Consider the following 144,179-nt stretch of genomic DNA (forward strand, 5'->3'; position numbering starts at 1 on the left):
AAGGATCTAAATTTTTATAGTCATGTGGGACTGTAAACCGCCTTTCAAATGTGCACTTTACTTTGGAAACCGAAAGTAAATCGGCTATTTGATTGCCAGTGTCGTTGAGCTAAACCCGAGGCAACTATAAAAGACACACCCACCTTTAACCACATCGTTACTACCATTGTTTATACCGCCGTATTGAAGTCACTGATGTACAAAGTGTGAAGAATAAAGAAGTGATTCAAGTGTTTTTCAAGACTATATTGCTTGAGGACAAGCAACGCTTAAGTGTGGGAATATTGATAAGGCTAAAAATGAACATATATTTCATAGCATTATCCCCCAAGAAATACAAGATTTTAGTTGCAATTGTTCCATTTTCAAGTAATATTCGTTTATATTAAATAAGTGCGAAGACAAAAGGCGAAAACGACGAATTGAAGACACAAAGGTCCAAAAAGCTCAAAAGTACAAGATACAATCAAAAAGGTTCAAATTATTGATGAAGAACGTCTAAAAATGACAAGAGTACAAGTTACAAAACGCAAAGTACACGATATAAAATTGTACGAAAAGGCGTTCAAAAATCCGGAACCGAGGCATGAACCAACTTTCAGCGCTCGACGCAACGGTGTAAAAATTATGAGTCAACTATGCACAAGAATAAAATATAATATTTAAATAATTCATAATAAGAATAATATTAAATAATAAAAAGTTGTTAATTTAGTATAGTTCAGGGGTCATAAGTGAAAATTCAATTTCATATTTTGCCTATAAAAGGCGATGTATTTCGTTCATATGAGACATCCCTTTTTCTATCTAAAATCTATCTATATATCCTTTATCCATCCCTTTTCTATCCTAAAAATATATTATCAATATCTATATTCTATATCTCTATCATAATGTTAACTTAATAAGATATAACAATAATCTTAATTTTAATTTTAAATTATGATAATAATAAGACTTATGATAGAGATCGTTTGAGTGTGTAAGTCGAAATTCTGTCCGTGTAACGCTACGCTATTTTTAATCATTGTAAGTTATGTTCAACCTTTTTACATTAATGTCTCGTAGCTAAGTTATTATTATGCTTATTTAAAACGAAGTAATCATGATGTTGGGCTAATTACTAAAATTGGGTAATTAGGCTTTGTACCATAATTGGGGTTTGGACAAAAGAACGACACTTGTGGAAATTAGACTATAGGCTATTAATGGGCTTTATATTTGTTTAACTAAATGATAGTTTGTTAATGTTAATATAAAGATTTACAATTGGGCATCCCTATAAATTACCATATACACTCGATCGGACATGATGGGCGGGGTATTTATATGTACGAATAATCGTTCATTTAACTGGACACGGGAATGGATTAATAGCCACTAGAATAATTAAAACAGGGGTGAAATTATGTACAAAAGGACACTTGGTATAATTGATAACAAAATATTAAAACCTTGGGTTACACTCAGTCGACATCCTGGTGTAATTATTAAACAAAGTATTAAAATCTTGTTACAGTTTAAATCCCCAATTAGTTGGAATATTTAACTTCGGGTATAAGGATAATTTGACGATGACACTCGCACTTTATATTTATGACTGATGGACTGTTATGGACAAAAACCAGACGGACATATTAAATAATCCAGGACAAAGGACAATTAACCCATGGGCATAAAATTAAAATCAACACGTCAAACATCATGATTACGGAAGTTTAAATAAGCATAATTCTTTTATTTCATATTTAATTTCCTTTATTTTATATTTAATTGCACTTCTAATTATCGCATTTTTATTGTTATTGTATTTAATTGCTCTTTTAATTTTCGCACTTTAATTTCTGTCATTTTAATTATCGTCATTTAATTTACTCTTTAAATTAAGTTTTAGTTATTTTTAGGTTTTAATTGTGTTTTAAGTTTTAAAAATCGACAAACCGGTCATTAAACGGTAAAAAATCCCCTTTTTTATAATAATAATACTACTACTTTATAGATATATATTTTTCTATTTTTCTATTTTGTGTGCGTTAAACTTCTCGAGCTTTCCCTGTGGAATGAACCGGACTTACTAAAAACTATACTATAATACGATTAGGTACACTGCCTATAAGTGTTGTAGCAATGTTTAAGTATATCCACTCGATAAATAAATAAATAACTTGTGTAAAATTGTAGCATATTTAATAGTATTTCGTACTAAAAATAATACTATTTCGTATACACCCCCTACGACATCACTGCTGCATGGACTAATTTTTAGGATCAATTTGGGCTGATGATATTTGGGCTATTGAACACCCTGTTATGGACCAGCCCAAATCCAGTTAACATAATATAATGAGATACATTTTCTGTTGTTCGACTATTTACCTTGTTTTTCAACGAGGGGTTAATTTACAATGCAAATAAAACGTATAAAAATGAAATAAATTGAGAGATAAATATACATTGATGTTGGTGCATAAAAGGCCCAAGTTCGGATCAAGCAGTATAAGGCCCAAATGAGTATATAAGGGTGACTTAGTATTCATTTGGTGATTGATGGTTCTATAAACCCTAATCAGTTTCCAGGCGTTCTCTCATCTACAACTGAAGCAAAAACCCACCAAGTCGAATCAAGACTCTAGGGCATCGTTCTAATCCGATCCAAAACGATCCGGTTCGACTCATTCGATCCCCAACGTCAACGATTCACGAAAACCTTAGATCCCAAGATCCAATCGGTTCCAACAAAGTGGTATCAGAGCTGTGGCTTGTAGGATCGATCGTTCAATTAGTGATTTCATTTCTGAGTCTTAATAAAAAAACGATTTTCTTTTGTGTTTTTACGTTCTGTTCCAAAAGTTCAAAAATCGTTTTTGGGTATTATTAATCAAAATTGATCTGTGATATATATTTCTGATTATCAGAAAATCGTTCGTGTAGTTACAGATCCCATTTTAACTTCGAAATCATCAAGCAACTTGGGTTTCAAGTTCGTATTTTTTTTTGTTTTAAAACTCCATCGGGATCGATTGATTTAGTGTTTATATTGAGAAACTAAAATTGCAAAAGTGTTTTGAGATTAGATAACGTACCTTACTGCGGTTTATTATTGTCTAATTCTCTGTTTCCGTCGAATCTACCGTGAACCACCTACTTCCGTCGCCTGAAACTTCGGTTTGAAACAAGAACACCATCGGTTGATTATTTTTCCTCCTCGACTGATTGTCTAGCCTCCCTCGACTGACTGTCAACATCCATCGATCGATTGTCAATTTCACCCTCGACCGACTGTCACCATCACTCGATCGATTGACGAAACACACTCGGTCGACTGTGAACTTACCAATTAACTTTTCGACGACCAACCTTCAACCGATTGACTCCACGACTGTCGACCGACAATGATCACCCTCGACCGTTTGTTTACAGACCCTCGACCGACTGTGAAGGAAGAAGGGATCTAAATTTTTGAAGTTGAATTAAAATTAGTTGCAGGTCACAGCTTCTATTCGTCATTTTTAGGGTGAAGAGTATAAAGTTTAAAAGTATAGAAGGTGGTGCCTTTTTGGGTTTGGTAGCTCATAGAGAAAAAAATAAAAAATAAAAAGAAGAGTTTGGTGCCTACTAGTTTGAATTAATTGACAAGGTTGGACCCACCTCTTGTTTTGTTGAGATCACGTGTTCAAAGAAACAAAAAGACAAAATGCAATTGTTGGTGTAGTTTGGAAGGAAAAGGTAGATCCCTGTTGGTTTGTTTTGGTCAATACACAACAAAAGAAAAGATAAAGCAAAAAGCAATTATATTGTTTAAGTTTTTGGTGTTGGTGACATCATACGAAAAGGATAAAACAAGGGAGTGATTTTAGTATTTTTATTTGTTTACTTCGGTCACTTTTCTTTGTTAAATATTTAATTAAAGGTTTACACAAAAGGAATGAGAGTGATGATTAATGATATTTTGTACTGATTTTCGACGAGTTGATAAAACTTAATCCAAGTTGACTTTAGGTTGACCAGAGTTGACACTTAAAAGTTGACTTTGCCCATCAAACTTTGACTGTCTTTGTTAGTTTTATTCATTGCAATGGTTAACGGAATGGAGAAAAATAAGGAAAAGACCTTGAAGCTGAAATGGAAAAATTTTGCAGCACTAAGTAATGAGAGTTTAGAGGACACAGTAACGAGGTATCGTCGTCTAATATCCGAGATGGAGAATTGTGGAATTGAGGTGACACAATCTAAAGTTGTAAAAGTTCTAAAAGATGGATTGCCAAGAAAATGGGATGCATACATTGAGCAGCTTGAATCGAGAGCTTGGGCTACAAATAATGTTCTCACTCTCAATTCATTTATTTCCAAGTTGAGAAAGAAGGAATTGGAACAATGTATTAGAGGAAATATGCTTCAAGATTCTAAGATAAATGTTGAATTTGCATCCGGATCTAATAACGGAGTTGAGATTGTTGGTGATTGCGTTAAGGATGAATCTTCAGATGATAATGGTGATGCTGCTACTGAGATTGAAAATCCAGCTAGGGAAGAAGAGCCAATTGTGAATGCTGCTGCTGATAGTATTGAGAAGCTGGGGATAGTGTCAGACAGTTCTGGGTCGGAGTCCGAAATTGAGGTCTCGAACTCGACTACCAATTGTGCATTCATAGCCAACACGTCAGGCAATGATAAGGTATGTAATGAACCTACTTCTGTTTGTTCTAAATGTGTTGATTTTGAACATGAAATTGCTAGATTGAATGTGTCATTTCTAAGCTTAGTGAAATTCCTGTAACTTGTGAAAATTGTCCAAAACTTAAGTTTGAACTTAAGAACTTAAGTTTAGACAGTCAGACAAATAAGAAGAACTATCAGGATGCAGTTTATTATCTTAATAAGCAAAAGGAGTATGTGGATGTTATTAAAACCTTAGAGAATCAGGTAGGATACTTGAAAGCAACAGTTAAGTTAAAGTTTGAATCAGAAAAGGCTAGGATTGACAATTGGTAGAGAACGTCATATGTGATACAAACCTTTAAACCTCCTAAGACTGAGAAACATCAAGGTTTAGGTTATAATCAGGTTGCACCACCTTTTATGAATGAATACATCTATAAGCCTCGTGAGAAGTGTAGAAATGAGATCTTTGAATAACAACCCATTGAGTCTAAAGAGATGCCTGTTGAGTCTAAGAATGAACACGTTGAGAGTGAGAAGGTAGAGGTTAAGAAACCTGTAGAAGTTGTCTATGAGACAGAGTCCGATACTGATATCGACATTGAGAAAGACAGCAAACCATTCCAACCTGTGACTAAACCCATCACGATTTTGAAAAATCCCATGAGTACTAGTAACAAACCAAAACCAAGAAAAGTTGAGAAGTCTAGGAACCCTAAGGAGAAGCTTATATTTCAAACACCTGTTAAGTATGAGAAAGGACTGAACTTAGAAAATGAGTATGTTCTTACTTCACCACCTAAAGAACTTTTTAAGAGTGAGAGTTCTAAGACTAGCAGTGTGCCTAAGTTTGTTGAAGAAGTTCTTTCTAATGATGAGATAGTTGAGGAGATTGTGTTAAAACCTGCTGATAGACTTGGGTTAAAACCAAGAAGAGCTACTAAATCCAAGTCCTCTAAGTTTAAATCAAAATCCAAGGTTAAGTCTGATCACAATCTAATGGCCAAGCCTGTTATTGAGGAAGGAGACCTAGAATACAAGACTGTCCATAGGGTCCCCAAAAAGACTCTGAATGTCGAAAATAGGTACATACCTCCACATAGATGGACTGTGAGTCACGAATGTAGACTTGACAAGAGAGCAACTCATTACTCAGGTAAATTTGTTGACCGTAGAACATGTTTTGATTGCGGAGAATTAGGACATGTTGCATGGAATTGTCTAAAGAGGTCTCGTACACCATATAGGAAGGTTGACCTGAACCAAACTTTTAATGAAAATTTGTCTAGGTCAAAATGGAAGAAAAATAGACTTTTCAAGAATCGTTCAGCCTCTCCTATTAAGAAACGTGCTTCCACCCCAATTTTTAGAACTTCCGCACCTCTCAACTTTGACTCGGCAACTGTTTATCGTAAACAATCACCATCTAAGCGTCAGGTTTAGAAAGCTAAGTCTGATGGAGGTGGTAGTTCAAGTGGTGATGATGTGATTACGACATCGTTGGGATACACTGGAAAATGGGTGGATTTACAAGTTGTTGGTGTCGACGGGAAACCCACTGCCATTCGGGCTTGGGTTCCCACCTTGAACTAATTTTGTTTTTGAGCTTTGTGCAGGTCGCCAAGTTTGTTTAACCTTGTTGATAGTACCTGAATTGTCAACAATGGGGCGGTCCGCATGTAACTTCCCAGGAGAATGGCTTGTATATACTTCTGTATTCAACCCGGAATGAAACGTATGTTGTTTGATTCTACAAAATTCAGTGTAGAATGCGTTGAGTAACGTAATTTGGTGTCAAAAATCAGTCTGATATCGTCCCAGAAATGAAACGTCAAATGAGTAATCAACTTTTTTTTATGTTTTCTTTATTATATTTGTTTACATTTGCATGTTAGGTAGTTTAAATTTCTGTATTGCAGTTTATTTTCTGATTTCATAAAATTCAAAAAGCCAAAAAGATTTTCGGTTTTGGTATTTTAGGGGGAGAATATGGCAGCATCAGAAAATACAAAAAAAATGAAAAAATGAAAAAAAATAGAAAATCAAAAAATTGAGTTGCTTGATCAACACGTTGGGAGATGATTGTATTACTGAACTTACATGTTTATCGTTTGGAGCGAATAATAAGTAGTATAGATTAAATCAGTGATTATTCATATCAAGTACTGTTAAGCTTTATGACTCAATCATAGAATGAGATGAGCACACTCATAATCATGTAAATATCTTGATAAGAAAATCATGAAAAGATTTACAGCGGTTGAACGGTAGTCACCTAATTATCACATGTGCATATTCTAGAAATAATTGTTCAGGAAATCAACAAAAGGTGAGGGTATTCCCTATTGAGATTTATACTGGACATATTTGGCGATGAATATCCCCAAGCAATAATCAAAATTTGCTCTACCATTGAGTTTGACGACTAATTGGGATATTCAAGTGATCAATACAAGGTGAGGATATTTTGTACAGATATTGTATATCATATTCTATCGGCTCGTAATGCTTGAATCCAAACATAGAAAGGTTGGCTTACATAGAGGTAAATATATTTCGAAAATAATGTTTAAAAGTATATCCGACCATCACGGGCCGTCCTTGTCTTTAAGGAAGAACACCTATGGATGATTTGAGCATCCAAAAGTAATTATGAAGTCAACGAGCATCTGCATAAAGTTCAAGTCAAGTTTTAACAAGATGAAAACAATATTCAAATGTCCAATGATGAAGAATTCAAGTCAAAATCAATCAAGGAGAAAGATAATGAGTAGATTTCCGATAATTAAAGAAGATTTGTGCTCAAATCTCAAATCATTCATAGTGTGCCGCTCTCGCGTGGCTTGGATTGTTGATCCAGGGGTTCACATTGAACTGCCGAGCATCCTTGTGCCTGTGATATAAGATATACCTATTAAGACAAGAAGCTAAAAATATATTTACATATATGTACTCTAAGTTATGCTATTACATATGAAAAGCATGGGGTTTATAGCGTTTGTGTATGCACATATCAGAATATTCAAAATACTATGAGATCTACCCGAGCCATCTAAATCGAAGGTATAGGTTGAGGTAGAAGCCCAAGGCTGACAGGAATATTCAAAATACTGTGAGAGTACCTCCTGATCAATTAGATCAAAAGTATGTGCTAGTGATAACGGATATCGTCTGGACTTTAGTGCTCAATTGACTACCTGATACATCGAGCGATCTCAAATGAGGACTGATTCTATGATCTAATCTAGCATAGCAATATGTTAAAGTAATTAATCAACGTGATCATCAAAATATCTATGAGGAAAGAATATGAAAGCTTAATGTGACTTGATATCTATAATCAGAGTTTTAATCTGTAGGTACTTAATCTTAAGAATTGAACGATGATGATTTGCTACTATAGTTTAGTATTGATTCCATGTTAAGATCAACATCTCACAAAAATATGTGATTTAGTTTTCGTTAAAATGAATGTTAGTATTTTAGTGTAATTGCATCTGCTTTTCATACATGCATTCATACTATAAAAAATACAAAAGTATTTTATGTCTTATTTATTTTTTGGTTACTCATGTGAATTCAAGTTGACGTATCAGACTGAAGCTGAGTTTGTGTGAAGTGCGAAAAATGTTTTTGATGGCTGAAATTCAAAATTTGTTTTTCTATTTGAAAATTCAAGAGTTTTTGAATGTTTACAACGTGATGTGAAGTTTGTATGTTTGTGAAAAATGTTGAGTCAAAAAGGTTAAACCAGTGTGTGTTTGAACTAAATGTTTGATATGACCAACATTTTGTCAAAGCTGATATACGTACGAGCCATGTTAACTGTAAGAAGAAGTTAAAGTTGGAGCTTCTAGAGTTCTGATGAAGTGAATGAATGGCGTACGTGAAAGAAAGGAATAAAGCTGCTTAATTAATCGTCTCGATGTTTATAATGTTTATGTTGTAATGAAACGGGAGATTGATTATATCTAACGTGCTTATGATTATATATGTCATCGTACTTTTTGATGTTAACATGTGCAGGTTATGAAGCTTTAGAAGAAATTAGATGTTACTGTGGGGTAATCAGATTCGTCTGATTATTTATGGGCCAAACAATGTTAAATCTTAAAATTCCGCTGCGTATATGAAGATTTGAAGAGATTGAAGAACCTGAAGTCACAACAGTCATAAGTTAGGGTTAATCTGATGACTGGTGTGCTTTGAAGATTGCTGAGAATAAGTCTTCGAGTATCAATAGAGATTTTACTCAAAGGTTCAACAAGTTGTATTTCTTGGTAATTGTATCGACTTGCGATTATCATTGGAATATAACAAGGATAAAGATGAAGAGAGAAGACATGTGCCAGTTAGAGGAGTTTATTGGTGCATAAAGGGAAATCTCGTGAAACTGAAAGTAATGCAACATCCGAGGGGGAGTATGATTATCCTCAAGGGAGTTTGTTGGTGTATAAATTCGAGAAAAAACGGAATGTTGATCGAACTAGGTCCTAGAGGGAGTATGTTGGTGCATAAAAGGCCCAAGTTCGGATCAAGCAGTATAAGGCCCAAATGAGTATATAAGGGTGACTTAGTATTCATTTGGTGATTGATGGTTCTATAAACCCTAATCAGTTTCCAGGCGTTCTCTCATCTACAACTGAAGCAAAAACCCACCAAGTCGAATCAAGACTCTAGGGCATCGTTCTAATCCGATCCAAAACGATCCGGTTCGACTCATTCGATCCCCAACGTCAACGATTCACGAAAACCTTCGATCCCAAGATCCAATCGGCTCCAACAATTGAGAACAATATTTATAAACCAGAAGCACCAACAGGTAAAAACTCAACCAAACTATCTTGAAATGATTTACCAAAAGTTTACAAACAGATGCACTCTTTAAACAATTTACCTTATAAATGAGTTGAATATTAGTTCCTTGATGAACATAAAATTAAATGAGTTGAATACTAAGCTCGCTATTCCTTTATCAACACAAGGTCGATAAAACGTCTAATGGATACGTAAGAAGATCCACCCTCCAAAACTGCAAACCTACTCTTCCCTTTCATCTCTTTCACTTTCTTCCTCAACTCTTCATCATTCATCAGCAGGGACGGAGGGTAGCATAGACCCAAGGGGGCCCTGGCCCCTCCATAGGCTGGGTTCTTAAGTAGTATTTTTTTACTTCGGAACTATATGTATAGCAATTTTGTAAAATTGGCCCCTGCAATTTGGTAGATTTTGTTTCGAAAATTGTGAAGTTAGCTATTTAATATTACAGATTCATATTATGTAGTATAACTTTGCTATGATCTTTATCAATGTTGAACTTTACGAATACATATTTATTTTTATGAGTTTATGAATACTTTTTTATTTTATTTTTTGTTTTAATTATTTTGGCCCCTCAATATTGATGTTCAAGCTCCGTCACTGTTCATCAGCCTCCTAATCCCACTCTCGATTTCTTTCGACGTCACAATAATCTCGTCCCCGCCACCTGGCATCGTATTACTCCTGTAATCAATTTTAATCTCGACCGCTAATCCAGATTCCACCACTAGTTTAAAAGCATTAAGTTGCTGTTCCGCATATAATGGCCAAGCAGCTACTGGCACCCCACACCATATGCTCTCGAGTGTCGAGTTCCATCCACAATGTGACACAAATCCACCAACTGAAGAATGGGACAACACCGCCATTTGTGGGGCCCATCCAATCACTTTCCCAATGCTCAATGTTCGATCAAGAAAACCTTCCGGTAGAACCTCTTCAAAGTGTTCGTATTCTTCCGGGTACTCCATTTTTTCTTTCGAAGGGGGACGACGTAGGGACCACAAAAACCTTTGCCCGCTTCCTTCGATAGCAACCGCTATCTCCTTAACTTGATTCTCAACAAAGCTTCCCATGCTCCCGAAGCATAGGAACACGACCGAACTATCCGGTTGGTCGTTTAACCATGTCATTATCTCCTCAAACTTATCATCATTTACCTTTTTTTCTCGGTTCAGTATGGCTCCCACCGGAAACACCGGTGGGACAGTCACATTACTACTTGCAAGATACTCGATAGCATGACTTTCAAGTTCTTGGAAGGTATTTACTATTATACCCTTTGGCTCACGATACTTTTTAGCGAGGTCCAGAAATGTTTTGGGCCACCCACTTCCCTTATCAAAAAGTAATGAAGGTAGCACCTTAACTGGGACCGGGATGGCGTGAGACGGTAAGGAGAGGTCTGGATCCGTGTCCTTCAACTCAGTCACATCAAACCCCTCATTGTCTCGCTTGGCCTGCAGGCAAAACATCAGGCCAAGCGAAGCGGCGGCGGAGGTGAAATAAAGATAAGTTGGAGTGCCCAACTCATTTGCAATATCCATCATGTCTATACAAAACATGTCTACAACGAACCCAACCAGTCGAACCGAGTCAGACTCAGTGATTGAACGGACAATGTTTCGAACATGTGGCTTTTGTTGTTCAATGAAGGCAGACATGAATGTATGGGGAGAGATAAGGTCTTTTGTTGACTTGTCTTCAGGAATGTCGATAAAGCGTAAACGAGGAGTGGACTTTTGAGTTTCGATAGAGAGTTTTTCTTCACGAGAAAGGTTCATGATGATGATGGTAACCGAAAGCTGTGGTTCGCGATGGAGGAGGACCTTGGCGAACTCCACCGTTGGTGGCAGGTGGCCGGCTCCGGGAGATGGGATAAAAACGAGCTCCGAGGAGTTGGTCATAATTTAATTCTTTTGTTAAGTGATATGTCATATGGAACACTTCTGTGTTATATAGAAGATAAGGTTTTAGATTGTATTCTTTTGGACAATAAATGGTGTCTTGTTAAAAGTGGCAAAATACAGTCATTTTTGTCTTAGCACTGAATAATATCGAGAGGCTAGAAGAATCGAAGGTGATTTAATTTAAGATAACGAACTACAAGCAATTCAAAATATTATTATCCATATATTCTTGTTACGGTTCAATTTGTCCTCAATGGTCTTTCACATTATTTTTAGTTGTACTGATCAACCAAATTACGATATAACTAAGAACGGCTTAATTATACAGAAAGGTTAAAAAAAAATAGTACAAAAACCATGAATGATTACAGGATACCAAAAATAAGCATATATAACTTCACATATTACATATATACATATACATATATACATATACTTATACATATACATTACATTACATTTACACAAGAAACAAAAATATGATAGTGTTTTACTTATCCAAATCATTCGGACCATGTAATGTCCAAATCTCCCCAGTTATTCTCGGATACCCCTAATGCTTTCCACACGGCTTTAGAAGCATCGACGATATTGTTCGGACAGGGTGGTTGATAATCATGATCCGAATCACATCCCATTGTAGAGTCACACTCATCTACAACCATCGCTTTCACGCTCCTCCCGTTACCATTTATTGTAATATACTTATGACACCTATCTCCTCCCTCGTACCATCCAGTTGATAGTGCCACTACTGGCGTGTTATCATCGTGGTATTGGTTGTCACACTCCGATGGGCCACCACCATCACCGTTTTTCTCAAAACTGTTTAATGTGAGTGTAGCCTTAGTGTCACTTGTGACCGTAGGAGAGCATGTATACGTGGTGTATAGCTTACCTTGTTTACAACAATCTGAGTCGTTCTCAGTGTTGCATTGTCCTGGGGGTGGCTTTATTCCGCGGATACTTCCACTTGGTTTGCAAGTTTGAGCATCGATTTTAAAAGAAAAGGTTGCAATGAGAGCCAAGAAAACAAGGAAACAAAAGATCTTCATTTTTCACTTTGATTTTGTTGGTAGTTTTTACAATTGTGTGTTGAATGCATTGTAACATAAAAAGATGTCTCTTTTATAGGCTTTAGCTCAGAAACGTAATCTAAATGCATAAAATTAAGACATTCGTCTTTGTACCATGATTTTCTAATTCGTTAACTGCACTAGATGAACGATTAGATTTTTCCATTATCTCATCTATAACATCGAAACAAAAAATTATTGCTTTCAATTCTTTAAAACACGTACATGATCATTCATGCTGATGTAATTCTTCAAAAGATTCATTACGGGTGCGACTTGCACATGAAATTTAAAGATTATCTGGTATTTCGATCCTACATAGAAATTGTGCTTCTAGCTTAGGGAGGTTTAAATTGAATAGGTTTGTATGATTAATTTTAGAATAGTAACACTCAGCTACACGTAATAACAATTTTATTCAATATAGCCTTTTTTTTAACTTTTGTTTTTATATTGAGAGCAAGTGGCTTGGGAACCCTAAAATCTCTAACTAAAAGAACAAAAATACAGAGTAATTAACTTACGATTTACAGCGACACGTAATAACAATTCTATTCGATGCCTGACGCGTGTTGTGCACTATTATGATATAACCACCAACGATGATCGGTTAGCACGCATCACGCACCAAGTTATACGCATTATGCGTGGTGTGTGATGCGTGTAAAAAGAGCATTTATGTAATTACCATAATTTAAAAAAGGACATTTTTGTAATTACCGTGAACATATTATTAAAGAGTTTCAGAAATTCAGGCATTTATGACCATTTTCCCTTTTTAATCTTATCTTGTACATTTACTTATAGCCCAAGAGTATATACAGGCCCATTAGTAAGCTGTTAGTAATCGGCCCATTGAAAGATTAGTCCATCAAGATCATTTAAACGTGTTTTTTTTTTTTTTTCTTGTTCTTTTTTTTTTAAGAAAAGCAGATCATCCAAACATGTACTCCGTAATAAATTGGTTTGCTGCTTAAAACCTATACTTAAGGTAGTTTTCGAGTTCTTGAAAAGAACGCATATAATTGCTTAAAACATACTCGTAATAAATAATTTCACATATAATTTCACATATTACATTACACCAAGTTTTTACATACACAAGAAACCAAAACATAATACTCCTTAATACTTATAGATTATAATTACAAATCATTCAGACCATGTAATATCCAAATTTCCCCAATTATTTTCGGATACCCCTAATGCTTTCCACACAGCTTTAGAAGCATCAACAATGTTGTTAGGACACGGTGGTTGATAGTCATGATCCGAATCACATCCCATTGTAGAGTCGCACTCATCTACAACCATCGCTTTCACACTCCTCCCGTTACCATTTATTGTGATATACTTATGACACCTATCTCCTCCCTCGTACCATCCGGTTGATAGTGCCACAACTGGCGTGTCATCATTGTGGTATTGGTTGTCACACTCCGATGGGCCACCTCCATCACCTCCTTTTTGGAAACTATTTATTGTGAGTGTAGCCTTAGTGTCACTTGTGTCCGAAGGCGAGCATGTATACGTGGTGTATAGCTTACCTTGTTTACAACAATTGGAGTCGTTCTCACGATTGCATTGTCCGGGTGGTGGTTTTATTCCGCGAATACTTCCACTTGGTTTGCAAGTTTGAGCATTAATCTTGAAGGAAGATGTTATTAGGAGAGCCAAGAAAAGATGGAAACAAAAGCTCTTCATATTTGGTGAATATCTTTTAACTTCTAATTTAGAGTGTTGTGTTGGATGCAATACAATATAGAGTGATCTCTCTTTTATAGACTCTAAATTGCAGCCATTTAATTATTTTTTGTAATAACCTTGGCGTACTTTATCTCCCATCTCCTTTTTTCACTATAGTAGAGAATAGAAGGAATGTTATTTCAACTAATGTATGAATAGGACTCAAAATTGTCCCATCAATAGTTGAGTTTATATTTGTCTATTATGGTTAATTACATATATATAAATTAAGGTATGTCATGTTGATCAAACAACTGTCATTTTGTATACATTGACTTATAGTTTGTAGTTGTGATAATAATATGATTTATGATTTTTATAATTAAAAAAAAGGGCAGAAAAATTACTAACATGCATACAAGTAATACATGTGACATTCAACTTCATTGTCTAGATTGTTATACCCACCAAATTCTCAATCAAAACCCCAATAGATTTGTAAGATGATCCACCTTCCATAACAGCAGCCCTACTTTTTTCCTTCAAATCTTTCACTTTCTTCCTCATCACATCATCACCCATCAACTTCCTAATACCACTCTCAATCTCCTCAGCCATTACCATCATCTCTTTACAACTACCTGGTCTCGTATTAGTCCGATAATCGATCCTAATCTCAGCAGCCATTCTCATCTCTACCACCAATTGAAAAGGATTAAGTTGTTGTTCTGCATATAGCGGCCAAGCCGCTATTGGAACCCCACACCATATGCTCTCCAATGTGGAGTTCCACCCGCAGTGGGACACGAACCCTCCCACTGATGGTGGGATAAGACCGCTATCTGTGGGGCCCACCCGATAACCCTTCCCACATTCTTTGTCCTTTCAAGAAATCCTTTAGGCAAAACATCATCCGGGTTTTCGTATTCCTTTGGAAACTCGAACTTTTCTTTTGAAGTTGGACGACGAAGTGACCAAAGAAACCGCTGCCCACTCCGTTCGATAGCAACCGCTATCTCCATCACTTGTTCCTCCTTAAAGCTTCCCATACTTCCAAAACACAAGAACACAACTGAGCTCTCCGGCTGATCGTTTAACCACGCCATAATATTGTCCATTTTACCGTCATTTGGCTCGTTTTTCAAGTTTACTATCGGTCCCACCGGAAATACGGGTGGGAGTTCCATGTTACTATTCAAAAGATGTTCGATTCCGCGGGTTTCGAGTTCTTGAAATGTATTTACTATTATGCCCTTGGATTCGCGAATTCTTTTCCCAAGATCCAGAAACATTTGGGATCCACCATCCTTATCAAAAACTACATCAGGTAAAACCTTAGCTGGCACTGGGTTGACATAACTCGGAACAGACAAAAAGTCAGTTTCCGAGTCTTTCAACACAGTGACATCAAAACCGTCGTCGTCACGTTTGACCTGAAGATAAAGCATCAGGCCAAGCGCGTTCGCACTCGAGGTAAAATAAGTATAAGTTGGAACTCCAAACTCATTTGCTACATCGATCATAGCAACACAAAACATGTCTACGACAAAACCCACAAGTCGAACCGATTTTGACTGACTGATGTCACGAACAATCTTTCGAACATGAAGTTTGTTGTGTTCGACAAAAGCGGAGAGGAAGGCGCGGGGTTTAATTAGAGCAATAGAGGAATCTTCGTAAGGTATTTCGATGTAGCGTAAACGGGGAGTGGATTCAGGTGTGGCTGTTTCGGTATCATGTTTAAGTCCAGGGGCGAGTTTCATGATGATTATTGTGACGGAAAGGCGTTGATCGCGTTGGAGGAGAAGGTTGACGAGTTCGACGGTTGGTGACAGGTGGCCGATACCGGGAGATGGGATGAAAACAAGCTCTGAAGTAGACATCTTTTTGATGAGTGATTCAGTGTGGATTTTGCTTTTTATTATGTTTGTAAGTTTGAGGTGATATTGGGAAAGAAGAAATAATTATGAAGATGACATCAGTGCTTTAGTCACTTGTTTTAACTTATTTGGGAGTTGGGCAGATTCGTTTTGTTTTGTATTGCTAAAAATGTGGATTTATTTTTTATTTTTTTTACGAGGAACCCCTAGCGACGAGCCATAATGGCTCCCTTCTAGTTGGTAAACCCCGGGTAAACGGCAAGTCAGGCCTCCACCGCTACCAGGCAAAACATCCTCTAGTCAATCAGTCACTAAATGGAGTTCGCCCCAAGGTATTTGCCTTGAAGGGAATCGAACCCGTGATCTCTTGCTTCATTGGAAGTCCTGATTTCAAGTTTCTTAGTTGTTAATTTAATCTAAAATTATATACAATTTATTTATTACTTGAATAAAAGAAAGATACATGGATTCTACAATTCTCTATATACCTTGTACTATTATTGTCTATTCACTATCGCGAAAAATAACAGTGAAAGAGTAAATAAGTCCGGCTGGAACGTTGTAGGGAGCCATCAGACTACACACCCATTGAAACCCAAGATCCCTAGCCTTGATGATTGCAGCACCACGTTGTTGAACCGTCGTAATGAACGTTGTATTCAACCTACAAACATACAGGATACATGTATAAATGAGAGGTAGAGGTGTCAACAAAATATGGTTAAACATGGGCATATTTCACCTATAATGCGTCAATATCAGTGGCGAATGTACTTGATGTCAAGTGGGGTCGGGTCCTTGGACCCATTAATTATTATTTTTATATATAAAATACCAATAAAATTGTATATGACATCACTAACTTTATAGATAGGACCCCGTATAATTTTAAAATTAGTGGTCTATATGAAAGAAAATAGCCATTCTTTAAAAAAAAAAAAAATTTACAAAGTACAACTTAAATTATATAAGACCCCATTGAATTTTGATTCTAAAATCGCCACTGGTCAAAATGGGTAAACACTAAAGAAAACTAAAACGAAAACTGAATGAACAGGACAAGACGGTCAAATATCATACAAAGTATATTCACATCCTAATTAACCATTTTATTTCATTTATATGGTCACAACTGGAACAACATACTAGTGTATTAAAACATATAAACCTAATTATATATAACTGTTGTCGTGGAACAATTGGCTTATGAATCCATCGTAGTTTTTCTTTTGTCCTTTTATAGCTTTTTGCTAAGGATTTCTTTTTTATTAAAGTTGCTACCAAAGAGTATTTACAGTTTCATGGTATATGCTAAAACATATAAAGTTTGACCTGAACTTAACGGTTATTCAACCCGTATGACAGCCCATTTTGCCACCTCTAATTAGTGATCCTGAGTTATCAGTAATCCATCATTTGACATGCCTAAAAAATTAGCCTTTTCGTGTGATTTGTTACCACTTCTAAAATGCACAAAACGAAGGAGAATCTACTTCTATACCATTCATCATCCTTAACGAGTTCACGAACAGGCTTCTCTCCAACTTGTATTTATACTGTGGCATGATTAACATCAGGATACTGAGTCGAAGAATGGTTTCCCTAAATATAATGTCTTTCACATCGATACTTGTACATTTAGTCTCTCTGCAATCTATCCTAACGCCCTGTTGGGATCCAACCTCATTAAACGCGTAATATTAATATGATGAATTGATGATGCAAATTCCTTCAGGATCAAAGCATTCATGTTTGCAGGGTTCGCAACAACCAATACTTTTTATATATAAATACAGACATAGTAACTATAGCACACATTAAACATAAAAACTCGCATCATGATGCCAAAGTTCTAATATTTGCTTCATATGAAATGCAAAACATTTGCAGGTTACTAAAGAAGGCAATTACCTTGCAATCGTTAGCATGCCTCTCAAGAGCCGAAGCTTGTGACTTGTAAATGGAGACGTTCTTTGACATCACGTCTTCGTTCCATTCCTTCTTTCCTCGGGAACCCACCAACCATGACAGCGATATTCACACCCGTACATGCTTCAACAGCATCAGTGCTATACTAGCACTGACTCCTGAAATAAATGAATGTTACATAACTGTCTAACATAATTAAAAGTTAATTGTTACAAGTTCAAGCAACACAATACTTCCATCCTATAAAACTATGACACACGTTAACGTTGGTGATTTTGTATCATCTAAGAATCAGTTTAGGTAATTGGTATTTACTTGAATGCGAGGGTTATCTACTAATACACAACAACTGGTTTCAAGAGTGAGTAGTGCATGCTCGTAATAGTTTACTAGACATTGTCACGAATATATCGAGGGTCAAGGAGGCTGCACCCCCTTGCGGGGTCCAAGCCACCCCTCGTGGGGTTGCGACCGGCCCAGAAAATTTGGAATATAAAATATACGCGAGAGATGCTTCCAACAGATTTTCCTGCCAAAAGTCACATCGTTGAACCAATTTTCCAACCAAATCAAAGGGTTGCCAAATGAATTTAACCATTTTTTTCTTCTAGGAAAACTGCAGTTGCATTCATTCCATAACACACATAAACACATATTCTCTAATATCTGGATTTGAATCCTTTTGCCTAGAATCAAATCATTATTCTTGTTTTATCCCAAATAGGATTCGTGAAACTAAGGCTTGTAGGGTCGAAATACTTAATTGATAAGTGTTTCACGATTCAAGAACGAATTGGTTATCAATTTCATACCCTGTTTTTCCAACGGTGAAAGGTGCAGTTTTGAAACCCTAATTTCCTTAACGTTTATCATAAGCGCACACATTGGCAAAACTCTATATTTAAATAGGAAGAAAATAAGAGCAATCATTGTGTAGACCTTTGAGAAGAGGAAATGCATCATCTAGGAGCTCCATATTAACACCCTGTTTTTTTTCAGTGTAATAATTTTGGGTTTTTCGACTTTGCCCCCAGTGGATTTTTTTTCTCCAAAACCTACATATTTTTTACCCAAAACCTTCAAATTTTGCCCAAAAACCTTAAACTTTTGCCCAAAAACCTTCATAATTTGCCTAAAAAACTCAATTTTTGCCCCAAAACCTCCATATTTTGTCCAAAAAATTTGTTACGGTTTTAATTTTTTTTTTTGCCCCCGGTGAAAAAAATCCTAATTCCGCCACTGTTCTATGGCCTCGGCTGAAATGTCCCGTTCTTATTGATTAAAAACGTTCCATATTAATTGATTTCGTTGCGAGGTTTTGACCTCTATATGAGATGTTTTTTCAAAGACTGCATTCATTTTAAAACAAACCATAACCTTTATTTCATCAATAAAGGTTTAAAAAGCTATACGTAGATTATCAAATAATGATAATCTAAAATATCCTGTTTACATACGACCATTACATAATGGTTTACAATACAAATATGTTACAACGAAATAAGTTTCTTGAATGCAGTTTTTACACAATATCATACAAGCATGGACTCCAAATCTCGTCCTTATTTAAGTATGCGACAGCGGAAGCTCTTAATAATCACCTGAGAATAAACATGCTTAAAACGTCAACAAAAATGTTGGTGAGTTATAGGTTTAACCTATATATTATCAAATCATAATAATAGACCACAAGATTTCATATTTCAATATACATCCCATACATAGAGATAAAATTCATTCATATGGTGAACACCTGGTAACCGATATTAACAAGATGCATATAAGAATATCCCCTATCATTTCGGGAAATCCTTCGGACATGATAAAAACGAATTCGAAGTACTAAAGCATCCGGTACTTTGGATGGGGTTCGTTAGGCACAATAGATCTATCTTTAGGATTCGCGTCAATTAGTAGATCGGTTTACTAATTCTTAGGCTACCAAGCAAAAGGGGCATATTCGGCTTCGATCATTCACCCATATAATGTAGTTTCAATTACTTGTGTCTATTTCGTAAAACATTTATAAAATTGCATGTATTCTCATCCCAAAATATTAGATTTTAAAAGTGGGACTATAACTCACTTTCACAGATTTTTACTTCGTCGGGAAGTAAGACTTGGCCACTGGTCGATTCACGAACCTATAACAAATATGTACATATATATCAAAGTATGTTCAAAATATATTTACAACACTTTTAATACATTTTGATATTTTAAGTTTATTAAGTCAGCTGTCCTCGTTAGTAACCTACAACTAGTTGTCCACAGTTAGATGTACAGAAATAAATCGATATATATTATCTTGAATCAATCCACGACCCAGTGTATACACGTCTCAGGCTAGATCACAACTCAAAGTATATATATTTTTTGGAATCAACCTCAACCCTGTATAGCTAACTCCAACATTACTGCATATAGAGTGTCTATGGTTGTTCCAAATAATATATATACATGGGTCGATATGATATGTCAAAACATTTGCATACGTGTCTATGGTATTCCAAGATAACATAATATATTAGAATACATGTATAATACAATATAAGTTAGCTAGGATATGATTTGTATAGAATTGTTAATATTTCCCGTAGCTACAAAAATCAAAAAAATATCCAATCTTGTTTTACCCATAACTTCTTCATTTTAAATCCGTTTTGAGTGAATCAAATTGCTATGGTTTCATATTGAACTCTATTTTATGAATCTAAACAGAAAAAGTATAGGTTTATAGTTGAAAGTATAAGTTACAAGTCGTTTTTGTAAGAGGTAGTCATTTCAGTCGAAAGAACGACGTCTTGATGACCATTTTGAAAAACATACTTCCACTTTGAGTTTAACCATGATTTTTGGATATGGTTTCATGTTCATAAGAAAAATGATTTTCCCAGAAGAACAACTTCTAAATCAAATTTTATCATAGTTTTTAATTATCAAACCCAAAATAGCCCGCGGTGTTACTACGACGGCGTATGTCCAGTTTTACGGTGTTTTTCGTGTTTCCAGGTTTTAAATCATTAAGTTAGCATATCATATAGATATAGAAAATGTGTTTAGTTGATTTTAAAATTCAAGTTAGAAGGACTAACTTTTGTTTGCGAACAAGTTTAGAATTAACTAAACTATGTTCTAGTGATTTCAAGTTTAAACCTTCGAATAAGATAGCTTTATATGTATGAATCGAATGATGTTATGAACATCATTACTACCTCAAGTTTTGTGGATAAACCTACTGGAAAAGATACAAATGGATCTAGCTTCAAAGGATCTTGGATGGCTTGAAAGTTCTTGAAGTAGAATCATGACACGAAAACAAGTTCAAGTAAGATTTTCACTCGAAATAAGATTGTTATAGTTATAGAAATTGAATCAAAGTTTGAATATGAGTATTACCTTATATTAGAAAGATATCTTACTGTAAATAAGAAAGATTTCTTGAGGTTGGATGATCACTCTACAAGATTGGAAGTAAGCTAGCAAACTTGGAAGTATTCTTGATTTTATGAAACTAGAACTTGTAGAATTTATGAAGAACACTTAGAACTTGAAGATAGAACTTGAGAGAGATCAATTAGATGAAGAAAATTGAAGAATGAAAGTGTTTGTAGGTATTTTTGGTCGTTGGTGTATGGATTAGATATAAAGGATATGTAATTTTGTTTTCATGTAAATAAGTCATGAATGATTACTCATATTTTTGTAATTTTATGAGATATTTCATGCTAGTTGCCAAATGATGGTTCCCACATATGTTAGGTGACTCACATGGGCTTCTAAGAGCTGATCATTGGAGTGTATATACCAATAGTACATACATCTAAAAGTTATGTATTGTACGAGTACGAATACGGGTGCATACGAGTAGAATTGTTGATGAAACTGAACGAGGAGGTAATTGTAAGCATTATTGTTAAGTAGAAGTATTTTGATAAGTGTATTGAAGTCTTTCAAAAGTGTATGAATACATATTAAAACACTACATGTATATACATTTTAACTGAGTCGTTAAGTCATCGTTAGTCGTTACATGTAAGTGTTGTTTTGAAACCTTTAGGTTAACGATCTTGTTAAATGTTGTTAACCCAATGTTTATAATATCAAATGAGATTTTAAATTATTATATTATCATGATAATATGATGTATGAATATCTCTTAATATGATATATATATATATATATACATTAAATGTCGTTACAACGATAATCGTTACATATATGTCTCGTTTCAAAATCATTAAGTTAGTAGTCTTGCTTTTACATATGTAGTTCATTGTTAATATACTTAATGATATGTTTACTTATCATAATATCATGTTAACTATATATATATATATATATATATATATATATATATATATATATATATATATATATATATATATATATATATATATATATATATATACATATATATGTCATCATATAGTTTTTACAAGTTTTAACGTTCGTGAATCACCGGTCAACTTGGGTGGTCAATTGTCTATATGAAACCTATTTCAATTAATCAAGTCTTAACAAGTTTGATTACTTAACATGTTGGAAACACTTAATCATGTAAATAACAATTTCATTTAATATATATATAAACATGGAAAAGTTCGGGTCACTACAGTACCTACCCGTTAAATAAATTTCGTCCCGAAATTTTAAGCAGTTGGAGGTGTTGACGTATCTTCTGGAAATAAATGCGGGTATTTCTTCTTCATCTGATCTTCTCGTTCCCAGGTGAACTCGGGTCCTCTACGAGCATTCCATCGAACCTTAACAATTGGTATCTTGTTTTGCTTAAGTCTTTTAACCTCACGATTCATTATTTCGACGGGTTCTTCGCTGAATTGAAGTTTTTCGTTGATTTGGATTTCATCTAACAGAATAGTGAGATCTTCTTTAGCAAAACATTTCTTCAAATTCGAGACGTGGAAAGTGTTATGTACAGCCGCGAGTTGTTGAGGTAACTCAAGTCGGTAAGCTACTGGTCCGACACGATCAATAATCTTGAGTGGTCCAATATACCTTGGATTTAATTTCCCTCGTTTACCAAATCGAATAACGCCTTTCCAAGGTGCAACTTTAAGCATGACTGTAACATCCCGCCTTTTTCCGTTTACTTTTCCGTTTAACTATTTTAAATTCCGTTATATGTTTATAACATCTCCCGTTAATACGCGTTTTAAAAATATCTCGTTTAGGTAAATCACGCACCCGCAACCGAACTCGAGGGACTAGTTTCGCCAAAGTGCCAAAGAGGTGACTAGCATTTGACTAGTCAACCCCACCTCCCATCTTTTTTCATTTCCATTTTCCTTTTCTTTTACTACTTCTCTATTTTCTTTCAATTCTCCAATTTGAAGATTCATCATCTAAATTCGTTCAAGCAAGCATCAATCAAAACAAATTACATATTTGGAATCCTTGCAACTTCCTCTTCGATTCCATACCGATTTCATTACATTTGGATAACTTTCTGAAATCACTAGATTTTGTGTTCTTGATGTTTTAAACTTATAAAGTTGTTAATTAGTGTCTATGGCTCAAGTCTAACATGATTATATGATTTATATGCTCGATCTCGTTGTTTGAAGTAACTAGCTTGAATATGAACTTTGGTGTGTTTGATTTGATGATTTGGTTGCTTGAATGTTGTTAAATGATATAAGTACATGTATTAAATGTGTTCCTAGTATCACTAGCTTCAATTTGATGTGTAGGTTGCTTGAGAAAACTCCATAAACTTGATTAGTGATTTTGGTGAATTTGGGTTAGGGTTTGATAAGCTTGAAATGAATATTTGATGCATTGAATGCCATGAATTATTGTTAGCAAGTAGTTAGTTGTATTGTATGCTTGATTATCTACAAAATGGTGTATTTTATGTATGCATTAAATGCCCGATTCATAAATGTGCACTTGTAAAATTTAAAGCATTAAATGTGTGCATTGATTGATCATTTGATTTGAAAAGTCGGTTATTGCAAATAGTGTTTTTGGTTGGTGAAATGTATTTTGTTGTGTTCTTTGTCGAATTACCTTTCTAACGATATAAGATACGAGTTCTAAGTGTTAGCGGTTTGTGATTTATGCTTGAAAGAGTTTTGGGTTGAGACTTAGAAAACTGAAACTGGCCAGGTACCAGCTCGCGTGTAATGCCGCGGCGCGGCTAGCCTTTGTCGCGGTGCGACATAAGGCGTGTCCAGCTTCTAACCACCTTGTCCAAAATACGAAAAATGTGTGGCATGCTATGGACCTCCGATTCACATGAAACTTGTTCTAACATGCTTATATATGAATAACTAACACAGAAAAATAGTTCGGGACCCGACCTGAAAGTGTTGACTTTTTCATTGACTTTGACCCAACCAAAGTTTGACTTTTTGTCAAACTTAACCAAATGATTATGCAATCTTTCTAACTTGTTTCTATACTTGTATATTGCATGAAACTTGGACAATTTGATTCACATGCTACATAATCAAGTCGTAACGAGCCATAGGACTAATTGAACATCTTTGATCTATCGCGTTTACCGTTATTGATACGACCTATTTGTTTAGGTCAAGACTAGTATTGTTCTTTGCACACGTTACTTGTTGAAGTACTTATTACTCGTGTACACAAGGTGAGATCATAGTCCAACTTTTACTCTTTTGAACTTACATTTAGGATGAGAAAACATAAACGTTTCTTTTTGCTAAGTGAACACAAGTACATGAAAACAAACATTCTACATACGAGTTTGAACAAAAATCCTCAATTCGATTATCATTAGTTACACTTGCCGGGTGTAAGCGAGAACTTATGTTATATGGCCATATTGGTTTGACAAACCCTCATTTAAACGGTTCGCTACCGTTTACGAATGAAATATATTTTCGAGAAACAGTGTATGTTCTAACACTATTGTGATGGGGTTCTATGGAAGGAATGTTAAGCATTGATAATTGGGTGCTCGTGAAACAAACTTTTGGAATGTATTACTAATATCAATGTTACAAATCTTGTGGTTCACTTGTACTTACTTACTTAAACCTATGATTTCACCAACGTTTTCGTTGATAGATTTCTATGTTTTTCTCAGGTCCTTGAACGTTTTGTGATACACACTTTCGCTCATTACTTTTGATACTTGCTTGGATGTCGAGTATATACATGCATACATGGAGCATCTTTTGGCTACTTTTAAATCGTGTCGTATAGATTTCAATTGTACTTATAACTTTGTAACGTAACTTTTGGATGAACGATTCTTGTAAACCTGGGAACAAATTTTAACTTTTGAAATGAATGCAACATATTTTCGGTCAAACGTCATTTTAAAGACTTATGACCACGTAATGGGACCTAAGTAGTCGGCGCCATCAATGACAATTTTGTCGGGTCGCTACAGATGGTATCAGAGCGTTGGTTGTAGGGATTTAGAGTCATTGGTGTCAACCCCTAGTCATAGGGTACATTAGTGAGTCTAGACTACAACCGGCATATAGACTTGAAGTAGGAATTACTTGACTACTTGTACATTTATACTCGAACGTTTCTACTTATATCTACTCTTTGTTCATCTTAATCTCACGTTGTTTAATTTGATTGACACGCCACCTTGACTATATGAAATGATGTCGAATGCACATATGAATCAGGGTAATATAATTTCCGGGATTATATTACGGTGACTCATATGAACGTTCCGATATTGTGGCATAAAGAATTTAAGGCGAGTCAAGGAAAATTTTTCCCTCTATCCTTATTCCATATCATGATTAGTATTATTGAAAATACTAATCAACGGTATTCTTGTGTTTTGAAGGAAAAATGCCTCCTCGTCATGTGCCATGCCATGAGACTCCCGAACAAGCTCTACAATGAATGATAGCCACCGCCGTGGATGCGGCCATGGCCGGTCACTCCTCCAACAACAACAATAACAACAACCATAACAACAACAATCAAGGAGCCGGTAACTCAAGCGAGGGGTGCTCCTATAAAGCCTTCATGGGGTGCAAACCTCATACTTTTGATGGGACCGGGGGACCGGTTACTCTCACTCGATGGTTCGAACAAACGGAGGCCGTCTTTAGCATAAGCGGTTGTCGGGACCAAGATAAGGTCAAATACTCCACTCACACTTTCGCCGGTGTCGCCCTCACATGGTGGAACAACTATGTACAATCGGTGGGTACCGACGAAGCTCACGCCCTCTCTTGGGCCGACTTAAGGGAAAAGATGATCGTCGAATATTTCCCCCGTGAAGAAACCCGAAGGCTCGAACAAGAGCTAAGAACTTTAAAGGCGGTCGGGAATGATCTCAAGGCTTATAATTAACGATTTTCCGAACTAGCCTTGATGTGCCCAAACCTTATGAACCCCGAAGTTTTAAGGGTTGAACTTTACATGGATGGTCTTCCAAAGAGCATCAAACATGGAGTAATTGTAGTGACCCGAACTTTTTCATGTTCTTATATATTAAATGAAATTGATATTTACATGATTAAATGTTTCCAACATGTTAAGCAATCAAACTTGTTAAGACTTGATTAATTGAAATAGGTTTCATATAGACAATTGACCACCCAAGTTGACCGGCGATTCACGAACGTTAAAACTTGTAAAAACTATATGATGACATATATATGGATATGGATATATATATATATATATATATATATATATATATATATATATATATATATATATATATATATATATATATATATATATATATATATATATATATATATATAGTTAACATGATATTATGATAAGTAAACATATCATTAAGTATATTAACAATGAACTACATATGTAAAAACAAGACTACTAACTTAATGATTTTGAAACGAGACATATATGTAACGATTATCGTTATAACGACATTTAATGTATATATATCATATTAAGATATATTAATACATCATGATATCATGATAATGTAATAATTTAACATCTCATTTGATTTAATAAACAATGGATTAACAACATTTAACAAGATCGTTAACCTAAAGGTTTCAAAACAACACTTACATGTAACGACTAACGATGACTTAACGACTCAGTTAAAATGCATTTACATGTAGTGTTTTAATATGTATTCATACACTTTTGAAAGACTTCAATACACTTATCAAAATACTTCTACTTAACAAAAATGCTTACAATTACATCCTCGTTCAGTTTCATCAACAATTCTACTCGTATGCACCCGTATTCGTACTCGTACAATACACAGCTTTTAGATGTATGTACTATTGGTATATACACTCCAATGATCAGCTCTTAGCAGCCCATGTGAGTTACCTAACATATGTGGGAACCATCATTTGGCACCTAGCATGAAATATCTCATAACATTACAAAAATATGAGTAATCATTCATGACTTATTTACATGTAAACAAAATTACACATCCTTTATATCTAATCCATATACCAACGACCAAAAACACCTACAAACACTTTAATTCTTCAATTTTCTTCATCTAATTAATCTCTCTCAAGTTCTATCTTCAAGTTCTAAGTGTTCTTCATAAATTCTACAATTTCTAGTTTCATAAAATCAAGAATACTTCCAAGTTTGCTAGCTTACTTCCAATCTTGTAGAGTGATCATCCAACCTCAAGAAATCTTTATTATTTACAGTAAGATATCTTTCTAATACAAGGTAATACTCATATTCAAACTTTGATTCAATTTCTATAACTATAACAATCTTATTTCGAGTGAAAATCTTACTTGAACTTGTTTTCGTGTCATGATTCTGCTTCAAGAACTCTCAAGCTATCCAAGGATCCTTTGAAGCTAGATCCATTTTTCTCATTTCCAGTAGCTTTATCCAGAAAAATTGAGGTAGTAATGATGTTCATAACATCATTCGATTCATACATATAAAGCTATCTTATTCTAAGGTTTAAACTTGTAATCACTAGAACATAGTTTAGTTAATTCTAAACTTGTTCGCAAATAAAAGTTAATCCTTCTAACTTGACTTTTAAAATCAACTAAACACATGTTCTATATCTATATGATATGCTAACTTAATGATTTAAAACTTGGAAACATGAAGAACACTGTAAAACCGGACATACGCCGTCGTAGTAACACCGCGGGCTGTTTTGGGTTAGTTAATTAAAAACTATGATAAACTTTGATTTAAAAGTTGTTCTTCTGGGAAAATGATTTTTCTTATGAACATGAAACTATATCCATAAATCATGGTTAAACTCAAAGTGGAAGTATGTTTTCTAAAATGGTCATCTAGACTTCGTTCTTTCGACTGAAATGACTACCTTTACAAAAACGACTTGTAACTTATATTTCTGACTATAAACCTATATTTTTTCTGTTTATATTCATAAAATAGAGTTTAATATGAAACCATAGCAATTTGATTCACTCAAAATGGATTTAAAATGAAGAAGTTATGGGTAAAACAAGATTGGATAATTTTTCTTGTTGTAGCAACGTGAAAATTGGTAACAAATTTATATTAATCATATCCTAGCTAACTTATATTGTATTATACATGTATTCTAATATATTATGTAATCTTGGGATACCATAGACACGTATGCAAATATTTTGACATATCATATCGACCCATGTGTATATATTATTTGGAACAACCATATACACTCTATATGCAGTAATGTGGGAGTTAGCTATACAGGGTTGAGGTTGATTCCAAAAATATATATACTTTGAGTTGTGATCTAGCCTGAGACGTGTATACACTGGGTCGTGGATTGATTCAAGATAATATATATCAATTTTTTTCTGTACGTCTAACGTTGGACAACTAGTTGTAGGTTACTAACGAGGACAGCTGACTTAATAAACTTAAAACATTAAAATGTATTAAAAGTGTTGTAAATATATTTTGAATATACTTTGATATATATGTACGTATTTATTATAGGTTCGTGAATCGACCAGTGGCCAAGTCTTACTTTCCGACGAAGTAAAAATCTGTGAAAGTGAGTTATAGTCCCACTTTTAAAATCTAATATTTTTGGGATGAGAATACATGCAGGTTTTATAAATGATTTACAAAATAGACACAAGTACGTGAAACTACATTCTATGGTTGAATTATCGAAATCGAATATGCCCCTTTTTATTAAGTCTAGTAATCTAAGAATTAGGGAACAGACACCCTAATTGATGCGAATCCTAAAGATAGATCTATTGGGCCTAACAAACCCCATCCAAAGTACCGGATGCTTTAGTACTTCAAAATTTATATCATATCCGAAGGGTGTCCCGGAATGATGGGGATATTCTTATATATGCATCTTGTTAATGTCGGTTACCAGGTGTTCACCATATGAATGATTTTTATCTCTATGTATAGGATGTATATTGAAATATGAAATTTTGTGGTCTATTTTTACGATTTGATATATATAGGTTAAACCTATAACTCACCAACATTTGTGTTGACGTTTAAAGCATGTTTATTCTCACGTGAATATTAAGAGCTTCCGCTGTTGCATACTAAAATAAGGACAAGATTTGGAGTCCATGCTTGTATGATATTATGTAAAAACTGCATTCAAGAAACATATGTTGATGTAATATATTTCTATTGTAAACCATTATGTAATGGTCGTGTGTAAACAGTATATTTTAGATTATCATTATTTGATAATCTACGTAATACTTTTGAAACCTTTATTGATAAAATAAAGGTTATGGTTGTTTTAAAAATGAATGCAGTCTTTGAAAAACGTCTCATATAGAGGTCAAAACCTCGCAACGAAATCAATTAATATGTAACGTTTATAACCAATATGAACGGGACATTTTAGTTGGTATCAGAGCGTTGGTCTTAGAGAACCAGAAAATTTGCATTAGTGTGTCTTACCGAGTTTCTTAGGATGCATTAGTGAGTCTGGACTTCGACCGTGTTTACTTGAAAAATGATTGCTTAACATTTTTGTTGGAAACTATATATTTTTAACATGTGAATATTATGTGATATATTAATCTCTTAACGTGTTTGATATTATGTGATAGATGTCTACCACTAGAACAAGTCTCATTGACCAACCTAATAATAATGAAGAGTCAAATGTAAATTGGAATGATTCGTGGACTGATTCACAAGTTCCCGAAGAGGAACCGGAAGAAGAGTCGGAACCGGAAGAAGAATCAGAACCGGAAGAAGAAATAGAACCAGTGGGGGAAATAATAAAACGGTTAAGTAGAAGAAAATCCTCAACCAACCGACCAAAGTTAATTATGGTCAATGGTGTTTCCGCCAAGGAAGCAAAGTATTGGGAGGATTACCAATTCTCCGATGAATCGGATCCCGACAAGGATTCCGATGATGTTATAGAAATTACCCCAACATAATTTAATAAGTCAAAAGAGAACAATAAGGGAAAGGGCATAAAAATAGAGAAATTTGATTCCACCCGTATTTCTTAAGTTGTGACAATAACCCGGGAACCTCTAAACTACCAGGTTTTTCTAAACCAATGTGGAAAACGACGGATCGTATTAGGGGAACATCATATATCCCTAGAAACTTGGCAAAACGAACCAAAACCGAAGAAGAAGAAACGAGCGAGTCTGAATAAGATAGTTGTATTCGTGTGGTGTAATATATGTAATATAGTGTGCTTATGCTTTATGATATATGTAAAAATTGCTTGTATGAATAAGTATTTTTTTATGAATCTAACTCTTGTCTATTTTACAGTATAAAAACACAAAATGGATAGACAACCCAATATTTTAAGAGACCTACCCGGAGACATGATTGATGAAATCTTGTCTAGAGTCGGTCAGAATTCCTCGGCACAACTATTTAAGGCGAGATCAGTTTGTAAGACATTCGAAGAACGTTCCAAGAATGCCTTGATTTATAAAAGGCTTTCGTTCAAAAGATGGGGGATATCACATTGGGAAATTCATAAGTTACGATGTGTTTACTTTCACGCATATATTGCGGGGAACCCAAATGCTATTTTACGCAACGGGTTAAGAAATTATTTTGACTCAATATATCTGAATATAGGACTTCGTAATTTAGAAAAAGGGCCTAACATGCAACATAAAGAAGCATATTATGCTTACGAATTAGTAATGTTCGCTTCTCACCAAAGTGAGAACAAGAACATCGGGTTACAACTATTAAACAAAACGTTCCCATAAGTGACGGAGTCAGTAATTGGGGTAAGAAATGAGGTTTTTAGATTATTACGAGACTGTTGGTCATTACGTAACCTTCATCCTTTTGACGACGTTACAACACATTGTCTTACTATCGGTCACAACAGTTATGTTCCACAAAACCAAGGATGGGAAGTGGTATTAGTAAAACCAGAATGCATGACTTGTTTCTGGACGTATGAATTACGTGTCTTTATTGCCTTTGCTGAACGCCTTATTTATTAACTAGAATTATCTTCGCAACTACTTTGTATCAAAGTTTTATGTGCTATATTTCATGCTATATGTAAAAAAAAAGCGGTATTGTAAGTTTGCAAGTTATTGTATAAAGGTTTGAATATGATATTTTTTTTTGTGATTAGTTTTTCATATAGAATTGTAGTAGTTGAAATGGTATGTTAGCTACTAAGTATGAACTTAACGGGTAGGTACTACCCGAATTAAAGAGTATAAAACGCTAATATGAAGAAAGAGCTTTTATAAATAAGTTCATATTACGCTACGAAATACTATTGACTACTCTTGATATTCTATATGATTAACTCGTTTCATTTTACTATTTTGAAGGAAATGGCACCGACTACTCGACACACCTTGAATATGAGCGAAGAGGAATTTCGTGCCTTTCTTGCTGCAAACATAGCAGCAGTACAGGCTGCGCTACATACCAACAATAACTCTGAATCTAGCAATGCAGCTAACGGCGCAAGAAATCGTGTAGGATGCACCTACAAAGAATTCACTGCCTGCAAACCTTTAGAATTTGATGGAACCGAAGGACCGATCGGATTGAAACGGTGGACCGAGAAGGTCGAATCGGTGTTTGCCATAAGTAAGTGTACTGAAGAGGACAAAGTGAAGTACGCTACGCATACCTTCACAGGTACTGTGTTAACATGGTGGAATACCTATCTAGAGCAAGTGGGACAAGATGATGCTTACGCACTACCGTGGTCAGCATTCAAGCACTTGATGAACGAGAAGTACAATCCCAGAACCGAGGTCAATAAGCTCAAGACATAACTTAGAGGGTTACGAACCCAAGGATTTGATATTACCACGTACGAAAGACGATTCACAGAATTGTACCTATTGTGTCCGAGAGCGTTCGAAGATGAGGAAGAGAAGATCGACGCGTTTGTGAAAGGATTACCGGAAAGAATCCAAGAAGATATAAGTTCACACGAGCCCGCCTCCATACAACAGGCATGTAGAATGGCTCACAAACTAGTGAACCAGATTGAGGAAAGAATTAAAGAACAGGCGGCTGAAGAGGCCAATGTGAAGCAAGTCAAAAGAAAGTGGGAGGAAAATGGTGATAAGAATCACCAATACAACGACAACAACAATTACAACAATAATCGCAACAACTATCCCAACAATCGTAACATCAATTGCAACTACAACAAACGGCCCAACAACAACAACAACAACAACAACAACAACAACAACTACAACAATCATCCCAACAACAATAATAACTGCAACAACAACAACAATCAGAAGCAGCTATGCCAAAGGTGTGAAAAGTATCACTCGGGGTTCTGCACCAAATTTTGCAACAAGTGTAAAAGAAATGGTCATAGCGGGGCGAAGTGTGAGGTCTATTGATAATGCTAAAAACGAACATATATTTCATAGCATTATTTCTCAAGAAAGACAAGCTTTTAGTTGCAATTGTTCTATTTACAAGTGATATTCGTTTAAATAATAAAAGGTGAAGACAAAAGACAGATTCGACGAATTGAAGACGCAAACGACCAAAAAGCTCAAAAGTACAAAAGACAATCAAAAAGGTTCCAATTATTGATAAGAAACGTCTCGAAATTACAAGAGTACAAGATTCAAAACGCAAAGTACAAGATATTAAATTGTACGCAAGGACGTTCGAAAATCCGGAACCGGGACCAGAGTCAACTCTTAACGCTCGACGCAACGGACTAAAAATTACAAGTTAACTATGTATATAAATATAATATAATATATAATTAATTATATTAATTATATATATATTATATTTATAAATAAAAACCGTCGGCAGAGAAAGACTCCAAAGGGACTGAGCTGTAAATTCATTCTCCGCGACTCGCGGAGTTTGAAGAGGATTTCACCGCGAGTCGCGGAGCCCCCAGTTTTGAAACTCCCTATAAAGCAAACCGAATTTTGATCATTTTCATCCATCTTTTTCTTCTTCTTCTCATACGTAAAATATATATATATATTTATAATTTATATTTTAATTTTAATTATAATTCTAATAATAAGGGTATGTTAGCGAATGTTGTAAGGGTGTAAGTCGAAATTCTGTCCGTGTAACGCTACGCTATTTTTAATCATTGTAATTTATGTTCAACCTTTTTACATTAATGTCTCGTAGCTAAGTTATTATTATGCTTATTTAAAACGAAGTAATCATGATGTTGGGCTAATTACTAAAATTGGGTAATTGGGCTTTGTACCATAATTGGGGTTTGGACAAAAGAACGACACTTGTGGAAATTAGACTATGAGCTATTAATGGGCTTTATATTTGTTTAACTAAATGATAGTTTGTTAATGTTAATATAAAGATTTACAATTGGGCGTCCTTATAAATTACCATATACACTTGATCGGACACGATGGGCGGGGTATTTATATGTACGAATAATCGTTCATTTAACCGGACACGGAAATGGATTAATAGTTAATAAACTTGTTGAAACAGGGGTGAATTACATTCAAGGGTAATTGGTGTAATTGTTAACAAAGTAGTAAAACCTTGGTTTACACGCAGTCGATAACCTGGTGTATTCATTAAACAAAGTATTAAAACCTTGTTACAATTCGAATCCCCAATTAGTTGGAATATTTAACTTCGGGTATAAGAATAATTTGACGAGGACACTCGCACTTTATATTTACGACTGATGGACTGTTATGGACAAAAACCAGACGGACATATTAAATAATCCAGGACAAAAGACAATTAACCCATGGGCATAAAACTAAAATCAACACGTCAAACATCATGATTACGGAAGTTTAAATAAGCATAATTCTTTTATTTCATATTTAATTTCCTTTATTTTATATTTAATTGCACTTCTAATTATCGCACTTTTATTTATTGTTATTTAATTGCACTTTTAATTATCGTCCTTTTTAATTATCGCAAGTTTATTTTATCGCACTTTTATTATTCGCAATTTCATTATCGTTATTTATTTTACGCTTTAAATTAAGTCTTTTATTTATTTAATATTTTACATTAGGTTTTAACTGCGACTAAAGTTTTAAAATCGACAAACCGGTCATTAAACGGTAAAAACCCCCCTTTATAATAATAATATTACTTATATATATGTTTGTATTTTTATAAAAGTAAATTAATATAGCGTTGAGCTTTGTTTAAAAAAGATTCCCTGTGGAACGAACCGGACTTACTAAAAACTACACTACTGTACGATTAGGTACACTGCCTATAAGTGTTGCAGCAAGGTTTAAGTATATCCGTTCTCTAAATAAATAAATATCTTGTGTAAAATTGTATCGTATTTAATAGTGTTTCCTTGTAAACTTCAATAGTATTTTATACCCCTTAGCTTTGACATCAAGTATTTTTGGCGCCGCTGCCGGGGATCGAACTAAACGCCGGAAGCGCAACGCTAATAAAAAAAAAGAGATTTTTTCTATTAAAAGTCGCTTTTGTAAAAATACGTTTTAAATATTCGAAAATATAAAAAGAAAAACAAAAATATAAGTATTTTTAGGAGTTTGATAAATATTTAAGTTTTATAAAGTTTCTTTGTTTTTATAAAAACATAAGTTTTATTTAAGTATTTTATTTTTATTTAAAAACATATAATAATAAAAAATATATATATATATATATATATATAAATCTAGTTTTAAGATTTTTATTTATAAAATTATAAAATATTTCTATTTTAGTTTTTATATATAAGTTGTTATTATATAAATACTTTTATTAAAACAGAAAATTAAAAACAGAAATTAAAAAATAAATAAAAAAAAAAGAAAAAAAAACGCGTAAAATTTCAAACTGCTCCAGATCTGAAATTCTGAACCCCGCGACTCGCGGGGTTTGATATTTTAAATACCGCAACTCGCGGAGATTACCTGACACACGAACAGGAAGCCCTAATCCTGCATTTATTACGGATTATTATTAATTATTATTATTATTAACCCTAATTATTATTATTATTATTATTATTAAGTTTATTTTTAATTTAAGTTTTATTTAATTTATATTTTAGTTAAATTAGTCTAATTAAATTGTAAAATTAGTAGTTTTAAAAAATAAATAATATAAAAATAATATTTTTATAAAAATTGTACTTTTTACAACTTTTTGTATATTTTTATATTTTGTCCCTTTTTAATCGTTTTAGCGTAATATTTGTATTTTTTCGCTCATATTTAATTTTAAACTTAGTTTTTGCCATAGTTATTTTTACTTCTAGATTTTTAGGCTTTGCCGTAGAATTCCTTAAGTGCTTTTTCTTTAGACTAAGATTTAGGTGCTTTAGAATTTTGCGACGCCTTTTTAAGTTTTAGTTTCTTTTTAAGTTATTTCCATTTGGGATTTAATTTTTCCTGTAAGCTTTAATATTTTTAGACACCTTTTACTATGTATCAATTATCATTCCAATTAGTAATTTCAATTTGCGATTATAATTTTAAGTTAGTTGTAGTAATAAGATTAGGTTAGTCAAGTATTTTTAATTTTTTATAAGTTTCTTTTATTTTTCCGTCACCTTTTATTTTTTTCAACCATTTTTCTTTTTCAAATTTTTTTTTCCGACGAACTCTTTTTCTTTCTTATTTCTCGCTATTCTAGTTTTAGGACATAGATTTTTATTCTACTTCTTATCTAAATTTCTTAAAATTACGAAAATTTATTTTGAGTGGTTAAATTGATAGACATCAAAATTTTCTGGTTCGTAGTAATAGTTGGATTTGTACGTGGACCGGGTTATTGGAGCCAAACAGTCCTCAATTATATTGAGACCAAACGAATCCTGCCCCTCTGCTGCATCTTTTGGCTATTCGAAACGTGGGCAAAATCAGAAAAGTCTATTAATTGGATAACTTATTATAATTTTTCTTTCCTTTTTAAAAACTAATAGGATATTCAGTGAATGCACCGAGCAAGACGTTCACCACCTTTTGTACGTTCACCACCTGTAACTAGATCAAGACATTTAGCAAATATAACCGCCGTTGATTTTTCTTTAGAATCGTCATCCAGTAGACCAAGTACTTCAGTTCAAATTTCCGATAATCCATTTTTTGAACCCAACCTCACAATTGAGAATCCGGAAAATATTCAGGAACGGTTCGTAGATCCTGAACCATTAAACTTTCCTCCGGAGCCACCAATTATTCAAACAGAGATTGTTGAGGAACGAACCATTAAATCAGAATCCTCTAGTGATTCCGATTCAACAAATTCAATTATGGAGAATCTGGAACCTTTAAGTATGGAAGACCGAATGAGAGCTAAACGCACTGGCCAAGGTCACGCAATTACTCATCCAGACATTAATGCGCCAGATTATGAAATCAAAGGACAAATTCTACACATGGTGACTAATCAATGCCAATTTAGTGGTGCGCCGAAGGAAGATCCAAATGAACATCTACGTACCTTTAATAGGATCTGCACACTATTTAAAATCCGAGAAGTGGAGGATGAACAGATATATCTCATGTTATTTCCCTGAACTTTAAAGGGAGAAGCCAAAGATTGGTTGGAATCATTACCTGAAGGGGCGATCGATACATGGGACGTTTTAGTTGACAAATTTCTTAAACAATTCTTTCCTGCATCTAAAGCCGTAAGACTTCAAGCAGAAATTGTTACGTTTACACAGAAACCAAATGAAACTCTATATGAGGCGTGGACTAGATATGGAAAGTTGTTAAGAGGATGTCCGTAACATGGTTTAGACACCTGTCAAATAGTACAAATATTCTACCAAGGATGCGACATCACTACAAGAAAAGACATAGATATAGCAGCTGGTGGTTCTATTATGAAGAAAACCGAAACTGATGCTTACAAAATTATTGATAATACTGCTTCCCACTCACATGAGTGGCACCAAGAAAAAGATATCATTAGATCATCTAAAGCAGCTAGAGCCGATTCTAGCCATGACTTAGATTCCATTTCCGCAAAGATAGATGCTGTGGAGAGACGAATGGAAAAGATGACTAAAGATATTCACTCAATACGAATTAGTTGTGAGCAGTGTGGAGGACCACATTTGACAAAAGATTGTCTCAGTATTGAATTAACAATGGAACAAAGAGAGAATATTTCATACATAAACCAAAGGCCTGGAAATAATTATCAGAATAATTATCAACCGCCAAGACCGATTTACAATCAAAACCAGAATTATAACCGAAATATTCCATACAACAACCAACAAGGTCCTAGCAATCAACAAGTATCCAATAATACTTATAATCAGCAAAGACCTAATTTTCAAAACAAACCACCACAACAAACCGATGATAAAAATCCGAATTTAGAAGATATGATGACGAAGCTAGTTGAAACTCAAACGCAGTTTTTCACATCTCAGAAACAAACCAATGAACAAAATGCTCAAGCATTTAGAAATCAACAAGCTTCTATTCAAAATCTGGAACAAGAAGTGAGTAACCTAGCAAGGTTAATAGGTGAAAGAAAACCGGGAAGTCTACCTAGTGATACAAATGCTAACCCCAGGAATGAAACAGCTAAAGCCATTACCACAAGAAGTGGTACAACACTTAAACCACCGGAAATACCTGTAACTTCTGATGAAACTATTCCTACTCCACAAGAACCACAACCTGATCAAGATAAGGAAAAAGAACCGGTAGTTGAAAAGGTTAATGAAGATAACACAGTTAAGGATAAACCTTATGTTAAACCATACCAACCACCACTTCCTTATCCGAGTAAAATGAAGAAAGAGAAACTTGAAGCTGAGCAATCCAAATTCTTGGATATGTTTAAACAGATAAATGTAAATCTTCCTTTCATTGATGTGATTTCAGGAATGCCTAGATATGCTAAATTCTTGAAAGATCTAATCTCAAATAGAAAGAAAATGGAAGAACTCTCGGCTGTTACTATGAATGCTAATTGTTCAGCAGTGCTGTTGAATAAGATACCAGAAAAACTATCTGATCCAGGAAGTTTCACAATTCCATGTTTTCTGGGTAGTCTTAGTTCAATAGAAGCATTGGCAGACTTAGGTGCTAGTATAAATCTAATGCCGTATTCACTATACGCTAAACTAGACCTTGGAGAATTGAAACCAACCAGAATAAGCATACAACTAGCCGATAGATCAATAAAATATCCTAGAGGGATAATGGAGAACATGCTAGTTAAAGTTGGTACTTTAGTATTTCCAGTAGATTTTGTTGTTTTGGACATGGAAGAAGATTCTCAAGTTCCTCTCATATTAGGAAGACCATTCTTAAACACGGCTAAAGCAATGATAGACGTGTTCGGTAAGAAACTGACCCTAAGTATAGAGGATGAGAGTGTTACCTTTTCAGTTGATAGAGCAATGCAACAACCACAATCTGCAGATGATACATGTTATTATATTCAAACTATAGATGCACATGCAGAATTATTAGAAGAATTTCCAGAATTACAAGGAACAGGAGAATGTTCTTTAGGAGAAGGTAATGAACCAATTGATGAAGCTGAAATGTTAGCTACACTTATAGCTAATGGATATGAACCAACAACAGAAGAAATTCAAATGCTAAAAGAAGAAGACAGATATCGATACAAATCATCGATAGAAGAACCTCCGAAATTAGAGTTAAAGCCACTTCCAAACCATTTGGAATACGCTTATTTACATGGTGAATCTGAATTACCTGTAATAATATCGTCTTCTCTTACTGAAAATGAGAAATCACAACTCATTTCTGTGTTGAAAGCTCATAAACCAGCCATTGCATGGAAGATTCATGATATTAAAGGAATAAGTCCTTCGTATTGCACACATAAAATCCTTATGGAAGAAGGTCATAAAACGTATGTGCAACGCCAACGAAGACTAAATCCTAATATGCAAGATGTAGTTAAGAAAGAGATTATTAAACTGCTAGATGCAGGTTTGATATATCCAATTTCTGATAGTCCATGGGTAAGCCCAGTTCAATGCGTACCTAAGAAGGGTGGCATGACTGTCATCACAAATGAGAAAAATGAGCTTATTCCTACTAGGACTGTAACAGGATGGCGTGTATGTATTGATTATAGAAAATTAAATGACGCCACCAGAAAAGATCACTTTCCCTTACCTTTCATAGATCAAATGTTGGAAAGATTAGCCGGAAATAGTTACTATTGTTTTCTAGATGGATTTTTCGGATATTTTCAAATTCCAATAGCACCCGAAGATCAAGAGAAAACCACATTCACGTGCCCTTATGGTACTTTTGCTTACAAACGCATGTCATTTGGACTTTGTAACGCCCCTGCAACCTTTCAAAGGTGTATGATGGCGATTTTTCACGACATGATAGAAGAATGCATGGAAGTTTTCATGGATGACTTTTCAGTCTTCGGTGATACATTTAAATCATGTCTAGTTAATCTGGAACGAATGCTAATTAGATGCGAAAAATCAAATCTAGTTCTTAATTGGGAGAAATGCCATTTCATGGTTAAAGAAGGCATCGTTCTTGGACATAAAATTTCAAAAGAAGGAATTGAAGTGGATAGAGCTAAAGTAGATGTAATTGCTAAACTTCCACATCCCACCAATGTTAGAGGAGTTAGGAGTTTTCTAGGGCATGCCGGTTTTTACCGACGTTTCATAAAAGATTTTTCAAAAATTGCCACTCCTATGAATAAACTCCTAGAAAAGGATGCTCCATTCATCTTTTCAGATGAATGTATCAAATCTTTTAATATTCTTAAAGAAAAACTCACTAATGCGCCGATCATGATAACACCAAATTGGAATCTACCATTTGAACTAATGTGCGATCCAAGTGATTTTGCAATGGGAGCCGTTTTAGGACAAAGGATTGAAAAACGATTTCAACCTATATATTATGCTAGTAAGACGTTACAAGGAGCACAAACGAACTATACAACTACTGAAAAAGAACTCCTTGCTATTGTCTTTGCTTTTGACAAATTTCGATCATATCTCGTTCTAGCAAAAACGGTGGTCTATACCGACCATTCTGCTCTTAGATACCTATTTTCAAAACAAGATGCTAAACCAAGATTAATCCGTTGGATATTACTCTTACAAGAGTTTGATATTGAAATCCGAGATAAAAGAGGAGCAGAAAATCTCGCCGCTGATCATCTTTCTCGTCTTGAAAATCCCGAATTAGAAGTTCTAAATGAATCGGCCATACAAGACAACTTTCCTGATGAATATCTATTGAAGATAGATTATAATGAAATCCCATGGTTTGCAGACTATGCAAACTACTTAGTTTGTGGATTCCTTGAAAAAGGATTATCGTACCAAAGACGAAAGAAATTCTTCAGTGATATAAAACACTATTTCTGGGAAGATCCACATCTGTTTAAAAGTTGTCCCGATGGAATAATACGCCGATGTGTATTTGGAGATGAAGCTAGTAAAATTTTAAACCATTGTCACACAGGACCAACAGGAGGGCATTATGGGCCTCAACTAACAGCAAGAAAAGTTTATGAAGCTGGATTCTATTGGCCTACGATTTACAAAGACGCACACCTTCTTTGCAAATCCTGTGATGCATGTCAAAGGGCCGGAAAAATAAGTCAACGTGATGAAATGCCACAAAATGTCATCCAAGTATGTGAAGTATTTGACATTTGGGGTATTGACTTTATGGGTCCATTTCCAAAATCTCATAATAATCTATATATACTCGTAGCCATTGATTATGTATCTAAATGGGCGGAAGCACAAGCTCTCCCAACTAACGATGCACGAGTTGTAGTCAACTTTTTAAAACGTCTTTTTGCAAGGTTTGGAACACCGAAAGCTTTAATAAGTGATCGGGGTACTCATTTCTGTAATAATCAACTTGAGAAAGTTCTTAAAAGATATGGAGTAACTCATAAAATCTCCACCGCATATCATCCACAAACAAGTGGACAAGTTGAAAATGCCAACCGAGCTTTAAAACGTATTCTAGAGAAAACCGTAGGATCAAATCCGAAGGAATGGTCCATTAAATTGGAGGATGCACTCTGGGCTTTTAGAACAGCCTACAAAACTCCAATTGGAACCACACCTTTTAGACTTGTTTATGGAAAAGCATGTCATCTTCCAGTAGAAATTGAACACAAAGCATTTTGGGCTTTGAAGACATGTAATCTTGATTTACATGAAGCCGGACGTCTACGATTAAGTCAACTAAACGAATTAGAAGAATTAAGACATGAAGCATACGAAAATTCGTTAATCTATAAAGAAAGAACAAAGAAATGGCATGATAAAAGAATCAGAAGTTCAAAAGAATTTAAAGAAGGAGACAGAGTTCTTCTTTTCAATTCACGATTCAAGCTATTTCCTGGAAAATTGAAATCAAGATGGTCTGGACCATTCATAGTCAAAAGAGTTTTCCCATACGGAACGATAGAATTAATAAATTCAAATGGGATTGAATTTAAAGTTAATGGTCACAGAGTTAAACATTACATACATGGTCCGATGGAAGTCGACAACGAAGTTAATCACAATTTCGATACCACAGCTAACTAAGTGTGGGGAGAATCAAGTCTTTAAAGAATAATATGTATTTCTGTTAGAGTTAGATTGTCTGTTTTCATGTAGTTCTCGAAAATGGAACCCGAATGGTCTTTCCCTAGCAGACCCTAAAGAACTAGTCTTCTCCCCCCATTCTGAATTTTTATTTTTTTTTAGGTTTTTACAAAATGAAGACTGCCTGTGAACTAAACCATGGTCTAATGCTACACGCTTTGATCACTAAACGTAATAATGACATACTCCCGAGTGAATTAGTATCAGTAATCAGAGAAAGAATGGACGGAGTTAGAAAAGAATCCAGATGCGAAGATAATAAGTTACAATTTGGTAAAGGAAAATCAAAATCCGCAGCGAAAAGAAGAGCACGACACCTAGAACGATGTCACAAATGCGGAAAATGGTCACATGGAGGTAAATGTTCAAATAATCAAACCTATTCAAATACCGAATTTGTTACTTTATGCAGAGACGGACCGTTCATATGTTTAGAAGAAAAGACACTGAATGCTCGAGGTTACGCCTATGTAGCCATGGAAAACCAATTAAACCGACTATCTTATGAATGGGATAGATCATATAACTAAGAAATCTATTTCACAGGTATGTCTGTACAGTTTTTATTTTTATTTTTATTTTTAACCTTTTGATAATAAACACTAATTTGTTCGCTAAAAAGTATTAAATTGGTATTGAATAAAATTAGGTTTGGCGACCGAAATTATTGATATCATTCAAAAATTTATTACATCACTGCGAAATTTAACGTTTATTCTTAAGGTATAAATATCTTTAATCAATCAACACAAAATATTTCAAAAATTCGTCATGAGTTAAATTAGGTCTTGGAACCGAAATTACTTTACCGAAAAGAGGGGCGCATATTTTTGATAATATTTGATTGATTAAAGTGGGATAAAAAGCCAAAAAGATTTTTAATTTTATTTTTACCATATTTTTAAAATTAATATAAATCTTAAATTAATATTGTAAACTTTGTAAAAACAATATATTTAAAATTGTAAATATTTAAAAAATTAATATAAGTTTGGTGTGAATTTATAATATGAATTTTTAAATTAAGTTTGGTGTGAATTTTTAATTTTTAAAATATGAATTTTTAATTTTATGCATTTCAAATTTTAAGTTTGGTGTGAATTTTTAATATAAATTTTGAATTTTATATTTAAGTTGTGTGAATTTAAAAACAAAAATTTACTTTATCTCATTAAGTTAAAAATATGATTTTTAAAATTCGTCGTAAGTTGAAGACTAGGTCTTTGAACCGAAATTGCTTTACCCAAGGGAGGGACGAGAACTTTTATTATCATTATTTTTAATCTTATTGATTTAAAGTATGTCAAAAACATTAAAAAAACCCAAAAATCTTAGCTTTTAAAACAATCGCTACAAAAAGACAAATTTTAAAATTTTGTCGAGGAACGGACTAGGACATCGATCCGAAACGACCTCGTCCTAAATAACAAGGGAAACAAAATTTTAAAATTAAGTACTTAATTGTTTTAATAAGTTAATGATTATATAAATAAAAAAAAAAATAGCAAACTCCGCGACTCGCGGAGTTTGAAGGGTTATATGCCTCGAGTCGCGGAGGGACCAATTTACAGAAAAAAATAAAACGTAAAAAAACAGATCAGTGCACCACACAACTCAAACAACAGCAAAATACTGCGAAATAAACTGCCAAAAACCCCGCGAAATACACCCCAAAATCACAATTTTTAACCGTTAATCACCAAATCTTTTACTAAAATCATGTTGAGAAGGATGCTATCTAGGAATTACTCAAGAAAAACGGTAAATTTCTACACCTAAACACCATTTAATCCGAAATTAGTGTTCTTGAGCCATTTTTTCCCCAATTTGATTTTGATGCTTTTTAGTGTAATTATGCTTAAATTGTTTATGTATTATGCTTGTATAACCTAGATTGATGCTGTTTAACATGATTAGAAGCCTTAAACTTCAAATTTTGAGTAATCTAGGGTTTGTGTTCTTGAACAAATTTGGGGCTTTTTGATATAAACAGGTTATGGCCGATTTTTGTCATGAATTATTGCTAAATTGAGTAGTGTAACATGTCTAGGTAGTTAAATGATCCAAACTTTGAGCCTAAACATGATTTTGAGAATTAAAGTGGACTTTTTCAAGTCTAAAATTCATGAACTTGATTTTTGAAAGATAATGCCATTTGAAACTTGTTTAATTGCTAGTAATGATTATTTTGACATGTTATTTGAGTTGAATGATTATGAACTTGGCGAACATTTTCGTATATGCTTATTTGAAAAAGTGTAGATTTGATGAAAATATGAAAATGAGCTTAAGTTTGATATAAATTGATAATGTCATTGTAATTATTTTGATTGATGATTTTGCTGACACTAATGCATATTTGGATGCACAAAATTTGTGTTTGATGTGTTTTGCAGACTGAAAGGGGTGAATCTTCATCCCAAGCCCGCAATGCTCCTGCTGAGAATTTGGAACAACAGGAGGTGGATAACTACTACAAGCAGGATATACCTCATCCAGTCATGACCTTTTCTGATATACACTTGGAAGAATTGCACCCGAACCTGAGATTTGACAGACTTTGGATAGATTATCCAAAATATCAAAGGGGTTTGCATACTCTTCATTCTAAGGTTGTTGAGGTACCAAGGGTCATAGAATGGGGACCCTTAGAAGCTGTAGAATTGGCCGGGCCAATTAGGGAATTACTTGTACAGAGGTATGGTAATTCTTCTTTTAATGACTGGGTACGTTTATTCACCATACGTAGACCTGTATATAAAGTATGGTGTGAAGAATTGTTATGTAGTATAGAGTTGAATGATCGGGTAGCTAGTTTAACCGATCGTTCTTTTATTAGATTTTTGTTAGGCGGTTCGATGCGCCACATGTCTTTACTGGACATGGCTCAGGCTTTACGTATATATACGCCTGAGGAGTTAGCGTCTGCCGATTGTAGAGGATTGATACTAAACGGTAGAAAAATAGATGAAAATTTTGATACACACGGTGTGTGGAGTCAAATGACAAGCCATCACCGTTTCAAAGGGGGAAATTACTCTTATTTGGATATAGATAGAGCCGAATTAAGAGTGATACATAGGTTTTTAGCTAATTCGATTACACAAAGGGGTAAGAACAAGGAAAAAGTAAATGAACAGGATTTGTTTTACCATATGTGTATTCGAGACCCACAAAGCGCTGTAAGTATACCGTATTGTGTGGGTTATTATTTATCAGCTATGGTTCGGGGGATGCGACCGCATAGCATAATAGGAGGTGGTATTTTTATTACTTTGATTGGTGAATATCTCGGTGTGGATATAAGTCGGGGGGGATTATTAGTAGAAGAACCGGAACCCCGCAATACTATAGGTTTAAATGTATACCATGGTGCGAAAGTTTTGAAGAGGCGAAATAACGCCGCAGTACGATACCATGGTAGACATCCACAGGTGGAGAGAAACCAGCAGCAAGGTAATGTAGGAGGGGGGAATGAAATGCAAGAAATGCAAAGGTTTATAGCTTTTCAGGAATACGAAAATGCTAGACAGAGAGCATTTGAAGATTGGCAAGTTCATCAGAACCAAATCATAGCTCATTGCCAACATATAGGTAGAAACTATATTCCTACACCGAAACCCATCTTCCCTCCTTGGTCTATAGAGATGCAGCCACCATATCCTACGTATGACCCTGCCGAAGCATTCTATAGCACCTATGGTTATGCTTGGAACCCCTTGAAATGTCCCATTCTTATTGATTAAAAACGTTCCATATTAATTGATTTCGTTGCGAGGTTTTGACCTCTATATGAGACGTTTTTCAAAGACTGCATTCATTTTTAAAACAAACCATAACCTTTATTTCATAAATAAAGGTTTAAAAAGCTTTACCTAGATTATCAAATAATGATAATCTAAAATATCCTGTTTACACACGACCATTACATAATGGTTTACAATACAAATATGTTACATCGAAATCAGTTTCTTGAATGCAGTTTTTACACAATATCATACAAACATGGACTCCAAATCTTGTCCTTATTTTAGTATGCAACAGCGGAAGCTCTTAATATTCACCTGAGAATAAACATGCTTTAAACGTCAACAAAAATGTTGGTGAGTTATAGGTTTAACCTATATATATCAAATCGTAACAATAGACCACAAGATTTCATATTTCAATACACATCCCATACATAGAGATAAAAATCATTCATATGGTGAACACCTGGTAACCGACATTAACAAGATGCATATATAAGAATATCCCCATCATTCCGGGACACCCTTCGGATATGATATAAATTTCGAAGTACTAAAGCATCCGGTACTTTGGATGGGGTTTGTTAGGCCCAATAGATCTATCTTTAGGATTCGCGTCAATTAGGGTGTCTGTTCCCTAATTCTTAGATTACCAGACTTAATAAAAAGGGGCATATTCGATTTCGATAATTCAACCATAGAATGTAGTTTCACGTACTTGTGTCTATTTTGTAAATCATTTATAAAACCTGCATGTATTCTCATCCCAAAAATATTAGATTTTAAAAGTGGGACTATAACTCACTTTCACAGATTTTTACTTCGTCGGGAAGTAAGACTTGGCCACTGGTTGATTCACGAACCTATAACAATATATACATATATATCAAAGTATGTTCAAAATATATTTACAACACTTTTAATATATTTTGATGTTTTAAGTTTATTAAGTCAGCTGTCCTCGTTAGTAACCTACAACTAGTTGTCCACAGTTAGATGTACAGAAATAAATCGATAAATATTATCTTGAATCAATCCACGACCCAGTGTATACGTATCTCAGTATTGATCACAACTCAAACTATATATATTTTGGAATCAACCTCAACCCTGTATAGCTAACTCCAACATTCACATATAGAGTGTCTATGGTTGTTCCGAAATATATATAGATGTGTCGACATGATAGGTCGAAACATTGTATACGTGTCTATGGTATCTCAAGATTACATAATATACAATACAAGTTGATTAAGTTATGGTTGGAATAGATTTGTTACCAATTTTCACGTAGCTAAAATGAGAAAAATTATCCAATCTTGTTTTACCCATAACTTCTTCATTTTAAATCCGTTTTGAGTGAATCAAATTGCTATAGTTTCATATTGAACTCTATTTTATGAATCTAAACAGAAAAAGTATAGGTTTATAGTCGGAAAAATAAGTTACTAGTCGTTTTTGTAAAGGTAGTCATTTCAGTCGAAAGAACGACGTCTAGATGACCATTTTAGAAAACATACTTCCACTTTGAGTTTAACCATAATTTTTGGATATAGTTTCATGTTCATAATAACAATCATTTTCTCAGAATAACAACTTTTAAATCAAAGTTTATCATAGTTTTTAATTAACTAACCCAAAACAGCCCGCGGTGTTACTACGACGGCGTAAATCCGGTTTTACGGTATTTTTCGTGTTTCCAGGTTTTAAATCATTAAGTTAGCATATCATATAGATATAGAACATGTGTTTAGTTGATTTTAAAAGTCAAGTTAGAAGGATTAACTTTTATTTGCGAACAAGTTTAGAATTAACTAAACTATGTTCTAGTGATTACAAGTTTAAACCTTCGAATAAGATAGCTTTATATGTATGAATCGAATGATGTTATGAACATCATTACTACCTTAATTTCCTTGGATAAACCTACTGGAAAAGAGAAAAATGGATCTAGCTTCAATGGATCCTTGGATGGCTCGAAGTTCTTGAAGCAGAATCATGACACGAAAACAAGTTCAAGTAAGATCATCACTTGAAATAAGATTGTTATAGTTATAGAAATTGAACCAAAGTTTGAATATGATTATTACCTTGTATTAGAATGATAACCTACTGTAAGAAACAAAGATTTCTTGAGGTTGGATGATCACCTTACAAGATTGGAAGTGAGCTAGCAAACTTGAAAGTATTCTTGATTTTATGAAACTAGAACTTTTGGAATTTATGAAGAACACTTAGAACTTGAAGATAGAACTTGAGAGAGATCAATTAGATGAAGAAAATTGAAGAATGAAAGTGTTTGTAGGTGTTTTTGGTCGTTGGTGTATGGATTAGATATAAAGGATATGTAATTTTGTTTTCATGTAAATAAGTCATGAATGATTACTCATATTTTTGTAATTTTATGAGATATTTCATGCTAGTTGCCAAATGATGGTTCTCACATGTGTTAGGTGACTCACATGGGCTTCTAAGAGCTGATCATTGGAGTGTATATATGTAGTGACCCGAACTTTTCCATGTTTATATATATTAATTGAGATTGATGTTTACATGATTAAATGTTTCCAACATGTTAAGCAATCAAACTTGTTAAGACTTGATTAATTGAAATAGGTTTCATATAGACAATTGACCACCCAAGTTGATCGGTGATTCACGAACGTTAAAACTTGTAAAAACTATATGATGACATATATATGGATATATATATATAGTTAACATGATACTATGATAAGAAAACATATCATAAAGTATATTAACAATGAACTACATATGTAAAAACAAGACTACTAACTTAATGATTTTTAAACGAGACATATATGTAACGATTATCGTTGTAAAGACATTTAATGTATATATATCATATTAAGAGATATTCATACATGATAATATCATGATAATATAATAATTTAAAATCTCATTTGATATTATAAACATTGGGTTAACAACATTTAACAAGATCGTTAACCTAAAGGTTTCAAAACAACACTTACATGTAACGACTAACGATGACTTAACGACTCAGTTAAAATGTATATACATGTAGTGTTTTAATATGTATTTATACACTTTTGAAAGACTTCAATACACTTATCAAAATACTTCTACTTAACAAAAATGCTTACAATTACATCCTCGTTCAGTTTCATCAACAATTCTACTCGTATGCACCCGTATTCGTACTCGTACAATACACAGCTTTTAGATGTATGTACTATTGGTATATACACTCCAATGATCAGCTCTTAGCAGCCCATGTGAGTCACCTAACACATGTGGGAACCATCATTTGGCAACTAGCATGAAATATCTCATAAGATTACAAAAATATGAGTAATCATTCATGACTTATTTACATGAAAACAAAATTACATATCCTTTATATCTAATCCATACACCAACGACCAAAAACACCTACAAACACTTTCATTCTTCAATTTTCTTCATCTAATTGAACTCTCTCAAGTTCTATCTTCAAGTTCTAAGTGTTCTTCATAAATTCCAAAAGTTCTAGTTTCATAAAATCAAGAATACTTTAAAGTTTGCTAGCTCACTTCCAATCTTGTAAGGTGATCATCCAACCTCAAGAAATCTTTGTTTCTTACAGTAGGTTATCATTCTAATACAAGGTAATAATCATATTCAAACTTTGGTTCAATTTCTATAACTATAACAATCTTATTTCAAGTGATGATCTTACTTGAACTTGTTTTCGTGTCATGATTCTGCTTCAAGAACTTCGAGCCATCCAAGGATCCATTGAAGCTAGATCCATTTTTCTCTTTTCCAGTAGGTTTATCCAAGGAAATTAAGGTAGTAATGATGTTCATAACATCATTCGATTCATACATATAAAGCTATCTTATTCGAAGGTTTAAACTTGTAATCACTAGAACATAGTTTAGTTAATTCTAAACTTGTTCGCAAACAAAAGTTAATCCTTCTAACTTGACTTTTAAAATCAACTAAACACATGTTCTATATCTATATGATATGCTAACTTAATGATTTAAAACCTGGAAACACGAAAAACACCGTAAAACCGGATTTACGCCGTCGTAGTAACACCGCGGGCTGTTTTGGGTTAGTTAATTAAAAACTATGATAAACTTTGATTTAAAAGTTGTTATTCTGAGAAAATGATTTTTATTATGAACATGAAACTATATCCAAAAATTATGGTTAAACTCAAAGTGGAAGTATGTTTTCTAAAATGGTCATCTAGACGTCGTTCTTTCGACTGAAATGACTACCTTTACAAAAACGACTTGTAACTTATTTTTCCGACTATAAACCTATACTTTTTTTGTTTAGATTCATAAAATAGAGTTCAATATGAAACCATAGCAATTTGATTCACTCAAAACGGATTTAAAATGAAGAAGTTATGGGTAAAACAAGATTGGATAATTTTTCTCATTTTAGCTACGTGAAAATTGGTAACAAATCTATTCCAACCATAACTTAATCAACTTGTATTATATATTATGTAATCTTGAGATACCATAGACACGTATACAATGTTTCGACCTATCATGTCGACACATCTATATATATTTCGGAACAACCATAGACACTCTATATGTGAATGTTGGAGTTAGCTATACAGGGTTGAGGTTGATTCCAAAATATATATAGTTTGAGTTGTGATCAATACTGAGATACGTATACACTGGGTCGTGGATTGATTCAAGATAATATTTATCGATTTATTTCTGTACATCTAACTGTGGACAACTAGTTATAGGTTACTAACGAGGACAGCTGACTTAATAAACTTAAAACATCAAAATATATTAAAAGTGTTGTAAATATATTTTGAACATACTTTAATATATATGTATATATTGTTATAGGTTCGTGAATCAACAGTGGCCAAGTCTTACTTCCCGACGAAGTAAAAATCTGTGAAAGTGAGTTATAGTCCCACTTTTAAAATCTAATATTTTTGGGATGAGAATACATGCAGGTTTTATAAATGATTTACAAAATAGACACAAGTACGTGAAACTACATTCTATGGTTGAATTATCGAAATCGAATATGCCCCTTTTTATTAAGTCTGGTAATCTAAGAATTAGGGAACAGACACCCTAATTGACGCGAATCCTAAAGATAGATCTATTGGGCCTAACAAACCCCATCCAAAGTACCGGATGCTTTAGTACTTCGAAATTTATATCATATCCGAAGGGTGTCCCGGAATGATGGGGATATTCTTATATATGCATCTTGTTATTGTCGGTTACCAGGTGTTCACCATATGAATGATTTTTATCTCTATGTATGGGATGTGTATTGAAATATGAAATCTTGTGGTCTATTATTATGATTTGATATATATAGGTTAAACCTATAACTCACCAACATTTTTGTTGACGTTTTAAGCATGTTTATTCTCAGGTGATTATTAAGAGCTTCCGCTGTCGCATACTTAAATAAGGACGAGATTTGGAGTCCATGCTTGTATGATATTGTGTAAAAACTGCATTCAAGAAACTTATTTTGTTGTAACATATTTGTATTGTAAACCATTATGTAATGGTCGTGTGTAAACAGGATATTTTAGATTATCATTATTTGATAATCTACGTAAAGCTTTTTAAAACCTTTATCTATGAAATAAAGGTTATGGTTTGTTTTAAAAATGAATGCAGTCTTTGAAAAATGTCTCATATAGAGGTCAAAACCTCGCAACGAAATCAATTAATATGGAACGTTTTTAATCAATAAGAACGGGACATTTCAGTTGGTATCCGAGCGTTGGTCTTAGAGAACCAGAAAATTTGCATTAGTGTGTCTTATCGAGTTTGTTAGGATGCATTAGTGAGTCTGGACTTCGACCGTGTTTTCTTTAAAAATGATTGCTTAACATTTTTGTTGGAAACTATATATTTTTAACATATGAATATTTTGTGATATATTAATCTCTTAACGTGTTTGATATTATGTGATAGATGTCTACCTCTAGAACAAGTCCCATTGACTCACCTAATAATAATGAAGAGTCAAATGTAAATTGGAATGATTTGTGGACTGATTCACAAGTTCCCGAAGAGGAACCGGAAGAAGAGTCGGAACCGGAAGAAGAATCGGAACCGGAAGAAGAATCGGACCCGGATGAAGAAATAGAACCGGTGGGGGAAATAATAAAACGGTTAAGTAAAAGAAAATCCTCAACCAACCGACCAAAGTTAATTATGGTCAATGGTGTTTCCGCCAAGGAAGCAAAATATTGGGAGGATTACCAATTCTCCGATGAATCGGATTCCGACGAGAATTCCGATGATGTTATAGAAATTACCCCAACTGAATTTAAAAAGGCAAAAGAAAATAATAAGGGAAAGGGCATAAAAAAAGAGAAATCTAATTCCAACCCCGATGAACTTTATATGTATCGTCAACCACCGAAGTCCTTAAGTTGTAACAATGACCCGGGAACCTCTAAACCACCAGGTTTTTCTAAACCAATGTGGACAACGACGGCTCGTATTAGGGGAACATCATATATCCCTAGAAACTTGGCAAAACGAACCAAAACCGAAGAAGAAGAAACGAGCGAGTCGGAATAAGATAGTTGTATTCGTGTGGTGTAATATATGGAATATAGTGTTCTTATGCTTTATGATATATGTAAAAATTGCTTGTATTAATAAGTATTTTTTTTTTTTATGAATCTAACTCTTGTCTATTTTACAGTTTAAAAACACAAAATGGATAGACAACCCAATATTTTAAGAGACCTACCCGGAGACATGATTGATGAAATCTTGTCTAGAGTCGGCCAGAATTCTTCGGCACAACTATTTAAGGCGAGATCAGTTTGTAAGACATTCGAAGAACGTTCCAAGAATGTCTTGGTTTATAAGAGAGTTTCGTTTGAAAGATGGGGGATATCACATTGGGAAACCCATAAGTTACGATGTGTTTACTTTGACGCATATATTGCGGGGAACCCAAATGCTATTTTACGCAACGGGTTAAGAAATTATTTTGACTCAATATATCCGAATATTGGACTTCGTGATTTAGAAAAAGCGGCTAACATGCAACATAAAGAAGCATGTTATGCTTACGGATTAGTAATGTTCGCTTCTCACCAAAGTGAGAACAAGAACATCGGGCTACAACTATTAAACAAAACGTTTCCACAAGTGACGGAGTCGGTAATTGGGGTAAGAAATGAGGTTTTTAGATTATTACGGGACTGTTGGACATTACGTAACCCTCGTCCCTTTGATGACGTTACAACACGCTGTCTTATCAACGGCCATAACGGTTATGTTGCACAAGACCAAGGATGGGAAGTAGTCCTAGTAAAACCAGAATGCATGACTTGTTTCTGGACGTATGAATTACGTGTCTTTATTGCCTTTGCTGAACGACTTGTGTACTAGCTAGAATTGTCTTCACAACTATCTTGTATCAAAGTTATTGTGTGCTATATTTCATGCTTTATGTAAAATAAGCGGTATTGTAAGTTTGTAAAATATTGTATAAAAGTTTGAACGCGAAATATTATTATAATCAGTTTTTCATATAGAATTGTAGTAGTTGAATTGTATATTAGCTACTAAGTATGAACTTAACGGGTAGGTACTACCCGAATTTAAACTTATAAAACGCTAATATGAAGAAAAAGCTTTTATAAATGAGTTCATATTATGCTACGAAATACTATTAACTACTCTTAATATTCTGTATGATTAACTTGTTCCATTTAACTATTTTGAAGGAAATGGCACCGACTACTCGACACACCGTGAATATGAATGAAGAGGAATTCCGTACTTTTCTAGCTTCAAACATAGCCGCAGTACAGGCTGCGCTACATACCAACAATAACCTTGGATCTAGCAGTACAGGAAATCGTGTAGGATGCACCTACAAAGAATTCACTGCCTGCAAACCTTTGGAATTTGATGGAACCGAAGGACCGATCGGATTGAAACGGTGGACCGAGAAGGTTGAATCGGTGTTTGCCATAAGTAAGTGTACTGAAGAGGACAAAGTGAAGTACGCTACGCATACCTTCACAGGTTCTGCGTTAACATGGTGGAATACCTATCTAGAGCAAGTGGGACAAGATGATGCGTACGCACTACCGTGGTCAGCATTCAAGCACTTGATGAACGAGAAGTACCGTCCCAGAACCGAGGTCAATAAGCTCAAGACAGAACTTAGAGGGTTACGAACCCAAGGATTTGATATTACCACGTACGAAAGACGATTCACAGAATTGTGCCTATTGTGTCCGGGAGCATTCGAAGATGAGGAAGAGAAGATCGACGCGTTTGTGAAAGGATTACCGGAAAGAATCCAAGAAGATATAAGTTCACACGAGCCCGCCTCCATACAACAGGCATGTAGAATGGCTCACAAACTAGTGAACCAGATTGAAGAAAGAATTAAAGAACAGACTGCTGAAGAGGCCAATGTGAAGCAAGTCAAAAGAAAGTGGGAGGAAAACGGTGATAAGAATCACCAATACAACAACAACAGCAATTACAACAATAATCGCAACAATTATCCCAACAATCGCAACATCAATCGCAACTACAACAAACGGCCCAACAACAACAACAACAACAACAACAACAGCAACTACAACAATCATCCCAACAACAATAATAACCGCAACAACAACAACAACAATCAGAAGCAACTATGCCAAAGGTGTGAAAAGAATCACTCGGGGTTCTGCACCAAATTTTGCAACAAGTGTAAAAGAAATGGTCATAGCGCGGCGAAGTGTGAGGTCTACGGACCAGGGGTTAATAGAACGAAAGGAACAAATGGTGTCGGAACGAGTAATGGCGGAGCAAGTAGTGTCGGAGCAAGTTATGCCAATGTAGTTTGTTATAAATGTGGAAAACCAGGCCACATTATTAGAAATTGCCCGAACCAGGAGAACACGAATGGACAAGGCCGTGGAAGAGTTTTCAATATTAATGCGGTAGAGGCACAGGAAGACCCGGAGCTTGTTACGGGTACGTTTCTTATTGACAATAAATCTGCTTACGTTTTATTTGATTCGGGTGCGGATAGAAGCTATATGAGTAGAGATTTTTGTGCTAAATTAAGTTGTCCATTGACGCCTTTGGATAGTAAATTTTTACTCGAATTAGCAAATGGTAAATTAATTTCAGCAGATAATATATGTCGGAATCGAGAAATTAAACTGGTTAGCGAAACATTTAAGATTGATTTGATACCAGTAGAGTTAGGGAGTTTTGATGTGATAATCGGTATGGACTGGTTGAAAGAAGTGAAAGCGGAGATCGTTTGTTACAAAAATGCAATTCGCATTATACGAGAAAAAGGAAAACCCTTAATGGTGTACGGAGAAAAAGGGCAACACGAAGCTACATCTTATTAGTAATTTGAAGGCACAAAAACTAATAAGAAAAGGTTGCTATGCTGTTCTAGCACACGTCGAGAAAGTACAAACTGAAGAAAAGAGCATCAATGATGTTCCCATTGCAAAAGAATTTCCCGATGTATTTCCGAAAGAATTACCGGGATTACCCCCACATCGATCCGTTGAATTTCAAATAGATCTTGTACCAGGAGCTGCACCAATAGCTCGTGCTCCTTACAGACTCGCACCCAGCGAGATGAAAGAACTGCAAAGCCAATTACAAGAACTTTTAGAGCGTGGTTTCATTCGACCAAGCACATCACCGTGGGGAGCTCCTGTTTTGTTTGTCAAGAAGAAAGATGGTACATTCAGGTTGTGTATCGACTACCGAGAGTTGAACAAACTTACCATCAAGAACCGCTACCCACTACCGAGAATCGACGACTTATTTGATCAACTACAAGGCTCGTCTGTTTATTCAAAGATTGACTTACGTTCCGGGTATCATCAAATGCGGGTGAAAGAAGATGATATTCCAAAGACTGCTTTCAGAACACGTTACGGTCATTACGAGTTTATGGTCATGCCGTTTGGTTTAACTAATGCACCAGCTGTGTTCATGGACCTTATGAACCGAGTGTGTGGACCATACCTTGACAAGTTTGTCATTGTTTTCATTGATGACATACTTATTTACTCAAAGAATGACCAAGAACACGGTGAACATTTGAGAAAGGTGTTAGAAGAATTGAGAAAGGAAGAATTGTACGCTAAGTTTTCAAAGTGTGCATTTTGGTTGGAAGAAGTTCAATTCCTCGGTCACATAGTGAACAAAGAAGGTATTAAGGTGGATCCGGCAAAGATAGAAACTGTTGAAAAGTGGGAAACCCCGAAAACTCCGAAACACATACGCCAGTTTTTAGGACTAGCTGGTTACTACAGAAGGTTCATCCAAGACTTTTCCAGAATAGCAAAACCCTTGACTGCATTAACGCATAAAGGGAAGAAATTTGAATGGAATGATGAACAAGAGAAAGCGTTTCAGTTATTGAAGAAAAAGCTAACTACGGCACCTATATTGTCATTGCCTGAAGGGAATGATGATTTTGTGATTTATTGTGACGCATCAAAGCAAGGTCTCGGTTGTGTATTAATGCAACGAACGAAGGTGATTGCTTATGCGTCTAGACAATTGAAGATTCACGAACAAAATTATACGACGCATGATTTGGAATTAGGCGCGGTTATTTTTGCATTAAAGACTTGGAGGCACTACTTATATGGGGTCAAAAGTATTATATATACCGACCAAAAAAGTCTTCAACACATATTTAATCAGAAACAACTGAATATGAGGCAGCGTAGGTGGATTGAATTATTGAATGATTACGACTTTGAGATTCGTTACCACCCGGGGAAGGCAAATGTGGTAGCCGATGCCTTGAGTAGGAAGGACAGAGAACCCATTCGAGTAAAATCTATGAATATAATGATTCATAATAACATTACTACTCAAATAAAGGAGGCGCAACAAGGAGTTTTAAAAGAGGGAAATTTAAAGGATGAAATACCCAAAGGATCGGAGAAGCATCATAATATTCGGGAAGACGGAACCCGGTATAGGGCTGAAAGGATTTGGGTACCAAAATTTGGAGATATGAGAGAAATGGTACTTAGAGAAGCTCATAAAACCAGATACTCAATACATCCTGGAACGGGGAAGATGTACAAGGATCTCAAGAAACATTTTTGGTGGCCGGGTATGAAAGCCGATGTTGCTAAATACGTAGGAGAATGTTTGACGTGTTCTAAGGTCAAAGCTGAGCATCAGAAACCATCAGGTCTACTTCAACAACCCGAAATCCCGGAATGGAAATGGGAAAACATTACCATGGATTTCATCACTAAATTGCCAAGGACTGCAAGTGGTTTTGATACTATTTGGGTAATAGTTGATCGTCTCACCAAATCAGCACACTTCCTACCAATAAGAGAAGATGACAAGATGGAGAAGTTAGCACGACTGTATTTGAAGGAAGTCGTCTCCAGACATGGAATACCAATCTCTATTATCTCTGATAGGGATGGCAGATTTATTTCAAGATTCTGGCAGACATTACAGCAAGCATTAGGAACTCGTCTAGACATGAGTACTGCCTATCATCCACAAACTGATGGGCAGAGCGAAAGGACGATACAAACGCTTGAAGACATGCTACGAGCATGTGTTATTGATTTCGGAAACAGTTGGGATCGACATCTACCGTTAGCAGAATTTTCCTACAACAACAGCTACCATTCAAGCATTGAGATGGCGCCGTTTGAAGCACTTTATGGTAGAAAGTGCAGGTCTCCGATTTGTTGGAGTGAGGTGGGGGATAGACAGATTACGGGTCCGGAGATTATACAAGAAACTACCGAGAAGATCATCCAAATTCAACAACGGTTGAAAACCGCCCAAAGTCGACAAAAGAGCTACGCTGACATTAAAAGAAAAGATATAGAATTTGAAATTGGAGAGATGGTCATGCTTAAAGTTTCACCTTGGAAAGGCGTTGTTCGATTTGGTAAACGAGGGAAATTAAATCCAAGGTATATTGGACCATTCAAGATTATTGATCGTGTCGGACCAGTAGCTTACCGACTTGAGTTACCTCAACAACTCGCGGCTGTACATAACACTTTCCACGTCTCGAATTTGAAGAAATGTTTTGCTAAAGAAGATCTCACTATTCCGTTAGATGAAATCCAAATCAACGAAAAACTCCAATTCATCGAAGAACCCGTCGAAATAATGGATCGTGAGGTTAAAAGACTTAAGCAAAACAAGATACCAATTGTTAAGGTTCGATGGAATGCTCGTAGAGGACCCGAGTTCACCTGGGAGCGTGAAGATCAGATGAAGAAGAAATACCCGCATCTATTTCCAGAAGATTCGTCAACACCTTCAACAGCTTAAAATTTCGGGACGAAATTTATTTAACGGGTAGGTACTGTAGTGACCCGAACTTTTCCATGTTTATATATATTAATTGAGATTGATGTTTACATGATTAAATGTTTCCAACATGTTAAGCAATCAAACTTGTTAAGACTTGATTAATTGAAATAGGTTTCATATAGACAATTGACCACCCAAGTTGATCGGTGATTCACGAACGTTAAAACTTGTAAAAACTATATGATGACATATATATGGATATATATATATAGTTAACATGATACTATGATAAGAAAACATATCATAAAGTATATTAACAATGAACTACATATGTAAAAACAAGACTACTAACTTAATGATTTTTAAACGAGACATATATGTAACGATTATCGTTGTAAAGACATTTAATGTATATATATCATATTAAGAGATATTCATACATGATAATATCATGATAATATAATAATTTAAAATCTCATTTGATATTATAAACATTGGGTTAACAACATTTAACAAGATCGTTAACCTAAAGGTTTCAAAACAACACTTACATGTAACGACTAACGATGACTTAACGACTCAGTTAAAATGTATATACATGTAGTGTTTTAATATGTATTTATACACTTTTGAAAGACTTCAATACACTTATCAAAATACTTCTACTTAACAAAAATGCTTACAATTACATCCTCGTTCAGTTTCATCAACAATTCTACTCGTATGCACCCGTATTCGTACTCGTACAATACACAGCTTTTAGATGTATGTACTATTGGTATATACACTCCAATGATCAGCTCTTAGCAGCCCATGTGAGTCACCTAACACATGTGGGAACCATCATTTGGCAACTAGCATGAAATATCTCATAAGATTACAAAAATATGAGTAATCATTCATGACTTATTTACATGAAAACAAAATTACATATCCTTTATATCTAATCCATACACCAACGACCAAAAACACCTACAAACACTTTCATTCTTCAATTTTCTTCATCTAATTGAACTCTCTCAAGTTCTATCTTCAAGTTCTAAGTGTTCTTCATAAATTCCAAAAGTTCTAGTTTCATAAAATCAAGAATACTTTAAAGTTTGCTAGCTCACTTCCAATCTTGTAAGGTGATCATCCAACCTCAAGAAATCTTTGTTTCTTACAGTAGGTTATCATTCTAATACAAGGTAATAATCATATTCAAACTTTGGTTCAATTTCTATAACTATAACAATCTTATTTCAAGTGATGATCTTACTTGAACTTGTTTTCGTGTCATGATTCTGCTTCAAGAACTTCGAGCCATCCAAGGATCCATTGAAGCTAGATCCATTTTTCTCTTTTCCAGTAGGTTTATCCAAGGAAATTAAGGTAGTAATGATGTTCATAACATCATTCGATTCATACATATAAAGCTATCTTATTCGAAGGTTTAAACTTGTAATCACTAGAACATAGTTTAGTTAATTCTAAACTTGTTCGCAAACAAAAGTTAATCCTTCTAACTTGACTTTTAAAATCAACTAAACACATGTTCTATATCTATATGATATGCTAACTTAATGATTTAAAACCTGGAAACACGAAAAACACCGTAAAACCGGATTTACGCCGTCGTAGTAACACCGCGGGCTGTTTTGGGTTAGTTAATTAAAAACTATGATAAACTTTGATTTAAAAGTTGTTATTCTGAGAAAATGATTTTTATTATGAACATGAAACTATATCCAAAAATTATGGTTAAACTCAAAGTGGAAGTATGTTTTCTAAAATGGTCATCTAGACGTCGTTCTTTCGACTGAAATGACTACCTTTACAAAAACGACTTGTAACTTATTTTTCCGACTATAAACCTATACTTTTTTTGTTTAGATTCATAAAATAGAGTTCAATATGAAACCATAGCAATTTGATTCACTCAAAACGGATTTAAAATGAAGAAGTTATGGGTAAAACAAGATTGGATAATTTTTCTCATTTTAGCTACGTGAAAATTGGTAACAAATCTATTCCAACCATAACTTAATCAACTTGTATTATATATTATGTAATCTTGAGATACCATAGACACGTATACAATGTTTCGACCTATCATGTCGACACATCTATATATATTTCGGAACAACCATAGACACTCTATATGTGAATGTTGGAGTTAGCTATACAGGGTTGAGGTTGATTCCAAAATATATATAGTTTGAGTTGTGATCAATACTGAGATACGTATACACTGGGTCGTGGATTGATTCAAGATAATATTTATCGATTTATTTCTGTACATCTAACTGTGGACAACTAGTTATAGGTTACTAACGAGGACAGCTGACTTAATAAACTTAAAACATCAAAATATATTAAAAGTGTTGTAAATATATTTTGAACATACTTTAATATATATGTATATATTGTTATAGGTTCGTGAATCAACAGTGGCCAAGTCTTACTTCCCGACGAAGTAAAAATCTGTGAAAGTGAGTTATAGTCCCACTTTTAAAATCTAATATTTTTGGGATGAGAATACATGCAGGTTTTATAAATGATTTACAAAATAGACACAAGTACGTGAAACTACATTCTATGGTTGAATTATCGAAATCGAATATGCCCCTTTTTATTAAGTCTGGTAATCTAAGAATTAGGGAACAGACACCCTAATTGACGCGAATCCTAAAGATAGATCTATTGGGCCTAACAAACCCCATCCAAAGTACCGGATGCTTTAGTACTTCGAAATTTATATCATATCCGAAGGGTGTCCCGGAATGATGGGGATATTCTTATATATGCATCTTGTTATTGTCGGTTACCAGGTGTTCACCATATGAATGATTTTTATCTCTATGTATGGGATGTGTATTGAAATATGAAATCTTGTGGTCTATTATTATGATTTGATATATATAGGTTAAACCTATAACTCACCAACATTTTTGTTGACGTTTTAAGCATGTTTATTCTCAGGTGATTATTAAGAGCTTCCGCTGTCGCATACTTAAATAAGGACGAGATTTGGAGTCCATGCTTGTATGATATTGTGTAAAAACTGCATTCAAGAAACTTATTTTGTTGTAACATATTTGTATTGTAAACCATTATGTAATGGTCGTGTGTAAACAGGATATTTTAGATTATCATTATTTGATAATCTACGTAAAGCTTTTTAAAACCTTTATCTATGAAATAAAGGTTATGGTTTGTTTTAAAAATGAATGCAGTCTTTGAAAAATGTCTCATATAGAGGTCAAAACCTCGCAACGAAATCAATTAATATGGAACGTTTTTAATCAATAAGAACGGGACATTTCAATATACCAATAGTACATACATCTAAAAGCTGTGTATTGTACGAGTACGAATACGGGTGCATACGAGTAGAATTGTTGATGAAACTGAACGAGGATGTAATTGTAAGCATTTTTGTTAAGTAGAAGTATTTTGATAAGTGTATTGAAGTCTTTCAAAAGTGTATAAATACATATTAAAACACTACATGTATATACATTTTAACTGAGTCGTTAAGTCATCGTTAGTCGTTACATGTAAGTGTTGTTTTGAAACCTTTTGGTTAACGATCTTGTTAAATGTTGTTAACCCAATGTTTATAATATCAAATGAGATTTTAAATTATTATATTATCATGATATTATCATGTATTAATATCTCTTAATATGATATATATACATTAAATGTCTTTACAACGATAATCGTTACATATATGTCTCGTTTAAAAATCATTAAGTTAGTAGTCTTGTTTTTACATATGTAGTTCATTGTTAATATACTTTATGATATGTTTTCTTATCATAGTATCATGTTAACTATATATATATATCCATATATATGTCATCATATAGTTTTTACAAGTTTTAACGTTCGTGAATCACCGATCAACTTGGGTGGTCAATTGTCTATATGAAACAAATTTCAATTAATCAAGTCTTAACAAGTTTGATTGCTTAACATGTTGGAAACATTTAATCATGTAAATATCAATCTCAATTAATATATATAAACATGGAAAAGTTCGGGTCACTACAGTACCTACCCGTTAAATAAATTTCGTCCCGAAATTTTAAACTGATGAAGGTGTTGACGAATCTTCTGGAAATAGATGCGGGTATTTCTTCTTCATCTGATCTTCACGCTCCCAGGTGAACTCGGGTCCTCTACGAGCATTCCATCGAACCTTAACAATTGGTATCTTGTTTTGCTTAAGTCTTTTAACCTCACGATCCATTATTTCGACGGGTTCTTCGATGAATTGAAGTTTTTCGTTGATTTGGATTTCATCTAACGGAATAGTGAGATCTTCTTTAGCAAAACATTTCTTTAAATTCGAGACGTGGAAAGTGTTATGTACAGCCGCGAGTTGTTGAGGTAACTCTAGTCGGTAAGCTACTGGTCCGACACGATCAATAATCTTGAATGGTCCAATATATCTTGGATTTAATTTCCCTCGTTTACCAAATCGAACAACGCCTTTCCAAGGTGCAACTTTAAGCATGACCATCTCTCCAATTTCAAATTCTATATCTTTTCTTTTAATGTCAGCGTAGCTCTTTTGTCGACTTTGGGCGGTTTTCAACCGTTGTTGAATTTGGATGATCTTCTCGGTAGTTTCTTGTATAATCTCCGGACCCGTAATCTGTCTATCCCCCACTTCACTCCAACAAATCGGAGACCTGCACTTTCTACCATAAAGTGCTTCAAACGGCGCCATCTCAATGCTTGAATGGTAGCTGTTGTTGTAGGAAAATTCTGCTAATGGTAGATGTCGATCCCAACTGTTTCTGAAATCAATAACACATGCTTGTAGCATGTCTTCAAGCGTTTGTATCGTCCTTTCACTCTGCCCATCAGTTTGTGGATGATAGGCAGTACTCATGTCTAGACGAGTTCCTAATGCTTGCTGTAATGTCTGCCAGAATCTTGAAATAAATCTGCCATCCCTATCAGAGATAATAGAGATTGGTATTCCATGTCTGGAGACGACTTCCTTCAAATACAGTCGTGCTAACTTTTCCATCTTGTCATCTTCTCTTATTGGCAGGAAGTGTGCTGATTTGGTGAGACGATCAACTATTACCCAAATAGTATCAAAACCACTTGCAGTCCTTGGCAATTTAGTGATGAAATCCATGGTAATGTTTTCCCATTTCCATTCCGGGATTTCGGGTTGTTGAAGTAGACCTGATGGTTTCTGATGCTCAGCTTTGACCTTAGAACACGTCAAACATTCTCCTACGTATTTAGCAACATCGGCTTTCATACCCGGCCACCAAAAATGTTTCTTGAGATCCTTGTACATCTTCCCCGTTCCAGGATGTATTGAGTATCTGGTTTTATGAGCTTCTCTAAGTACCATTTCTCTCATATCTCCAAATTTTGGTACCCAAATCCTTTCAGCCCTATACCGGGTTCCGTCTTCCCGAATATTAAGATGCTTCTCCGATCCTTTGGGTATTTCATCCTTTAAATTTCCCTCTTTTAAAACTCCTTGTTGCGCCTCCTTTATTTGAGTAGTAAGGTTATTATGAATCATTATATTCATAGATTTTACTCGAATGGGTTCTCTGTCCTTCCTGCTCAAGGCATCGGCTACCACATTTGCCTTCCCCGGGTGGTAACGAATCTCAAAGTCATAATCATTCAATAATTCAATCCACCTACGCTGCCTCATATTCAGTTGTTTCTGATTAAATATGTGTTGAAGACTTTTGTGGTCGGTATATATAATACTTTTGACCCCATATAAGTAGTGCCTCCAAGTCTTTAATGCAAAAACAACCGCGCCTAATTCCAAATCATGCGTCGTATAATTTTGTTCGTGAATCTTCAATTATCTAGACGCATAAGCAATCACCTTCGTTCATTGCATTAATACACAACCGAGACCTTGCTTTGATGCGTCACAATAAATCACAAAATCATCATTCCCTTCAGGCAATGACAATATAGGTGCCGTAGTTAGCTTTTTCTTCAATAACTGAAACGCTTTCTCTTGTTCATCATTCCATTCAAATTTCTTCCCTTTATGCGTTAATGCATTCAAGGGTTTTGCTATTCTGGAAAAGTTTTGGATGAACCTTCTGTAGTAACCAGCTAGTCCTAAAAACTGGCGTATGTGTTTCGGAGTTTTCGGGGTTTCCCACTTTTCAACAGTTTCTATCTTTGCCGGATCCACCTTAATACCTTCTTTGTTCACTATGTGACCGAGGAATTGAACTTCTTCCAACCAAAATGCACACTTTGAAAACTTAGCGTACAATTCTTCCTTCCTCAATACTTCTAACACCTTTCTCAAATGTTCACCGTGTTCTTGGTCATTCTTTGAGTAAATAAGTATGTCATCAATGAAAACAATGACAAACTTGTCAAGGTATGGTCCACACACTCGGTTCATAAGGTCCATGAACACAGCTGGTGCATTAGTTAAACCAAATGGCATGACCATAAACTCGTAATGACCGTAACGTGTTCTGAAAGCAGTCTTTGGAATATCATCTTCTTTCACCCGCATTTGATGATACCCGGAACGTAAGTCAATCTTTGAATAAACAGACGAGCCTTGTAGTTGATCAAATAAGTCGTCGATTCTCGGTAGTGGGTAGCGGTTCTTGATGGTAAGTTTGTTCAACTCTCGGTAGTCGATACACAACCTGAATGTACCATCTTTCTTCTTGACAAACAAAACAGGAGCTCCCCACGGTGACGTGCTTGGTCGAATGAAACCATGCTCTAAAAGTTCTTGTAATTGGCTTTGCAGTTCTTTCATCTCGCTGGGTGCGAGTCTGTAAGGAGCACGAGCTATTGGTGCAGCTCCTGGTACAAGATCTATTTGAAATTCAACGGATCGATGTGGGGGTAATCCCGGTAATTCTTTCGGAAATACATCGGGAAATTCTTTTGCAATGGGAACATCATTGATGCTCTTTTCTTCAGTTTGTACTTTCTCGACGTGTGCTAGAATAGCATAGCAACCTTTTCTTATTAGTTTTTGTGCCTTCAAATTACTAATAAGATGTAGCTTCGTGTTGCCCTTTTCTCCGTACACCATTAATGGTTTTCCTTTTTCTCGTATAATGCGAATTGCATTTTTGTAACAAACGATCTCCGCTTTCACTTCTTTCAACCAGTCCATACCGATTATCACATCAAAACTCCCTAACTCTACTGGTATCAAATCAATCTTAAATGTTTCGCTAACCAGTTTAATTTCTCGATTCCGACATATATTATCTGCTGAAATTAATTTACCATTTGCTAATTCGAGTAAAAATTTACTATCCAAAGGCGTCAATGGACAACTTAATTTAGCACAAAAATCTCTACTCATATAGCTTCTATCCGCACCCGAATCAAATAAAACGTAAGCAGATTTATTGTCAATAAGAAACGTACCCGTAACAAGCTCCGGGTCTTCCTGTGCCTCTGCCGCATTAATATTGAAAACTCTTCCACGACCTTGTCCATTCGTGTTCTCCTGGTTCGGGCAATTTCTAATAATGTGGCCTGGTTTTCCACATTTATAACAAACTACATTGGCATAACTTGCTCCGACACTACTTGCTCCGCCATTACTCGTTCCGACACCATTTGTTCCTTTCGTTCTATTAACCCCTGGTCCGTAGACCTCACACTTCGCCGTGCTATGACCATTTCTTTTACACTTGATGCAAAATTTGGTGCAGAACCCCGAGTGATTCTTTTCACACCTTTGGCATAGCTGCTTCTGATTGTTGTTGTTGTTGCGGTTATTATTGTTGTTGGGATGATTGTTGTAGTTGCTGTTGTTGTTGTTGTTGTTGTTGTTGTTGTTGGGCCGTTTGTTGTAGTTGCGATTGATGTTGCGATTGTTGGGATAATTGTTGCGATTATTGTTGTAATTGCTGTTGTTGTTGTATTGGTGATTCTTATCACCGTTTTCCTCCCACTTTCTTTTGACTTGCTTCACATTGGCCTCTTCAGCAGTCTGTTCTTTAATTCTTTCTTCAATTTGGTTCACGAGTTTGTGAGCCATTCTACATGCCTGTTGTATGGAGGCGGGCTCGTGTGAACTTATATCTTCTTGGATTCTTTCCGGTAATCCTTTCACAAACGCGTCGATCTTCTCTTCCTCATCTTCGAATGCTCCCGGACACAATAGGCACAATTCTGTGAATCGTCTTTCGTACGTGGTAATATCAAATCCTTGGGTTCGTAACCCTCTAAGTTCTGTCTTGAGCTTATTGACCTCGGTTCTGGGACGGTACTTCTCGTTCATCAAGTGCTTGAATACTGACCACGGTAGTGCGTACGCATCATCTTGTCCCACTTGCTCTAGATAGGTATTCCACCATGTTAACACAGAACCTGTGAAGGTATGCGTAGCGTACTTTACTTTGTCCTCTTCAGTACACTTACTTATGGCAAACACCGATTCGACCTTCTAGGTCCACCGTTTCAATCCGATCGGTCCTTCGGTTCCATCAAATTCCAAAGGTTTGCAGGCAGTGAATTCTTTGTAGGTGCATCCTACACGATTTCCTGTACTGCTAGATCCAAGGTTATTGTTGGTATGTAGCGCAGCCTGTACTGCGGCTATGTTTGAAGCTAGAAAAGTACGGAATTCCTCTTCATTCATATTCACGGTGTGTCGAGTAGTCGGTGCCATTTCCTTCAAAATAGTTAAATGGAACAAGTTAATCATACAGAATATTAAGAGTAGTTAATAGTATTTCGTAGCATAATATGAACTCATTTATAAAAGCTTTTTCTTCATATTAGCGTTTTATAAGTTTAAATTCGGGTAGTACCTACCCGTTAAGTTCATACTTAGTAGCTAATATACAATTCAACTACTACAATTCTATATGAAAAACTGATTGTAATAATATTTCGCGTTCAAACTTTTATACAATATTTTACAAACTTACAATACCGCTTATTTTACATAAAGCATGAAATATATCACACAATAACTTTGATACAAGATAGTTGTGAAGACAATTCTAGCTAGTACACAAGTCGTTCGGCAAAGGCAATAAAGACACGTAATTCATACGTCCAGAAACAAGTCATGCATTCTGGTTTTACTAGGACTACTTCCCATCCTTGGTCTTGTGCAACATAACCGTTATGGCCGTTGATAAGACAGCGTGTTGTAACGTCATCAAAGGGACGAGGGTTACGTAATGTCCAACAGTCCCGTAACAATCTAAAAACCTCATTTCTTACCCCAATTACCGACTCCGTCACTTGTGGGAACGTTTTGTTTAATAGTTGTAGGCCGATGTTCTTGTTCTCACTTTGGTGAGAAGCGAACATTACTAATCCGTAAGCATAACATGCTTCTTTATGTTGCATGTTAGCCGCTTTTTCTAAATCACGAAGTCCAATATTCGGATATATTGAGTCAAAATAATTTCTTAACCCGTTGCGTAAAATAGCATTTGGGTTCCCCGCAATATATGCGTCAAAGTAAACACATCGTAACTTATGGGTTTCCCAATGTGATATCCCCCATTTTTCAAACGAAAGTCTCTTATAAACCAAGACATTCTTGGAACGTTCTTCGAATGTCTTACATACTGATCTCGCCTTAAATAGTTGTGCCGAAGAATTCTGGCCGACTCTAGACAAGATTTCATCAATCATGTCTCCGGGTAGGTCTCTTAAAATATTGGGTTGTCTATCCATTTTGTGTTTTTAAACTGTAAAATAGACAAGAGTTAGTTTCATAAAAAAATACTTATTAATACAAGCAATTTTTACATATATCATAAAGCATAAGAACACTATATTACATATATTACACCACACGAATACAACTATCTTATTCCGACTCGCTCGTTTCTTCTTCTTCGGTTTTGGTTCGTTTTGCCAAGTTTCTAGGGATATATGATGTTCCCCTAATACGAGCCGTCGTTGTCCACATTGGTTTAGAAAAACCTGGTGGTTTAGAGGTTCCCGGGTCATTGTTACAACTTAAGGACTTTGGGCGTTGACGATACATATAAAGTTCATCGGGGTTGGAATTAGATTTCTCTATTTTTATGCCCTTTCCCTTATTATTTTCTTTTGCCTTTTTAAATTCAGTTGGGGTAATTTCTATAACATCATCGGAATTCTCGTCGGAATCCGATTCATCGGAGAATTGGTAATCCTCCCAATATTTTGCTTCCTTGGCGGAAACACCATTGACCATAATTAACTTTGGTCGGTTGGTTGAGGATTTTCTTTTACTTAACCGTTTTATTATTTCCCCCACCGGTTCTATTTCTTCATCTGGTTCCGATTCTTCTTCCGGTTCCGATTCTTCTTTCGGTTCCGACTCTTCTTCCGGTTCCTCTTCGGGAACTTGTGAATCAGTCCACAAATCATTCCAATTTACATTTGACTCTTCATTATTATTAGGTGAGTCAATGGGACTTGTTCTAGAGGTAGACATCTATCACATAATATCAAACATGTTAAGAGATTAATATATCACATAATATTCATATGTTAAAATTATATAGTTTCCAACAAAAATGTTAAGCAATCATTTTTAAAGAAAACACGGTCGAAGTCCAGACTCACTAATGCATCCTAACAAACTCGATAAGACACACTAATGCAAATTTTCTGGTTCTCTAAGACCAACGCTCGGATACCAACTGAAATGTCCCATTCTTATTGATTAAAAACGTTCCATATTAATTGATTTCGTTGCGAGGTTTTGACCTCTATATGAGACGTTTTTCAAAGACTGCATTCATTTTTAAAACAAACCATAACCTTTATTTCATAAATAAAGGTTTAAAAAGCTTTACCTAGATTATCAAATAATGATAATCTAAAATATCCTGTTTACACACGACCATTACATAATGGTTTACAATACAAATATGTTACATCGAAATCAGTTTCTTGAATGCAGTTTTTACACAATATCATACAAACATGGACTCCAAATCTTGTCCTTATTTTAGTATGCAACAGCGGAAGCTCTTAATATTCACCTGAGAATAAACATGCTTTAAACGTCAACAAAAATGTTGGTGAGTTATAGGTTTAACCTATATATATCAAATCGTAACAATAGACCACAAGATTTCATATTTCAATACACATCCCATACATAGAGATAAAAATCATTCATATGGTGAACACCTGGTAACCGACATTAACAAGATGCATATATAAGAATATCCCCACCATTCCGGGACACCCTTCGGATATGATATAAATTTCGAAGTACTAAAGCATCCGGTACTTTGGATGGGGTTTGTTAGGCCCAATAGATCTATCTTTAGGATTCGCGTCAATTAGGGTGTCTGTTCCCTAATTCTTAGATTACCAGACTTAATAAAAAGGGGCATATTCGATTTCGATAATTCAACCATAGAATGTAGTTTCACGTACTTGTGTCTATTTTGTAAATCATTTATAAAACCTGCATGTATTCTCATCCCAAAAATATTAGATTTTAAAAGTGGGACTATAACTCACTTTCACAGATTTTTACTTCGTCGGGAAGTAAGACTTGGCCACTGGTTGATTCACGAACCTATAACAATATATACATATATATCAAAGTATGTTCAAAATATATTTACAACACTTTTAATATATTTTGATGTTTTAAGTTTATTAAGTCAGCTGTCCTCGTTAGTAACCTACAACTAGTTGTCCACAGTTAGATGTACAGAAATAAATCGATAAATATTATCTTGAATCAATCCACGACCCAGTGTATACGTATCTCAGTATTGATCACAACTCAAACTATATATATTTTGGAATCAACCTCAACCCTGTATAGCTAACTCCAACATTCACATATAGAGTGTCTATGGTTGTTCCGAAATATATATAGATGTGTCGACATGATAGGTCGAAACATTGTATACGTGTCTATGGTATCTCAAGATTACATAATATACAATACAAGTTGATTAAGTTATGGTTGGAATAGATTTGTTACCAATTTTCACGTAGCTAAAATGAGAAAAATTATCCAATCTTGTTTTACCCATAACTTCTTCATTTTAAATCCGTTTTGAGTGAATCAAATTGCTATAGTTTCATATTGAACTCTATTTTATGAATATAAACAGAAAAAGTATAGGTTTATAGTCGGAAAAATAAGTTACTAGTCGTTTTTGTAAAGGTAGTCATTTCAGTCGAAAGAACGACGTTTAGATGACCATTTTAGAAAACATACTTCCACTTTGAGTTTAACCATAATTTTTGGATATAGTTTCATGTTCATAATAACAATCATTTTCTCAGAATAACAACTTTTAAATCAAAGTTTATCATAGTTTTTAATTAACTAACCCAAAACAGCCCGCGGTGTTACTACGACGGCGTAAATCCGGTTTTACGGTGTTTTTCGTGTTTCCAGGTTTTAAATCATTAAGTTAGCATATCATATAGATATAGAACATGTGTTTAGTTGATTTTAAAAGTCAAGTTAGAAGGATTAACTTTTATTTGCGAACAAGTTTAGAATTAACTAAACTATGTTCTAGTGATTACAAGTTTAAACCTTCGAATAAGATAGCTTTATATGTATGAATCGAATGATGTTATGAACATCATTACTACCTTAATTTCCTTGGATAAACCTACTGGAAAAGAGAAAAATGGATCTAGCTTCAATGGATCCTTGGATGGCTCGAAGTTCTTGAAGCAGAATCATGACACGAAAACAAGTTCAAGTAAGATCATCACTTGAAATAAGATTGTTATAGTTATAGAAATTGAACCAAAGTTTGAATATGATTATTACCTTGTATTAGAATGATAACCTACTGTAAGAAACAAAGATTTCTTGAGGTTGGATGATCACCTTACAAGATTGGAAGTGAGCTAGCAAACTTGAAAGTATTCTTGATTTTATGAAACTAGAACTTTTGGAATTTATGAAGAACACTTAGAACTTGAATATAGAACTTGAGAGAGATCAATTAGATGAAGAAAATTGAAGAATGAAAGTGTTTGTAGGTGTTTTTGGTCGTTGGTGTATGGATTAGATATAAAGGATATGTAATTTTGTTTTCATGTAAATAAGTCATGAATGATTACTCATATTTTTGTAATTTTATGAGATATTTCATGCTAGTTGCCAAATGATGGTTCCCACATGTGTTAAGTGACTCACATGGGCTTCTAAGAGCTGATCATTGGAGTGTATATACCAATAGTACATACATCTAAAAGCTGTGTATTGTACGAGTACGAATACGGGTGCATACGAGTAGAATTGTTGATGAAACTGAACGAGGATGTAATTGTAAGCATTTTTGTTAAGTAGAAGTATTTTGATAAGTGTATTGATGTCTTTCAAAAGTGTATAAATACATATTAAAACACTACATGTATATACATTTTAACTGAGTTGTTAAGTCATCGTTAGTCGTTACATGTAAGTGTTGTTTTGAAACCTTTAGGTTAACGATCTTGTTAAATGTTAAAATCTCATTTGATATTATAACTGAGTTGTTAAGTCATCGTTAGTCGTTACATGTAAGTGTTGTTTTGAAACCTTTAGGTTAACGATCTTGTTAAATGTTGTTAACCCAATGTTTATAATATCAAATGAGATTTTAAATTATTATATTATCATGATATTATCATGTATGAATATCTCTTAATATGATATATATACATTAAATGTCTTTACAACGATAATCGTTACATATATGTCTCGTTTAAAAATCATTAAGTTAGTAGTCTTGTTTTTACATATGTAGTTCATTGTTAATATACTTTATGATATGTTTTCTTATCATAGTATCATGTTAACTATATATATATATCCATATATATGTCATCATATAGTTTTTACAAGTTTTAACGTTCGTGAATCACCGATCAACTTGGGTGGTCAATTGTCTATATGAAACATATTTCAATTAATCAAGTCTTAACAAGTTTGATTGCTTAACATGTTGGAAACATTTAATCATGTAAATATCAATCTCAATTAATATATATAAACATGGAAAAGTTCGGGTCACTACACCCCTATTGGTACCAATATCATCCTTAGTTTACTTATTTTTTTTTTTTTATTTTGTAATTTGTAATTATTGATACGTTTAATACTTTTGTTAATATTGTAATCATTTTTATAATTATCTAACTTTTATTCTTAGATTTTAATAATTTTTGAATGTGGGGTAATATACCAAACTTCAAAAATATGTATATATGTTTGCAGTTTATCTTATGTACACAACAGGGTAAAACAACGCATTTTCAAAGACTGGCATTAAGTTCAGCAAAAGCAACTAATTTTGACGACAAGATGCAAAATATATGTGAAATAACAACAAGACGGAATGAACAAATGATGTGCACCATTTATCATTCAGCAAACAAACGCCAATATATTTGGAAACTTTGGTAAAAATTTAATCATTTTCACACTAATCACCCTAAATAATTTAAATTGTTACTGATTTCTTGCAAATGAGGGCATTGCAAGATCGTAAGTGTGGGAAGGGGTTAAAATCTTTCGGATTTTAAAACTTTTTACTTTATACACTTGGTTACCATTAAAAATACTAGTAAAGTAGTAGTTGTATTAGAATCTATTGCTCTCTGATAAAAAAGAACAGCCCTAGTCTTATATACTAACTACCCAATTCTAGTAAAATTTTTCAAAATTTTCAATTAAATGAACTCAAAATCATGTTTATACATATTTATGAACAATAAAACTAGGTTTTAACACCGAAATTATTGTTACCTCGGAAAGGACATAAATTGAGAAACAAACTAAAATGTTAAAATTCATTTAAAATGGAATAGAGGACGATAAAAAGGAAAATAAAAGCCAAGTGTGGGAAAATTTACCAAGTTATCTTAAACATATGTCACATATATCTGTAACAAATAACTGAAAATACTTTTGCTTTGGACTAAACTAAACTGTTTTACCCGATAAAAGAAAAGAAGAGATGGATCTACACGATGAATCAATTCCATCATTAAAAGGAAGTAAAGTCTTTCGAAAAAGACACGCGCTTCTTGATTTAGGTCATGAAGTTGTCGTCCAGACCAGCTGTAGGTTGACGAAAAATCTAGAAAAGTCATCACTAAAATCAGCAGGAAATCCACGGACCTCAGCATTAAACAGGGTCGCCAAGTGGTCAGATTTATCCTAACCATGAGAAGGATTTATCTCGTACAATGGGGGGGCACCATGCAAATTAGCTGGATAAGACTAATGAATCAGATCCCCAGAAAGGATAATCTCCTTAAAGATTAAAAATCAGCTTTTAAGACTGATATTACTCAATCCTAGAGATTGACCTTAAAGATTGAGAATTCAAACTCATGGAATTCAATGATATCTAAACTCGAGCTTGAACGAGAAAATATTTTGATCAAAATTACAAACCGATTTGTTTTCTGAAAACCCTATTTTCAATGCGTTCATTACCATTGAACGTAAAATCCTAGGAATTCACTAGGAATTCATTAGGTCACCTGAACCAAATCGGGTGTCAACCGTAAGAACGGTGGTTGCATAGTGGTCAAAGACAGGACCTTGTGCCATACCGAAAAATTATAAGGGTGAGCTTTACTATTGCTCCTACCAAGGATAGTAATTGCGTCCGACACGTTATAGACCATAATTAAAAGCATGTCAGGGGACATTGCCTTAACAGTTGCTTGTTCAACGCTTTCCTTTCAACCGGACGGTAGTTTACCGAAAGTTAATATACGGGACAAGTAAACTGGACGTGTTGCTTTCCAAATACAAGGTTAGCAAGTGGGTGACACAAAACCGCAAGTTTTGAGCTAAAATTTTCAAATCTGAAACCCACCAAACCCACAAAAATATTTTGCAAACACCGGTAAAGGGTTATCCCGGAAAACTTATCTAGGGTAAAAACTAGATTTAATTTTCAAAAGATCAAATGTTTTCATAAAGATCCAATTTCCTTAATGGATCTAAATTTTTATAGTCATGTGGGACTGTAAACCATATCGTTACTACCATTGTTTATACCGCCGTATAGAAATCACTGATGTACAAAGTGTGAAGAATAAAGAAGTGATTCTAGTATTTCAAGACGATATTGCTTGAGGACAAGCAACGCTCAAGTGTGGGAATATTTGATAATGCTAAAAACGAACATATATTTCAAAGCATTATTTCTCAAGAAAGACAAGCTTTTAGTTGCAATTGTTCTATTTACAAGTGATATTCGTTTAAATAATAAAAGGTGAAGACAAAAGACAGATTCGACGAATTGAAGACGCAAACGACCAAAAAGCTCAAAAGTACAAAAGACAATCAAAAAGGTTCCAATTATTGATAAGAAACGTCTCGAAATTACAAGAGTACAAGATTCAAAACGCAAAGTACAAGATATTAAATTGTACGCAAGGACGTTCGAAAATCCGGAACCGGGACCAGAGTCAACTCTTAACGCTCGACGCAACGGACTAAAAATTACAAGTTAACTATGTATATAAATATAATATAATATATAATTAATTATATTAATTATATATATATTATATTTATAAATAAAAACCGTCGGCAGAGAAAGACTCCAAAGGGACTGAGCTGTAAATTCATTCTCCGCGACTCGCGGAGTTTGAAGAGGATTTCACCGCGAGTCGCGGAGCCCTCAGTTTTGAAACTCCCTATAAAGCAAACCGAATTTTGATCATTTTCATCCATCTTTTTCTTCTTCTTCTCATACGTAAAATATATATATATATTTATAATTTATATTTTAATTTTAATTATAATTCTAATAATAAGGGTATGTTAGTGAATGTTGTAAGGGTGTAAGTCGAAATTCTGTCCGTGTAACGCTACGCTATTTTTAATCATTGTAAGTTATGTTCAACCTTTTTACATTAATGTCTCGTAGCTAAGTTATTATTATGCTTATTTAAAACGAAGTAATCATGATGTTGGGCTAATTACTAAAATTGGGTAATTGGGCTTTGTACCATAATTGGGGTTTGGACAAAAGAACGACACTTGTGGAAATTAGACTATGAGCTATTAATGGGCTTTATATTTGTTTAACTAAATGATAGTTTGTTAATGTTAATATAAAGATTTACAATTGGGCGTCCCTATAAATTACCATATACACTCGATCGGACACGATGGGCAGGGTATTTATATGTACGAATAATCGTTCATTTAACCGGACACGGAAATGGATTAATAGTTAATAAACTTGTTGAAACAGGGGTGAATTACATTCAAGGGTAATTGGTGTAATTGTTAACAAAGTAGTAAAACCTTGGTTTACACGCAGTCGATAACCTGGTGTATTCATTAAACAAAGTATTAAAACCTTGTTACAATTCGAATCCCCAATTAGTTGGAATATTTAACTTCGGGTATAAGAATAATTTGACGAGGACACTCGCACTTTATATTTACGACTGATGGACTGTTATGGACAAAAACCAGACGGACATATTAAATAATCCAGGACAAAGGACAATTAACCCATGGGCATAAAACTAAAATCAACACGTCAAACATCATGATTACGGAAGTTTAAATAAGCATAATTCTTTTATTTCATATTTAATTTCCTTTATTTTATATTTAATTGCACTTCTAATTATCGCACTTTTATTTATTGTTATTTAATTGCACTTTTAATTATCGTCCTTTTTAATTATCGCAAGTTTATTTTATCGCACTTTTATTATTCGCAATTTCATTATCGTTATTTATTTTACGCTTTAAATTAAGTCTTTTATTTATTTAATATTTTACATTAGGTTTTAACTGCGACTAAAGTTTTAAAATCGACAAACCGGTCATTAAACGGTAAAAACCCCCCTTTATAATAATAATATTACTTATATATATGTTTGTATTTTTATAAAAGTAAATTAATATAGCGTTGAGCTTTGTTTAAAAAAGATTCCCTGTGGAACGAACCGGACTTACTAAAAACTACACTACTGTACGATTAGGTACACTTCCTATAAGTGTTGCAGCAAGGTTTAAGTATATTCGTTCTCTAAATAAATAAATATCTTGTGTAAAATTGTATCGTATTTAATAGTGTTTCCTTGTAAACTTCAATAGTATTTTATACCCCTTAGCTTTGACATCATCTATGGACCAGGGGTTAACAGAACGAAAGGAACAAATGGTGTCGGAACGAATAATGGCAGAGCAAGTAGTGTCGGAGCAAGTTATGCCAATGTAGTTTGTTACAAATGTGGAAAACCGGGCCACATTATTAGAAATTGCCCGAACCAGGAGAGCACGAATGGACAAGGCCGTGGAAGAGTTTTCAATATTAATGCGGCAGAGGTACAGGAAGACCCGGAGCTTGTTACGGGTACGTTTCTTATTGACAATAAATCTGCTTACGTTTTATTTGATTCGGGTGCGGATAGAAGCTATATGAGTAGAAATTTTTGTGCTAAATTAAGTTGTCCATTGATGCCGTTGGATAGTAAATTTTTACTCGAATTAGCAAACGGTAAATTAATTTCAGCAGATTATATATGCCGGAATCGAGAAATTAAACTGGGTAGCGAAATATTTAAGATTGATTTGATACCCATAGAGTTAGGGAGTTTTGATGTAATAGTTGGCATGGACTGGCTAAAGAAGGTGAAAGCAGAGATCGTATGTTATAAAAATGCAATTCGCATTGTACGAGAAGAAGGAGAACCCTTAATGGTGTACGGAGAAAAGGGCAACACGAAGCTACATCTTATTAGTAATTTGAAGGCACAAAAACTAATAAGAAAAGGTTGCTATGCTGTTCTAGCACACGTCGAGAAAGTACAAACTGAAGAAAAGAGCATCAATGATGTTCCCATCGCAAAAGAATTTCCCGATGTATTTCTGAAAGAATTACCGGGACTACCTCCACATCGATCTGTTGAATTTCAAATAGATCTTGTACCAGGAGCTGCACCAATAGCTCGTGCTCCTTATAGACTCGCACCCAGCGAGATGAAAGAACTGCAAAGCCAACAGCAAGAACTATTAGAACGTGTTTTCATTCGACCAAGCACATCACCATGGGGAGCTCCTGTTTTGTTTGTCAAGAAGAAGGATGGTACATTTAGGTTGTGTATTGACTACAGAAAGTTGAACAAAGTTACCATCAAAAACCGTTATCCACTGCCGAGAATTGACGACTTATTTGATCAACTACAAGGCTCGTCGGTTTATTCGAAGATCGATTTACGTTCTGGATATCATCAAATGCGAGTAAAGGAGGATGATATTCCAAAAACTGCTTTTAGGACGCGTTATGGTCATTACGAGTTTATGGTTATGCCGTTTGGATTGACTAACGCACCAGCTGTGTTCATGGGCCTTATGAACCGAGTGTGTGGGCCATATCTTGACAAGTTTGTCATTGTTTTCATCGATGACATACTTATTTACTCAAAGAATGATCAAGAGCACGAAGAATATTTGAGAAAAGTGCTAGAAGTATTGAGGAAAGAAAAACTGTACGCTAAGTTTTCAAAGTGTGCATTTTGGTTGGAAGAAGTTCAATTCCTCGGTCACATAGTAAACAAAGAAAGTATCCAGGTGGACTCGGCAAAGATCGAAACCGTTGAAAAGTGGGAAACCCCAAAAACTCCGAAGCATATATTTCAATTTTTAGGATTGGCTGGTTACTACAGAAGATTCATCCAAGATTTCTCCAAAATAGCAAAACTCTTGACTGCATTAACGCATAAAGGGAAGAAATTTGAATGGAAGGATGAACAAGAGAAGGCATTTCAATTATTGAAGAAAAAGCTAACTACGGCACCTATATTGTCATTGCCTGAAGGGAATGATGATTTTGTGATTTATTGTGATGCATCAAAGCAAGGTCTCGGTTGTATAATAATGCAACGGACGAAGGTGATTGCTTATGCGTCTAGACAATTGAAGATTCAATAGCAAAATTATACGACGCATGATTTAGAATTAGGCGCAGTTCTTTTTGCATTAAAGACTTGGAGGCACTACTTATATGGGGTCAAAAGTATTATATATACCGACCACAAAAGTCTTCAACACATATTTAATCAGAAACAACTGAATATGAGGCAGCGTAGGTGGATTGAATTGTTGAATGATTATGACTTTGAGATTCGTTACCACCCGGGGAAGGCAAATGTGGTAGCCGACGCCTTGAGCAGAAAGGACAGAGAACCCATTCGAGTAAAATCTATGAATATAATGATTCACACTAACCTTACTACTCAAATAAAGAAGGCTCAACAAGGAGTTTTAAAAGAGGGAAATTTAAAGGATGAAATACCAAAAGGATCGGAGAAGCATCTTAATATTCGGGAAGACAGAACCCGGTATAGGGCTGAAAGAATTTGGGTACCAAAATTTGGAGATATGAGAGAAATGGTACTTAGAGAAGCTCATCAAACCAGATACTCAATACATCCTGGAACGGGGAAGATGTACAAGGATCTTAAGAAACATTTTTGGTGGCCAGGTATGAAAGCCGATATTGCTAAATATGTAGGAGAATGTTTGATGTGTTCTAAGGTCAAAGCTGAACATCAGAAACTATCAGGTCTACTACAACAACCTGAAATCCCGGAATGGAAATGGGAAAACATTACCATGGATTTCATTACTAAATTGTCAAGGACTGCAAGTGGTTATGATACTATTTGGGTAATAGTTGATTGTCTCACCAAGTCAGCACACTTTCTGCCAATAAGAGAAGATGACAAGATGGAGAAGTTAGCACGACTGTATTTGAAGAAGTCGTCTCCAGACATGGAATACCAATCTCTATTATCTCTGATAGGGATGGCAGATTTATTTCAAGATTCTGGCAGACATTACAGCAAGCATTAGGAACTCGTCTAGACATGAGTACTGCCTATCATCCACAAACTGATGGGCAGAGCGAAAGGACGATACAAATGCTTAAAGACATGCTACGAGCATGTGTTATTGATTTCAGAAACAGTTGGGATCGACATCTACCGTTAGCAGAATTTTCCTAAAACAACAACTATCATTCAAGCATTGAGATGGCGCCGTTTGAAGCACTTTATGGTAGAAAGTGTAGGTCTCCGATTTGTTGGAGTGAAGTGGGGGATAGACAGATTACGGGTCCAGAGATAATACAAGAAACTACCGAGAAGATCATCCAAATTCAACAACAGTTGAAAACCGCCCAAAGTCGACAAAAGAGCTACGCCGACATTAAAAGAAAAGACATAGAATTTGAAATTGGAGAAATGGTCATGCTTAAGGTTGCACCTTGGAAAGGTGTTGTTCGATTTGGTAAACGGGGGAAATTAAATCCAAGGTATATTGGACCATTCAAGATTATTGATCGTGTATAACCAGTAGCTTACCGACTTGAGTTACCTCAACAACTTGCGAATGTACATAACACTTTCCATGTCTCGAATTTGAAGAAATGTTTTGCTAAAGAAGATCTCACTATTCCGTTGGACGAAATCCAAATCAATGAAAAATTTCAATTCATTGAAGAACCCGTCGAAATAATGGATCGTGAGGTTAAGAGACTTAAACAAAACAAGATACCGATTGTTAAGGTTCGATGGAATGCTCGTAGAGGACTCGAATTCACCTGAGAGCGTGAAGATTAGATGAAGAAGAAATACCCGCATCTATTTCCAGAATATTCGTCAACACTTTCAACAGCTTAAAATTTCGGGACGAAATTTATTTAACGGGTAGGTACTGTAGTGACCCAAACTTTTTCATGTTCTTATATATTAAATGAAATTGATATTTACATGATTAAATGTTTCCAACATGTTAAGCAATCAAACTTGTTAAGACTTGATTAATTGAAATAGGTTTCATATAGACAATTGACCACCCAAGTTGACCGGCGATTCACGAACGTTAAAACTTGTAAAAACTATATGATGACATATATATGGATATATATATATAGTTAACATGATACTATGATAAGAAAACATATCATAAAGTATATTAACAATGAACTACATATGTAAAAACAAGACTACTAACTTAATGATTTTTAAACGAGACATATATGTAACGATTATCGTTGTAAAGACATTTAATGTATATATATCATATTAAGAGATATTCATACATGATAATATCATGATAATATAATAATTTAAAATCTCATTTGATATTATAAACATTGGGTTAACAACATTTAACAAGATCGTTAACCTAAAGGTTTCAAAACAACACTTACATGTAACGACTAACGATGACTTAACGACTCAGTTAAAATGTATATACATGTAGTGTTTTAATATGTATTCATACACTTTTAAAAGACTTCAAGACACTTATCAAAATACTTCTACTTAACAAAAATGCTTACAATTACATCCTCGTTCAGTTTCATCAACAATTCTACTCGTATGCACCCGTATTCGTACTCGTACAATACACAGCTTTTAGATGTATGTACTATTGGTATATACACTCCAATGATCAGCTCTTAGCAGCCCATGTGAGTCACCTAACATATGTGGGAACCATCATTTGGCAACTAGCATGAAATATCTCATAAAATTACAAAAATATGAGTAATCATTCATGACTTATTTACATGTAAACAAAATTACACATCCTTTATATCTAATCCATATACCAACGACCAAAAACACCTACAAACACTTTCATTCTTCAATTTTCTTCATCTAATTAATCTCTCTCAAGTTCTATCTTCAAGTTCTAAGTGTTCTTCATAAATTCTACAAGTTCTAGTTTCATAAAATCAAGAATACTTCCAAGTTTGCTAGCTTACTTCCAATCTTGTAGAGTGATCATCCAACCTCAAGAAATCTTTATTATTTACAGTAAAATATATTTCTAATACAAGGTAATACTCATATTCAAACTTTGATTCAATTTCTATAACTATAACAATCTTATTTCGAGTGGAAATCTTACTTGAACTTGTTTTCGTGTCATGATTCTGCTTCAAGAACTTTCAAGCCATCCAAGGATCCTTTGAAGCTAGATCCATTTTTATCATTTCCATTAGCTTTATCCAGAAAACTTGAGGTAGTAATAATGTTCATAACATCATTCGATTCATACATATAAAGCTATCTTATTCGAAGGTTTAAACTTGTAATCACTAGAACATAGTTTAGTTAATTCTAAACTTGTTCGCAAACAAAAGTTAATCCTTCTAACTTGACTTTTAAAATCAACTAAACACATGTTCTATATCTATATGATATGCTAACTTAATGATTTAAAACCTGGAAACACGAAGAACACTGTAAAACCGTACATACGCCGTCGTAGTAACACCGCGGGCTGTTTAGGGTTAGTTAATTAAAAACTATGATAAACTTTGATTTAAAAGTTGTTCTTTTTTTGAAAATGATTTTTCTTATGAGCATGAAACTATATCCAAAAATCATGGTTAAACTCAAAGTGGAAGTATGTTTTCTAAAATGGTCATCTAGACGTCGTTCTTTCGACTGAAATGACTACCTTTACAAAAATGACTTGTAACTTATATTTCCGACTATAAACCTATACTTTTTCGGTTTAGATTCATAAAATAGAGTTTAATATGAAACCATAGCAATTTGATTCACTCAAAACGGATATAAAATGAAGAAGTTATGGGTAAAACAAGATTGGATAATTTTTCTTGTTGTAGCAACGTGAAAATTGGTAACAAATCTATATTAATCATATCCTAGCTAACTTATATTGTATTATACATGTATTCTAATATATTATGTAATCTTAGGATACCATAGACACGTATGCAAATGTTTTGACATATCATATCGACCCATGTGTATATATTATTTGGAACAACCATAGACACTCTATATGCAGTAATGTGGAGTTAGCTATACAGGGTTGAGGTTGATTCCAAAAATATATATACTTTGAGTTGTGATCTAGCCTGAGACGTGTATACACTGGGTCGTGGATTGATTCAAGATAATATATATCAATTTTTTTCTGTACATCTAACGTTGGACAACTAGTTGTAGGTTACTAACGAGGACAGCTGACTTAATAAACTTAAAACATCAAAATGTATTAAAAGTGTTGTAAGTATATTTTGAATATACTTTGATATATATGTACATATTTGTTATAGGTTCGTGAATCGACCAGTGGCCAAGTCTTACTTCCCGATGAAGTAAAAATCTGTGAAAGTGAGTTATAGTCCCACTTTTAAAATCTAATATTTGTGGGATGAGAATACATGCAGGTTTTATAAATGATTTACAAAATAGACACAAGTACGTGAAACTACATTCTATGGTTGAATTATCGAAATCGAATATGCCCCTTTTTATTAAGTCTGGTAATCTAAGAATTAGGGAACAGACACCTTAATTGACGCGAATCCTAAAGATAGATCTATTGGGCCTAACAAATTTCATCCAAAGTACCGGATGCTTTAGTACTTCGAAATTTATATCATATCCGAAGGGTGTCCCGGAATGATGGGGATATTCTTATATATGCATCTTGTTAATGTCGGTTACCAGGTGCTCACCATATGAATGATTTTTATCTCTATGTATGGGATGTAGATTGAAATATGAAATCTTGTGGTCTATTGTTACGATTTGATATATATAGGTTAAACCTATAACTCACCAACATTTTTGTTGACGTTTAAAGCATGTTTATTCTCAGGTGAATATTAAGAGCTTCCGCTGTTGCATACTAAAATAAGGACAAGATTTGGAGTCCATGTTTGTATGATATTATGTAAAAACTGCATTCAAGAAACATATGTCGATGTAATATATTTCTATTGTAAACCATTATGTAATAGTCGTGTGTAAACAGTATATTTTAGATTATCATTATTTGATAATCTACGTAATGCTTTTGAAACCTTTATTGATAAAATAAAGGTTATGGTTGTTTTAAAAATGAATGCAGTCTTTGAAAAACGTCTCATATAGAGGTCAAAACCTCGCAACGAAATCAATTAATATGGAACGTTTATAACCAATATGAACGGGACATTTCAGTAATGTCATCCAAACCCACTAATCATCAAGAAGCTTTGAACATGGCCCGCAAGTTGATAGAAACAGTGGACAAAATTGTAGTGCCGGCACCTAAAGCCGAGGATAAGTCGGGTAACAACAAAAGAAAATGAGAATCCCCTCAATCAAGCAACAACAATTTTGCCAAGAAGCCTTTCACCTCCGACGGTAAGAAGGGTTATGCCAGAAACCTACCTCTTTGCAACAAATGCAACAAACATCACTTTGGTGAATGTGGCAAGCTAATTTGCCATCGGTGCCAAGGAGTTGGTCAAAAGGCCAATGAGTGTAAAAGTGTCGCCCCCATCGCTCGAAAGGGGCCCAATGCACAAAAAACGGGCACTTGTTACGAATGTGGCCAAACGGGCCATTATAGATATGCATGCCCAAAGAAGAAAGATAACCCCAATACGCGCGGCCGAGCTTTCAACATCAACACCGAGGAAGCCCGAGATGACAATGAATTAGTCACGGGTACGTTTCTTCTCAACAACACTTATGTTACTTGTTTATTCGATTCGGGTGCCGATAAATGCTTTGTATCCAAGACTTTGATTCATTCTTTTAGCACTCCACCACTCCCACTAGATACCACTTATACCATTGAAGTGGCCAACGGGAAACTATTGTGTGCCGAAACATATTACCGGGGGTGTACGTTAAACATTTTGGGTAATGAGTTTGAAATTGACTTGATACCCATGGAACTAGGAAGCTTCGATGTAATAATCGGTATGAATTGGCTAGCCAAAACGAAATCTCACATCCTTTGTGATCTTAATGCAATCCGAATTCCTATTGAGAACGGCGAACCTTTGATCGTCTATGGCGATAAGAGTTGCACCGGACTCAATCTCGTTTCATGCATTAAAGTTAGAAAACTACTCCGTAAAGGTTGTTTTGCGATCCTTGCCCACGTTAAGAAAGTCGAGTCCAATGAGAAGCATATCGATGATGTGCCAATTGTTAGTGACTTTTCCGATGTATTTCCCGACGAATTGCCGGGCCTTCCACCTCATCGACCGGTAAAATTCCAAATTGATCTTATTCCGGGAGCCGCACCCGTAGCACGTGCACCATATAGACTTGCTCCATCCAAAATGCAAGAATTGCAAAGTCAAATCCAAGAACTACTTGATCGTGGTTTTATCCAACCTAGCCATTCACCTTGGGGCGCTCCGATTTTATTCGTTAAGAAGAAAGATGGATCCCTACGAATGTGCATTGACTATCGTGAACTAAACAAATTGACGGTTAAGAACCGATATCCTCTTTCGCGCATCGATGACCTATTTGATCAACTACAAGGGTCTTGTGTATATTCGAAAATCGATCTCCGCTCGAGTTATCATCAATTAAGGGTTAAGGGGGAAGATGTCTCCAAAACCTCCTTCCGGACTCGTTATGGTAGTTATGAATTTCTTGTAATGCCATTTGGTCTCACTAACGCACCGGCGGTGTTCATGGATCTTATGAACCGCGTGTGCAAACCGTATCTCGATAAATTCGCTATTGTGTTCATCGATGACATCTTGGTCTATTCTAAAAGCGAAGAAGAACACGAACAACATCTCCGACTTGTGCTTGAACTCTTGAGACAAGAACGACTCTATGCCAAATTCTCCAAGTGTGAATTTTGGTTGAAGGAAGTTCAATTTCTTGGTCATGTTGTAAGTGATCAAGGTATTAAAGTCGATCCATCAAAAATCGAAGCCATTAGTAAATGGGAGACTCCTACTACTCCTACTCACATTCATCAATTCTTGGGTCTCGCCGGATACTATCGTATATTCATCAAAGATTTCTCTTTGGTCGCTCGTCCTCTAACCGCGTTAACTCATAAGGGAAGAAAATTCGTTTGGGCAACCGAACAAGAATCCGCATTTCAAATCTTGAAAACGAAGCTAACCACCGCTCCTATCTTGTCACTTCCCGAAGGCAACGATGATTTTGTTGTGTATTGCGACACCGCGAAACATGGTTTTGGGTGTGTGTTGATGCAACGAACGAAAGTCATTGCTTACGCTTCTCGACAACTCAAAATTCATGAACGAAATTACACGACACATGATCTCGAACTCGGAGCTGTTGTCTTCGCACTTAAAATGTGGAGACACTATCTTTATGGAACCAAAAGTACCATCTTCACCGATCACAAAAGCCTTTAACACATATTCGATCAAAAGCAACTAAACATGAGACAACGACGTTGGATTGAAACTTTAAACGATTATGATTGTGAGCTTCATTACCATCCCGGGAAGGCAAACGTAGTAGCTGACGCCTTGAGTCGAAAAGAAAGAGCGGTGCCTCTTCGTGTCCGAGCTTTAAACATCACCATTCACACCAACCTTAATAGCCAAATTCGGGTAGCCCAAGATGAGGCTCTCAAGGATGAAAACGTTTCACACTAGCTCATGAACATTCTAGTCTCTCGATTTGAAATTAGGGAGACCGGACTCCGATATTTCGCCGAAAGGATTTGGGTGCCTAGATATGGGGACCTACGAAACCTTATTTTAAATGAAGCCCATAAGTCACGATACTCGATTCACCCCGGTGCCAATAAGATGTACCACGACCTTAAAGAACAATATTGGTGGCCGAACATCAAAAGGGACGTAGCTACTTATGTTGCCAAGTGTTTGACATGTTCCAAAGTCAAAGCCGAACACCAAAGACCGTCCGGACTACTTCAACAACCCGAGCTCCCTCAATGGAAGTGGGAAAGGATAACGATGGATTTTATCACCAAACTACCAAAGACGGTTGGCGGTTATGATACTATTTGGGTTATTGTTGACCGACTCACCAAATCCGCGCACTTCCTAGCCATGAAGGAAACCGATAAAATGGAGAAACTTGCCCAACTTTACATTAAGGAGATCGTAGCCCGACACGGTGTATCGTTATCGATTATCTCCGACCGAGATGGCCGTTTTGTTTCTAGATTTTGGCGTACTTTACAAGAAGCGTTGGGAACACGTTTAGACATGAGCACCGCATACCATCCGCAAACCGACGGACAAAGCGAATGCACAATTCAAACCTTGGAAGACATGCTACGAGCTTGCGTTTTCGACTTTGGAAAAGCTTGGGATAAGCACTTGCCTCTCGCCGAATTCTCCTACAATAATAGTTATCACGCGAGTATTAACGCCGCACCATTCGAAGCTTTATATGGTCGAAAATGTCGTTCACCTCTTTGTTGGGCCGAAGTAGACGACACACAAATCACCGGACCCGAACTCATTCAAGAAACAACCGAGAAAATCGTTCAAATCTGAGATAGGCTTAGGACGGCCCGAAGTCGTCAAAAGAGCTATACCGACAAACGACGCAACGACCTCGAATTTCAAGTCGGTGACCGAGTAATATTAAAAGTCGCACCTTGGAAAGGTGTAATCCGTTTTGGGAAATGCGGGAAGCTAAATCCGCGGTATATTGGCCCTTTCGAAATCTTGGAGCGTATTGGAACCGTTGCTTATCGTTTAGATCTTCCGCCTCAATTGAACTCCGTTCATCCTACCTTCCATGTATCTAACTTGAAAAAGTATCTTGACGAACCCGATATCGTCATCCCTCTCGAGAAACTTACTATTGATGACAAACTTCATTTTGTGGAGGAACCGGTTGAAATTGTGGACACCTCCGTCAAGACATTGAAACAAAGCCGAATTCTGATTGTTAAAGTCCGTTGGAACGCCAAAAAGGGACCCGAGTTTACTTGGGAAAGGCAAGATCAATGCAAAAGAAATACCCTCACTTGTTCCCAGTTCCGGAAACGCAAGATCCCGAGGAAGAAACAACGACTACTACGCCTACTTAAATTTCGGGACGAAATTTCTTTTAAGGAGTAGGTAATGTAACATCCCACCTTTTTTCGTTTACTTTTCCGTTTAACTATTTTAAATTCCGTTATATGTTTATAATATCTCCCGTTAATACGCGTTTTAAAAATATCTCGTTTAGGTAAATCACGCACCCGCAACCGAACTTGAGGGACTAGTTTTGCCAAAGTGCCAAAGAGGTGACTAGCATTTGACTAGTCAACCCCACCTCCCATCTTTTTTCATTTCCATTTTCCTTTTCTTTTACTACTTCCCTATTTTCTTTCAATTCTCCAATTTGAAGATTCATCATCTAAATCCGTTCAAGCAAACATCAATCAAAACAAATTACATATTTGGAATCCTTGCAACTTCCTCTTCGATTCCATACCGATTTCATTACATTTGGGTAACTTTCTAAAATCACTAGATTTTGTGTTCTTGATGTTTTAAACTTATAAAGTTGTTAATTAGTGTCTATGGCTCAAGTCTAACATGATTATATGATTTATATGCTCGATCTCATTGTTTGAAGTAACTAGCTTGAATATGAACTTTGGTGTGTTTGATTTGATGATTTGGTTGCTTGAATGTTGTTAAATGATATAAGTACATGTATTAAATGTGTTCCTAGTATCACTAGCTTCAAAGTGATGTGTAGGTTGCTTGAGAAAACTCCATAAACTTGATTAGTGATTTTGGTGAATTTGGGTTAGGGTTTGATAAGCTTGAAATGAATATTTGATGCATTGAATGCCATGAATTATTGTTAGTAAGTAGTTAGTGGTATTGTATGCTTGATTATCTACAAAACGGCGTGTTTTATGTATGCATTAAATGCCCGATTCATAAATGTGCACTTGTAAAATTTAAAGCATTAAATGTGTGCATTGATTGATCATTTGATTTGAAAAGTCGATTATTGCAAATAGTGTTTTTGGTTGGTGAAATGTATTTTGTTGTGTTCTTTGTCGAATTACCTTTCTAACGATATAAGATACGAGTTCTAAGTGTTAGCGGTTGTGATTTATGCTTGAAAGAGTTTTGGGTTGAGACTTTGAAAACTGAAACTGGCCAGGTACCAGCTCGCGTGTAATGCTGCGGCGCGGCCAGCCTTTGTCACGGCGCGACATAAGGCGTGTCCAGCTTCTGACCACCTTGTCCAAAATACGAAAAATGTGTGGCATGCTATGGACCTCCGATTCACATGAAACTTGTTCTAACATGCTTATATATGAATAACTAACACAGAAAAATAGTTCGGGACCCGACCCGAACGTGTTGACTTTTTCGTTGACTTTGGCCCGACCAAAATTTGACTTTTTGTCAAACTTAACCAAATGATTATGCAATCTTTCTAACTTGTTTCTATACTTGTATCTTGCATGAAACTTGGACAATTTGATTCACATGCTACATAATCGAGTCGTAACGAGCCATAAGACTAATTGAACATCTTTAATCTATCGCGTTTACCATTATTGATACGACCTATTTGTTTAGGTCAAGACTAGCATTGTTCTTTGCACACGTTACTTATTGAAGTACTTATTACTCGTGTACACAAGGTGAGATCATAGTCCCACTTTTACTCTTTTAAACTTACATTTGAGATGAGAAAACATAAACGTTTCTTTTTGCTAAGTGAACACAAGTACAGGAAAACAAACATTCTACATACGAGTTTGAACAAAAATCCTCAATTCGATTATCATTAGTTACACTTGCCGGGTGTAAGCGAGAACTTATGTTATATGGCCATATGGGTTTGACAAACCCTCATTCAAACGGTTCGCTACCGTTTACGAATGAAATATATTTTCGAGAAACAGTGTATGTTCTAACACTATTGTGATGGGGTTCTATGGAAGGAATGTTAAGCATTGATAATTGGGTGCTCGTGAAACAAACTTTTGGAATGTATTACTATTATCAATGTTACAAATCTTTTGGTTCACTTGTACTTACTTACTTAAACCTATGATTTCACCAACGTTTTCGTTGACAGATTTCTATGTTTTTCTCAGGTCCTTGAACGTTTTGTGATACATGCTTCCGCTCATTACTTTTGATACTTGCTTGGATGTCGAGTATATACATGCATACATGGAGCATCTTTTGGCTACTTTTAAATCGTGTCGCATAGATTTCAATTGTACTTATAACTTTGTAACGTAACTTTTGGATGAACGATTCTTGTAAACCTGGGAACAAATCTTAACTTTTGAAATGAATGCGACATATTTTCGGTCAAACGTCATTTTAAAGACTTATGACCACGTAATGGGACCTAAGTAGTCGACGCCGTCAATGACGATTTTGTCGGGTCGCTACAGATGGTATCAGAGCGTTGGTTGTAGGGATTTAGAGTCATTGGTGTAGGAATTACATTAGTGATTCTAGACTACAACCGACATATAGACTTGAAGTAGGATTTACTTGACTACTTGTGCATTTATACTCGAACGTTTCTACTTATATCTACTCCTTATTCATCTTAATCTCACGTTGTTTAATTTGATTGACATGCCACCTTGACTATATGAAATGATGTCGAATGCACATATGAATCAGGGTAATATAATTTCCGAGATTATATTACGGTAACTCATATGAACGTTCCGACATTGTGGCATAAAGAATTTAAGGCGTGTCAAGGAAAATTTTTCCCTCTATCCTTATTCCATATCATGATTAGTATTATTGAAAATACTAATCAACGGTATTCTTGTGTTTTAAAGGAACAATGCCTCCTCGTTGTGTGCCACGCCATGAGACTCCCGAACAAGCTCTACAACGAATGATAGCCACCGTCGTGGATGCGGCCATGGCCGGTCACTCCTCCAACAATAACAATAACAACAACCACAACAACAACAATCAAGGAGCCGGTAACTCAAGCGAGGGGTGCTCCTATAAAGCCTTCATGGGGTGCAAACCTCATACTTTTGATGGGACCGGGGGACCGGTTACTCTCACTCGATGGTTGGAACAAACGGAGGCCGTCTTTAGCATAAGCGGTTGTCGGGACCAAGATAAGGTCAAATACTCCACTCACACTTTCGCCGGTGTCGCCCTCACATGGTGGAACACCTATGTACAATCGGTGGGTACCGATGAAGCTCACGCCCTCTCTTGGGCCGACTTAAGGGAAAAGATGATCGTCGAATATTTCCCTCGTGAAGAAACCTGAAGGCTCGAACAAGAGCTAAGAACTTTAAAGGCAGTCGGGAATGATCTCAAGGCTTATAATCAACGATTTTCCGAACTAGCCTTGATGTGCCCAAACCTTGTGAACCCCGAAGCTTTAAGCAATTACCTGGACGCATAAGCAATTACCTTCGTTCGCATAAGCAATTACCTTTGTTCGTTGCATTAATACACAACCTAGACCTTGCTTTGAGGCGTCACAATATATCACAAAATCATCATTCCCTTCAGGTAATGACAATATAGGTGCCGTAGTTAACTTTTTCTTCAATAACTGAAACGCTTTCTCTTGTTCATCCTTCCATTCAAATTTCTTCCCTTTATGTGTTAATACAGTCAAGGGTTTTGCTATTCTGGAAAAGTCTTGGATGAACCTTCTGTAGTAACCAGCTAGTCCTAAAAACTGGCGTATGTGTTTCGGAGTTTTCGGGGTTTCCCACTTTTCAACAGTTTCTATCTTTGCCGGATCCACCTTAATACCTTCTTTGTTCACTATGTGACCGAGGAATTGAACTTCTTCCAACCAAAATGCACACTTTGAAAACTTAGCGTACAATTCTTCCTTCCTCAATACTTCTAACACCTTTCTCAAATGTTCACTGTGTTCTTGGTCATTCTTTGAGTAAATAAATATGTCATCAATGAAAACAATGACAAACTTGTTAAGGTATGGTCCACACACTCGGTTCATAAGGTCCATGAACACAGCTGGTGCATTATTTAAACCAAACGGCATGACCATAAACTCGTAATGACCGTAACGTGTTCTGAAAGCAGTCTTTGGAATATCATCTTCTTTCACCTGCATTTGATGATACCCGAAACGTAAGTCAATCTTTGAATAAACAGACGAGCCTTGTAGTTGATCAAATAAGTCGTCGATTCTCGGTAGTGGGTAGCGGTTCTTGATGGTAAGTTTGTTCAACTCTCGGTAGTCGATACACAACCCGAATGTACCATCTTTCTTCTTGACAAACAAAACAGGAGCTCCCCACGGTGATGTGCTTGGTTGAATGAAACCACGCTCTAAAAGTTCTTGTAATTGGCTCTAAAGTTCCTTCATTTTGCTAGGTGCGAGTCTGTATGGAGCACGAGCTATTGGTGCAGCTCCCGGTACAAGGTCTATTTGAAATTCAACGGATCGGTGTGGAGGTAGTCCCGGTAATTCTTTCGGAAATACATTGGGAAATTCTTTTGCGACGGGAATATCATTGATGTTCTTTTCTTCCGAATTGACTTTCTCGACGTGTGCTAGCACAACATAGCAACCTTTTCTTATTTGTTTTTGTGCCTTCAGGTTACTAATAAGATTTAACTTTGCGTTGCTCTTTTCTCCGTACACCATTAAGGGTTTTCCTTTTTCTCGTATAATGCGAATTGCATTTTTGTAACAAACGATCTCTGCTTTCACTTCTTTCAACCAGTCCATACCGATTATCACATCAAAACTCCCTAACTCTTCTTAAATGTTTCGCTAACCAGTTTAATTTCTCGATTCTGACATATATTATCTGCTGAAATTAATTTACCATTTGCTAATTCGAGTAAAAATTTACTATCCAAAGGCGTCAATGGGCAACTTAATTTAGCACAAAATTCTCTACTCATATAGCTTCTATCCGCACCCGAATCAAATAAAACATAAGCAGATTTATCGTCAATAAGAAACGTACCCGTAACAAGCTCTGGGTCTTTCTGTGCTTCTGTCGCATTAATATTGAAAACTCTTCCACGGCCCTGCCCATTAGTATTCCTCTGATTCGGGAAATTTCTAATAATGTGGCCCGGTTTTCCACATTTATAACAAACAGCGTTGGTATTACTTGCTCCGACACTATTCGTTTCGACATTACTTGTTCCGACATTATTTGCTCCCTTAGTTCTGTTAAACTTTGGTCCGTAGACCTCACACTTTGTCGCGCTATGACCATTTCTTTTACACCTGTTGCAAAATGTCGTGCAAAACCCCTGGTGATTTTCTTCACACCTATGACATGGCTGTTTTTGGTTTTTGTTGCCGTTGTTGTTATTGAGGTTGTTGTTGGGATTGTTATTGTTGTTGAAACAGTTGTTATAGTTGTTGTTGTTGTTGTTGGGATGTTTGTTGTAGTTATTGTTAGGATTGCGGTTATTGTTGCGATTGTTGTTGCGGTTGTTGGGATAGTTGTTGCGATTGTGGTTGTAATTGTTATTGTTGTTGTACTGGTGACTCTTGTCACCGTTTTCCTCCCACTTCCTCTTGAGTTGTTTTGTGTTGGTTTCTTCGGCCGCCTGCTCTTTAATTCTTCCCTCAATCTGATTTATGAGTTTATGAGCCATTCGAGTTGCCTTCTGTATAGAAGCGGGCTCGTGTGAACTTACATCTTCTTGAATCCTTACTGGTAACCCTTTTACAAACGCGTCGATCTTCTCTTCTTCATCTTCAAATGCTCCCGGGCACAATAGGCACAACTCTGTGAATCGTCGTTCATATGTGGTAACGTCGAACCCTTGTGTTCGTAACTCTCTAAGTTCTGCCTTGAGTTTATTGACTTCGTTTCTAGGACGGTACTGCTCGTTCATCAATTGCTTGAATGCCGACCACGGTAGTGCGTAAGCAGCATTTTGTCCTACCTGTTCAAGATAGGTGTTCCACCACGTTAACGCAGTACCAGTGAAGGTATGCATAGCGTACTTAACTTTGTCCTCTTCAGTACACTTACTTATGGCAAACACCGATTCGACTTTCTCGGTCCACCGTTTCAATCCAATTGGTCCTTTGGTTCCATCAAATTCCAAAGGTTTGCAGGCAGTGAATTCTTTGTAGGTGCATCCTACACGATTTCTTGTGCCGTTAGCTGCATTGCTAGATTCAGCGTTATTGTTGGTATGTAGCGCAGCCTGTACTGCGGCTATGTTTGCAGCAAGAAAGGTTCGAAACTCCTCTTCGTTCATACTCACGGTATGTCGAGTAGTTGGTGCCATTTCCTTCAAAAATAGCCAAAAGAAACGAGTTAATCATATAGAATATCAAGAGTAGTCAATAGTATTTCGTAGCATAATATGAACTTATTTATAAAAGCTCTTTCTTCATATTAGCGTTTTATACTCTTTAATTCGGGTAGTACCTACCCGTTAAGTTCATACTTAGTAGCTAACATACCATTTCAGCTACTACAATTCTATATGAAAAACTAATCACAAAAAAAATATATCATATTCAAACCTTTATACAATAACTTGCAAACTTACAATACCGCTATTTTACATATAGCATGAAATATAGCACATAAAACTTTGATACAAAGTAGTTGCGAAGATAATTCTAGTTAATAAATAAGGCGTTCAGCAAAGGCAATAAAGACACGTAATTCATACGTTCAGAAACAAGTCATGCATTCTGGTTTTACTAATACCACTTCCCATCCTTGGTTTTGTGGAACATAACCGTTGTGACCGATAGTAAGACAATGTGTTGTAACGTCGTCAAAAGGATGAAGGTTACGTAATGACCAACAGTCTCGTAATAACCTAAAAACCTCATTTCTTACCCCAATTACCGACTCCGTCACTTGTGGGAACGTTTTGTTTAATAGTTGTAGCCCGATGTTCTTGTTCTCATTTTGGTGAGAAGCGAACATTACTAACCCGTAAGCATAACATGCTTCTTTATGTTGCATGTTAGCCGCTTTTTCTAAATCACGAAGTCCTATATTCGGATATATTGAGTCAAAATAATTTCTTAACCCATTGCGTAAAATAGCATTTGGGTTCCCCGCAATATATGCATCAAAGTAAACACATCGTAACTTATGGATTTCCCAATGTGATATCCCCCATCTTTCGAACGAAAGCCTTTTATAAACCAAGGCATTCTTGAAACTTTCTTCGAATGTCTTACAAACTGATCTCGCCTTAAATAGTTGTGCCGAGGAATTCTGACCGACTCTAGACAAGATTTCATCAATCATGTCTCCGGGTAGGTCTCTTAAAATATTGGGTTGTCTATCCATTTTGTGTTTTTATACTGTAAAATAGACAAGAGTTGGATTCATAAAAAAAATACTTATTAATACAAGCAATTTTTACATATATCATAAATCATAAGCACACTATATTACATATATTACACCACACGAATACAACTATCTTATTCCGACTTGCTCGTTTCTTCTTCTTCGATTTTGGTTCGTTTTGCCAAGTTTCTAGGGATATATGATGTTCCCCTAATACGAGCCGTCGTTTTCCACATTGGTTTAGAAAAACCTGGTGGTTTAGAGGTTCCCGGGTTATTGTCACAACTTAAGAAATACGGGTGTTGACGATACATATAAAGTTCATCGGGTTTGGAATCAAATTTCTCTATTTTTATGCCCTTTCCCTTATTGTTCTCTTTTGCCTTATTAAATTGTGTTGGGGTAATTTCTATAACATCATCGGAATCCTTGTCGGGATCCGATTCATCGGAGAATTGGTAATCCTCCCAATACTTTGCTTCCTTGGCGGAAACACCATTGACCATAATTAACTTTGGTCGGTTGGTTGAGGATTTTCTTCTACTTAACCGTTTTATTATTTCCCCCACTGGTTCTATTTCTTCTTCCGGTTCTGATTCTTCTTCCGGTTCCGACTCTTCTTCCGGTTTCGACTCTTCTTCCGGTTCCTCTTCGGGAACTTGTGAATCAGTCCACGAATCATTCCAATTTACATTTGACTCTTCATTATTATTAGGTGAGTCAATGGGACTTGTTCTAGAGGTAGACATCTATCACATAATATCAAACACGTTAAGAGATTAATATATCACATAATATTCACATGTTAAAAATATATAGTTTCCAACAAAATTTGTTAAGCAATCATTTTTCAAGTAAACACGGTCGAAGTCCAGACTCACTAATGCATCCTAACAAACTCGATAACACACACTAATGCAAAATTCTGGTTCTCTAAGACCAACGCTCGGATACCAACTGAAATGTCCCGTTCTTATTGATTAAAAACGTTCCATATTAATTGATTTCGTTGCGAGGTTTTGACCTCTATATGAGACATTTTTTCAAAGACTGCATTCATTTTAAAACAAACCATAACCTTTATTTCATCAATAAAGGTTTAAAAAGCTTTACGTAGATTATCAAATAATGATAATCTAAAATATCCTGTTTACATACGACCATTACATAATGGTTTACAATACAAATATGTTACAACGAAATAAGTTTCTTGGATGCAGTTTTTACACAATATCATACAAGCATGGACTCCAAATCTCGTCCTTATTTAAGTATGCGACAGCGGAAGCTCTTAATAATCACCTGAGAATAAACATGCTTAAAACGTCACCAAAAATGTTGGTGAGTTATAGGTTTAACCTATTTATTATCAAATCATAATAATAGACCACAAGATTTCATATTTCAATATACATCCCATACATAGAGATAAAATTCATTCATATGGTGAACACCTGGTAACCGATATTAACAAGATGCATATAAGAATATCCCCTATCATTTCGGGAAATCCTTCGGACATGATAAAAACGAATTCGAAGTACTAAAGCATCTGGTACTTTGGATGGGGTTCGTTAGGCCCAATAGATCTATCTTTAGGATTCGCGTCAATTAGTAGACCGGTTTACTAATTCTTAGGCTACCAAGCAAAAGGGGCATATTCGGCTTCGATCATTCACCCATATAATGTAGTTTCAATTACTTGTGTCTATTTCGTAAAACATTTATAAAATTGCATGTATTCTCATCCCAAAATATTAGATTTTAAAAGTGGGACTATAACTCACTTTCACAGATTTTTTACTTCGTCGGGAAGTAAGACTTGGCCACTGGTCGATTCACGAACCTATAACAAATATGTACATATATATCAAAGTATGTTCAAAATATATTTACAACACTTTTAATACATTTTGATATTTTAAGTTTATTAAGTCAGCTGTCCTCGTTAGTAACCTACAACTAGTTGTCCACAGTTAGATGTACAGAAATAAATCTATATATATTATCTTGAATCAATCCACGACCCAGTGTATACACATCTCAGGCTAGATTACAACTCAAAGTATATATATTTTTTGGAATCAACCTCAACCCTGTATAGCTAACTCCAGCATTACTGCATATAGAGTGTCTATGGTTGTTCCAAATAATATATATACATGGGTCGATATGATATGTCAAAACATTTGCATACGTGTCTATGGTATCCCAAGATTACATAATATATTAGAATACATGTATAATACAATATAAGTTAGCTAGGATATGATTTGTATAGAATTGTTAATATTTCCCGTAGCTACAAAAATTAAAAAAATATCCAATCTTGTTTTACCCATAACTTCTTCATTTTAAATCCGTTTTGAGTGAATCAAATTGCTATGGTTTCATATTGAACTCTATTTTATGAATCTAAATAGAAAAGGTATAGGTTTATAGTCGAAAATATAAGTTACAAGTCGTTTTTGTAAGAGGTAGTCATTTCAGTCGAAAGAACGACGTCTTGATGACCATTTTGAAAAACATACTTCCACTTTGAGTTAACCATGATTTTTGGATATAGTTTCATGTTCATAAGAAAAATGATTTTCCCAGAAGAACAACTTCTAAATCAAAGTTTATCATAGTTTTTAATTATCAAACCCAAAACAGCCCGCGGTGTTACTACGACGGTGTATGTCCAGTTTTATGGTGTTTTTCGTGTTTCCAGGTTTTAAATCATTAAGTTAGCATATCATATAGATATAGAACATGTGTTTAGTTGATTTTAAAAGTAAAGTTATAAGGATTAACTTTTGTTTGCGAACAAGTTTAGAATTAACTAAACTATGTTCTAGTGATTTCAAGTTTAAACCTTCGAATAAGATAGCTTTATATGTATGAATCGAATGATGTTATGAACATCATTACTACCTCAAGTTTTGTGGATAAACCTACTGGAAAAGAGACAAATGGATCTAGCTTCAAAGGATCTTGGATGGCTTGAAAGTTCTTGAAGTAGAATCATGACAGGAAAACAAGTTCAAGTAAGATTTCCACTCGAAATAAGATTGTTATAGTTATAGAAATTGAATCAAAGTTTGAATATGAGTATTACCTTATATTAGAAAGATATCTTATTGTAAATAAGAAAGATTTCTTGAGGTTGGATGATCACTCTACAAGATTGGAAGTAAGCTAGCAAACTTGGAAGTATTCTTGATTTTATGAAACTAGAACTTGTAGAATTTATGAAGAACACTTAGAACTTGAAGATAGAACTTGAGAGAGATCAATTAAATGAAGAAAATTGAAGAATGAAAGTGTTTGTAGGTGTTTTTGGTCGTTGGTGTATGGATTAGATATAAAGGATATGTAATTTTGTTTTCATATAAATAAGTCATGAATGATTACTCATATTTTTGTAATTTTATGAGATATTTCATGCTAGTTGCCAAATGATGGTTCCCACATGTGTTAAGTGACTCACATGGGCTGCTAAGAGCTGATCATTGGAGTGTATATACCAATAGTACATACATCTAAAAGCTGTGTATTGTACGAGTACGAATACGGGTGCATACGAGTAGAATTGTTGATGAAACTGAACGAGGATGTAATTGTAAGCATTTTTGTTAAGTAGAAGTATTTTGATAAGTGTCTTGAAGTCTTTCAAAAGTGTATGAATACATATTAAAACACTACATGTATATACATTTTAACTGAGTCGTTAAGTCATCGTTAGTCGTTACATGTAAGTGTTGTTTTGAAACCTTTAGGTTAACGATCTTGTTAAATGTTGTTAACCCAATGTTTATAATATCAAATGAGATTTTAAATTATTATATTATCATGATAATATGATGTATGAATATCTCTTAATATGATATATATACATTAAATGTCGTTACAACGATAATCGTTACATATATGTCTCGTTTCAAAATCATTAAGTTAGTAGTCTTGCTTTTACATATGTAGTTCATTGTTAATATACTTAATGATATGTTTACTTATCATAATATCATGTTAACTATATATATATATATCCATATATATGTCATCATATAGTTTTTACAAGTTTTAACGTTCGTGAATCACCGGTCAACTTGGGTGGTCAATTGTCTATATGAAACCTATTTCAATTAATCAAGTCTTAACAAGTTTGATTGCTTAACATGTTGGAAACACTTAATCATGTAAATAACAATTTCATTTAATATATATATAAACATGGAAAAGTTCGGGCCACTACATCAGCTACAGGTGGAATATCAAGCATGTCAAGGATCACTGGCTGATCAGGACCCAACATTACTCCCCTAGCGATCATGGGAACGAATGCATATCCGATTTGTCCCGTGATCAACAAACAGAACCTTAACATATATAAATGATCATACTCATAAACTACATAAGACAATACAGTACTATTTTACTCCATATTAGTGACACCTCAAGAGAGTTTAGGATTACTCATTATAGTTATCTGGAAAAGAATATATATGCATTAATCTAAAGAAGACTAGTGTACCAGCGCCTCCAGTAACAAGAACACGAAGTAGGTCTATAATCATTTTAGGAGACGTAATCAAAAGTTGAAAGAACAGAATGAAGAAGTAAAATTGAAACAACGGAGTATAAAATGTAGTGATTGATATTTATGATTACACCAAATCAGATCATTTAGCGAAATTAAAAAACAGAACCTAAAGCTGTAAACTATATCCAATCTTGATCTATTAGTTATTTCATGTTTTGTAAAAGTGAATTGATTAGTATGTCTGAAATTGGGAGTTCGACTTCAGTTTTGTGCGAGTCCGTATCATTGCTGAATGTTGGCCCACAACATTTGCTCGAGGTATGAGGTAACTTCAGGGAACCTATTACGTTCTCTAGATGAGATTGTCATTAGGTACAACCTGTGTCACTTATTTGATGATTCATAACTAGTATTATGATTAAATAGGTGTTAACACATACATTTGTTTATGACGGGTCATAACTTGAAGAAGTAAGGAGGTTTTGGTTATGCACACTGAGTGTTTGATAAAATGTCTGAATCAAATTTTGACTTGGTGTACACTCGATCTTGTAACTTGCAAGTAAGCAATGCCCAGGTTCGCAACCAAACAAGTCGCAATAGTCAACTTGCGGTTTGTGAATGGCTCTTGCGACTTGCGAGTTAATGTCTGGAAAAAAAATATCAGGGCAAAAACGTTATAGTATATTTGCATTTTGATTAATATCATGGTTGAATGGTGAACTGAAACAACTGTACCATATTTGATCCCTTAAACGAAAGTTCTAAATAATCCGTTTGTTAACCGAAGTAATAGATTAAGCGAAGTTGATTAAGTGAGTTTTTGACTATGTCGACTATATCGGATCATATATGCACTTCAAACCGCAAATGGAAACAAGTACAGGGGATTAGGGGAACGATCAATTACATATATTATATGAGTAAGTTTTTCATTTTGTAATTTTTCCTTTTTTTTCTCCCATTAATTAATAATTGACCAATGGCGCATCAGGGACTTTTTTATGGACAATAAGAATTACAAGTGACCTTATTCTATTTTATTTATTACTGTACCAAATTAATGTCACAAATGTTTTTCAATATCAGTACAACTCGTAACATATTTGTATGTACACTGTCGAAGTGTCGATATATTATTATTTTATACGGAGTATATATTTCCATTAAATATAGTGACCAAGTTCAGTGAATCACAAGCCATGCATGCAATAACAATTGTAAATCCACAAAAGCATACAAACACATCAGAATAAATTTGCCACCTTTTATCAATTTCACAACACAATCGCCACATTTCATACAACAATATCCAACGTGTGATCTCAAACAGAAAGAATGTGCCACCATTTTAATGACGTGTCAAATTCTCAAACTCCAAACTCCACTATAAATTAAATTCCAAACCAACCCATATCGCCACATCACAACAATCGATCAAAATGGGTTCTTCTCATCGTCCACTTGGAATTTGCATCTTTTTAGTACTTTTTCATGGCTGTTTATCTCAGATAACTGCACCATGCATGCAAACGCAGCAACCGTCTCGTCTATCAGGACGGTCCGACTGCCAGATCGATCGAATCATTGCTAGAGAACCGAACCGTCGCGTTGAATCACAAGCTGGAGTTTCGGAGTTCTTTGAGTCGTTTGAGAACGATGAACTTGAATGTGCGGGCGTGGAAGCCGTTCGTCATACGATTTACCCGAAAGGACTTCTTTTGCCTTACTATCCTAGTGCACCCGAGCTCGTTTATGTTGTTCGAGGTACGCACTACTTATTCGATCGTTTTTTTTTTTTTTTATTGTACGTAGGTTGTATACTTGTATACTATTGTGTAACTTTTACTTGTAACAGGTAGTGGTATTCAGGGAACGGTGTTACCTGGATGCCCAGAAACATTCGAAACTTCGTTCCCATCGGGCAGTGGTCAGCAACAGTTTTCTGACAAGCACCAGAAAGTTTACCGATATAGGGAAGGTGATATTTTGGCCTTGCCTGCTGGTGCAGTTCATTGGACCTATAATGATGGTGAAACACCTATTGTCACTATTGTTCTTCGTGATACCAGTAATGTGGCTAACCAGCTTGACCGAAACTTCAGGGTAAATTCTTTTTTCTTGTTTCAGTTATTTTTAGCGCCAAAATACGGTTGATAACCGATAACCCGGCTGAAAATCGACAGCCAATTTTATAGTGTTTTGAACAATGACATTCTGCTTTTTGGTGGCAATGTCTCCACCCATTACCAATTTAACTACGCCATTATTGGCGTTTTTAGAGTTGGTTATTTAACTATGATAATGATAATGATAATAATAATGTTGTAACATTTACCTTAATTTGAATTGAAAGATTTGACTCCTTTTGGTTATTTATATGTGAATGTGAATAGAAATTCTTCCTTGCTGGAAACCCACAAAGTCAACAAGTGGAATACTTCGGTCAGCGGCCATCAGGTAGCCATGGTCAACAGCAAACACCATGGGATCAGCGCCCGTCAGGCAGCCATGGTCAACAACAAACACCATGGGATCAGCGCCCGTCAGGCAGCCATGGTCAACAACAAACACCATGGGATCAGCGCCCGCGCCCCTCAGGCAGCCATGGTCAACAACAACAACCATGGGATCAGCGCCCGTCAGGCAGCCATGGTCAACAACAAACACCATGGGATCAGCGCCCACGCCCGTCAAGCAGCCATGGTCAACAACAACGACCATGGGATATTCAGCACCCCTCAGGCAGCCATGGTCAACAACAACAGCCATGGGATCAGCGCCCATCAAGCAGCCATGGTCAACAACAAACGCCATGGGATCAGCGCCCGCGCCCGTCAGGCAGCCAAGGTCAACAACAACGGCCATGGGATATTCAGCGCCCCTCAGGAAGCCATGGTCAGCAGCCATGGGATACTCAACGCCCATCTGGATCGGGAAGCCAGCAACGACCATCAGGAAGCCAAGGCCAACAACCTTGGGGAAGCCAGCAACGACCATCAGGAAGCCAGGGCCAACAACCTTGGGGAAGCCAGCAACGACCATCAGGAAGCCAAGGCCAACAAGCCGATCCTTGTGAGGTATGCCGGCGTCTAAGAGGCGAACTTGTCCTCGACTCACCATGTGCAGCAAACTGCAACAAATTTACGATGCAACAAGGACAAGCAGACCAAGGGTTTAACATCTTCAACGGTTTTGATGAGGAGATCCTTCAGCTGGTCTTCAATGTTGAATATGAAACCGTGACTAAATTACAAGGTCAATACGACAACCGTGGATTAATAGTCCGTGCTGATAATTTCAATGTTGTTGTTCCTGACGAACAAGAACAGCAACAATTCTCACCACGAGGACGAGGTAACGGCTTAGAGGAAACATTATGCTCTACCCAGTTGAGTGCCAACATTGCTAGCCCAACTCGTGCTGACGTGTACAACCCACGTGGTGGACGTGTCAGCAAACTCAACAGTTTCAAGCTCCCAGTCCTCAACATGCTCCAACTTAGTGCTGAGAGAGGCGTTCTCTATAAGGTTAAAATACTTGTTTTTTTTTTTTGAATTTTTTCACATACACATCATTTTATAACATATAACCTTTAACTTAAATTTTACGATTGTACTGTAATATTTACAGAATGCTGTTCTTGCGCCACACTACAACTTAAACGCTCACAGCGTTATCTACATCACAAGTGGAAGCAGCCGTCTCCAGATCGTTAGAAACGACGGGTCATCAGTGTTCGACGATGTAGTCCGAGAAGGTCAGCTGATTGTTGTCCCACAAGACTTTGCAGTAATAAAGAAAGCAGGTGAACAAGGGTGCGAGTGGATTGCATTCAAGACGAATGAGAATGCAATGACAACTCAGCTCGCAGGTCGTTACTCTTACATTCGTGAACTCCCAGAAGAAGTGTTGGCGAACTCGTACGATATCTCGAGACAACAAGCTAAGAGTCTAAAGTATAACAGGCAAGAAGGTGTGGTTTTGAGCCCACAATCTGGATCAACCATGACCAAGGCAAAGAATACTCTGTTGAGTGCTATTTTTGGTTAGATCAAAGTCTTATGTATGTAATGTTAATAAAATAAGGTCTTGTTAAGGGATCTTTATGTATCTGGCTTTGAGAAGAATAAAACTTGAACTCTTTTTTTTTTTTTCTTGTTCCTCTTAATATATAAAATCCAACCCCATAAAAATGCTCATAATCTTAATATATGATGAACTACAAATTTAGATTTGTAGCAATAGTAAAATAGTTAAATTTATAGGATTATGAATAAGTATTACATATATATGGGGCTGGAACAAACCTATTTATAAGTTAAGCTTCAATAATGAAGAATCCCTATGCTTCTTTTATTCAAAAAACAACATATTTTTTCAACTTGATGCTTTATATACATTTACTATAAATATTTAGCAGGAACAATCCTATGTTTTAAACTATAATCGATCAAGATTGGTTACCTTTCTTTTGTTTGAGTTGCAAACATTTTCATAAATTCTCGATTCGTTCTTCAACCTCTCTCTCCCCTAGCAATCCTTTCCGATCTTTTGAATACCCACAAAATTTATGCATTTCACATAACGGTTTTTTTACCTTTTGAGAATTCAAATCTCTTTCAATCGTATTTTTAACCTAATTTTGAAAAAAATTAAAGATATGGCTTGAAATAACCTGTAAAATTACGGGTTTGTTTAAACGAAACAGTTTAATGATATGTTTTAGGTATTAAGTGGGTTTGTTTAAACGAAGCAGTTTAATGATATGTTTTAGGTATTAAGTGAACGTAAATACTAAATTCATTTAGTTTAATGACCCGTGAAACCACAAATTCCGACTAAGAAATTTGCCGTCATTTTTACAAACATATTGATATACTTAACTTGATCATAATAAATGAAATACATTTTTTCTCCCACCACGTTCTTCCAAATTTTATCTCATAAAAGCTACATTACAACATTTTATTAAGAAATATATTTCGCCTACATATGTAACGTAATTAAATCTATCTATAGTTGAATAATAATAATATAATAATAATAAAGTTTGCTTCAAAATTGAATATTTATATTTTTAATAATAACTATTAGTAATAGCAAATGTAGCTTAAATATATTTTTTTTAAACTAAAATACATTTATTATATGAAAGTTATACAATATGCTTCAAAATTTGTACATGTGTTCATTGAGTGTTTTGTAAAAGATTGTACATAAAGTTTTAAATATTGTACATATAGTCATGGGGTGTTTTACCATAAGGTTGTACATAATGTTTCAAATATTGTACATATGGTCATAGGAATATTTTATCATAAGATTATACATAATGTTTCATATATTATACAATTAACATGTTAATATTTTTATTAAAAATAATTAATTATTTTAATGACATCATTATGAGGAGTTTAGAATTTTTTTCTTTATTTTTGAATTTTTTTAAACATGAATAATTCTTATTTATGACATAATTATTTTAGAAATTTATATGATACTATTGGGAAAATAATTGCTTTAACAATTTGGCCCAATGTAGCCTTAATAACGTCTCAAATTTAAAAACAAAGAATTGGGCCCGATGAAGACCAAATGGATCACAAGTTAGGCTTGACGAAGATCCAGAAAGAACAAACGAGAAACTAGCACGCATAAATAAAGTTTGAAAAATGCTAAAGACGGCGGTAAGGATTGTCCTAAAAAAACTTGTACAATTTAAAAACCGTCACATTAAAGCCAAATGTAACTATCGTATACAAGTTTTTTTGCATATGTCATTAGCAAATTCCATAAAAAATTTTGCTAAAAATAGGTGGAAAAGAAATGATAGAAATGCAAGATTAGTAATAAATAACGCCTTATAAGGAGTTATTGTATTGTTATGAATCATAGTAAATTTTTATGGAATATTGTCACGTGTCTCGCCGCTTAGAGGGCTCGTCACTCAAGGATTTTACTCGCTAGTAGCTGTAAGACCCAAATATTTATTGTACATAATGTATTTATGGTGTACGATACGTATATGAGGTGCACGAAGCATGTACGTGTTGCTTGCTCGAACGTCGAAGGAAACTGGAATTTGTCTGAAGTGACAAGGTGTGTACGCATCTTTTCAACCCCAAATAAAGTTTGTGTTGATGTTTCAAAGCCTTACCATTGGAAAGAAAATCTTATTACTTTTCCAACGATATTTGATTCATCAAAAACGGAGCTACGGTCAAAAAGTTATGGCCAAAACAAGTTACTGAAAACTGACCTGAAGGTTGGAGCGGCGCTCCACCTTATGGAGCGGTGCTCCGAATGCGTCTGATGCAATTTTCAGCATTTTTAAAGTGTTTAAATGAGGATTACTTTGGTCTTTTCACTTGGGGTCGGTTTGGGGTCATCAAAACTGATCCATTGATCATTCTTATCCTCATTTCACCCACACAAACACTTTCATCAAACCCTAGAGGGAGAAACCCATTTTAGTGAGAGAGAGAGAGCTCCAATTGGAAAAGAAGAAGAGTGTTTCGGGTCAAACCTCAAGTATTAAAGTTGTTCATCTCGTCAACGGCATCATTTTGGCGGTATTGGTAAGTTCTAACTCCGAGTTTCATTGTTTGATTTGAGATTCAATGTTAGGGTTTTGAGATTGTTAGTTGTAAAACCCATTTAGTTGACGAAGAGGGTTTATGGAAACTTGCTATTTTGATATTTGGCGGGTGTTGGGTTGGTTAATGATTTAACCAAGTTTAAGGCTTGTAAGTAGTGTATAATCACTATGATTAGTGATTATGGAAGTGTTGAAACTCTTTTGGGTGTATTGGTTGACTAATTTTGACTAGAGTCAAAATTAGGGTTTGGTGATGATTATGACCCAATTGTCGATTTAATAAGGTTTATAAACTTAAAATGGATTAAGTTGAAGTATAAAACCGAGTTAAATATGTTTTGGTGTCAAAACTTGCTAATGGAGTGATGTTGACTTCTTATGGGTCAAAATTAGGGTTTAAGTGTCATTTTGGGCAAGATAGGTGTTTAACACCTATGATTGGGTTTAATTGGCATATTAGGACCATTCTCACTTGTGTTAGTGATTATTGATTAGTTTGGGCACGGTTTGTGCTTGAAAGTGCATTTGGGTCGAAATTGCACTAAGTGTTGTTTTGGGTTGGTTTGTAAATCCACTCTAAGTGTGTTGATGTATTTGTGATAATGGAATAGGTACTTTCCATCGATGAGTTGCGGATTATTCGATGGCATTCATCAAGGCGACAAGGTGAGTGTTAATATCCTATGTTCATATGTATGTGTAGGATGGGTGCGGGTCGGGTGAAGTGATTCTCGGTTATAGAGCTCACTTCACATATAGGTGGATTTGATGGACTTGCGTTTAGGTTCAATTGGCACGGTTGTGCATTTTGGTTGACCACCTTTGGCGAGGTACACATTTTGTGTGCACGTTATCACACGTGTTTGTGATGTGGAGTATATAACCCCAATGGCGAAGGGTTGATATTGTTGTGATGTGGATAACCCCGATGTAGTGGATTTTATAATCCCGTGACCGTGGGTTTTGAGTTGGAGAAGTGAGTCGCGTGTAGTTCGGATTCACGATGACGCGTGTAGTTCGGTCATCTTATCGGAAGTGAGTCTCGTGTAGTTCGGATTCACGGTGACGCGTGTAGTTCGGTCACCTTATTGAGGTAGTGATCTTGTGTAGTTCGGATTACTAGGGCTCGTGTAGTTCGGCCAACCTCGATGTTGTCTTGTTGAAGATAGTAATCTCGTGTGGTTTCGGATTACTAAGGCTCGTGTAGTTCGGCCAATCTTCATCGTGGTGTTTGGTATTCGGTAATGGGTTAAGGGGTTAACCTTATTTGTTTATATATTGTTATATATATATATATATATATATATATATATATATATATATATATATATATATATATATATATATATATATATATATATATTGTTGTATTGTCGTGATGTAGCTAACCCTCCGGGTGTAGCTTCTTGACGTTGTTCACATCGTCGTTGGTGAACTTATGTTTGTTGATGCATATTTAGCTTGTTGCTTAGTGAACGTACGGTATGCTTAGATTAGCTTGCCTTTATGCTTGGATACTCCGGTATGCGGTATTTGATTATTTGTGTGTCATGTCCATTTTATGCATATATATGTATGTAGTATATTTTCACTCACTAAGCGTTAGCTTACCCTCTCTTTGTTTACATTTTTATAGATTTGCTTGGATGAGGTGGCTCGGGTAAGCGTAGGAACTCGTGGCTCGCATAGTTGCTCTAGAAGGCTTGCTTTTGGATTAATTAGGATTGGGTAGCGTATCCCCAATCGCCATGCTCGGCTTTTATTTTATGTTTAAAATTGTGGGGTCGAAACTTGTATTTTGTACTTAAAAGGTAATTTGGGTCGATGTGGGCCCCGCCTCGTAAAACTTATTTTATGAATGGAACGTGTTAGTTTTTCATATATGAACATGTTGTGAAAAGCGTTTTGTCTAAATACGTCGGGAAGTGGTCAAACATTTTCGCATTTGGGACTTTTTGGACAGCGGGCTGCCAGGCCCCTTTTGCGCGCCGCGCAGGGGGATGGCGCGCCGCGCCATTTACTGCACAAATAAAAAAAAATTAATTGATACTTCCTCGTGATTGGTTGTATATCGGGTTGAGTTGTTACAAGTGGTATCAGAGCATGGTCTAAGGGATTTAGGTGACTTGAGATAGGTGCCTAGAATTAGACTTTTGTGTGTGCTTAATTTGTTGCGGGACCTGTAGGATTACGGGTCGAAATGGGTTATAGTTAGTGCCTTCTTTGTAGGTGGACTAACGTTATATTAGTAATGCGGATATTATTAATATACTATTGTGTTGTGATGATAATTCTCGCGTGTGTTTATATCGCGTAGAATTTTGTTTGTGTTTGTTTATATCATCGAGCGAGGCGGTCGTTGTACTAACGAGTTGATACGGCGTGTGTGCGTAATAAGGATTTGCAAACCTTATTACGGGTGCAAATCGTGTCTAGCAAGTGATGTACGACTAGTGTTGAGCAAGATGGGACGGTGTGTGCTTGTGTGGTTTTATACGTTCGTGATCTAATCGCTTTGCATTCCTTAGAATGGCGACGGGAAACGGGATCGAGACGAACGATTTGGAGTTTAACGCTAGAGTTGCGGCCGCCGTTGCGGAGCAAATGAGTGCGTTTCATGAAGAAATGGATAGGAAGTATTCCAAATCTCGGAGTAGTGGCGAAATGGAGCATTGTCTTAAGAGCTTCATGAGGACTAAACCCCCGATGTACGACGGAAAACCGGATCCTTTGATAAGCACAACTTGGATCTCGGATGTCGAAGGGTGTTTTCGTACTATTGAATGCCCTCCTGAGAAGAGGACAAGACTCGCTACTAGTTTGTTGCGGGGTAGGGCAAAGGATTGGTTGGATGGTAAGATTGATCTTGTCAGTGATGAACCGTTTATGGCGTTATCATGGGACGAGTTTAAGAAGGAATTCTTCGAGGAGTTCCGGAGTTCAGCCGATTTGTCAGAAATGCGTAATGAGTTGCAAAATTTGCAACAGGGTCCTATGGATTTGAATACTCTCAAGACGACCTTTATGGCTATAACATCCCGCGTTTTTCCGTTAAATTTAATTTTAACACCGTCTTTTTTTTTTTAAAACATAATCTTTCGTATTTAAATTAATAGTTTCCGTGAGTAACGTTCATTATATTCCCGCTATTTAATTTTGACATCACCCGTTTACTCGAGCGTTTTAAAAATATTCGTTTGGTTAATTCCCGCACCCGCTTTGAAAAATGAGGGACTTAAGTTGACAAGTGGGCAAAGTGGTGACTAGGTCAACTAGTCAACCACTTCACCTCCTCCATTCATTTCCACCAACACCTTCCACATTTCTTCCTCTTTTTCTCTCTACTTCTCTTTTATGAACATAAACACCAAAATCACAAATTCATCATCTAAATTCGGATCGGGAAGCAAACTTCAAAACAAATTACATATTCGTGATCCTCTCTTCATCCTCTACATTTTGATACCAATTTCATCAAGTTTGGGTAACATTTCTAAAACACTAAATTTCTCTAAATTCGTTTTATATACTTGAAATTGTGTTAGTTAGTGTCTATGGCTCGTGTGTAACATGAATATATGTTTTGTTTGCTCGATTTGTGGTTTGGAGTAACTAGTTTGAGTTTTTGAAATGGGTTTGCTTAATCCTTGATTTTGGATGAGTTAATGTTGTTAGATTGTTAAAGTGCATGTTTTAATTGTGTTACTAGTATCATTAGTCACATTTTGATGTGTAGGTTGATTAAGAAAACTTCAAAAACCCGATTAATGATTTTTTGATGTTTGACTAGGGTTTGATAGTTCTTGACATGAACTTTTGATGCTTGAATGCCATGAAATGTTAATTGTTAGTGTTTAGTAGTAATGTATGCTTCATTACCCTCAAAACGGCATATCATATGTGTGAATTGGATTCCCGAAACTTAAAATGCGATTGATGAACTTGAAACTTTGAAAATGGACTTTTATTGATCACTTGATGAGATTTCGGCTATTGTAAATGATGTTTGTGATTGATGAATTGTGTTTAGTTGTATTCCTTGTAAAAATACCTTTCCGATGATATAAGATACATGTTCTAATTGTTTGCGGATCATAAAATGTGATTGTTTGTATTTTGGTTCGTGACTTGGACCATTTTTCTGCAAACTGCATGATTCCCAGGTATTGCGCGCCGCGCATTTACCCGCGCGCCGCGCAGAATCAGAGATCCCAGATGTTTGCCTTCTTGATTGAGTTCTGACCAGAAATTGCACTTGGGTGCGCGCCGCGCAACCCAGTGCGCGCCGCGCAAAATCCCCAGGCCACTCTCTTTTGTTTTTAAATGTCACAAAAATGTTTCCGCTTAACTAAAACTCCGTTTAACATGAAACTTGACTATTAGGCTCTTATATGACTTCTCGTCTTGGGAAAATTGTCGGATACCCGACCCGACCCCGTTGACTTTGACTTTGACCAAGTTTGACTTTTAGTCAAACTTAACCAAACGATTATACAATCGTTCTAACATACTTAACTACTTGTATCGTGCATGAAACTTGACAAATTGATTCACATGCTATATTAATCGAGTCGTAACGAGCCATAGGACTAATTGAACACATTTCACCCGACCTTGTGTCGTAACCGGTTAATTGATATAACTTACTTGTTTAGGTCAAGGCTAAGCAACTTTCATGCACACGTTTACTTTGTGAAGTACTTTTATACTCGTGCACTCGAGGTGAGATCATAGTCCCACTTTCTACTCTTTTGAACTTACTTTTGGGATGAGAAAACATAAACGATTCTTTTGAACTAAGTGAACACAAGAACGGGAAAACAAACATTCTACATACGAGTTTAGAACGAAAATCCTCAATCCGATTATCATTAGTTACATCAGATGGTGTAAGCGAGAACTTATGTTATATGGCCATATGGGTTTGACAACCCTCATCTTTGACGGTTCGCTACCGTCTACGGATGAAATATATTTTCGAGAATCAGTGTTTGTTCTAGCACTATGGATGGGGTATACAACGGACGGAATGTTAAGCTTTGATAATTGGGTGCTCGTGAATATTAACTTTTAGAATGTACTATTATTCAACTTTGCAAATCTTGTGGTTCGACTTACTTTACTTTTACTCACTTACTCAAACCTATGATTTCACCAACGTTTTTGCGTTGACAGATTCTTCTATGTTTTCTCAGGTTTTCACATGGCTATTTGTTACACGCTTCCGCACTCTTTGATTACTTGATTGGAGTCTACCATGCATGCATACGCTAGGGATAGCATTTTTGGATTCAAACTTTTGTCTACTTACTTACGCTATTTATAGCAACTGTGGTTTCAAACTAATTATGTCGCAAGTTATTTCATTCATACTTTATAACTTTGTAAACTTAAACTTATTGTCGATCCGTTTGTTAAACTAAACTTTGTACCTTTCAAATGAACGCGACATAATTTTGGTCAAACGAGTCTCATATAGGGACTACGACCACGCAACGGGACCTAAGTTAACGACGCTGTCAATAACGGTTTTGGTCGGGTCGTTACAAGTGGTATCAGAGCGTTGGTTGTAGGGAACTAGGGCGTGCATTAGTGTGTCTGACAGAGTCGTTAGGACGCATTAGTGAGTCTAGACTACAACCGGATAGTTAGCCATTGCATTCTGACATACATTTGCTATAGATAGCACTTACTTGACTACCTGTGCATTATACTTGAATCATTCTTAGGAAGAATTTTTAATGGTACCCAACCTTCATCATACGAGCTCGTATTCTGCCACCTTGGTTCGGGAACTCTGACTCCATGGTTGTTATTCACCCCGTCTCATCTTACTATTCATAAGTATTGTAAAGTCACCGTCACTACTCTAGATGAGTATCGTCATCACTGTTTATCGCTACGGTTGCGTACTACTCGTTATCATGACTCGTTACTCTTTTCGTACCTAAATACATTATTGTTTGAATCGAACCGATTTGACGTGAACAATCATTTATACACTTCCCACGGGGAAATGCTTCTTTAGAGTTGTAGAAACTCTTTCGATTTAATACGAGTCACGTTTGAAACGTCGTTACATTTTGTTCATTTTAGATTTTCGCGATGACACGAACTTGAAACTATGGAGTGATGTGGGAATGGAAGTATGAGTTAGCGTAATATAACTACACTCGATCAACGTAGTTATATTACGGTAAGACATACCAAAGTTCTAGTGACGCGTGATGGTGGTTAGACTCGATCAACCTAAACACCACCATGTGCCATGTACATGACTTCACCTTTTCAGGTTTGGACATCCGAAAACTCCGAGAATATTTATAACAACCATACCGGGGACACACCTTCAATTATTGTCAAATTATATTTATGCTTCCGAATGAATTACCGATTCCATTCGACTTCAACCGTATGTCGCACGGGTATACTAGCTCGTCCTCGCGCAGTCTTATTGACTAACTACAATTTACTCGTTATGCTCACATCGGGGCGGAAACTTCTCTTGCATCACCCTCGTACTTCCGGTTCAGGAGGTCCTTATTCTAAATTCTCAATGGAGAGCGACTCTTCACGTCATACAAGTATTCGCCGCGAGGGTGGATAGTCCTAACAATCGTTTTCAAAACCCGATAAGAACTTGCCCCGACGAACGTTTTTGGAAACCGATAAATCTTCCGCGACGCGAATTTTCTTGAGAAACTTGTCCTAGCTAACGTTTTCAATTCCTAGCAAACTTGTTCAATATGCCTTAGGGAAATGTACCCCGTTTCGGATCGAGATCCTCGTTTCACTTCTAGATTTTGGAGTACCTTACAAAAAGCCTCGGGACCGCGTTTAGACATGAGTACCGCGTACCATCCACAACCCGACGGACCGAACAAACATACGATTTAAGTCTTGAAAACCATAATACGAATTTGTATTACCAACTTCAAATTTACTTGAGAAAAGTATTTTCCTTTAACCGAATCCTCGTACTACAATGATTTTCATTCGAGTTTTAACGTCACTCCTTTTGAAACCACATGTGACCGGAAACGTCATTCTCCTTTGTCGAACCAAGTAAACGATGATCAATTCACCGGGGCCGAGGTTATTCATGAGCAACCGAGAAAATTTATTCATATTCAGGTAAAACCCTACGCGACTCGTAATCACCAAGAGCTACGCCGATGTTAGACGTAAACATTTCAAATTCCACGTGGGAAACCGCGTCACGTTAAGAGTCGCACCTTGGAAAGGTGCAATCCGTTTCGGGAAACGTAGGAAGCTAAATCCGCTATATTTCGATCCTTTAAATTCTTGGGGTGTTTTGGACCCGTCGCCAGCCGTTTAGATTTTTCCGACTCATTTTGGGTCTCCGTTTATCCTACATTCGATGTATCAACACAAAGACGTGTTTTGCGAAACGAGAACTTGTTATCTCCTTTGATGAACTCACTATCGACGATAACCCTCACTTCCTAGGAGGACCGGTTGAAACCATAAATCGTGAAGCCAAACCTTAAAACAACATATGATCCCGACCGTCAAAAATTCGTTGAAATACCCTAGGACGTACTTCTCCCTCACTCGTAGAATTGGCAACGCAAGATCTCGAGGAAGATTCAACAACTACTACTTCCAACTAAATTTCGGGACGAAATTTCTTTTGAGGCGTGGATAATGTAACATCCCGCGTTTTTCCGTTAAATTTAATTTTAACACCGTCTTTTTTTTTTTAAAACATAATCTTTCGTATTTAAATTAATATTTTCCGTGAGTAACGTTCATTATATTCCTGATATTTAATTTTGACATCACCCGTTTACTCGAGCGTTTTAAAAATATTCGTTTGGTTAATTCCCGCACCCGCTTTGAAAAATGAGGGACTTAAGTTGACAAGTGGGCAAAGTGGTGACTAGGTCAACTAGTCAACCACTTCACCTCCTCCATTCATTTCCACCAACACCTTCCACATTTCTTCCTCTTTTTCTCTCTACTTCTCTTTTATGAACATAAACACCAAAATCACAAATTCATCATCTAAATTCGGATCGGGAAGCAAACTTCAAAACAAATTAAATATTCGTGATCCTCTCTTCATCCTCTACATTTTGATACCAATTTCATCAAGTTTGGGTAACATTTCTAAAACACTAAATTTCTCTAAATTCGTTTTATATACTTGAAATTGTGTTAGTTAGTGTCTATGGCTCGTGTGTAACATGAATATATGTTTTGTTTGCTCGATTTGTGGTTTGGAGTAACTAGTTTGAGTTTTTGAAATGGGTTTGCTTAATCCTTGATTTTGGATGAGTTAATGTTGTTAGATTGTTAAAGTGCATGTTTTAATTGTGTTACTAGTATCATTAGTCACATTTTGATGTGTAGGTTGATTAAGAAAACTTCAAAAACCCGATTAATGATTTTTTGATGTTTGACTAGGGTTTGATAGTTCTTGACATGAACTTTTGATGCTTGAATGCCATGAAATGTTAATTGTTAGTGTTTAGTAGTAATGTATGCTTCATTACCCTCAAAACGGCATATCATATGTGTGAATTGGATTCTCGAAACTTAAAATGCGATTGATGAACTTGAAACTTTGAAAATGGACTTTTATTGATCACTTGATGAGATTTCGGCTATTGTAAATGATGTTTGTGATTGATGAATTGTGTTTAGTTGTATTCCTTGTAAAAATACCTTTCCGATGATATAAGATACATGTTCTAATTGTTTGCGGATCATAAAATGTGATTGTTTGTATTTTGGTTCGTGACTTGGACCATTTTTCTGCAAACTGCATGATTCCCAGGTATTGCGCGCCGCGCATTTACCCGCGCGCCGCGCAGAATCAGAGATCCCAGATGTTTGCCTTCTTGGTTGAGTTCTGACCAGAAATTGCACTTGGGTGCGCGCCGCGCAACCCAGTGCGCGCCGCGCAAAAGCCCCAGGCCACTCTCTTTTGTTTTTAAATGTCACAAAAATGTTTCCGCTTAACTAAAACTCCGTTTAACATGAAACTTGACTATTAGGCTCTTATATGACTTCTTGTCTTGGGAAAATTGTCGGATACCCGACCCGACCCCGTTGACTTTGACTTTGACCAAGTTTGACTTTTAGTCAAACTTAACCAAACGATTATACAATCGTTCTAACATACTTAACTACTTGTATCGTGCATGAAACTTGACAAATTGATTCACATGCTATATTAATCGAGTCGTAACGAGCCATAGGACTAATTGAACACATTTCACCCGACCTTGTGTCGTAACCGGTTAATTGATATAACTTACTTGTTTAGGTCAAGGCTAAGCAACTTTCATGCACACGTTTACTTTGTGAAGTACTTTTATACTCGTGCACTCGAGGTGAGATCATAGTCCCACTTTCTACTCTTTTGAACTTACTTTTGGGATGAGAAAACATAAACGATTCTTTTGAACTAAGTGAACACAAGAACGGGAAAACAAACATTCTACATACGAGTTTAGAACGAAAATCCTCAATCCGATTATCATTAGTTACATCAGATGGTGTAAGCGAGAACTTATGTTATATGGCCATATGGGTTTGACAACCCTCATCTTTGACGGTTCGCTACCGTCTACGGATGAAATATATTTTCGAGAATCAGTGTTTGTTCTAGCACTATGGATGGGGTATACAACGGACGGAATGTTAAGCTTTGATAATTGGGTGCTCGTGAATATTAACTTTTAGAATGTACTATTATTCAGCTTTGCAAATCTTGTGGTTCGACTTACTTTACTTTTACTCACTTACTCAAACCTATGATTTCACCAACGTTTTTGCGTTGATAGATTCTTCTATGTTTTCTCAGGTTTTCACATGGCTATTTGTTACACGCTTTCGCACTCTTTGATTACTTGATTGGAGTCTACCATGCATGCATACGCTAGGGATAGCATTTTTGGATTCAAACTTTTGTCTACTTACTTACGCTATTTATAGCAACTGTGGTTTCAAACTAATTATGTCGCAAGTTATTTCATTCATACTTTATAACTTTGTAAACTTAAACTTATTGTCGATCCGTTTGTTAAACTAAACTTTGTACCTTTCAAATGAACGTGACATAATTTTGGTCAAACGAGTCTCATATAGGGACTACGACCACGCAACGGGACCTAAGTTAACGACGCCGTCAATAACGGTTTTGGTCGGGTCGTTACAATGGCGAAGGCTCGTTTTTGCCCGGAGTATTTAGGGAATGATCGGTTGTTGATGGAGGATTTCTACCGGACCTTGAATGATGACTTGAAGAGTAAAATTAGCCGGGGTCAAGCGAAATCGTTTGCAGAATTATTCGACTTGGCTAGAGGTTTCGAGTCGTACTAGCGATCCAAGAAGGGTGAACCTTCAAGTGAGAGAAGGGTTGTTTCTTATGATGCTCCAAGTAAGAGGACTAAGGGTCCGAGGGTGAGCACGGGTGGTACGCGGACGGGTATACCAGATTCTAGTGCATCTAGGTGTTACAATTGTGGCATGAGGGGTTACAAGTCTTGGGAATGTTCGGTACCCAAGGGTGACGGTATGGTGTGCTTCAATTGCCAAGAAGAAGGACATCGTAAGTCGGAATGTCCCAAGCTAGCGGGGACAGGTGCGGCAAGGAGACGTTAAGGTACGTTTAATTTTAATAAATATGTCCTTTGATTATTTATTAAGTGCCGTTGAGTTTGAGTTGTTAAATGCATTGTGTTGTGCATATTATTGTTATGGGTGACGTTCCTAATGGAAGTACCCTATGGTGACGTTTGATTGTCGGGCGAAGGGCGTAAGACTTGGTGTAACCAAGCATTCCTTGATATTTGTAAAATGTTTCTACCAAGCCATGGAAATGGGTTTTGGTGTTCGGTTGTTAAGCGCGATTTCGCTTTTGTGTTGAAGTTGATGAACCGTGAGGTTCGACGGGTGGGATGAAACCCGAGAGATCGAGTGTTTGATCTCGATGTATGTTGGTAAAGGAGTCTACGTGACGCGACATTAGGTGCCTCTTTTATACCTACTAGCGTGGTGTTCGACTCCGATTGTGTTGCGGTTACATTGTACTTAGGGTACCGAAGTGAAACCCTTAGGTACATGAGTGATCGGGTGAAATTTGACAAACTAAAGCAATTGGATGATTGCGAGGGTATAGTTTGTGTAATCGTGGTACACTTTTCGTTCGAAGTGTTTAAAGATTGGTTAAGATCCTTAGTATGCTCAAGGTTGGAGCAAGATGTGGTGATGGGTCGTGTGAGCCCAATTGTTGGTAAAGTCTACCTTGGGTAGCATTGTACGGTTGTACGAGTTGTGGATATGGAACGTAGTTCCAAGTGGGGGAGTTACACTCCCGCACGAGGAGGCCTTAGGGTGAGATTTCGGATGACGTTTTTAGTAGATCCGAAAATTGTGTTGGAACCTAGTTTTGGTCGATTTGTGGGAAAGTACAATTTCGGTTAAATTGTACTTATGGTTTTGGATGTAAATTATCACCGAGGTGATAATGTGGTAATCTCGTTGAGAGATAATGGACGTGTTTGGCAAGCAAGGTGAGATCCCTCGGTTAAGGGATGCGTGTGTCGGATTCTCTTCTAGAGAATTATTGTTTTGTACCTATGTTTGATATAGGTGGTTCTTGCTCGGTCGTGTGGATGGTTAGTGATACCCGTTAGTGAAATGTCCCGTTCTTATTGATTAAAAACGTTCCATATTAATTGATTTCGTCGCGAGGTTTTGACCTCTATATGAGACATTTTTCAAAGACTGCATTCATTTTAAAACAAACCATAACCTTTATTTCATCAATAAAGGTTTAAAAAGCTTTACGTAGATTATCAAATAATGATAATCTAAAATATCATGTTTACACACGACCATTACATAATGGTTTACAATACAAATATGTTACAACAAAATAAATTTCTTGAATGCAGTTTTTACACAATATCATACAAGCATGGACTCCAAATCTCGTCCTTATTTAAGTATGCGACAGCGGAAGCTCTTAATAATCACCTGAGAATAAACATGCTTAAAACGTCAACAAAAATGTTGGTGAGTTATAGGTTTAACATATATATATCAAGTCATAATAATAGACCACAAGATTTCATATTTCAATACACATCCCATACATAGAGATAAAAATCATTCATATGGTGAACACCTGGTAACCGACATTAACAAGATGCATATATAAGAATATCCCCATCATTCCGGGACACCCTTCGGATATGATATAAATTTCGAAGTACTAAAGCATCCAGTACTTTGGATGGGGTTTGTTAGGCCCAATAGATCTATCTTTAGGATTCGCGTTAATTAGGGTGTCTGTTCCCTAATTCTTAGATTACCAGACTTAATAAAAAGGGGCATATTCGATTTCGATAATTCAACCATAGAATATAGTTTCACATACTTGTGTCTACTTTGTAAATCATTTATAAAACCTGCATGTATTCTCATCCCAAAAATATTAGATTTTAAAAGTGGGACTATAACTCACTTTCACAGATTTTTACTTCGTCGGGAAGTAAGACTTGGCCACTGGTTGATTCACGAACCTATAACAATATATACATATATATCAAAGTATGTTCAAAATATATTTACAACACTTTTAATATATTTTGATGTTTTAAGTTTATTAAGTCAGCTGTCTTCGTTAGTAACCTACAACTAGTTGTCCACAGTTAGATGTACAGAAATAAATCGATAAATATTATCTTGAATCAATCCACGACCCAGTGTATACGTATCTCAATATTGATCACAACTCAAACTATATTTATTTTGGAATCAACCTCAACCCTGTATAGCTAACTCCAACATTCACATATAGAGTGTCTATGGTTGTTCCGAAATATATATAGATGTGTCGACATGATAGGTCGAAACATTGTATACGTGTCTATGGTATCTCAAGATTACATAATATACAATACAAGTTGATTAAGTTATGGTTGGAATAGATTTGTTACCAATTTTCACGTAGCTAAAATGAGAAAAATTATCCAATCTTGTTTTACCCATAACTTCTTCATTTTAAATCCGTTTTAAGTGAATCAAATTGCTATGGTTTCATATTGAACTCTATTTTATGAATCTAAACAGAAAAAGTATAGGTTTATAGTCGGAAAAATAAGTTACAAGTCGTTTTTGTAAAGGTAGTCATTTCAGTCGAAAGAACGACGTCTAGATGACCATTTTAGAAAACATACTTCCACTTCGAGTTTAACCATAATTTTTGGATATAGTTTCATGTTCATAATAAAAATCATTTTCTCAGAATAACAACTTTTAAATCAAAGTTTATCATAGTTTTTAATTAACTAACCCAAAACAGCCCGCGGTGTTACTACGACGGCGTAAATCCGGTTTTACGGTGTTTTTCGTGTTTCCAGGTTTTAAATCATTAAGTTAGCATATCATATAGATATAGAACATGTGTTTAGTTGATTTTAAAAGTCAAGTTAGAAGGATTAACTTTTGTTTGCGAACAAGTTTAGAATTAACTAAACTATGTTCTAGTGATTACAAGTTTAAACATTCGAATAAGATAGCTTTATATGTATGAGTCGAATGATGTTATGAACATCATTACTACCTTAAGTTCCTTGGATAAACCTACTGGAAAAGAGAAAAATGGATCTAGCTTCAACGGATCCTTGGATGGCTCGAAGTTCTTGAAGCAGAATCATGACACGAAAACAAGTTCAAGTAAGATCATCACTTGAAATAAGATTGTTATAGTTATAGAAATTGAACCAAAGTTTGAATATGATTATTACCTTGTATTAGAATGATAACCTACTGTAAGAAACAAAGATTTCTTGAGGTTTGATGATCACCTTACAAGATTGGAAGTGAGCTAGCAAACTTGAAAGTATTCTTGATTTTATGTAACTAGAACTTGTAGAATTTATGAAGAACACTTAGAACTTGAAGATAGAACTTGAGAGAGATCAATTAGATGAAGAAAATTGAAGAATGAAAGTGTTTATAGGTGTTTTTGGTCGTTGGTGTATGGATTAGATATAAAGGATATGTAATTTTGTTTTCATGTAAATAAGTCATGAATGATTACTCATATTTTTGTAATTTTATGAGATATTTTATGCTAGTTGCCAAATGATGGTTCCCACATGTGTTAGGTGACTCACATGGGCTGCTAAAAGCTGATCATTGGAGTGTATATACCAATAGTACATACATCTAAAAGCTGTGTATTGTACGAGTACGAATACGGGTGCATACGAGTAGAATTGTTGATGAAACTGAACGAGGATGTAATTGTAAGCATTTTTGTTAAGTAGAAGTATTTTGATAAGTGTATTGAAGTCTTTCAAAAGTGTATAAATACATATTAAAACACTACATGTATATACATTTTAACTGAGTCGTTAAGTCATCGTTAGTCGTTACATGTAAGTGTTGTTTTGAAACCTTTAGGTTAACGATCTTGTTAAATGTTGTTAACCAAATGTTTATAATATCAAATGAGATTTTAAATTATTATATTATCATGATATTATCATGTATGAATATCTCTTAATATGATATATATATATACATTAAATGTCTTTCCAACGATAATCGTTACATATATGTCTCGTTTAAAAATCATTAAGTTAGTAGTCTTGTTTTTACATATGTAGTTCATTGTTAATATACTTAATGATATGTTTACATATCATAGTATCATGTTAACTATATATATATCCATATATATGTCATCATATAGTTTTTACAAGTTTTAACGTTCGTGAATCACCGGTCAACTTGGGTGGTCAATTGTCTATATGAAACATATTTCAATTAATCAAGTCTTAACAAGTTTGATTGCTTAACATGTTAGAAACATTTAATCATGTAAATATCAATCTCAATTAATATATATAAACATGGAAAAGTTCGGGTCACTACAGTACCTACCCGTTAAATAAATTTCGTCCCGAAATTTTAAGCTGTTGAAGGTGTTGACGAATCTTCTGGAAATAGATGCGAGTATTTCTTCTTCATCTGATCTTCACGCTCCCAGATGAACTCGGGTCCTCTACGAGCATTCCATCGAACCTTAACAATTGGTATCTTGTTTTGCTTAAGTCTTTTAACCTCACGATCCATTATTTCGACGGGTTCTTCGATGAATTGGAGTTTTTCGTTGATTTGGATTTCATCTAACGGAATAGTGAGATCTTCTTTAGCAAAATATTTCTTCAAATTCGAGACGTGGAAAGTGTTATGTACAGCCGCGAGTTGTTGAGGTAACTCAAGTCGGTAAGCTGCTGGTCCGACACGATCAATAATCTTGAATGGTCCAATATACCTTGGATTTAATTTCCCTCGCTTACCAAATCGAACAACGCCTTTTCAAGGTGCAACTTTAAGCATGACCATCTCTCCAATTTCAAATTCTATATCTTTTCTTTTAATGTCAGCGTAGCTCTTTTGTCGACTTTGGGCGGTTTTCAACCGTTGTTGAATTTGGATGATCTTCTCGGTAGTTTCTTGTATAATCTCCGGACCCGTAATCTGTCTATCCCCCACTTCACTCCAACAAATCGGAGACCTGCACTTTCTACCATAAAGTGCTTCAAACGGCGCCATCTCAATGCTTGAATGGTAGCTGTTGTTGTAGGAAAATTCTGCTAACGGTAGATGTCGATCCCAACTGTTTCCGAAATCAATAACACATGCTCGTAGCATGTCTTCAAGCGTTTGTATCGTCCTTTCGCTCTGCCCATCAGTTTGTGGATGATAGGCAGTACTCATGTCTAGACGAGTTCCTAATGCTTGCTGTAATGTCTGCCAGAATCTTGAAATAAATCTGCCATCCCTATCAGAGATAATAGAGATTGGTATTCCATGTCTGGAGACGACTTCCTTCAAATACAGTCGTGCTAACTTCTCCATCTTGTCATCTTCTCTTATTGGCAGGAAGTGTGCTGATTTGGTGAGACGATCAACTATTACCCAAATAGTATCAAAACCACTTGCAGTCCTTGGCAATTTAGTGATGAAATCCATGGTAATGTTTTCCCATTTCCATTCCGGGATTTTGGGTTGTTGAAGTAGACCTGATGGTTTCTGATGCTCAGCTTTAACCTTAGAACACGTCAAACATTCTCCTACGTATTTAGCAACATCGGCTTTCATACCCGGCCACCAAAAATGTTTCTTGAGATCCTTGTACATCTTCCCCGTTCCAGGATGTATTGAGTATCTGGTTTTATGAGCTTCTCTAAGTACCATTTCTCTCATATCTCCAAATTTTGGTACCCAAATCCTTTCAGCCCTATACCGGGTTCCGTCTTCCAGAATATTAAGATGCTTCTCCGATCCTTTGGGTATTTCATCCTTTAAATTTCCCTCTTTTAAAACTCCTTGTTGCGCCTCCTTTATTTGAGTAGTAAGGTTATTATGAATCATTATATTCATAGATTTTACTCGAATGGGTTCTCTGTCCTTCCTGCTCAAGGCATCGGCTACCACATTTGCCTTCCCCGGGTGGTAACGAATCTCAAAGTTGTAATCATTCAACAATTCAATCCACCTACGCTGCCTCATATTCAGTTGTTTTTGATTAAATATGTGTTGAAGACTTTTGTGGTCGGTATATATAATACTTTTGACCCCATATAAGTAGTGCCTCCAAGTCTTTAATGCAAAAACAACCGCGCCTAATTCCAAATCATGCGTCGTATAATTTTGTTCGTGAATCTTCAATTGTCTAGACGCATAAGCAATCACCTTCATTCGTTGCATTAATACACAACCGAGACCTTGCTTTGATGCGTCACAATAAATCACAAAATCATCATTCCCTTCAGGCAATGACAATATAGGTGCCGTAGTTAGCTTTTTCTTCAATAACTGAAACGCTTTCTCTTGTTCATCATTCCATTCAAATTTCTTCCCTTTATGCATTAATGCAGTCAAGGGTTTTGCTATTCTGGAAAAGTCTTGGATGAACCTTCTGTAGTAACCAGCTAGTCCTAAAAACTGGCGTATGTGTTTCGGAGTTTTTGGGGTTTTCCACTTTTCAACAGTTTCTATCTTTGCCGGATCCACCTTAATACCTTCTTTGTTCACTATGTGACCGAGGAATTGAACTTCTTCCAACCAAAATGCACACTTTGAAAATTTAGCGTACAATTCTTCCTTCCTCAATACTTCTAACACCTTTCTCAAATGTTCACCGTGTTCTTGGTCATTCTTTGAGTAAATAAGTATGTCATCAATGAAAATAATGACAAACTTGTCAAGGTATGGTCCACACACTCGGTTCATAAGGTCCATGAACATAGCTGGTGTATTAGTTAAACCAAACGGCATGACCATAAACTCGTAATGACCGTAACGTGTTCTGAAAGCAGTCTTTGGAATATCATCTTCTTTCACCCGCATTTGATGATACCCAGAATGTAAGTCAATCTTTGAATAAACAGACGAGCCTTGTAGTTGATCAAATAAGTCGTCGATTCTCGGTAGTGGGTAGCGGTTCTTGATGGTAAGTTTGTTCAACTCTCGATAGTCGATACACAACCTGAATGTACCATCTTTCTTCTTGACAAACAAAACAGGAGCTCCCCACGGTGATGTGCTTGGTCGAATGAAACCACGCTCTAAAAGTTCTTGTAATTGGCTTTGCAGTTCTTTCATCTCGCTGGGTGCGAGTCTGTAAGGAGAACGAGCTATTGGTGCAGCTCCTGGTACAAGATCTATTTGAAATTCAACGGATCGATGTGGGGGTAATCCCGGTAATTCTTTCAGAAATACATCGGGAAATTCTTTTGCAATGGGAACATCATTGATGCTCTTTTCTTCAGTTTGTACTTTCTCGACATGTGCTAGAACAGCATAGCAACCTTTTCTTATTAGTTTTTGTGCCTTCAAATTACTAATAAGATGTAGCTTCGTGTTGCCCTTTTCTCCGTACACCATTAAGGGTTTTCCTTTTTCTCGTATAATGCGAATTGCATTTTTATAACAAATGATCTCTGCTTTCACTTCTTTCAACCAGTCCATACCGATTATCACATCAAAACTCCCTAACTCTACTGGTATCAAATCAATCTTAAATGTTTCGCTAACCAGTTTAATTTCTCGATTCCGACATATATTATCTGCTGAAATTAATTTACCATTTGCTAATTCGAGTAAAAATTTACTATCCAAAGGCGTCAATGGACAACTTAATTTAGCACAAAAATCTCTACTCATATAGCTTCTATCCGCACCCAAATCAAATAAAACGTAAGCAGATTTATTGTCAATAAGAAACGTACATGTAACAAGCTCCGGGTCTTCCTGTGCCTCTGCCGCATTAATATTGAAAACTCTTCAGCGGCCTTGTCCATTCGTGTTCTCCTGGTTTGGGCAATTTCTAATAATGTGGCCCAGTTTTCCACATTTATAACAAACTACATTGGCATAACTTGCTCCTACACTACTTGCTCCGCCATTACTCGTTCCGACACTATTTGTTCCTTTCGTTCTATTAACCCCTGGTCCGTAGACCTCACACTTCGCCGCGCTATGACCATTTCTTTTACACTTGTTGCAAAATTTGGTGCAGAACCCCGAGTGATACTTTTCACACCTTTGGCATAGCTGCTTCTGATTGTTGTTATTGCTGCGGTTATTATTGTTGTTGGGATGATTGTTGTAGTTGCTGTTGTTGTTGTTGTTGTTGTTGTTGTTGTTGGGCAGTTTGTTGTAGTTGCGATTGATGTTGCGATTGTTGGGATAATTGTTGCGATTATTGTTGTAATTGCTGTTGTTGTTGTATTTTTGATTCTTATCACCGTTTTCCTCCCACTTTCTTTTGACTTGCTTCACATTGGCCTCTTCAGCAGTCTGTTCTTTAATTCTTTCTTCAATCTGGTTCACTAGTTTGTGAGCCATTCTACATGCCTGTTGTATGGAGGCGGGCTCGTGTGAACTTATATCTTCTTGGATTCTTTCCGATAATCCTTTCACAAACGCGTCGATCTTCTCTTCCTCATCTTCGAATGCTCCCGGACACAATAGGCACAATTCTGTGAATCTTCTTTCGTACGTGGTAATATCAAATCCTTGGGTTCGTAACCCTCTAAGTTCTGTCTTGAGCTTATTGACCTCGGTTCTGGGACGGTACTTCTCGTTCATCAAGTGCTTGAATGCTGACCACGGTAGTGCGTACGCATCGTATTGTCCTACTTGCTCTAGATAGGTATTCCACCATGTTAACGCAGAACCTGTGAAGGTATGCGTAGCGTACTTCACTTTGTCCTCTTCAGTACACTTACTTATGGCAAACACCGATTCGACCTTCTCGGTCCACCGTTTCAATCCGATCGGTCCTTCGGTTCCATCAAATTCCAAAGGTTTGTAGGCAGTGAATTCTTTGTAGGTGCATCCTACACGATTTCCTGTACTGCTAGATCCAAGGTTATTGTTGGTATGTAGCGCAGCCTGTACTGCGGCTATGTTTGAAGCTAGAAAAGTACGGAATTCCTCTTCATTCATATTCACGGTGTGTCGAGTAGTCGATGCCATTTCCTTCAAAATAGTCAAATGGAACAAGTTAATCATACAGAATATTAAGAGTAGTTAATAGTATTTCGTAGCATAATATGAACTCATTTATAAAAGCTTTTTCTTCATATTAGCGTTTTATAAGTTTAAATTCGGGTAGTACCTACCCGTTAAGTTCATACTTAGTAGCTAATATACAATTCAACTACTACAATTCTATATGAAACACTGATTATAATAATATTTCGCGTTCAAACTTTTACACAATATTTTACAAACTTACAATACCGCTTATTTTACATATAGCATGAAATATAGCACACAATAAATTTGATACAAGATGGTTGTGAAGATAATTTTAGCTAGTACACAAGTCGTTCAGCAAAGGCAATAACGACACGTAATTCATACTTCCAGAAACAAGTCATGCATTCTGGTTTTACTAAGATTACTTCCCATCCTTGGTCTTGTGGAACATAACCGTTATGGCCGTTGATAAGACAGCGTGTTGTAACGTCGTCAAAGGGACGAGGGTTACGTAATGTCCAACAGTCCCGTAACAATCTAAAAACCTCATTTCTTACCCCAATTACCGACTCCGTCACTTGTGGGAACGTTTTGTTTAATAGTTGTAGCCCGATGTTCTTGTTCTCACTTTGGTGAGAAGCGAACATTACTAATCCGTAAGCATAACATGCTTCTTTATGTTGCATGTTAGCCGCTTTTTCAAAATCACGAAGTCCAATATTCGGATATATTGAGTCAAAATAATTTCTTAACCCATTGCGTAAAATAGCATTTGGGTTCCCCGCAATATATGCGTCAAAGTAAACACATCGTAACTTATGGATTTCCCAATGTGATATCCCCCATCTTTCGAACGAAAGCCTTTTATAAACCAAGGCATTCTTGGAACGTTCTTCGAATGTCTTACAAACTGATCTCGCCTTAAATAGTTGTGCCGAAGAATTCTGACCGACTCTAGACAAGATTTCATCAATCATGTCTCCGGGTAGGTCTCTTAAAATAGTGGGTTGTCTATCCATTTTGTGTTTTTATACTGTAAAATAGACAAGAGTTAGATTCATAAAAAAATACTTATTAATACAAGTAATTTTTACATATATCATAAAGAATAAGCACACTATATTACATATATTACACCACACGAATACAACTATCTTATTCCGACTCGCTTGTTTCTTCTTCTTCGGTTTTGGTTCGTTTTGCCAAGTTTCTAGGGATATATGATGTTCCCCTAATACGAGCCGTCGTTTTCCACATTGGTTTAGAAAAACCTGGTGGTTTAGAGGTTCCCGGGTCATTGTTACAACTTAAGGACTTCGAAGGTTGACGATACATATAAAGTTCATCGGGGTTGGAATTAGATTTCTCTATTTTTATGCCCTTTCCCTTATTATTTTCTTTTGCCTTTTTAAATTCAGTTGGGGTAATTTCTATAACATCATCGGAATTCTCGTCGGAATTCGATTCATCGGAGAATTGGTAATCCTCCCAATATTTTGCTTCCTTGGCGGAAACACCATTGACCATAATTAACATTGGTCGGTTGATTGAGGATTTTCTTTTACTTAACCGTTTTATTATTTCCCCCACCAGTTCTATTTCTTCATCCGGTTCCGATTCTTCTTCCGGTTCCGATTCTTCTTCCGGTTCCGACTCTTCTTCCGGTTCCTCTTTGGGAACTTGTGAATCAGTCCACGAATCATTCCAATTTACATTTGAGTCTTCATTATTATTAGGTGAGTCAATGGGACTTGTTCTAGAGGTAGACATCTATCACATAATATCAAACGCGTTAAGAGATTAATATATCACATAATATTCACATGTTAAAAATATATAGTTTCCAACAAAATTTGTTAAGCAATCATTTTTCAAGTAAACACGGTCGAAGTCCAGACTCACTAATGCATCGTAACAAACTCGATAAGACACACTAATGCAAAATTCTGGTTCTCTAAGACCAACGCTCGGATACCAACTGAAATGTCCCGTTCTTATTGATTAAAAACGTTCCATATTAATTGATTTCGTCGCGAGGTTTTGACCTCTATATTGTAGTGACCCGAACTTTTCCATGTTTATATATATTAATTGAGATTGATATTTACATGATTAAATGTTTCCAACATGTTAAGCAATCAAACTTGTTAAGACTTGATTAATTGAAATATGTTTCATATAGACAATTGACCACCCAAGTTGACCGGTGATTCACGAACGTTAAAACTTGTAAAAACTATATGATGACATATATATGGATATATATATAGTTAACATGATACTATGATAAGTAAACATATCATTAAGTATATTAACAATGAACTACATATGTAAAAACAAGACTACTAACTTAATGATTTTTAAACGAGACATATATGTAACGATTATCGTTGTAAAGACATTTAATGTATATATATCATATTAAGAGATATTCATACATGATAATATCATGATAATATAATAATTTAAAATCTCATTTGATATTATAAACATTGGGTTAACAACATTTAACAAGATCGTTAACCTAAAGGTTTCAAAACAACACTTACATGTAACGACTAACGATGACTTAACGACTCAGTTAAAATGTATATACATGTAGTGTTTTAATATGTATTTATACACTTTTGAAAGACTTCAATACACTTATCAAAATACTTCTACTTAACAAAAATGCTTACAATTACATCCTCGTTCAGTTTCATCAACAATTCTACTAGTATGCACCCGTATTCGTACTCGTACAATATACAGCTTTTAGATGTATGTACTATTGATATATACACTCCAATGATCAGCTTTTAGCAGCCCATGTGAGTCACCTAACACATGTGGGAACCATCATTTGGCAACTAGCATGAAATATCTCATAAAATTACAAAAATATGAGTAATCATTCATGACTTATTTACATGAAAACAAAATTACATATCCTTTATATCTAATCCATACACCAACGACCAAAAACACCTATAAACACTTTCATTCTTCAATTTTCTTCATCTAATTGATCTCTCTCAAGTTCTATCTTCAAGTTCTAAGTGTTCTTCATAAATTCTATAAGTTCTAGTTACATAAAATCAAGAATACTTTCAAGTTTGCTAGCTCACTTCCAATCTTGTAAGGTGATCATCCAACCTCAAGAAATCTTTGTTTCTTACAGTAGGTTATCATTCTAATACAAGGTAATAATCATATTCAAACTTTGGTTCAATTTCTATAACTATAACAATCTTATTTCAAGTGATGATCTTACTTGAACTTGTTTTCGTGTCATGATTCTGCTTCAAGAACTTCGAGCCATCCAAGGATCCGTTGAAGCTAGATCCATTTTTCTCTTTTCCAGTAGGTTTATCCAAGGAACTTAAGGTAGTAATGATGTTCATAACATCATTCGACTCATACATATAAAGCTATCTTATTCAAAGGTTTAAACTTGTAATCACTAGAACATAGTTTAGTTAATTCTAAACTTGTTCGCAAACAAAAGTTAATCCTTCTAACTTGACTTTTAAAATCAACTAAACACATGTTCTATATCTATATGATATGCTAACTTAATGATTTAAAACCTGAAAACACGAAAAACACCGTAAAACCGGATTTACGCCGTCGTAGTAACACCGCGGGCTGTTTTGGGTTAGTTAATTAAAAACTATGATAAACTTTGATTTAAAAGTTGTTATTCTGAGAAAATTATTTTTATTATGAACATGAAACTATATCCAAAAATTATGGTTAAACTCAAAGTGGAAGTATGTTTTCTAAAATGGTCATCTAGACGTCGTTCTTTCGACTGAAATGACTACCTTTACAAAAACGACTTGTAACTTATTTTTCTGACTATAAACCTATACTTTTTCTTTTTAGATTCATAAAATAGAGTTCAATATGAAACCATAGCAATTTGATTCACTCAAAACGGATTTAAAATGAAGAAGTTATGGGTAAAACAAGATTGGATAATTTTTCTCATTTTAGCTACGTGAAAATTGGTAACAAATCTATTCCAACCATAACTTAATCAACTTGTATTGTATATTATGTAATCTTGAGATACAATAGACACGTATACAATGTTTCAACCTATCATGTCGACACATCTATATATATTTCGGAACAACCATAGACACTCTATATGTGAATGTTGGAGTTAGCTATACAGGGTTGAGGTTGATTCCAAAATATATATAGTTTGAGTTGTGATCAATACTGAGATATGTATACACTGGGTCGTGGATTGATTCAAGATAATATTTATCGATTTATTTCTGTACATCTAACTGTGGACAACTAGTTGTAGGTTACTAACGAGGACAGCTGACTTAATAAACTTAAAACATCAAAATATATTAAAAGTGTTGTAAATATATTTTGAACATACTTTGATATATATGTATATATTGTTATAGGTTCGTGAATCAACCAGTGGCCAAGTCTTACTTCTCGACGAAGTAAAAATCTGTGAAAGTGAGTTATAGTCCCACTTTTAAAATCTAATATTTTTGGGATGAGAATACATGCAGGTTTTATAAATGATTTACAAAATAGACACAAGTACGTGAAACTACATTCTATGGTTGAATTATCGAAATCGAATATGCCCCTTTTTATTAAGTCTGGTAATCTAAGAATTAGGGAACAGACACCCTAATTGACGCGAATCCTAAAGATAGATCTATCGGACCTAACAAACCACATCCAAAGTACCGGATGCTTTAGTACTTCAAAATTTATATCATATCCGAAGGGTGTCCCGGAATGATGGGGATATTCTTATATATGCATCTTGTTAATGTCGGTTACCAGGTGTTCACCATATGAATGATTTTTTATCTCTATGTATGGGATGTGTATTGAAATATGAAATCTTGTGGTCTATTATTATGATTTGATATATATAGGTTAAACCTATAACTCACCAACATTTTTGTTGACGTTTTAAGCATGTTTATTCTCAGGTGATTATTAAGAGCTTCCGCTGTCGCATACTTAAATAAGGACGAGATTTGGAGTCCATGCTTGTATGATATTGTGTAAAAACTGCATTCAATAAACTTATTTTGTTGTAACATATTTGTATTGTAAACAATTATGTAATGGTCGTGTGTAAACATGATATTTTAGATTATCATTATTTGATAATCTACGTAAAGCTTTTTAAAACCTTTATCTATGAAATAAAGGTTATGGTTTGTTTTAAAAATGAATGCAGTCTTTGAAAAACGTCTCATATAGAGGTCAAAACCTCGCAACGAAATCAATTAATATGGAACGTTTTTAATCAATAAGAACGGGACATTTCATATATGAGACATTTTTCAAAGACTGCATTCATTTTAAAACAAACCATAACCTTTATTTCATCAATAAAGGTTTAAAAAGCATTACGTAGATTATCAAATAATGATAATCTAAAATATCCTGTTTACACACGACCATTACATAATGGTTTACAATACAAATATGTTACAATAAAATAAGTTTCTTGAATGCAGTTTTTACACAATATCATACAAGCATGGACTCCAAATCTCGTCCTTATTTAAGTATGCGACAGCGGAAGCTCTTAATAATCACCTGAGAATACACATGCTTAAAACGTCAACAAAAATGTTGGTGAGTTATAGGTTTAACCTATATATATCAAATCATAATAATAGACCACAAGATTTCATATTTCAATACACATCCCATACATAGAGATAAAAATCATTCATATGGTGAACACCTGGTAACCGACATTAACAAGATGCATATATAAGAATATCCCCATCATTCCGGGACACCCTTCGGATATGATATAAATTTCGAAGTACTAAAGCATCTGGTACTTTGGATGGGGTTTGTTAGGCCCAATAGATCTATCTTTAGGATTCGCGTCAATTAGGGTGTCTGTTCCCTAATTCTTAGATTACCAAACTTAATAAAAAGGGGTATATTCGATTTCAATAATTCAACCATAGAATGTAGTTTCACATACTTGTGTCTACTTTGTAAATCATTTATAAAACCTGCATGTATTCTCATCCCAAAAATATTAGATTTTAAAAGTGGGACTATAACTCACTTTCACAGATTTTTACTTCGTCGGGAAGTAAGACTTGGCCACTGGTCGATTCACGAACCTATAACAAATATGTACATATATATCAAAGTATGTTCAAAATATATTTACAACACTTTTAATACATTTTGATGTTTTAAGTTTATTAAGTCAGCTGTCCTCGTTAGTAACCTACAACTAGTTGTCCACAGTTAGATGTACAGAAATAAATCGATATATATTATCTTGAATCAATCCACGACCCAGTGTATACATATCTCAGTATTGATCACAACTCAAACTATATATATTTTGGAATCAACCTCAACCCTGTATAGCTAACTCCAACATTCACATATAGAGTGTCTATGGTTGTTCCGAAATATATATAGATGTGTCGACATGATAGGTCGAAACATTGTATACGTGTCTATGGTATCTCAAGATTACATAATATACAATACAAGTTGATTAAGTTATGGTTGGAATAGATTTGTTACCAATTTTCACGTAGCTAAAATGAGAAAAATTATCCAATCTTGTTTTAACCATAACTTCTTCATTTTAAATCCGTTTTAAGTGAATCAAATTGCTATGGTTTCATATTGAACTCTATTTTATGAATCTAAACAGAAAAAGTATAGGTTTATAGTCGGAAAAATAAGTTACAAGTCGTTTTTGTAAAGGTAGTCATTTCAGTCGAAAGAACGACGTCTAGATGACCATTTTAGAAAACATACTTCCACTTTGAGTTTAACCATAATTTTTGGATATAGTTTCATGTTCATAATAAAAATCATTTTCTCAGAATAACAACTTTTAAATCAAAGTTTTTCATAGTTTTTAATTAACTAACCCAAAACAGCCCGCGGTGTTACTACGACGGCGTAAATCCGGTTTTACGGTGTTTTTCGTGTTTCCAGGTTTTAAATCATTAAGTTAGCATATCATATAGATATAGAACATGTGTTTAGTTGATTTTAAAAGTCAAGTTAGAAGGATTAACTTTTGTTTGCGAACAAGTTTAGAATTAACTAAACTATGTTCTAGTGATTACAAGTTTAAACCTTCGAATAAGATAGCTTTATATGTATGAATCGAATGATGTTATGAACATCATTACTACCTTAAGTTCCTTGGATAAACCTACTGGAAAAGAGAAAAATGGATCTAGCTTCAACGGATCCTTGGATGGCTCGAAGTTCTTGAAGCAGAATCATGACACGAAAACAAGTTCAAGTAAGATCATCACTTGAAATAAGATTGTTATAGTTATAGAAATTGAACCAAAGTTTGAATATGATTATTACCTTGTATTAGAATGATAACCTAATGTAAGAAACAAAGATTTATTAAGGTTGGATGATCACCTTACAAGATTGGAAGTGAGCTAGCAAACTTGAAAGTATTCTTGATTTTATGTAACTAGAACTTGTAGAATTTATGAAGAACACTTAGAACTTGAAGATAGAACTTGAGAGAGATCAATTAGATGAAGAAAATTAAAGAATGAAAGTGTTTATAGGTGTTTTTGGTCGTTGGTGTATGGATTAGATATAAAGGATATGTAATTTTGTTTTCATGTAAATAAGTCATGAATGATTACTCATATTTTTGTAATTTTATGAGATATTTCATGCTAGTTGCCAAATGATGGTTCCCACATGTGTTAGGTGACTCACATGGGCTGCTAAGAGCTGATCATTGGAGTGTATATACCAATAGTACATACATCTAAAAGCTTTGTATTGTACGAGTACGAATACGGGTGCATACGAGTAGAATTGTTGATGAAACTGAACGAGGATGTAATTGTAAGCATTTTTGTTAAGTAGAAGTATTTTGATAAGTATATTGAAGTCTTTCAAAAGTGTATAAATACATATTAAAACACTACATGTATATACATTTTAACTGAGTCGTTAAGTCATCGTTAGTCGTTACATGTAAGTGTTGTTTTGAAACCTTTAGGTTAACGATCTTGTTAAATGTTGTTAACCCAATGTTTATAATATCAAATGAGATTTTAAATTATTATATTATCGTGATATTATCATGTATGAATATCTCTTAATATGATATATATACATTAAATATCTTTACAACGATAATCGTTACATATATGTCTCGTTTAAAAATCATTAAGTTAGTAGTCTTGTTTTTACATATGTAGTTCATTGTTAATATACTTAATGATATTTTTACTTATCATAGTATCATGTTAACTATATATATATCCATATATATGTCATCATATAGTTTTTACAAGTTTTAACGTTCGTGAATCACCGGTCAACTTGGGTGGTCAATTATCTATATGAAACATATTTCAATTAATCAAGTCTTAACAAGTTTGATTGCTTAACATGTTGGAAACATTTAATCATGTAAATATCAATCTCAATTAATATATATAAACATGGAAAAGTTCGGGTCACTACAGTTAGGGTTCACTATAGTATAGCAGAGCGCGATGTTGCACTACTCGTTGGTTGAGGCCAAAAGTGCGTATGTTATTAGTGAAGCATGACCTTCGGGGTCCGCTGACTTCATCATAGGAGTAATGCGATTGGTGAAGCATGACCTTCGGGGTTCGCTGACTTCATCATGAGCATGGTGTTATATCGGTGGAGCATGACCTTCGGGGTCTGCTGACTTCATCATGGGATTACTGATTGGTGGAGCATGACCTTCGGGGTCCGCTGACTTCATCATGAGGGTAGTGTTATATTGGTGGAGCATGACCTTCGGGGTCCGCTGACTTCATCAAGGGAGTAGTGTTATGTCGGTATGGTGTAACATTATCGGGAAATGCGAGCACCGGTGGGAAATGCGAGTACCATTCCTGTGTTGAGATTGTGGATCGCGTGTGTTTTCGGATTCACGATGACGCATGTAGTTCGGTCATCTTATTGTGGAAGTGAATCTCGTGTAGTTCGGATTCACCAATGACTCGTGTGGTTTCGGTCATTGTATTGAGGAGTGAGTCTCGTGTAGTTCGGATTCACTAATGACTCGTGTGGTTTCGGTCATTGTATTGGGATAGTGACTCTCGTGTAGTTCGGATTCACTAAGGCGCGTGTAGTTCGGCCAATCCCGATTGTTGTGCGGTGAAGGTAGTGAGTAGCGTGTAGTTTGGATTCACTATGGCTCGTGTAGTTTTCAGCCAGCCTTCGTGTCGTTGATCTATTGGTTGTTCAACACGCCAATGGTGGGGTCGTGAGGACCATGTTGTATGATTAGTGATGTGATAGCCGTGTTTCGCTCACAGGTTGTTACGGGTGTGACGATAGTTGATTTTGTACACCTTGGAATTTGCGTTTTCATAGTCGTTTGGGGAGCTATCGGTTTTAGCCGTTGGATTATGATGTTACGGTAGTTGCATATTGGTCGTATTGTGTACTACAAGAGATGTTTAGTGATTGGTGTTATCCATAAGGAATCGTTTGGTTCGGTTTCGGGTTGTTGACCTTAGGTTGAGACTGGGTTGCTTTTAGCATTGTACTCGGTAAGGGTATGCTAAGGGATTGATATCTCGGTTCGAGATTTGGTTGAGTTTTCCCGATGTGAGGGATTGAGCAAGTTTGGGTGCTCGAAATTGTGGATTTCAATAAATTGCGGGTGACGATTTAGTTGTTAAAGACGATTCATTGGGAGGAATTGCTTAGGAAAGTCAGATTGGGACTTATGATTGAGGACCGTTGAGTAGTTCCGGATTGGTTAAGTGGTGAAGATCACGAGGACGTGATCGAGTTTAAGTGGGGGAGAGTTGTAAGACCCAAATATTTATTATACATAATGTATTTATGGTGTACGATGCGTGTATGAGGTGCACGAAGCATGTACGTGTTGCTTGCTCGAACGTCGAAGGAAACTGGACGTTGTCTGAAGTGATAAGGTGTGTACGCATCTTTTCAACCCCAAATAAAGTTTGTGTTGATGTTTCAAAGCCTTACCATTGGAAATAAAATCTTATTACGTTTCCAACGATATTTGATTCATCGAAAACGGAGCTACGGTCAAAAAGTTATGGCCAAAACAAGTTACTGAAAACTGACCTGAAGGTTGGAGCGGCGCTCTACCTTATGGAGCGGCACTCTGAATGCGTCTGATGCAATTTTCAGCATTTTTAAAGTGTTTAAATGAGGGGTACTTTGGTCTTTTCACTTGGGGTCGGTTTGGGGTCATCAAAACTGATCCATTGATCATTCTTATCCTTATTTCACCCACACAAACACTTTCATCAAACCCTAGAGGGAGAAACCCATTTTAGTGAGAGAGAGCTCCAATTCGAGAAGAAGAAGAGTGTTTCGGGTCAAACCTCAAGTATTAAAGTTGTTCATCTCGTCAACGGCATCATTTTGGCGGTATTGGTAAGTTCTAACTCCGAGTTTCATTGTTTGATTTGAGATTCAATGTTAGGGTTTTGAGATTGTTAGTTGTAAAACCCATTTAGTTGACGAAGAGGGTTTATGGAAACTTGCTATTTTGATATTTGGCGGGTTTTAGGTTGGTTAATGATTTAACCAAGTTTAAGGCTTGTAAGTAGTGTATAATCACTATGATTAGTGATTATGGAAGTGTTGAAACTCTTTTGGGTGTGTTGGTTGACTAATTTTGACTAGAGTCAAAATTAGGGTTTAGTGATGATTATGACCCAATTGTCGATTTAATAAGGTTTATAAACTTAAAATGGATTAAATTGAAGTATAAAACCGAGTTAAATATGTTTTGGTGTCAAAACTTGCTAATGGAGTGATGTTGACTTCTTATGGGTCAAAATTAGGGTTTAATTGTCATTTTGGGCAAGATAGGTGTTTAACACCTATGATTGGGTTTAATTGGCATATTAGGACCATTCTCACTTGTGTTAGTGATATTGGTTAGTTTGGGCACGGTTGGTGCTTGGAAGTGCATTTGGGTCGAAATTGCACTAAGTGTTGTTTTGGGTTGGTTTGTAAATCCACTCTAAGTGTGTTGATGTATTTGTGATAATGGAATAGGTACTTTCCATCGACGAGTTGCGGATTATTCGGTGGCATTCATCAAGGCGACAAGGTGAGTGTTAATATTCTATGTTCATATGTATGTGTAGGATGGGTGCGGGTCGGGTGAAGTGATTCTCGGTTATAGAGCTCACTTCACATATAGGTGGATTTGATTGACTTGCGTTTAGGTCCAATTGGCACGGTTGTGCATTTTGGTTGACCACCTTTGGCGAGGTACACATTTTATGTGCACGTTATCACACGTGTTTGTGATGTGAAGTATATAACCCCAATGGCGAAGGGTTGATATTGTTGTGATGTGGATAACCCCGATGTGGTGGATTTTATAATCCCGTGACCGTGGGTTTTGAGTTGGAGAAGTGAGTCGCGTGTAGTTCGAATTCACGATGACGCGTGTAGTTCGATCATCTTATCGAAAGTGAGTCTCGTGTAGTTCGGATTTCACGGTGACGCGTGTAGTTCGGTCACCTTATTGAGGTAGTGATCTCGTGTAGTTCGGATTACTAAGGCTCGTGTAGTTCGGCCAACCTCGATGTTGTCTTGTTGAAGATAGTAATCTCGTGTGGTTTCGGATTACTAAGGCTCGTGTAGTTCGGCCAATCTTCATCGTGGTGTTTGGTATTCGGTAATGGGTTAAGGGGTTAACCTTATTCGTTTATATATATATATATATATATATATTGTTGTATTGTCGTGATGTAGCTAACCCTCCGGGTGTAGCTTTTTGGCATTGTTCACATCGTCGTTGGTGAACTTATGTTTATTGATGCATATTTAGCTTGTTGCTTAGTGAACGTACGGTATGCTTAGATTAGCTTGCCTTTATGCTTGGATGCTCCGGTATGCGGTATTTGATTATTTGTGTGGCGTGTCCATTTTATGCATATATATGTATGTAGTATATTTTCACTCACTAAGCGTTAGCTTACCCTCTCGTTGTTTACATTTTTATAGATTTCCTTGGATGAGGTGGCTCGGGTAAGCGTGGGAACTCGTGGCTCGCATAGTTGCTTTAGAAGGCTTGCTTTTGGATTAATTAGGATTGGATAGCGTATCCCCAATCGCCATGCTCGGCTTTTATTTTGTGTTTAAAATTGTGGGGTCGAAACTTGTATTTTGTACTTAAAAGGTAATTTGGGTCGATGTGGGCCCCGCCTCGTAAAACTTATTTTATGAATGGAACGCGTTAGTTTTTCATATATGAACATGTTGTGAAAAGCGTTTTATCTAAATACGTCGGAAAGTGGTCAAACATTTTCGCATTTGGGACTTTTTGGACAGCGGGCTGCCAGGCCCCTTTTGCGCGCCGCGCAGGGGGATGGCGCGCTGCGCCATTTACTGCACAAAGAAATTTTTTTTCTTAATTGATATTTTTCCGCGTAATCGTTTGTATATCGGGTTGGGTTGTTATAGTAGCCTAGTAGGGACTCGATGTGGTTGTTGTTAGGGATGTTTTCTCTTTGAATCTAAAAAATATATATACATATATGTATTATATATTATTGTTAATATAATTTGAGCAAAAGGCATTCACGTTTATCATAATTTTTTTATATTAAAAAGGTATTTTCATCATTTTACACCATGAAACAGATGTATTTTGGTCTTATCGATGTTTCAGATAAAATTTAACAAACATACTAAAAAGTCAATATGTAACTGCGAATTTATAATCTTTTTACGCATGTTAACAATCACACTAAAGACTATCATTGAAAAATCATGAAAAAAATATTTAAATATCTTACATTTCTATTTGTGTTAATTAAAGATTAAAATAAACTTCTACTATAAAGACATCCTATAGTAAAAAGTTTCAGATAAACCTCTTTGAATAGTAAATCTAAATCTTCCTCTTGAATAGTAAATTTAAATCTTCTTCTCTTGAATGTTAAAGAAGGAAGATGATAATTTGATACTATTTACTTCCTTTACCTTATCACAAATGTGCACATTACTATTTTGAATGTTTCATTTTAAGTGTTCATCTTATATTTCAACTAATCAGAATATATTATTTTAGATATAAACAATTTCTAATTGATAGAAAATGATGTTAGTGAAATTTCTTAAAAATGCATATAAAAATAAGAGAGGTCTCAATGGTTGTGTCTTAGTCCTCCAGGACTAGACGCCAGATCAGCGTCACATCAGTACTTCTTTCTCAAGACTAAACTCATGACTAAACACTCCCAACAATTACATCTTTCTTCCATATTTTTTAGTTACTTTTTATTTTTCTACACAATTAAATAATAAAAATTAAACATAAATGGTATTAATATAAAACTAAAATTTCATAAAATAAAAAAAAAAAACGTTACAATAATTTAAATAAAATGTAACATAAATAAAAATAAAATACTAAAAATAAACTAATCGTCGTCGTCGTCCGGACGTGCCAATTCCTTAGCATATTTTTTCTTAAGTCTCGCTCGATAATCCATCATCATTTCATATTCGTCGGAAGGCAACTCACGTGATACCGGTTTAGAAAGAAGCTTCAAACTTTTCAACATTGCTCTCGTCTCGCTTGCTTCACAAAGCTTTTCCACGATTTTAGTCGCAGCTAGTTGAGAAGCTTCGGTAGATTGAGCTATCTTTATCCGAACTTCTGTAGAGACCCGTCCTAATCCATCCGGACGAAGTCCATATCGATTATAAACGATTCACAACAGTTGATTACATCGCGAGGTACTTGACCTCTATATGATACATTTTACAAACATTGCATTCGTTTTTGAAAAGACAATCTTTCATTACATCGAAAGTTGACGGCAGGCATACCATTTCATAATATATCCAACTATAATTGATTCAATAATAATCTTGATGAACTCAACGACTCGAATGCAACGTCTTTTGAAATATGCCATGAATAACTCCAAGTAATATTTCTAGAATGAGAAAATGCACAGCGGAAGATTTCTTTCGTACCTGAGAATAAACATGCTTTAAAGTGTCAACCAAAAGGTTGGTGAGTTCATTAGTTTAACATAAATAATCATTTCCATCATTTTAATAGACCACAAGATTTTTATTTTCAGTTCTCATAAATATACGTCCCATGCATAGAGACAAAAATATCATTCATATGGATTGAACACCTGGTAACCGACATTAACAAGATGCATAAAAGAATATCCCCTATCATTCCGGGAAATCCTTCGGACATGATAAAAACGAATTCGAAGTACTAAAGCATCCGGTACTTTGGATGGGGTTCGTTAGGCCCAATAGATCTATCTTTAGGATTCGCGTCAATTAGTAGATCGGTTTACTAATTCTTAGGTTACCAAGCAAAAGGGGCATATTCGGCTTCGATCATTCAACCATATAATGTAGTTTCGATTACTGTGTCTATTTCGTAAAACATTTATAAAAATTGGGCATGTATTCTCAGTCCAAAAATATAAAGGGTAAAAAGGCAAATGAAACTCACCATACTGTATCTTGTAGTAAAAATACATATGACGATACTGAACAATGCAGGGTTGGCCTCGGATTCACGAACCTATATCATTTGTATATTTATTAAAATATATAATGGAAATCACATAATTTCATTTATTAATATTAATTTATATGTAATTGTAGTTATATAAAATTTATACTAATTCCCATTTAAAATTATATATTTATATTATATCTTAAATTATGTGTTATATATATTTATTTTGTGTATATATATATATATATATATATATATATATATATCTAAAATGGTTATTATAGTTATATTAGTATATATATATATATATATATATATATATATATATATATATATATATATATATATATATATAGATATATATATATATATATATATATATATATATATATATATATATATATATATATATATATATATATATATATATATATATATATATTTAGTATTATATTAAAAGATACTTAATTTGTTATATGTAACTATATATATAATGTTAATATGTTTTTCATATAATTATATGGAATGTCAATATAATTATAGTATATATAATAAGTGTGTTTTTATGTAAAAAATATTTATTTGTTAAAAATGATAATAATAATATTTATTAATACTGATAATATTAATAATAATAGTGATATTGCTTTTAATGATACTTATGTTAATAATAATTATAATAATCTTAATAATTATAACAATGATATTAATACTAGTATATATATAAAAGAAAATAACAAGAAATATTAGTTTCAATACTATTATTAGTAATAATATTAACAATACTTTTATCGATCATTTTAATACCAATGATAATAATTTTAATAGTAATAACAATAATAATTATATTACTAATAATAACAATATTGTTGAGTATAATAATGATGATCTTAATAACAATTTTATCTATACTACTTAATAATACTAATAATAATAATAATATTATTAATAATAACAATAATAATCATCATAATAATAATGTTAATAACAATAATACTTATCATATCAAAAACAATAATAATAATAATAATAATTAGTATTAACACATTAACAATAATAATAATAATAATAATAATAATAATAATAATAATAATAATAATAATAATAATAATAATAATAATAATAATAATAATAATGGGAGTTATACCTCAAAGAAAAATCGGACTAAAAAAAATGTCACAAGTCAGGATCGAACCCGAGACCACTCGAATACCCGAACACCCACAAACCGCTCGTCTACTCTTACTTTACTGATTTAATCACTCCTTATATAAATATAACCCGTATTCCCTTTTGATTTAATTCATCTTCTTCTTTAAAAATAATCAGTCGACCAGAACTTGATTTTTACATAAGAATTATTTGCTTTACTAGTTTTAGGATCAAATGTTTAAATAGAAACGTAATTTGATTGATCAACATAATTGATACAGAATTAAAACAAATAATTAAAAAGAAGCTGGGTTATATACAGAAGAACACGTACCCAATCAAAATCAAATTCGAATTTTAAAACCGTTTTAGCTAATACTTATAACATGAATTAGGTTTCAAATGACTCATATAAACTTCCAAGATCGTTTATTATAACAGAAACATTGCACAAGCCTCCAATTCGATCTTAAGACAAAGTTTGACTTTTGATTTCAACACCTTTGACTCAAAAATTTGAATTCAATAAGATCAATTGAGGTTTGAAACTTTTCAGAACACTTAAATGAAAGGTTTATAACAGGATTGTATTAAAGGATTTTTGAATTAACTCGAATTCGATTTTTGGAAAGGTTTTGGCATGAACAGGGTCGTGGGAAAAAAATAAGTTTTCTGTTTTTCATTTAAGAGATTTACAGTGAATAATCCTTATATCGTGCAGTGAATAATTGTAATAGAAATCAAAAGGATGATTTGATTTTTGTTTGTATCGCAGCTACATCGACATGATTAAAGTTCCAGTACAGAAATATAAATAAAATAGATAAAAGTTTGAAAGGAACATTCAACAGCTTTCGTTTATATCTGTGTTGGGAGTATAGTCAGGAATAAATTCTGATCTTGTTATGAAACTGAATTCGCGTAATTTTCTTTATAGATTGAATCGGATTTAGATTTATATATATATATATATATATATATATATATATATATATATATATATATATATATATATATATATATATATATATATATATATATATATTTGTATTTATATTTATTTATAGATATATCTATATTTATATTTATATAAATCTGAATTTATATATTTGTTATATTAAACTCTATAATATTAATTAATATTATAGATTTATTAATAGAATTCATTAATATTATTAGTTTTAATAAGAATACTAATAATAATAGAATTTATAATAATAATAATTGTATTAATAATAATTTTATCAAGATTTATACTAGAAGGAAGGTAAATAAAAGTAATGAATATATTATTAATGAATATTATAAGAATAATACTAATTAGATTAATATTTGTAATATATATATATATATATATATATATATATATATATATATATATATATCAATTTCATATATGTATTATATATTGATATTAATAATATATCAATCATTGAATAAAATATTTTTATTATTAGTGGCACTAATAATATTATTAGTTATAATAACATTAATTTTATTGATAATAATAATATTAACAATATATACTTATCTATATATAGTCACTTATATAATAATAGTAATGATACAAATATTAATATTAATGTTACTGAAAGTAATAATAATACTACTATAACAACTATATTTTCAACTCGTAATTATATTTAATATCGTAATATTACAACCTGTTAATCATCTTTATTAATTATATATTATATAATAACATATCTTGGCTATTTACCACTTATCAATCTTTATATATTACAATATATATAATATTACTTATGTATACATATGTAAGACACAAATATTTATTTTACATAATGTATTTATGGTGTACGATGCGTATATGAAGTGTACAAAGCAGGTACGTGTTGCTTGCTCGAATGTCGAAGAATACTGGACGTTGTTTGAGGTACAAGGTGTGTACGTACCTTTTCAACTCCAAATAAAGTTTGAGTTGATGTTATAAAGCCTTACCATTGGAAAGAATATCTTATTACGTTTCCAACGATATTTGATTCATCGAAAACGGAGCTACGGTCAAAAAGTTATGGCCAAAACAAGTTTCTGAAATCTGACCTGCAGGGTGGTGCGGCGCCCCACCATTTGGCGCGGCGCGCCAAATGCTGCTGAGGCAATTTTCAGCACTTTTAAAAGGTTTAAATGAAGGGTACTTTGGTCTTTTCACTTGGGGTCGATTTGGGGTCATCAAAACTGATCCTTTGATCAGTTTGGATCACATTTCACTCATCAAACACTCTCATCTTCAAACCCTAGAGTGAGAGGAGAGTTTTAGAGAGAGAGAGAGAGCTCCAATTGGAGAAGAAGAAGGGTGTTTCGGGTCAAACCTCGGATATTAAAGTTGTTCTACTCGTCAACGGCATCATTTTGGCAGTATTGGTAAGCTCAAACTCCGAATTTCATTTATTTGATTTGATATTCAAGTTAGGGTTTTGAGTTAGTTTGATGTAAAACCATTTTAGATGATGAAATGGGTTTAGTGATGCTAGTAATCGGGTTTATTGTTAATCGTTGGTGGATTTTGGGTTGATGAACTAATTGGCCATGTTTAGAACTTGAAATTAGGTTTAATCACTTAAGTTAGTGATTATGGATGTATTGAAACCCATTTAAGGTTATTTGGTTGACTAACTTTGACTTTGGGTCAAATTAGGGTTTGGTGGTGATTATGACCCAATTGGCGATTTAATGAGGTTTATAAACTTAAAATGGATTAAGTTGAAGTATAAAACCGAGTTAAATGTATTTTGGCGTCAAAACTTGTAAAGAATGAGATTTTTACCTTTATGGGTCAAAATTAGGGTTTTAGTGTCAAAATGGGTATGACACGTGTTTAACACTTGAGTTCGGGTTTAATTGGCATATTAGGACCATTCTCACTTGTGTTAGTGATTATTGGTTAGTTTGGGCACGGATTGTGCTTGGAAGTGCAATTGGGTCGAAATTGCACTAAGTAACGAATTGGGTTAATTTGTGAATCCACTCTAAGTGTATTGTTGTAATTGTGATAATGGGATAGGTATTTTCCATTGGCGAGTTGCGGATTTCTTGGAAGCATTCTTCAAGACTTCAAGGTGAGTGATAATATCCTATGTGCATATGTATGTGTAGGATGGGTGCGGGTCGGGTAAAGTGATTCTCGGCTATAGAGCTCACTTCACACGTAGGTGGACTTGATGGACTTTTGCATGAGTCCAATTGGCACGGTTGTGCGTTTTGGTTGACCATCTTTGGCGAAGTACACGTTCGCGTGTACATTATCACACGTGGTTGTGATGTGGTTGATATAACCCCAATGGCAAAGGGTTTAATGTTGAGAAGTGAATCGCGTGTGTATTCAGATTCACGATGACTCGTGTAGTTCGGTCATCTTATTGAGGTAGTAATCTCGTGTGGTTTCGGATTACTAAGGCTCGTGTAGTTCGGCCAACCTCGATGTTGTGAGGATAGTAATCTCGTGTGGTTTCGGATTTCTAAGGCTCGTGTAGTTCGGCCAATCTTCATTGTGGTATTTGGTTCTCGGTATTGGGTTAAGGTGTTAACCTTGTTCGTTTATATTGTTATATATTAATGTATTGTTGTGTTGTAGCTAACCCTCCGGGTGTAGCTATTTGGCGTGGTTCACATCGTCGTTGGTGAACTTATATTTTGTTGTTGTATCTTAGCTCGTGCTTAGTGTTTGTACGGTACGCCTAGACTAGCTTGCCTTTATGCTTGGTTGTTTGGTATGCGGTATTTGATATTTGTGTGGCGTATTCATTTTATACATATATATGTATGTAGTATATTATCATTCACTAAGCGTTAGCTTACCCTCTCGTTGTTGACTCTTTTTA

At 35.1% G+C, this 144,179-nt stretch overlaps 4 protein-coding genes and 1 pseudogene across 4 annotated transcripts; 1 reads left to right on the forward strand and 4 right to left on the reverse strand.

Moving 5' to 3' along the window:
• Window positions 1-9,113: 9,113 nt before the first annotated feature.
• Window positions 9,114-11,477, reverse strand: LOC139859714 (UDP-glycosyltransferase 71E1-like). The gene is made up of 2 exons (XM_071848493.1): window positions 10,093-11,477; window positions 9,114-9,756 (listed from the first exon to the last, which is right to left on the reverse strand). The coding sequence occupies exons 1-2, from the start codon at window positions 11,385-11,387 to the stop codon at window positions 9,624-9,626; spliced, it is 1,428 nt and encodes a 475-aa protein (XP_071704594.1). The 5' UTR covers window positions 11,388-11,477; the 3' UTR covers window positions 9,114-9,623.
• A 416-nt stretch (window positions 11,478-11,893) lies between these two features.
• LOC139886433 (uncharacterized) lies at window positions 11,894-14,276 on the reverse strand. The gene is made up of 2 exons (XM_071870255.1): window positions 13,620-14,276; window positions 11,894-12,374 (listed from the first exon to the last, which is right to left on the reverse strand). The coding sequence occupies exons 1-2, from the start codon at window positions 14,168-14,170 to the stop codon at window positions 11,894-11,896; spliced, it is 1,032 nt and encodes a 343-aa protein (XP_071726356.1). The 5' UTR covers window positions 14,171-14,276.
• Window positions 14,277-14,454: 178 nt separating this feature from the next.
• Window positions 14,455-16,080, reverse strand: LOC139886432 (UDP-glycosyltransferase 71E1-like). The gene is given in 2 exon segments (XM_071870254.1): window positions 14,455-14,976; window positions 14,979-16,080. Coding segments are annotated over 2 exon segments (1,431 nt in total). The 5' UTR covers window positions 16,036-16,080; the 3' UTR covers window positions 14,455-14,602.
• A 456-nt stretch (window positions 16,081-16,536) lies between these two features.
• On the reverse strand, window positions 16,537-98,570 carry LOC139866741 (malate dehydrogenase-like; annotated as a pseudogene).
• A 1,408-nt stretch (window positions 98,571-99,978) lies between these two features.
• LOC139866825 (11S globulin seed storage protein Ana o 2.0101-like) lies at window positions 99,979-102,589 on the forward strand. The gene is made up of 5 exons (XM_071855148.1): window positions 99,979-100,303; window positions 100,395-100,642; window positions 100,933-100,968; window positions 101,548-102,066; window positions 102,170-102,589. The coding sequence occupies exons 1-5, from the start codon at window positions 99,979-99,981 to the stop codon at window positions 102,587-102,589; spliced, it is 1,548 nt and encodes a 515-aa protein (XP_071711249.1).
• Window positions 102,590-144,179: the final 41,590 nt, after the last annotated feature.

This window comes from Rutidosis leptorrhynchoides, chromosome 1, assembly GCF_046630445.1.
Source record: "Rutidosis leptorrhynchoides isolate AG116_Rl617_1_P2 chromosome 1, CSIRO_AGI_Rlap_v1, whole genome shotgun sequence".
NCBI lineage: Eukaryota > Viridiplantae > Streptophyta > Magnoliopsida > Asterales > Asteraceae > Rutidosis > Rutidosis leptorrhynchoides.

Excerpts from the sequence above, each read along its gene's own strand:
- LOC139859714 (XM_071848493.1), bottom strand. The coding sequence starts at position 11,387 with ATGACCAACTCCTCGGAGCTCGTTTTTATCCCATCTCCCGGAGCCGGC. Across the intron at positions 9,757-10,092 it reads ATCGAGAGTGGGATTAGGAG|GCTGATGAATGATGAAGAGT; the intron begins GCTGATGAACAG and ends CCCTCCGTCCCT.
- LOC139886433 (XM_071870255.1), bottom strand. The coding sequence starts at position 14,170 with ATGAAGAGCTTTTGTTTCCATCTTTTCTTGGCTCTCCTAATAACATCT. Across the intron at positions 12,375-13,619 it reads GATATTACATGGTCTGAATG|TTGCAAACCAAGTGGAAGTA; the intron begins ATTTGTAATTAT and ends CGATGCTCAAAC.
- LOC139866825 (XM_071855148.1), top strand. The coding sequence starts at position 99,979 with ATGGGTTCTTCTCATCGTCCACTTGGAATTTGCATCTTTTTAGTACTT. Across the intron at positions 100,304-100,394 it reads GCTCGTTTATGTTGTTCGAG|GTAGTGGTATTCAGGGAACG; the intron begins GTACGCACTACT and ends TACTTGTAACAG. Across the intron at positions 100,969-101,547 it reads GAAACCCACAAAGTCAACAA|GGCCAACAACCTTGGGGAAG; the intron begins GTGGAATACTTC and ends TCAGGAAGCCAG.